At 41.1% G+C, this 144179-nt stretch overlaps 2 protein-coding genes across 3 annotated transcripts; one reads left to right on the forward strand and one right to left on the reverse strand.

Annotated features, from left to right (window-relative positions):
• Positions 1 to 22476: 22476 nt before the first annotated feature.
• Positions 22477 to 55218, reverse strand: GPALPP1 (GPALPP motifs containing 1). Of its 2 annotated transcripts, none has more exons than XM_082859316.1 (9): positions 55066 to 55218; positions 47541 to 47673; positions 46467 to 46568; positions 43764 to 43869; positions 37768 to 37902; positions 37162 to 37326; positions 33942 to 34040; positions 28764 to 28982; positions 22477 to 23902 (listed from the first exon to the last, which is right to left on the reverse strand). In XM_082859316.1, the coding sequence occupies exons 1-8, from the start codon at positions 55151 to 55153 to the stop codon at positions 28764 to 28766; spliced, it is 1047 nt and encodes a 348-aa protein (XP_082715442.1). In that variant the 5' UTR covers positions 55154 to 55218; the 3' UTR covers positions 22477 to 23902. The 2 variants fall into 2 exon arrangements, with proteins under 2 accessions (XP_082715442.1, XP_082715443.1); XM_082859317.1 differs by lacking the exon at positions 22477 to 23902 and adding an exon at positions 28067 to 28142.
• A 155-nt stretch (positions 55219 to 55373) lies between these two features.
• Positions 55374 to 99478, forward strand: NUFIP1 (nuclear FMR1 interacting protein 1; the record flags this gene model as incomplete). The annotated part of the gene is made up of 10 exons (XM_082859553.1): positions 55374 to 55785; positions 58064 to 58146; positions 59298 to 59396; positions 60135 to 60197; positions 60843 to 60919; positions 76893 to 76985; positions 81111 to 81304; positions 91152 to 91268; positions 97273 to 97505; positions 98841 to 99478. 10 exons carry the CDS (start codon positions 55374 to 55376, stop codon positions 98955 to 98957), a joined length of 1488 nt encoding a protein of 495 aa, XP_082715679.1. The 3' UTR covers positions 98958 to 99478.
• Positions 99479 to 144179: the final 44701 nt, after the last annotated feature.

Here is a 144179-nt window from a genome sequence, read left to right on the forward strand (position 1 = left end):
CTGTACCAAAATAATAATAGCACATGATACATATTTATGTAAAATTATACGTGATATGGAAAGAACTAAGTTAAAAAATTATGCAGGTCTTTCCTTAGGTCAAGGGCTGCTTTTTAGCTTTGATTCCATCATCTCTGAAATATTCATGTTACTAGCAGAGGGAGTGACAGCCTTAAGCAATATTGACCTCTAAGAGAGATTAAGATTCTTGATCATGGCTGGCTTGCCTCTCGCCTGGCTGTGATGGGGGAAGGGCCTGCTGCCTGGTATGTAGGAGCCAAATTACTTATGTATAATAATGGACATTAAGGTGGTCCTCAGGACCTTACAAGAGGTTCCCACAGGTAAAACATGAAAATGGAGTGAGAAGGAAGAAATATGGAAAAAACTCCTGGAGGGTACCATCTTTTATTCACTCTGAGATCTAATATAGATCCAGGGCGTGAGAACCACCTTCATCAAAGTGTTCTACTATACGATCTGTGATGTATGATGTAAAGTATATACAGAGAAGAGGTAGATGGGTGTGGAAAAATATCATGTGGTGGTTTTGGGGGCTTGCAACCCCCAAAAGCTTGCTTTGGGGTCAAGCATCCTTGGGTTCAAATCTGCATTTGCTGGCTATAGGCTGGTTTATTTTTTGTTATTTTTTTATTTTTGCGGTACGTGGGCCTCTCACTGCTGTGGCCTCTCCCGCCGCGGAGCACAGGCTCCGGACGCGCAGGCCCAGCGGCCACGGCTCACGGGCCCAGCCGCTCCGTGGAATGTGGGATCCTCCCGGACCCAGGCACGAACTCGTGTCTCCTGCATCGGCAGGCGGACTCCCAACCACTGTGCCACCAGGGAAGCCCAGGCTGCTTTAATAAGAGACACAATACAGTGGCTTAAACAAGAAAATAGTTTAAGTGTTTCTCATGTAATAATCCTGATCATTAGTTGAGGGCTGATCTGGTGGTTATGGTGATGCTCACCACTTTCATCCTGCTGTTCTTCCATCCCTTCATCCCTGCATCAGTAAAGACCATTCATCATTATATTTGCCTTCCAGGCTGCTAGCGGGAGGAAAAAGAATAGGGAGGGTGTGCTCCATACCTTGTAAGGGCTACACTCAGAAGCTGAACACAACCCATTGGCCAGACTCTAGTCATATGATCATATCTAGCTGCAAGGGAGGCTGGGAAATGTGGTCTCTGGCTGGCATGCATGCAGTTAAAACTTCCATTGCTAAAGCATACAGGGAGACAGACATTAAACGAAAAACCACACAGCTATAGATTTATAAATCCTACCAAGTGTGCTCGCTTAGGCAGCACCTATACTAAGAAATAAATAAATAAATAAATAAATAAAACCTATGAAGGAATGGTAGGGTGAACTCTGAAAGCATAAAAAGGAAGCTCTGTTCTAGTCTGGGGAGTCAGGGAATTGACTTGTTTCACCAGAGATCTACAGGACTTGATTAGATGGAGCAAGGAAGAGGGTTCCAGGAGGAGAGAACAGCATGTACGAGGAAGAGGCACAAGGCATATTTGAGGAACTGGAAAAAGGTGTAATTGAAGCAAATACATAAATCTGTTTTCTTCCCAAGGATCTGAGGCTGGTTTGTGAAATATCTTCTAATGTGCATACCTAATGGTCTAAAAGAAACCATTTATTTTCTGTGGCTTGGAAATATCCCACTGCGGTTCGTCAGGCAGCCCAGAGAAAGCTGACACTGGTTTGGGAAGGTCTAACTATTCCTCATATAAGACCTGGGTAAATGCGTGAAATGTTTGAGTATGTTCCTTAGAAGAATTTGACAAAGTTGTGTGCCTGGTTTGTGTTATTTATGATTTTAAGTAACATTAGGACGTGGTTCTAGAATTTCTGTCTATAATATATTGAAATTCGGTGTTTTGAAAATCATTTGCCTTTTTGTATGAAAGGAGCAAATTGGCATTTGGGTAATGAATTCACTTTGCTATGTGGGAGGTGAGAGCAACAATAATCGTTGACTCACGGAGACTCATTTCCATACGCTGCACAGGAAAATTGGTTTCATTTACTTTATAATTTCACCTCCTATTAAAGCCTTGTTAAGTGTGAGTCATAGTAAACTTGAGGTCCTAGAATTCGAGAGAGCCCAGTATAAAAAATTCATGAAATCTTTCTGCGCTGTTTACTCCACTTTTCCTTACTGCAACTGGGTAATCGTTTTTGTTTTTGTTTTTGAGTTTTAATGTGCTTCTCTCCTTTGCTTTCCCAAGGACGTAACTTTCACCTTAGTAAAGGTATGTATTTGATTTGGAGGAGATGAAAATCTTTTATGGGAGGAAAGCTGAGAGAAAGACAGGGTAGTTTCCAATTTTTGGAATTCAAAACCAGGATTTGGAAGCTAAGCTATTGTCTTTTTTTTTTTTTAAGATTTAATTTTTATTTATTTTTGGCTGCGTTGGGTCTTTGTTGCTGCGTGTGGGCTTTCTCTAGTTGCGGCAAGCGGGGGCTACTCTTCGTTGCGGTGCGCGGGCTTCTCATTGCGGTGGCTTCTCTTGCTGCGGAGCATGGGCTCTAGGCTTGCGGGTGTCGGTAGTTGTGGCACGTGGGCTCAGTAGTTGTGGCTCACGGGCTCTAGAGCACAGGTTCAGTATTTGTGGCACACGGGCTTAGTTGCTCTAAGGCATGTGGGATCTTCCTGGACTGGGGATCAAACCCGTGTACCCTGCATTGGCAGGCAGATTCTTTTCCACTGTGCCATCAGGGAAGTCCCTAAGTTATTGTCTTGAATACGGATTTTGTACGTTAGTATGTTTAGCAAACCCAGGAAGCAGGCCCCGGTATAGTGTAGAAAAGTATAGTGAAATATAAAAAAGATATCCCTAGGGAGGATCACCAGATAAAATACAGGATGCCCCATTAAATTTGAATTTCAGATTAACAAGGAATACTTTTTTTAATATAAGTCTGTTCCAAATATTGTATGGGACATACTTATACCAAAAAAATTATTCACTGTTAATGTGAAATTCAAATTTAACTGGGCATCTTGTATTTTTATTTGTTAAACTTGACAGTCGTACCCCTAAGATCTAGGACAGCAAGGCAAGTACTACTTACACAGTAATAGGAGAATAAGATGTGAGGGAAGTCTAGGGCATGCTAATCATACTGACCATCCAAACTTTGAAGCTCTTCTATTTGAGCAGAGTCTGTACTCAGTGTAGAATCAGAAAGTACCAGATACTTGCTTTCCCAGCCTTCCTGAAATATACGTGAGGGCACCTCTTGCCAGGCAGATGCATCTACCCCAACTTTGATTCGAAAGCTGGTATTTGGAAGAAGCAGGTGAGGTGCAGAGTCAGCTACAGTGATGGCTGATGACAGTGACCTTGGCAGCACCCAGTGTCCAGTGTTGTCAGTGGAGTAAGCTGTGGGGTCCAGGGTCCACAGCAACGGCAGTGTCTCTAAGGCCTTATCCTGAGCATTCCTGGCTGCAGAGCCTCGGTGCCTAGGTTTGGTACTCCCTGGGACCCTGCAAGTTACCAATGTCCTTCTGATGAGTTCCTTTGCCCCTTAACTATGTCGGAGTCAGTTCTGTTCCTTGCATGTAAAAACTGCATGCATAGCACCTGAAGTATGAAATATAAGCCTCCTCAGGCTTGAGAAATTGTGGCGAGAAGAATAAGAGGAGTGAGAGGAGAACACAGTGGGCAGAACTGTGCCTGGGGAGGAGATGGAATATAGATCAGTTGGGGAGGACAGAGGCCTTAGAGGACGCTCCCGTGCCGGTCTTCACCCAGGGAGCGGTCCTGGGAGTTTGCAGCCAGTTCTGACTGCCTGATGGGGCTCAGTAAGGACCAGTGTCCATTCGGACTGCACAGTGTTTGTGCTCGCTGCGCTTTTAAATATTGTTTTGTTTTTCATTTTCTAAAATTGTGGTTAAAAAACACATGACATACAATTTACCTTCTTGGGACTTCCCTGGTGGTCCAGTGGATAAGACTCCGTGCTCCCAAGGCAGGGGGCATGGGTTCGATCCTTGGTCGGGGAACTAATATCCTGCACACCGTACAGTGTGGCCTAAAAAAACAATTTGCCATCTTACCCATTATTAAGTTGAGTTCAGCAGTATTCAGTATATTCACATTGTTGTAAAGCAGATCTCTAGAACTTATTAGTTTTGGAAATCTGAAACTCTCTCCCCATTAGACAAAACTCCCCTTTCCCTCCCTCCCTCCAGCCTCTTTCTGTTTCTATGAATTCAACTCCTCTAGGTCCCTCATATAAGTGGATTCGTACAGTATTTGTCCTTTTGTGTCTGGCTTATTTCACTCAACATCATCTCAAGGTTCATCCACGTTGTTAGCATGTGACAGGATTTCCTTCCTTTGAAGGCTGAATAATATTCCATTGTATGTATAGATCACATTTTCTTCCTTCATTCACCCATCATTGGACACTTGGGTTGCTTCTACCTCTTGGCTATAGTGTATGAACATGACAGTGCAGATATCTCTTCAAGGGCTCTTCAATATTTTGAATTGCTCATGGGTGCAACCATTTCATCTTGGTGAGACAGAGGGAGTCGCCGAGGTTTAGCTGTCCAAAGCCTCCCTCAACTCCAGTACGGCACGCACGGATAAAATCCGAGTGTGGCTGACGAGCCTGATTGGCAGAGGAGCGGTAGTTCTGCAGCTAAGACCCGTGCAGGGAAGAGCACCCAAGCCTGGGTTGATGGCGAGTCACAGACAGACCTCAGAGCAACGGGGGCCCATTGAGGGCTCAGAGTTCAGGGAACGCTGCTGGGCTGGGTCCAGCTGAGTTAGACCAGAGTTGCCATGGATTTTCAGTCTCAGATACCAGCACGGCAGGCAGTACCCCAGGGAAAAGAGATGCCTTCCCAGGTTCTTGAAGTCCCCAGCTCTTTCCGGCCATGATAAGGTTGTAAAAACCATGGAACTCAATACTCCTTCAGGAAGAGAAGCAGGGGGCAAGGTGAGCTATCTGAGAACCACAGGTTACCTACGCAGATTGTCAAATTACTGTATTAGATATAGAGTTACTTCTGTACTTGGCAAAGGTGCGGATAAGGCAGAGAAGGAAGGCTAGATCAGTGGTAGATTAAACAGTTAACTTTCGGTGACCCTGCTCTATTTCCCCACCTCCCCACTGCCCATCACGTCCCCCAGGACTACCCATGCATCATCACTCGGGCTCTGGAACTCCCTATGGAGTTCTGGGCAAGCAGCTCGGCTGTTGCTGTATGTGTCCTGGAGAAAAATCACTGGTTTCCAAGGTGCCTCAGCTTCGAACCCTGTGGGTTTCTGTTCATTCAGTTCCCTCGGTGTAGAACTCTCTCTTCTCCACTTGAGAAACCACATTCGCCCCTCAAAAGCCAGACCAAATGCCACGTCTGGGAAATTCACTGAGACCTGTGCTCCCTTCTGCGTTCCCTCTTCAGGCAAAATCAATCACAGCAGTTTCCCCCTGCCTTTTGTATTTGACGGTCATGTGTCTGTCTGCCTGGCGGGGCCATGAGCACGCTGACGACAGAACACATGGTTTTCTTTGTTATACCCCAGCTTCTGACATGAAACTGAACAGGGCACTGTGGGGCTTTCCTGGGAACAGACTGCCTCCATGTCCCCATCTCTTGTTTGTAGAAAACCTTTAGCTTCCTAGGCCTTCCCCGAGTTCCAAAGAGCAAATTTAATCAGAGAAGTAAGAAAATGAAGAAACAAAGGAAAACAGCCTAGCAAGACAAAATAATAGTTTAGCCATAAAACAAAGTCAAGGACCTTTAATTCCTCCTCAAGGGATAAAGATAATATCCTGAGCCATACTCGAGTTGTTTTGCAGATATTAAAACCCGCACCAGGTGGAAGAAGTTAACTGCCTGCTGATCACAAGCAAGCAGGCCCCAGACCAGCTGGAATCAGAAGGTTGATGATGTTAATCCCCGACATCACCGTGTCACCTTACCACCAACCAGTCAGAAGCATGTCCACGAGCTGATCATGTACCCCACAACCCTCTCTCTCATCTTTTTTTAATTTATTTAATTATCTTTTTTTTTTTTTTTTTTTTTGCTGCATTGGGTCTTCATTGCTGTGCACGGGCTTCTCATTGCAGTGGCTTCTCTTGTTGTGGAGCACGGGCTCGAGGAGCACGGGCTTAGTTGCTCCGTGGCGTGTGGGATCTTCCCAGACCAGGGATCGAACCATGTCCCCTGCATTGGCAGGTGGATTCTTAACCACTGCACCACCAGGGAAGTCCCCCTCTCCCTCATCTTGCCTTTAAAAACCGTTCCCTGAAAGCCATTGGGGAGTTCGGGTCTCTTAAGCATGAGTTGTCCATTTTTCTTGCTTGGCCTTGCAATAAATGCTATACTTTCCTTCACCACAAACCAGTGTCAGTAGATTGGTTTTGCTTCATGTACGGTGAGTGGACCCGAATTTGGTTCAGTAACAGACATGGAGTGTGTCCCTAATGTTAGCTGAACAAATTGAATGAGGGCTTTCCTTTGTCTCCCCCTATTTAACTCTTCCATTCTCACATATAAATGGCCTTTAATTATATTTATCTTTGATTTAAATGCTGGTGAGATTCCATTCTATTCATTATAGCATTTAGGGAAATAGTTTGCACATAATGGCACGCTATGGTGGCTGATTGATTGGATGTCTTGGTTTGATACCTGCATTCACAGAATGTCAGAGTTTGAAGAGACCTGAGAAGTCATCTGGTGTAAGCCCTTACCTGGTACGTTAATTTATGATGTCTGTATGCCAATGATTTTATGTCATCCATCTGGGTATCTATACTAATACATCCCTCTGGCTCTACACTATTTCATGGTCAATGCTCTTTGTTCAGTTATCAACAGCATTTTTTTTTTTTTTAATATTTATTTATTTATTTTTGGCTGTGTTGGGTCTTCGTTTCCGTGCGAGGGCTTTCTCTAGTTGCGGCGAGCGGGGGCCACTCTTCATCGCGGTGCGCGGGCCTCTCACTGTCGCGGCCTCTCCTGTTGCGGAGCACAGGCTCCAGACGCGCAGGCTCAGTAGTTGTGGCTCACGGACCTAGTTGTTCCGTGGCATGTGGGATCTTCCCAGACCAGGGCTCGAACCTGTGTCCCCTGCATTGGCAGGCAGATTCTCAACCACTGCGCCACCAGGGAAGCCCATCAACAGCATTTTTTAAAAAATTAATATTTATTGGAGTATAGTTGCTTTACAATGTTGTGTTAGTTTCTGCTGTACAGCAAAGTGAATCAGCTCTAGGTATACATATATCCCCTCTTTTTTTGATTTCCTTCCTGTTTAGGTCACCACAGAGCATTGAGTAGAGCTCCCTGTTCTATACAGTAGGTTCTCATTAGTTATCTCTTTTATACATAGTAGTGTATATATGTCAGTCCCATTCTCCCAATTCATCCCACCCTCCTTTTCCCCCCTTGGTATCCATACGTTTGTTCTCTACGTCTGTGTCTCTACTTCTGCTTGCAGATAAGTTCATCTGTATCATTTTTCCAGATTCCACATATAAGCAATATTATACGATATTTGCTTTTCTCTTTCTTTCTTCACTCTGTATGACAGTCTCTAGGTCCATCCACGTCTCTGCAAATGGCATGATTTTGTTCCTCTTTATGGCTGAATAATATTCCTATCAACAGCATTCAGTGTGTGCTGATGATTACGATCATGAGGAAAAGTGTTAGCTGCTAAGGGAATTTCTCTGCCATCCTATTGATAACAATATTAATTTCTAATATTTAGTAAATGTCGGCTATTTTGAAGACATTTTGCTGGACACTGAAGGGACAAAAATACCAGGACAAAAAAAAAAATAGTACTTGCCTTTAAGGAACTAGTAATTCTAGAAAAGGAGATAGACCACTCAAATAATTACAGTACAATAAGATAAACTGTTGGATCGGAGTGCGTGGAAAGCACAAGGGAAGCCAGGCCGGTGAGAGGATGGGGAGGGGATGGGTGGTGGCACAGAGCGGGTAGAGAATAGGGATGAGGGCTTTGCCTAATGGACAAACTGGGGATGCAGTTCCAGAAAGAAGGGATGGAATGTGCCAAGTGAGGAAGCGTGAGTGAAATGCTGGTGGTCATTACGTCCAATCCTGTTTTGCAGCCGTAGCACGAGAGAGGCAGTGGTTACGGTGGCAGAGACGTAAGTGATGAGGCTGGAGAGAACGGCAGGAGTCAGGTCATGAAGGGCCTTTCTTGTTATGCAAAGGCACTGGTTTTCATTATGCTAGCATTAGTGAATTTTGAGGACTGGACTGATATGCATATTAGAGACAGCTTGCTGGTATCATTATTGTTGACAGAGGTTGAGGCTTAAGGTAGAGAGAGACCAGTGAGGAGGTGATCTGAATATTTTGAGAGAGAAGGCATGAGAGCCTGGTGGAGGGGCTGGATGAAGAAGAGAAAGAAGAGGTATTTTAAGATGTACATGTAAGAGGTCCTGGTGATGTGGGGGAGAGAGAAGGACTGGAGGATGACTTCTGGTCTGGTGAGTAGGTGTCCTCGGTGGATGGTGGTAATGAGTTGAGGATGAGGAGTCCACAATCCTCCAGTCAAGATGGTTAGTGGCATTTTTATCTACTGCTCTGGAGCTCAGAAGAAAGTTCTGGTTAGAGATACAGACTTGGGACTTCCCTGGTGGTCCAGTGGGTAAGACTCGGTGCTCCCAATGCAAGGGGCCCAGGTTCCATCCCTGGTCCAGGAACTAGATCCCGCATGCATGCCTCAACCAAGAGTTTGCATGCCGCAACTAAGAAATCCACGTGCCACACCTAAGAATTCTGTGTGCCGCAACTAAGAAACCCACATGCCGCGGCGAGGATCCCGTGTGCCGAAACTAAGACCTGGCACAGCCAAAATAAATAAATATTAAAAAAATAAAGAAATAAAGATACAGACTCGACACTGACAGTCCCCAGGGAGAGGTGATGCAGGTTAAAGATCTCCAGGGACACACAGACATAAGAATAGGCAGTGCGGGAGGAGCCAACAAAAGAGACGGAGGAAGAACCGGAGAAGGTCATGGCCAGGTGAAAGTTTTAAGGGGAAAAAGTGATGGATGAAGTTAAATGCTGCAGAGAGGAGCAGGACCTTAAAAAAAGTCACATATTTTAGCAACTTTGGGGGGACGCTGGAAGAGCAACCGCAGTGGAGTGGGAGTCAGGAAGCCTAAAGACAAAGGTAGAAAGCTTTTTCTAGGAATTGGGTTGTGAAAAGGAAAGAGAAGATGAGGAGCAGAGACAGTCGAAAAAAATTTTTTTTAATAAGAGACAACAGACTGGACCTACTTACGTGTTGAGAGGAAAGTGCCAAATGAGAGATGGACTGAGGATCAGGAAGGAAGGGTATAATCAAGGCATCGAGGGATTTGACGGGACTGCGGGACTGGAGGAAGGCTGATCCTTTCCTCTGAAACGTCGAGGAAGGGCGTGGGAACAGGTGCTGATGAACATGTCTGCTAGTAGTGGCGAGAGTAGGGGTTGACCAAGAGATGTTTGAGGGAGACTGTGCCCGTGGACTCTACACTGAGTGAGCTAGGAAACACCATCATTGGAGGGAGGGTGACCATCCCATAGTGGTGCAGACTCCGGGGGCACCGCTGGGGCTCACATTCTCTTTCTGCCATTCACTAGCTTATGACCTTGAGAAATTGACCCAAACACCGTGTGCCTCAGTTTCCTCATCTGTACAATGGAGATGATAATAATCCTCAATAGATCGTTGTAAGAATTAAATGGGTTAAAATATGTGAAGGGCTTAGAACAGTCTGGGCATATAATCAGCACCGTATAACATTTATTGTTATTATCATCTTCTGCACCATCATTATCTGTGGAGCCAGAGGGTTTCGGGTGCAAGCTGGAGGTTGTAAAGATTTGGACCAGCTGTTGAGTAAAACAGGAGAAGAACATGAAAGAACATGAAAGAGTGCTGAGTGATGCTGGGGGATACAGATAAGAACATAAGATAAGACTTGCTAACAGTGTAAATCTTCAAAGGTGTGCAAAGTTATTACTCAATAACCTATAATAATGAGACATGGGTCTTACTTCCCTTTTCTAGATGGGGAAACTTTAGAAAGGTCCAGTCACTTGCCTAAGGTCACACACCGGTGCGTGGCAGACACAAGGGATCTGACTCCAGTGCTCTGCCTTTTAACACCCTGGTGTACAAAACACGCCACAGAGCAGCTCGCGGAGCAAACTGTCATCAGGCCTTTGAAGCTGTGGTTGCAGGGGCGATAATGGAGTTGTAACACACACAGGGAAAGAACAAAAGAAATGGATAAACAGAATGCTTGTGAACTTTGTGAAGCACTGCTAAGACACTGGCTAGTGAAAGTTTCCTTCAAAATGAAAATAGGCTACTTCACATCTCACGTACTGGAAATACAAAGCCAAATTCCGATGGGTTCTGGTAAAGAAGCTTTTTTTTTTCTTTTTTGGCCACACCGCACGGCATGTGGGATCTTAGTCCCCAACCAGGGATTGAACCCAGGCCCCCTGCAGTGGAAGCCCAGAGTTCTAACCACTGGACCGCCAGGGAAGTCCCAAGAAGCCTTTTGATAAGTACATCCTTTATTCAAGGACTTGCCTCAACATTAAAGCTGATGGGACAGAGAATGTATATTATCTGGGATACATAGATGGTGGGATCCAGCAGAGTGCCCCGCACACCAAGGTGATTAACGTGTGTTTGCTGATAAAGTGATGGCTCTGGAGGGTGAGGGAGAAAGATCTGGGAGATCGTTTAGAAATTAGTCTAACAGAGGAAGTCCTATCAAAAGGCTTTCTCTCTAACATTTTACAGTATTGGCAGTACCCAGAAATTACTTAATTGTCTGTAAAACACTCGCCTAAACTGAAATCATTCAACCATATTAACTGGCCTCCTAACAGCCAAAGCCTTATCAGCTTCTAGATGATAATGGCCCAGCTGGTTTAAATGGGTCTCCATGGTTACAGGCATACTCTGGTTTCCATGGTTACATTTCTCCGTCCCTCACAGGAGTTAGAGACATATATTTGAGATTTAAAAGGATTTTTTCTTTTCTTTGCCAGCCTACACAGAAATCCAGGGTTCCAAGGTCTGGGATGAAAGTTTCAGTGACCTCTTGGGAAGAAAAAGGGGAAATGGTAATAGTATTTGTGACAGTTCTATTTTCCTCATTCTCATTGAATGAGGAAGAGAGGATTCAGTGGGGAAATATCGTGGCCGTAGAATGAAATCGCTGTAGTATGAGCCTGAGTATTTTGCTTAATTAGTGGAGGAGGAAAATGGGAGAGGCAACAACATGACATGGCTTCCCAGGGCGGTGGGATGTTTCCAAAGGTGGAGGGGGTCCTTCTGTGTTAGAGTCCCTTTAAAGTGATCATTCCTCTTTGCCGTAGCTGCGCCGTAATCGCCTTGCATTAATTTCCCCCTCAGTCCCCTTTTCAAATCATCCCTCTTGGCCCATTCGGGCTCAGCCAGGCATCTGTCACAAGGCATCAGCCCAGGTCAAGACACTTGGATCTGCCTTTTCTTGGCAGAGGGAACCCATGTGGAATTCTAGTGCCTCCTTGTGGTACCTCTAACATTTCCAGCTCTGCTTCACTCTGGAAAAACCTGAAGTTTTTACTGCTAGTATTTAGGAAGCAAAAATAGTTTTTCTCCGTGTATTAATGTATCCATCCATCCATCCATCCATCCTTCCACCCAACCCTCTCTCTCCCACAAACTTTACTGTGTATCTATTATATTTCAGCTAGGCCCTGGAAATGATACTAATAAGAAATACAGGCTCTTTTCTTCACAGAATTCACAATATAATGGGGTATAGGGAGGGGACAAAATAAGCGAACAGCTCCTAACAGTACAAAGAGCTATGGGAGAATGGCAGGAGAGACCCACTGGCTGGGGAAGCTGTGTAAGTTATCGAGATAGAAGATATTTGTAAGCTGGATGTTCAAGGATGCTGTCCCTCAAGGTTGCAAGATTTAAAAAAATGACAATATTTCATCAAATAGGGGTTTCTGTTATCAAAATAGAGTATAAAATGTAGCAACAGCTGTCTCTATCTGGGTTCATATGCTTGCTACCTTCAAAGCAGCTCTGCAGTCAGAAGCAACTACAAAGACCCAAACCTGAGAAGAAGCTGTCAATATCAGACAAACTGCAACACAGCATCATCATCAGCTGACAGTCATGGGGCATCTGGTGCAGAGGTGACAGGCACCTCCTGGGAGGTCCAGGCTGTTCACTGGGCAGAGGGTGGTGTGTGTGTGTGTGTGTGTGTGTGTGGGTGCGCGCGCACGCAGAGTGGCACAAATACAGGTGAGGAGGAAGGCACAGACACCGCTCGCCCTCCCCCTAGCGCTGAGGGCTTTGGGAGCCCATTAGAAGAGATGGCACCTTAATCTGAAGGCTATGGAGTCATTGAAAGATTTAAGTAGGGCAGTGATATAATCAAGCTTGTATGTTACAAAAGTCATTTGTTTTGTTTTGTTTTTTTTGTGGTATGCGGGCCTCTCACTGTTGTGGCCTCTCCCGTTGCGGAGCACAGGCTCTGGACGCGCAGGCTCAGCGGCCATGACTCATGGGCCCAGCCGCTCCGCGGCATGTGGGATCTTCCCGGACCGGGGCACGAACCCGTGTCCCCTGCATCGGCAGGCGGACTCTCAACCACTGCGCCACCAGGGAAGAAGCCCTATTATTATTATTTTTTAATTAATTTATTTATTTACTTATTTTTGGCTGCGTTGGGTCTTCGTTGCTGCGCGCGGAGGCTACTCTTCACTGTGGTGCACGGGCTTCTCATTGCAGTGGCTTCTCTTGTTGTGGAGCGTGGGCTCTAGGCGCGTGGGCTTCGGTAGTTGTGGCACATGGGCTTCAGTAGTTGTGGCTTGTGGGCTCTAGAGCGCAGGCTCAGTAGTTGTGGCGCACGGGCTTAGTTGTTCCGCGGCACGTGGGATCTTCCCAGATCGGGGCTCGAACCTGTGTCTCCTGCATTGGCAGGTGGATTCTAAACCACTGCGCCACCAGGGAAGCCCCCAACTGATTCTTTTAAACAGCAGTGTTATGTTTCATAGAACGAAGGCAACAATTTATTTACAACCAGTCCCCTATTGATGAGCATTAATTTCTTGCTATTACAAAGAATGCTCAATTAAAAATGACATGTCATTCTACACTTATGTGAGTATATTTGTAGAATAAATTCCTAGCAGTGGAATTAAGGTTCTGTTGTATGTAATTTTTATGAATATCAACAAATTGCCAAAGAGGCCACATCAAATTCCATTCCTCCCAACAATGTATGAGAGAATAAATTTCCCACCAGCTTTGCCAACACAGGGTGTTTTAACATTTTTTGACTTCTGCTAATCTATTAGTTGAAAAGTGATTTCTCATTGTAGCTTTAATTTGCATTTCGTTTTTATGAGTAAGGTTGAGTTTCTTTTCATATATTTAAGAACTGTTTTGTTTCTGTGACTCATGAGTTCATATCCTTTGCCCAATAGGCTTGCTGATTTTTTTTTTCTTGTTCGAATTTTTCTTATTGACTTTTATCAGATATTCAAATGCTAGCTTTTGTCTGTGATGTGAGTTGCAAAAATTCATTTGTCTTTTTTTTTTTTTTTTTTTGCAGTACGCGGGCCTCTCACTGCTGTGGCCTCTCCTGTTGCGGAGCACAGCCTCCGGACGCAACAGGCTCAGCGGCCATGGCTTACGGGCCCAGTCGCTCCGCGGCACGTGGGATCCTCCCGGACCGGGGCACAAACTCGCGTCCCCTGCATTGGCAGGCGGACTCTCAACCACTGCGCCACCAGGGAAACCCCATTTGTCTTTTGACTGTGTTTTCTATGCAGAATTTTTCTTTAATATAGTCCAATTTATCAGTGTTTTATTTTAGGGCTTCTGGATGTTATGTTATCCTTAAGCAGTCCTTGCCCATTCTGAGATTATTAAAATAAATTCTCTTACATTTCCTTCCAGTATTTTTAGGGTTTCATTTTTTACATGCACATATTTAATATTTCTGGAATTCGTTTTGATCTACAGTGTGAGAGATCCAACTTATCTCTTCCCCCACGTATCTACACAAGAGTCTCAACATCATTTATTGAGTAATCTATGCCACCCTCTGCCACAGCTGATTTGAGATTTTTAAAAAAATATTTATTTATTTAGCTGCGCCGGGTCTTAGGTGAGGCACGTGGGATCTTTGTTGCCGCGTGCAGGATCTTTAGCTGCAGACTCTTAGTTGCGGCATGCGGGCTGTAGTCCCCTGACCAGGGATCGAACCCGGGGTCCGCATTGGGAGTGCAAAGTCTTAACCACTGGACGGCCAGGGAAGTCCCTCAACCAGCTGATTTGAAATGCCTTCTTTATATTTGTGTCTCTTTCAAAACTTTCTATGACATGTGAGCTTTAATCCCATTTGCGACCTTGTCCTTTTTTTTTTTTTTTCATTTTTCAAAGTATTTTATTTAAATAAGTTTTTCTCTTGGTGTGTTTGAATTTTCCAGAAAAAAAAATACTGACAAATACTATACAATTGGGACCATTTATATTCTTCCTGAAGAGGTAACTGCCCTTTTTCTACATCTTCCCCTGCTCCCAAGAAACCCAAAGTGAATCCATTAAGCAGTGGGAGAAAGACCTCTTCTGACCATTCAGAAGTCCTGGGCCTGGGGGCTCCTCCCCAAGCCTGGGCTGGTTTAGGAGGCCTCTTCTTTACCATCCTTTTTGCCCTCTGTTAGCTTAACCTCCCCAAGATGGGCCAAGCAGCCTCCAGTCCTGAGGCACCCCTGGCTGCCAGTGGCAGTTCTGGGACAGAGGCTGGGAAGGAGTAAAATTGGAGAGGGACAGAGGAATGGAGCCGGGGTGGTGCCCAGAGAGGGGAATGAGAGAAGAAAACAGGGGAGAGAAAGATGAGAATGAAGTGGGAATAAAAGGTAGTGGACTCCAATTATTGCTTTGAGCTCCTTTCACGCGCCCACGTATTCAACAAAAATTTGCGGGCGTATCACACACAGGGATTGTTTTGGGCGACCTTGTCCTTGAAGGAAGGTTCGTTGTTGCTGGTTTGTTTTTAAGTAGGGGAGAGACTTGAGCAAGTTTGTATGTGGAGGGAGAAGCAGGTGGTGCAGATGTGCAGAGGAGGCATAAATGGGCCATGAGGGGAAAACGGGGCAATTTACGGCAGCTCCAAAGCACTGATCACGTGCCCACCTCCGGCAGGGGAGTGCATGCTGGGAATTTCCCCAGTAAGTTTTTTGCATGACGTGAGGCATCTTCCCTTCCAGCTCACAGAGCCCCCTCCCAGTTTGTAGGTCTCCTCGAGGCCTCTTTTCCTCCCCATTCAGTCTGGAATGTGTGTTAATCGCTTGCGTTCCCACCTGGGATTCCACTTCTCTTAACATCCCAACATGGATCAACGCCATGACTCATCTTTCACTGGTCTCTGTGTAGGACCATATCCTTTGCCCTCAGGGTTTATACCAAACCTGCCAGCCCCTGACCCCTTCCTCTGAGCAAATGACCTGTCTCTTCTGGGTGGAATGCAGGTTTTCTATCCAGAGTCCATGGTTGGGATTCAAAGGTTGGGAAACTGAAATTATATGTAAGAATCTGCGTAATGTGCATTTTTAAGAGGTGAAACATCCAGAGTGTTCATCATATTCTCAACACACCCAAAGGTTAGAAAAACCTTGATTTCAGCAAATTGAGGATGCCAGGAATAACCTCCCTTATCCTTTTGAACTTTACCTAAAACCTATTGATACCCGTAACTGCCCTCATTTCCTTTTCTCTACTTTTAGAGGATGTGGATCTCTCTTCCTGTTTATCTAAGGCCAATCACTATTCATCATCCTTTAACTCCCCCCTTTCAGCGAGATTATTTTCTCTTAGCTCCCCATCTCTCCCTTCCACTGTCTTTCCTTTCAAACTGGTCGCTCTCAATCCCAAACACACATAACAGCACCACCACCCAAGCCCCTGTGTTGCTCTCTGTCTGTTTTGCTCTCAGCTCAACCTTGGTAGATCCTGCTGCCTCCTTTGTGATCTCCTGGTGTCCTGTGTGCATGTTTGTCCTGAACTTGCTGAGCTGCATTATCACAGCTGTTTCTCTGTATCTGTCTCTCCTTAGGCTGTGAAGTTGAGGACCACATCTTAATCATTTCTGCATCCCTAGACCAGGGGCTCAAACATTGTGGGAGCTCAGTAAATATTTGTACACAGGACTTAATTTAGTTCTCCTTCTGTAGACTTCCTTCTTCTCTATTGAGTTCTTTCCTTGAGGTATAGAAACTAGAACAGGAAGCAGTACAACTTTTTCTTGTATTTCTTTTCTCTCTTATATTATCCAATACTCTACTAGCTTTTGGGGGCTATAGCTACACAGTGAGTTGGTCTGAATGACTCCTGAACCCTTTTCTGCCTTGTAACTAAGAACTCAAAGCTCATACTCTAGTAAGTATAATTTGTATTATCATCGCCTAAATTAATGTCATTACTACCCACACTGAACCTTAACTGCTTGTGAGGCAGTACAAACAAAGCTCATTTAGAAATAGTTACCTATGTAAGGAAAAATATTCTACCTTTTTTCTCTTTAGAAAGATACATTTACACATGATCTAACTGCCATGTATAGGCCAGCAGTACTATGGCAATATATCTGACTGCTAACTTTAAACAACAATTTATTAATGAACTACATTCACTTGACAACACTTCTTTTTTAAAAAATCCATTTCTAAGTACTCCATATCAGGCCTTTTACTGATTGTAGTGTTTTTTTGTTTTTTCCAATTTTTGCCTGCCCAGAATATATTTTCTTTTGGTAACAATCCCTCCAGTTTCTCCTAGGGAACCATTATGCATGGAGGCCAGAACCCTCAGAGCATCTGACAAATCTACTGGCCACCATGTCCTCAACCAATGACGACTGCTGATGAGAAGCTGCTAACACTAGGCCTCATAGTTGGCTTGATGAAGCGAAGGCGAATTTGCTTCCTGTCTTGTTACATTAGTTTCCTAGGGTTGCCGCAAAAAAAAACTACCACAAACTTTGTAACTTAGAATTTATCTCTCACAGTTGTGGAGGCTGGAAGTGTGAAATCGAAGTGTCAGAAGGCTCTAGGGGAGAATCCTTCTTTGCCTCTTCCAGCTTCTAGTAGCTTGTAGAGTGCCTTGGCTTGTGGCAACAAAACTTCAATCTGTCTCCATCTTCCCGTGGCCTTCTTCTCGGTGTGTCTTTGTGTCTTAAATCTCCCTTTCCTTTCTCTTGTAAGGATACCAGTCATTGGATGTAGGGCCCAACCCCAATCCAGGATGATCTCATCCTGAGATCCTTCATTTACTTATATCTGCAAAGATCCTTCTTCCAAATAAGGTCACATTCTGAGGTTCCGGGTGGACATGCCTTTTGGGGCCACTATCCAGCCCATGACACTTGCCTCTGGCACTCCTCCAGATCCAGCTCTGCAGATGCTCAAGAGGTAAATCTGAGAATCTCCTACCCCCCTTCCTGTTTCCTCCTACTTTCGTGATTTGGGAGTTTGTGGCCCCAACTTTGGCTAACACCTCTCGAGGGCTGCCTCAGATATTGGACACCTTCTATCAAGATACATGATAAATTGGCAATGGCAGGTAGGCTTCCTCACTATTGATTGGGTTGAAGCTGGCAATCCTTTATGTATTTTTTCATTTCCTTCTCTTCTTTTTTCTTGTCTTGTTTGTAAATGGAAAGGCTAAATAAATCATTGAGTTGTGTTGTGATTTATACATGGCAGCAGAATGTGGTGAATAAACTATGACAGCCTCATTTCTTTTTTTTTTTTTTGCAGTACGCGGGCCTCTCACCGTCGTGGCCTCTCCCGCCGTGGAGCACAGCTTCCGGACACGCAGGCTCAGCGGCCATGGCTCACGGGCCTAGCCGCTCCGCAGCATGTGGGATCCTCCTGGACCAGGGCACGAACCCGCATCCCCTGCATCGGCAGGCAGACGCCCAACCACTGCGCCACCAGGGAAGCCCCTCATTTCTTACCTACTTTGGGCTAAATGTACTTCTTGATGTCAGAGGATTTCACGGAACCAAATAAGCAGGGGACAAGCAGTGCTGTCTTACTGGGCAGAACCTACCGACGCTAAGTCATCTCTAAAGCAGGTCAGTGTGTGCTTGTTCCCTCCCCAAACCTCCCACACAAAGATTCATAACCAGGAGAACTGGTAGAAGCTACCTAATGAAAAGGAGATTCACAAAAAAGAAAAAAAAAAACAAGCCAAAAAGGGAATTTCCTGGTGGTCCAGTGGTTAGGACTTTGCACTCTCACTGCCGAGGGCCTGGGTTTGATCCCTGGTTGGGGAACGAAGATCCCACAAGCCGTGCAGCATGGCCAGAAACAAAGGGGGGGGGGTGTTCACAAAGGTGAACCTGGGGTGAATAGACAGGTAGATGGGTTATATCCCATTTTTGTAAACAAAACACTGGTATTCTCATTAACAAATTGGTGGGAATAAAAAATGAGATGGGGCTATTGCAAGCATCAGATGTTTTGTCCTTTGTAGCACGTTACCTTGTTTCCAGTTACAGCACTTTCACTTTCTTTTAGGGAGCTACCCTCCCAAGTTCTCAGCCTATGTGGTTTAGATCAGGTTTAACCCACCCTTTGGCTTCAAACGTAGAGATGTGAACCAGCCTGGGCTATTGGGTGACCTCCTGACCATATGATTGATTCAGGGGTAAACAAGTGACCAAAGCTGGTCCCTAAAGCCAATTAGCCTTAGTCCTTGGGCATTATTGGCTGGAACTAGTGGGAAAGAGAGGCCTTCTTTTCAGTGGTTGCTAAGCTGGTAGGATGTCAGTTTAGAGGGGCTGCTATCTCTGCCTGTCACCACCTGGGAAGCCCACCTAAAGATGAAGTCCACACAAAGGAAGCAGGCTGGGGGACAAGGACAGAATCCTGGTGACATGAACTGGGCACCCACATCCAGTTGTACCTCAAGCCGGCGTTATCTTTTTTTGCTTAAGCCAGTTTGAGTTTGGTTTCTACCATTTGCTGCCAAGAGTCCTGATAAATATAGGAATTTTCTGAGGTCGTAAGAAATGAGTGGGTCTGTTATCCACGGGTCTACAATAATGATAACCAGCATTTATTGCTGGATTTTGTGCTAACTGCTTAAGTGTGTCATCTCATGTAATCCTCATAACACCTTATGAGGTATCAGTGCCCCCATTTTAAGACAAATTACAGCAGAGATAGGTTAAGAAACGTTCGCAAGTTTACACAGCTAGTGGCAGTGCCAGGATTTGATCCCAAGATGCTGTCTCCAAAATTTCCGCTCTTAACTAGCAGAGTATAACTCCCTGATGTTACTTAGAGCTCTTAGTTGCAAACAAAATAATATACCTGGCCAGTTTAAGCAGGTCTGGAAGCTATATAACCAGGGATATGTCCAACCTCACTGCAATGCTCCAGTGTTACCACCATTCCATACCACATCACGGGCCTCCAACATGGTGGGTCACAACAGTGATGCTTGGGACTGGGTACCAGAAATGCCACCTCTGCTGCTGTTGAACATCTAGCCACCTCCACCACAAGATGATTCTGGGAATGTCTGCTTCTTTACTTTTCTCTCCTTGGAATCCCAGCCCTATGTGGGTACATCTGATTGGCTGAGCCAGGCCACATACTTGTGCTCTATCAGCAAGGAAAGCTGGGAAATGAGTTTTGCCTTCTGTTCTTTGAATCAAGAGGCTCAGTGGCCACAGCATAACAGCAATCTGACTTTTTTGATTCTAGAAATCTTAATATGCCATGTTTGGACCAAACCAAGTTTGGTTCTTACACTTCGGAGTGCATCAGAATTACCTGGGGAGCTCACCAAAAACAGATGCCTGAGCCCACACCAAAACCTACAGACAGAATCAAAATCTCTGATAATGAGGCAAGGGCATCTATATTTTTAATAAGCTCTCAGGGGATTCTGATGAACACTGAAGTTTCAAAAACATTGACCTAGAGGATTTTGTTGTCTAAATTGGTCCACACCATGTCTGTTCAACTATCACCCTCATCCCTCTAAACCTAGGGATTACTCAGTTCTGATAAATGCTGAACTAAAGATGCAGTCCTTCTGCGTGTTGATATGCACTAATTAGAAAGAATATAAGGACTTCCCTGGTGGCGCAGTGGTTAAGAATCTGCCTGCCAATGCAGGGGACACGGGTTAGATCCCTAGTCCAGGAAGATCCCACATGCCACAGAGCAACTAAGCCCATGTGCCACAACTACTGAGCCTGCACTCTAGAGCCCGCGAGCTACAACTACTGAGCCTGTGTGCCACAACTACTGAAGCCCACGTGCCTAGAGCTCACGCACCGCAACGAAGAGTAGCCCCTGCTCACCACAACTAGAGAAAGCCTGCACGCAGCCATGAAGGCCCAACGCAGCCAAAAATTAAAAAATAAATAAATTTATTTTTAAAGAAGAATATAAATGTGATTTTTTAAAAAGCTCTTTATGATTAGATGGTAAAAGGAAATGCTCTGAATCCATCTTTTCATGTTTTCTTAGAAGGACCACAGTATTATGAATGGGTCAACTGACATCTTATACGTTGATAGGGTGAGTACTAATCTTGTCTTTATTGACAAACCAGTTTGACTGACAAACATTTTTAACTCTAAGAGTCTCAGTTTCCAAGTATGACAATTTTATTAACCAGTGTACAAGGCTGTTGGGAAAAAAAGACATTTAAAAGACCATAACGTGTCCAGTTAAAATGAAGACTGAAAATTGGGTACAATTTCTAGATTGATTTTTCTGGCCAGTGTCAAATTAATTATGTCTGTACCTGTTGTAAAAAGTAGCAACCTTAGGTTAATAAACTGCTTTCTTTAAATGTATAGTGTGGATGAGGTATTACAGTATTATGTATTCTTAGGGGAGCAAGATGTGTTGCTTTCAACATTACTCAAAAAGATAAAAATCATCCTAAGTTATATTCATAGGCAACTCCATTTCTTCTTTTCTGTCCAGTGATAAAAGGAGCAAGTTTATTTTTATCTCAGAGCGCTGATTATGTAAAGAGAAAACTTTAGGACAAAATACCTGATCATATGGTCTGTTCAGCCAACATTAACCCATCCTAAGGAAACCAAATGGAAGTTCTCTAAAGGGCTGCACAGTGGAAAGGAGGTGATCAGACAGACTTGAAAATGAGCTTCAAAATGCTTTTCAATATTCTAGCTTAGGCTCTGGACATTTTTCAGTCTTAATACAATCATGTACCTTTGCTGTTTGCCATTATCTATAGTCATCTTTTATTAGCAAATGCAGAAACTGATATCTAAAAGTGTATTTGCTAGCTTAGTTCAAATAATACCTTAGCTGCCAAAGCAGTTACCTAAGACTTTAAAATACTTCAGTAACATTCACTGATTAATTCCCCCAAGGAAAATAGTCACAAGGCACCCACTCTGAAGTTCATCTTCAGCATCCCATTGAGCCCCCTAACCCTTTCAATGTTCTGTACTTCCAGGGCATTCAGTGCTCTCACAAGGACCCAGGCAGCCAGGGACAAGGATCTTATAACCTAACTATTGCTCCCAGGGACTCTCCCATTTTAAAAGGCACCCAAGAGAAGGCAAAGTCTAATGAAATTAGACTGAATTACCACTGACAGTGTAATCTTAAACCCTGTAGCACCTGGCTGGTAAAAAATGTTTCAAGAATGAAAACTTTCAAGCATCAATTCACTCAAGAGAAATGATAATCCACTCCTCATAATGCAAGTGTTATCAGTACTGGTGATTATAGCCATGTAACATAAAATGACTATGTATTTAAGAATATTTAATATAGGAAAGTGGAACGCATCAACAAGGGAGAGGGGAGTGTTTAGAGGAGGAACATGTATGATAAGTGCGGTGATTCTCAAACTTGAGCTGACAAACAATAACGGGATAATTGTTAAAAATGGAATTTCCTGACTGTAACCTCAAAGATCCCCATTCAACAGGGGTGGGTTTGGGAATCTGCATCTAAACAAGCTCCCCAGGTGATTCTGATGGAGGTGGTGCAAGGCTCTCAAATTAGGAAACAGGTCTACTGTGTTCTCCAGTCCCCAAATGAAAAGGTTCTGCCATGTCCTGGAATTCTAAAGATTAATTGCTATCAATTAATTAACTGATTGATATCAATTGATATCTATTGAATTCATCTGGCGTTATTTAGCTCTTAAAAAGGCTGTATATAATCCTCAATAATTAGGCCTAAGAGGAGGAAATGAACAATCATTTATAACAAATTCTAAAAAAAAAAAAAAACACAAACAGCTCTACTTAAATAATTGCAGGTTTGGTGATAAAGTATAGGCAGGAGTTCAATGTACTAATATTCTGATAACTGATGACCGTTATTAGTGAGGATTCACACAGGTTTTTAGAGCAAGGGCCTAAGGTATGAATTCAGATATGTTTAGGAAATTCTGGAAGGCCAGTAAGGTAGATCTTTGATGTTAGGATGCATCAGGCCAACTCCTGGGCGATGTTTATGACTTGACCAAGAGCCACTCTCCTCTGGGAGGCTCCTTTTACCTTCTAAAACTGGGTTAATTGCAGTTACATGGGCTTCCTAGTATCTGCTGGCACAGGGACCAACCCTACGTGTATTTCTCACTGTACACCGCCCACACTGGTGCGATTCTTCAAACACCAAAGAACGAATGCTTCAGGGTTTTTGCATACGTGGTCTGTAAGCACCTTTTGGCAGGAAAGGGCTGGTTGCAGGAAAGGGGGCTCTGCAGGAGGCCCCTTTTGTCTTATCACTTACCTTAAACCCGGTAGCCCCATGCTCTACTCAACTCGGGTCCCAGCACACCTTTCAATTTTTTGATCACACAATACCTTGCCTAACCTGTTCTTTCCATGGATCAAAGTTTAAATGAAGAAAACATAATTAACAGATGATCAGATCTCTTCCCTAGCTTCCCCTTCAGTAATCTCACGAACAAACCGTGTGAAGCCAACTGTGTGAACAAGACAGCATCTATAAGCCTGCACGACGAGCCTGCACAGAGCGGGATGGGGATGACTCTGATCCCATCTCAATGATTGAGGTTACTTCCCTTTTTCCGTTTAAAAACTTTCCTGACTGAGCAGAATCTTTGGAGGTGGTTTTAGGGGGACACTGAGTCCACAATCTCCCCAGATCGCCAGCGTTCTGATTAAAAAAGCAGCTTTCCTTTCTCGCGACATTTGCCTCTCTCTCGAGTTATGGACTGAGCAGCGAGCAGCCAGACCTGATTTGGTAACAAGTCATTTTTCAAACTCCTAGTTTGTCATTTTTTTAGGTTTCAGCTTAAATAACATCTCTTCAGATAGATTTTCCTTCTCACCTTACTCAGGTAGGATTTCCATCCTCAATTACCTGTTGGATTGTCCCATTCCCCTGTTTTCTTTATAACACTAACCACAGTTTGTGGCGTCCCCCCCAGTTTTACGGAGAATTGACATACATCACTGTATGAGTTTACGGTGGACAGCACAATGGTTTGATTTACATATTGTTAAATGATACAACAGGTTGAGCTAACATCCATCTTCTCATATAGACACAATAAAAAGAAAAAAAAATTTCTCCTTGTGATGCGCATTCTTAGGATTTACTCTCTTAACTTCCCTATACACCATGCAGCAGTATTAGCTATAGTCAACATGATATACACTTACTTGGTCTTTTTAACTGAGATCTTCTGCTCTCCCACGTCTCACGAGGCAGGGAATCTGCGTTACTTACCTGTGAACACTCTGTAGTGACTAGCACAGAACCTCCTCTCATGGACGAGGGCTACGAATGTCTGGTTCACCACTGTGTTCTTAGCACCTAGGACACACCCGGGTATTTAACAAATGTTTACTGAATGAACAAACACATTACCTCCTTAAGAAATACTTATTATAGGGAACTGATCTGAAAACTCAAGGGCTTTCTTTCCTTGGATCCTGTATGTCCAGATTCCTATCATTTAATGCTTAGCTTTTGTATTGCAAAGTATCTCTTTGGTCACTTCCCCAGTTAAGGAAGAGAGAAATTTCTGTAATAACCTAAATGGGAAAAGAATTTGAAAAAGAATAGATACATGTATATGTATAACTGAATCACTTTGCTGTACACCTGAAACTAACACAACATTGTTATTCAACTATACTCCAATATAAAATAAAAATTTTAAAAAAATAAAGAGAGAAATCCCAAGTCCTGTCTCCTTAGTAATTCGGTTTCTAACTCTGATCCTATATAACACAAAATTGGGACTTAAAAAAAAAAAAGAGGTTCATTTCCCCTGGAATTATAAAAGAATACATGCTTCCTGAAAGAATTCGAGAAGTAGAAAAACGGAAAAAAACCAAACAAACCCCAAACAAAAAACCGTAAAATCTCATAATCAACCAATCCAGAAAAAACCCACCAACTGTCAAATAAAAATGGAATATTGGTTACAAATCCAGTGCCAGCCCCTCTTGTGCCATGGTGCTCTTAAGAGCATTTCCAATTTGTCTGTCTTGTGTTTCTAAATAGTTTATATTTGTAGTTATACTGGGGTAATGAAAATCTGGCAGGTGAGTTGGAGTGAAAGACTTTTTTTTTTAACCCACAACAGCCCACAATGATCTGGTTGGTTAGAATAAATCTTTACAGGATATTCTCTTTATGCACATTGCCTGCTTCAGATAAGCTAATAATATTAAAAGAAACAAAACAAAAATAAAAGACGACAACTTCTCAGATACAGATGCAACTTTATTCATACATAAAAAAATCACACCTCAGGAATTCTTCTTTTCTAAAAACAGTCTTTTAATTATAAAGTTCAAAATGAAAAGATTGAAAGGGGCAGTGTATAACTTTTTAATTTTGTACATACTCTAGTCACGGTTAAATATTTAAGCTGCAAAAAAATATACCTCTCCTATAATAGGAAATGCACGACCTTTTGTAACTGCAGACTAAAATGACATGATGGTGTCAAAAGCCAAAGTAAAAAAATTTAACAGTCTAAAGTAGAAGACTTGGTCCTGATGTTACATGGGTACTATCCTAGCTACTTCCCCCATGTTGGCTATTCCTCTTAGGTATACAACTCAACAGAGACTTTTTTGTGAACAATACTTGTCATTGCCATGGAAAAAGTGAAGAGAAGTGATAAGGGCTCCTGTAAATAGTCTAGAATCTATCTCCCACGATCATACGTTTCTAAGTAATATATAATGTTAACATTATCCACCCTATATAAGAAACAAAAAGTGCCAAGATGTTTCAGGATCAAATAATTTATATGATAACTGTTAATCTATTCTGGAGCATGTAGGCCTCAGTACCATCTAAAGCCCAACCTTACTTCCAAAAAAAATCATTAATTCAAAGAACCATAAAATGTTCAAGTGATAAATGTCAAGTAGCTGTTACATCTGAACAAGATAAAAAATTCTTCGAAAACTGTAGCTTTTCTTTTCTTTCTCTGTTTGGCATAGGGCTTAATTTATGATATTTTTCCCAATACAAAAAAATTTATTGGATGAGACAGCCTTATTATGGGTGTAGCTACCACCTCTCACCTTTTGTCTCCCCTCCCAATTCCCCCACTTGCTAAAGCCATTTATTTACCAGTAATGATGTTATTATTTGAAGGATCAAAATCTACCTGAGATGACAATTTAGACAGCTGAACAAAATCATATAATTTCAGGGACAATGAACTTAAATGTCACCTTCACCAAACAGTAAAGAATGTTAAAATGTCTGCTCCCCTCTTTGAACTTAGTGTTGTTCTTTTTTCTTCTTCATTTTTAAGTTTCAAAAGAGGTCACAGCTCTACAAAATTTGGCCAAGAAGTACAGAAAATTAAAAAGTTCTTAGCAGAAAATGTCAACAATCCCAATTTTCTGCCAAATGGACAGGAGAATTGATTTACCAGGCCTTTTGCGGCTTTGGAAGAGGGAAGGGAATAAAATGAAGACCACCTGTCTATCCTGTTCAGCTAGCTACTTTCTTCTTTTATTGTCAATGTTGTTATACTGGGTTTGGTCTCTCCATGGGGCAAAAACCTCTGGCTTGGCCTCACATTTCGTTAAAACTGTCCTCAGGGTGGCATGAGAGAGCATTAGACCTGAGGTACCATGTAAGGTGGTCACTCATGGAAAGTATTAATATTTTCTCCCTTTTGTTAAGGTCACAGACATTCCAAGGGTGATGGAAGAAATAGTAAATACATACTAGAGAAATATCCCTATCTACCTTCAGGTAAGGAAAGTAAAGCAAAAGTAAGTATCCAAAGATGACACTTTTACATTAAAAATACCAAAACTTCTCAAAAATATATATTAGGAATCTACATAAGGATGAGGAATTAGAAAACATTTATTCCTTTTGTCAGGGAAAAAAATCATAACAAAATTAATGAAAGTAATAGATGCTGCTGTACAAAGTTTTCTGTTCAGAAAATACCATCCACTAAAAATGACATCTTTGGTCAAAAGGTAGCTCTGTTCAATCTGCTTAGACTAGACTTCTTCAATTTGCTTAGGAGAAAAATTCATCTTACAAATAGTAACACTCTGAGTAGGTTACGGTTATGGAAGATCATTGTACTTCTATGATCAGGAGAAAAATCTGTCACATAATTTGATTGAACAGTTTATTCAGTTTTCATGAAGCCTAGATGAGCCAGGACTCAGAATCTTTTTTCATTAAAACCGTGTGCTTCATCAAAACTAGAGCACAGAACTAGCAGAACAATCGGGATTAATCTGTAAGAAAATATAACTTCCAGAATTTGAATTTAAGCTTTAACTATTAAGAGTTTTGTTTAATATCTTAAGGGGCAGTGCTTAAAGCATCACAAACTTACAATACTACAATACTCCATCTGTGTTTTTTTTTTAACATCTTTATTGGAGTATAATTGCTTTACAATGGTGTGTTAGTTTCTACTGTATAACAAAGTGAATCAGCTATACATATACATATATCCCCATCTCTCTTCCCTCTTGCATCTCCCTCCCACCCTCCCTATCCCACCCCTCTGGGTGGCACAAAGCATCGAGCTGATCTCCCTGTGCTATGCAGCTGCTTCCCACTAGCCATCTATTTTACATTTGGTAGTGTATATATGCCAATGCTACTCTCTCACTTCGTCCCAGCTTACATCAGGGTGGTTTTGATTACTGTTTCCATTTCCATTTTTGTATTCAGGGATTATGAGTTTGATTTTTTTTTAAAGTTACTTATGACTGATATAAAAGATCTGTCCCCAGTAAATTAGCTAAAGCATGTTAAATATAAATGAATCAAGTCAGATCATCCCAAAGCAGGTTAAAGACTTAGAAAGCTTTGGTGGAGATCACAGAGACCAGGTCTCAGACTTCACACTGGGAACGGTTAATGGTGTTCTCTTGTCCCTCAGATTGCCTTCCCTAGAAATACTTACTGAAGTTGGAAAAATCAAAATAGCTTTTCCTTAGCACATGAAATAATGCAGAGGTCCCTCCTTCTGACTTAGAAACGAACAAACCAAAAAATCCAAACCACAAATAAAAAGCCCTGATTGCCACAACAAGCAAATTGATAACAAAATGGACAAAACCTCCATACCCTCTATTTTCAAGTAAATGTTGTGTATTCACTGGCTGCAGTTTAGAGGGAAACCCAAACAATTTCAAATTCATGGATTCACTGTGAGGACCCGACACACTCACCCAGGGCAAGTTCATAATATCTGATGAGGGGGTCTGAGCTGTGGGAGAGACTCAGTGGATGGTCCTGACCAGATCTTAACTGGGCACTTGTGAGACAGCACAAAAATTAGGGAGTGGCGGGGAGGGGGGAATTCTCAAAAAAATTATTTGAAGAAAAGCCGACATTTCCTCAGAAGCCAAAGACACATAAAATTCTACTCTATGTAAGACACACTGATTTCATGTTTCCACGTGACTTTAAAGGACGCGTGGTTTGTAAGACTAAAGCAATCCTCTAATCTTAAGAAACTCAAAATAAAGGAAGAAAGATGGACAGACAGAAAAAAAGAGTATTCTTCAACTCTTCTTCATTGCACAGGGAAATCCCCCTGAAGTAAGAATAAGAAAATTCAGTAAGTTGGAAAATATTTCTCACTTTAACCGTATTTTCCCTGAAAGTCACATTTTAATATTGATGTAGGTTTCATACAATTAAAAATCACAAAGATTTTAAGAAGCAACCTTAGCTTTTATGTAATCACCATTACGAACCCTTGTCAGTTCGGGCTATGTATGAGTGATGTAACGGTTTTGAACCTTAACTTACAGAGAACATTTCAAAAGCAATGAACATCTTTTGTGATCTTGTTTAACATAAAAAGACTGCTAGCAAACCTCATTCTTTAATAAAGCATGCATATTTACCCAAGCTTCAAACCACACTTCCCTTTGCCATGTCTCACAAATGAAAAGCTTTTATTTTAGCATTTTGAATAGTAATGCCCTGTTAGGTTATTACGAGGACAAGTCTACTTTCCCAGTATACAACATTTTTTATTCCACAAGGCTGAATTTTCAAACCTCACAGTTTACTTAGAAAATAAAGATCTGCAGGTTTATAATCTACTTTATTATAAAAGGAAATAAATTTTTACACAGTTATATATAACAGAATTTAGAAAAGTTCAAATTTATCAGTACGAAAATATACCTCACTGAAATATACTTACTTATAAAAACATATTGCCTTTGCCATGTGAAAACCTGGTGTTTAATTCCGTAGATTTCTTTATCAGGGCTTTTTTCTGAGCTTCATCAAACCGATGAACTTTGAGATCCGTATCACGGTTAAATGGTATTCTTTCTTGGGGCTTATTTTTATCTTCAGCAGCCTTATTCTTTAGTTTTTTCTGATGAATGTCCATAAGAGATTCTGGCCTTTTTGATTCCTGGGGAGAGCAAGACAGTAGAAAGAAAAATCTCATATAGATCATTGACAGAACATAATCATGAAACAAAAGAATGAAGTAGTAATGGTAAACATGAAGGAGGGCGATTTACAAACCCAATAGGTTTTTCCAAATCTAAGACAGCATCTCTGAAGGAAATGTGTTATCAGAGGCAAATTCAATTATACCAAAATGAAGGTATCTACCAACTATATGCCACACAATAAAAAAAGAGCAAGACGGAGAGTAAACTAATGTTTAAATAACCGTCATGAAAATCATTGTGTGATTAGTCAGCATTAGAGGCTGAACCAAGAACACAGGTGAGAGAGAAGAGCAATTACTTTCTCACTTGGGAGCCCAGTTAGAGCTTCATGGATGGGCTGGTCCGTGAACCCTGAACGGGTGGAACTGAAGAGACGGGCACTGCCAGGCTGAAGCTAAAGCAAGTGCAAAGCAGAACAACCGCGGCGCAGAGATGACAAGATCCAAGGCCGGTGCAGGAAAAGCTGGCATAGTCTGTGTGCCAAGAGAATTTTTGTCCTTTCAGCTTTATCTCCTTCATTTTCTTTCTTTTTAGCTGGAGTAGGTGCTCACATTTTCTTTTTCTTTTCCTTTTTCTTAAATTGAAGTATAGCTGATTTACAACACATTAGTTTCACATTTTCAAATATATCTAGTAGGATAAGGTTTGAACAAAGTCAACTGGTTTCATAAATTGGAGAGTCTTTACAGACCTTCTGGTATCGGTTAAACTAAAAGACAGAACAGCCCTGGATTGGAGAAGCAGGGAGTGGGATGCAGGAGTAGATGCAGGTAGTACAGACCAGCAGCCATCAAACTGCGATATATGTATCCCTGGGGGCCACACGGAGTGGATTCCATGGGGTATGAAGGCATGGAGAATTTCAACGTTACCTACTCATGATTCTCAACTTCTTAGCCTCACTTAAAGCTGACTTGCCTGGTAATGCATCTCGTGAGGATGTCTCCCCTTTCATTACAGCCCTTTCCTATTTAACAAAGGAGAGGCCTTTCAGAATCTTATTACAGAATGTTGTCTTGGACAGAAAGTCTCCAGCGCATCAAATAAAAAACCTGAAATACTGTATGAATTAAACTTCTTCTAATCAAGGAACTGTAAACCCAGGAGGCTTTGTGTCCTTTTGTGTCTCAAACATATTTCTCATAAGAGCATAATGTCCTTTCGGAATGGGTAGTTTGGCTCCTGTTGGAATGTTCTGAATTCAGATATACTGCAGAATGGGGCAATGAAAGAAAAGACAATTTTTGCTTAACAACCACATCTCTTCCAGGCCCTGCCTCCTGTCAGAGAATATATTTGAGAGCAAAGACGTGAGGAGAGTTCAGTAAAAGCAAAATAACTGGTAAGAAACGATGAAGGTGGCAGTATCTTATTTTATCAGGAGACAAACTCATGGCACCTACCCACCTACGTTACAATTCAGAAGTGTCATAGGAATGATCATAATCACATCTATTTGAACAGAGAAATGGAGTCAGACTTTCTCACAGAAAGTCAGTCTCAATCACCTGTCTGATTTGACCATGAGATCTGACTTCATCAGTTAAGTTATGTGGTTGCTATTTCCTATACATTGAGCTCTATCTGGATGCTGAATTAGTAAATATTTATTTGAATTAGCACTATTTCCATGTTCTCAATCCCTCTCATTTCATAAATTGGTCATTTCATAAATCTTGGTGAAGTCTTTAGGAAACAAATTGATTTGCAAGTTAAGTGCTTTCGAATTCTTTATTTCTAATGAAAACTGGAGGTGAAAAAAAATCAAATGTTGCTAAGAAAAAAATAACCTATCAATACACATAGCAGGGAGAAACAGTTTAGACCTAAAGTTCTGCATTTGGAAAAATCTGCTTAGCAATGATGGTGCTGACATTTTCAACACTGGTGACCTTAGGCAAGTTATTTAAACCTCAATTTTTCAGCTGTAAGATAAAAAATCATAATAGTAATAACGTCTAAATATTTGGATGAGGTAGGAGTTAAGTAATCTAATTAATACAAAGGATTTAGTAGTGTGGCGGGGTTCATAAGAATCAGTCAAGGGACTTCCCTGGTGGCGCAGTGGTTAAGAATCCGCCTGCCAATGCAGGGGACATGGGTTCGAGCCCTGGGCCGGGAAGATCCCACATGCCATGGAGCAACTAAGCACGTGAGCCACAACTATTGAGCCTGCGCTCCAGAGCCCGCGAGCCACAACTACTAAGCCTGTGCGCCTAGAGCCCGTGCTCCGCAACAAGAGAAGCCACCGCAATGAGAAGCCTGCGCACCGCTTTGAAGAGTAGCCCCCGCTCACTGCAACTAGAGGAAGCCTGCGCGCAGCAACAAAGACCCAACGCAGCCACAAAAAAAAAAAAAAAAAAAAAGAATCAGTCAATACATGTTAAGTATTCAATTTACTTAGCACATACTGTATTGTAATCCTCACAACATCTCTATAAATTAACTGTTATTATTCCCATTATACAGATTTGGAAAGTGAGAATGAGAAAATAAGCCCTGTTCAGGAGGGCTGGAGAGTCAGGGCACTATAGCCCTTCCTCTCTCTCTTTACCCTGTCCCTCAGTATCCAGTAGGGTGGCAATGCTGCCAGCTTGTGACCTTTGGAGAAAAGATGGAAAATGGTCCTCAGCTGAGAAGTTATTAAATGTCTAGCCGTTCTGAATGCAAAAAAAAAAGACCAATGTGAAAAAAAATCAAAGTTGAGAGAGAGTTGACAGTTGAGAGATCATTAATAATAATTTTTTGTTAGTAGATCATTATAAGGTTTAAGTAAGTAACAAAAATCACACCAAAAGCCAATTCATGTAGAGATCAATTTGCTAAATGACTGGTTTGCTGATTTACCAAATTTAATCATTTAACAAACATGTGTAGGTTTTATATTAATTTGCAAAAAGCCAGGGCAATTTATTTTGAATGGGCGAGTTTTTCAGCAGTTTTTGAAAATTCATGCTAAGATTCTAGTTGTTTGGTTTTTATTTTGCCTTCATGGTAATATTTTAAAGAGTGTTCAATTTATCAATCCTAAGAGGTATAAGGTGGTTTAGTCTTAAGACTATATTAATATTTTGAAAACTATATCTCATAAGTAACCAAAATTTCAGCATAAGATTAGAACGCTAATTTTTTGGATGTGTTTTAAAATAAATTGCAGACACTGTTACATGTATCCCTAGTATTTCAGCATGATTTCACTAACCAGAGTTCAATACTTGTTTACAATTTTTTCTTTTAAAGTAAATTTACATACAATGAAATGCACAAACCTTAATACTACATTCATTGAGTTTTACAATTCAAACTCCTAGCAATTTCTGGAACATATTTCCATCACCTCAGAAAGCTCTGTATACCCCTTCCTAGTCCATCTCCACAATCCCACTCCAAAAACTATTCTGGTTTTTTCCCCACCATAGATTCATTTTGCTTATTGTAGAGCTTCACGTAAATGGAATCATACAGTAGTATTTGGGTAGGAAGTCTTGCGTAAGACTCCCTTCGCTCAGCATAATGACTTTGAGATTAATCCACATTGTTGCATTTATTTGTAATTTGTTCCTTTTTATTGCCAGGTAGTATTTTATCATGAACACAGTTTGGCTTTTTCTTTCTCTTACTGATGGACAGCTGGGTTGCTTGAAGTATTTAGCTGTTATGAATAAAGCTTCTATGAACATTCCTGTATAAGTCTTTTTGAAGCTATTATGAGTGAAGCACGCTCGAGTCTACGAAAACATGTTTTCATCTGTCTTACATAAACACCCAGGGGTGGAGTTGCAGGGTCATAGGGTAGGTGTTCGTTTAGTTTTATAAGAAATGCCTGTTTGGAAAAAGGCCCAGCTTGTTAATTTTCAGCTATTCTTCCTTTCTAACATAACTCAATAAATTTTGCCTCTAAGTGCCACTTTATATTACACCTCACACATTTTGATATGTTGTACTGAATATCACTTTATCATTCAGGTTTAGGTATTCCATTATTATGTCTTCTTTGATGTAAAGTTTAAATTTTGAATTATCTAATTTCCAGTTGTGTAGGGCTTTTAAGTTATTCTGAAGTTTAATTTAAATTCTTCGTGGTGCCTGAATGATGGTGATTCTTTCAATTTTGTTGAGACGTGACTTTGAGCTGGTCAGTTTTCAAAGATGTTCCATTTGGGTTGGGTTTCTGGTCAGTTTCCAACTATGTTTCATGTATGCTTCACTGTTTGTGGTACTGGTCTATATATGCCCCATAAATCATGCTAACTATATTTTTAATGCTTATGGAAATTTTCATGAACTAATACGCTAGGAACAGAAGGTAATTTTCCTGAATACCTTTCAGGGACCAAAGGGTTCAATGGTTTACATTTATTCTTTGAGTTGGAACACTAGTGGGTTTTTTGGGGTTTTTTTTGTTTTTGTTTTTGTTTTATGAGTAAGAGACTATTACAAAATAATAATATGCCCAATGAATACTGACTGTTTATAAATTTAAATTGAACCATATTTTAATTTTTATATTTATATAGATTTATATTTTTCTCCCATATTTAAATCATTACATCAAACATTCCAAATCAGCTTACAATTTAAAATGTAAGAATTGGGCTCTCTAGGAGTTAGTAGGGCTCTTACTTTATAATCATGTGCTACCCATCTCTAGGAATTGAATTTCTGATATATGACTTAAGTAAAAAGTGAACTGAAAATGTTATGAGATGCATTAAAAAAGCCTACACTAAAGGACTACACACACACACACATATACACATACACACAAGAGTATTTTTCAGAACAGATGTATAGAAAAAGACTGAGATGAACAGGAAGACTAAGAAAGAGAAACAAGAAAAAGAGAAAAAAATGAGAAGAGCATTAAAAGATGGGAAAAAATGAAAGGCCATATATTTTATCCCCTGACTTACATTGTATGCAGATACCTGCTCGGCCAATCTCTTTTCCATTCCTGTCAATATATGTTCTTCATCCTTCTTATTGAATGACTTTCTTGCTTCTGGTGTCTCCTGAGGAACGAACACAGAAAACACATTACTAAACCATATAATTAAGAGAAAATAAAAAAGATACTATTATTTTAACTCAGATTGAGTAATAGGAGACTAAACGAAGCCAGGCCCATTGAATCTCTTCCCACTAGAAATGTTAATATACTTGATACGGGATCTGTTAGTGTCCTACTCTAACATTTGCCTGAAAACAAGAAAAAACCCCAAAACACCTCTAACCAATCAACTAACTGGATTTTATCAAACTCAGAGATGAGAATGACAAACAATAATGAAATGTAGAAGAGAAAATAAGGCTTAAAAAGAAATCTTATATTATCTGTTTTCAAAGCTAGGAAAAGCACTCTTGAGGGAAAAAAAATAAAAAGAAATAAATGGGGTACAGAAAAAATAAAAATAAAACTATCTTTATTCACAGAGGACATGACTGGCAATGTAGAAAATGCCAACGAATCTATTAAAAAACTCTTGGCATTAGTAAGCATAAGTGTAGCAAAGCTGCAGGATGCTAGGTCAACATACAAAATATACCAGCAATGAACAACTGGAACTTGAAATTTAAGAAGAAATACCATTTACCATAGCACACACACACACACAAATGAAATACTTGGGTAAATTTCCAATAAATTTTAGTTAGGAAAAAAAAAGTATTCTGGAGAATACAGTCCCAGCCAGGAAAGAAGAAGGCCCATATAAAATCAACTGAAAACCACTTTCCACAAAGCATGTTTTTATACTGTTGCTGTTTGCTTAAGAAAGCCAAGGAGGTCCCCACACCATTTTTACCTTAATGATGGACTAAAACAACATTGTACTTAATAAATAAAGTATGTTAAAAAACATACGAGTAGCTCATTTCTTCTTTTTCCATAAAAATTTCCCCAGATTCTTTTACTTGTAAATATTAAGAGAAAAATGATGTTCTGATAAGATGGAGGTGAAAACCTGACCAGTTAAGAGTTAGTAAATCTAGTCAAGACTGGGAAAAGAGAACATAACAGATCTTATTCAATTAATTTATGCCTAACACTGCCATTTCTTTCTAAAAAGCAATCTTACTTCATTTGGGCATGTCGGTTAAGTGAATGTGCGAACATTAGTGGTATGAGAGATGAATGCTGGGGAATCAAATATAAAAAAGTAAGATGAAGTGGTGGAGAAAATCTACAAAAAGGTAATTTGGAGAGAGATAAAAAAGGAAACTTGACTAAGATCTGTTACAAAAATCAAAAATTAGTCATGACCTTTATATAGGACAGCTCTGTGACACTATATAATTTGTACCACAAATATAAGTCTGTGGTATTATATGCTGTAATACAGTGTCACATAAAATTTAAGGGGTATTAGTCATCCCTTTGGGAGTCTGTTGTAAACACAGAACAAAACACTTTCAGCCCTGAAAAGAATGACCAGATCTAAAGAACTCAGTCATAGGGCCTAAAATCACCTGAGTTCAAATTATACTGGCTAGTTTCTGTTTGTTCCGTTTTTCTGTGGTATTTTTCTTTGAGGAAGACTCCCTGCATATCTGGCTGTAGGCTAGACATCTACTCACATACAATGAGGAACACAAGGACTGAAAAAAGCACAAATAAAAAGTCCATGTAAGCAAGGGGATTAAATGTCTTTTTGGAGACAATCTTAAAGGCTAAATGATAAAAAGTGTCAGTATGTTATTTTTATAGAAGACCAGTTAAGAAAGAGCAGACAGGCGTTCCAACACTAGTCATTCACGGTGTGTGGCTCGCTTCTATACCATATCTTCTGTTGTCTCTTCTGCCCTCAGGTGTGTTGGTTCACCTCACCTTTCTGTTACAACTCTCAGATTTCCTTGAATCCTCCGGGCAAAGGAGAACTTATGATTTTGCCACATATTCTGCTAAAATGTGGAGATTGCCACATATCATCCACATGTTAAGAATGACACTATTTCACAACCAATTCTCCACTAAAATGAAAGCGCCATAAGGAGCTTTTTCTATTACCCGTGACCAAACAGAATACCTGGCAGAGGAGATATTCAATTTACAGTTATAGAATGAAGATGGAAATCCTCATAATTCTAGGTACTGATGAACAAGATAAACAGAGTTAGGGGAGTGAATTTAAGTCAGAACTGATAAAGCTATAATCATAAGATGCCAATTAGTCAAGCATTTAAGACTGGAATGGGACATCTCAAGGAAACTGAAACTTTGGGATGGAGTGAATTTAAGGAGTTAGTGCTGAGGACACTGGTTGGACCCCTAACTTACAATGGAATATTTCATAATAAATGGAGAGATCCAAGAAAAGAAAATCTAACAGTAATATTTTATGCATACTTTTGTGGGTATTTTTAAATTAAATTATTCAATATATTAATGAAAGGACTTTTTGCCTATCTTGACAGTAATATGAAGTTTACTGCACTTGAGCTACTGTTATTTTCAGAGATAGTCCCTGTGTATCACTTAACTTGCTAGGTTAATCTGTGCCTTGGCTTGTTCAAGACATTTTAAAAGAAATTTTCATGGATAGTATGATGTATAAAGACCAGGGGATTTGAAGTCAGAAAGGTCTAGAAGGGAATTACTGTTCATGACTTACCAGCATTTAATTCCAGAAAAGGTGACCTCATAGAGGATAGTGTCTCCCTTCATAAAATGAGGTCAGTAAACCTATGTCTCCAGGTTCTCTTGAGATTTAGATGAGACAATTTATTGGGAAATAGTAAGTAAATACACAGGAAGCAACTGGCATCACTTTCTTTTAACTTTCCTTCAGGGGAAATCTTTTCCCTTTGGAATCATAATTTTAAAAACAGTACTCTTGGGCTTCCCTGGTGGCACAGTGGTTGGGAGTCCACCTGCCGATGCAGGGGACACGGGTTCGTGCCCCGGTCCGGGAAGATCCCACATGCCGCGGAGCGGCTGGGCCCGTGAGCCATGGCCTCTGAGCCTGCGCGTCCGGAGCCTGTGCTCCGCAGCGGGACAGGCCACAACAGCGAGAGACCCGTGTACAGCAAAAAAAAAAAAAAAAAAAAAACAGTACTCTTAAATAATTCTGCCTCCTATTTTTTCAAAATAGAGTCAACATGGACAAAAATACAGGAACAAACAAACCCTCTTACCTTAGCTTTCCTTTCCCTGTCAGCTGGCATATCTGTCCAGACTGATCGATCTCCAGATTTGTCATCAGCTCTTCTCTTGAAAGTTCTAGGCCCAAGACCAAAGTTTTTCAGCTCCGGAGGAAGCTCAGTCATCCAAGAGTCTCTTGTAATTGTTTTAGATGAATCCTTTAAGAGAAATAAAAAGTAAAAGAAAAAAAAGTAGCCTTGGAAAACATGTATATGTGTGCGTGTGTGCACATGTGTGTGTATATGTGTAGAATACTGTATAAGTGACTATGCTTCTCAACAGAGGCTTGAAAGTTATTTAACAGACTTTAAGAGAAAGGATTTAATAGACTATTTTTTTTTGGTCATATATGTTATGAATACTTTTATTTAATTTATTTTTCCTTTGATTTAATGTTATCCTTTGCCATACAGAAATTTTTAAGTAGGCAAAATTTCTACCCTTTTCCTTTTATAGCTTCTGAATTACCCAGAGCCTAAATTTTTATACACTTACATATGTACATATACATTTTTTTAATGTCCGTTTTTAAAACTGAGATTTTTTAATATATTTGGTCAATTTCTCAGAGAAAAGTGTACTATGTATTTAAAACTTACATCGTCTCCTTTAGTCAGTTTTTCTTTCATTCTCTGGGCCCTTTTTTCAAACTCTGTCGTAACACTAGAGTTAACTGGTCCTTTGGCAGGCATCGGCCCAATAATGTCCTCCTCTTCACTGCTACCTGTTTCCTTCTGAAATAAGAAAATGATCCTAAATTACTTAAAATTTAACTGTGACTGATAACCTAGAAACAGAACAAAAAGCAAACACTGTGTTGCTGGCTAATCACTGAGCACCTTTCCTGAGCCTTTCTCAAGTGCACCATACAAAAATGACAAATCCAGGGGCTGTGGACTGTCTCACCTCTTCCCTATGTCCACGGCAGAGCTCATTAACTCATCTCAGTCCTCTTCCTGATGGACATAGATGTGGTCTCACAATTTCTCTGTAATATTCCAGAGAATTATTAATGATTCATCAGAGATGACACAAGTTGAAACCATTTTCTTTCCTGGTACAGAAAGAGCTCTTTGGAATAAGATGCACACAAATAAGACATTCTTGGAAGCTGTATCAGCCTTCATGATTTAGTACAGTCCACTGAAACAGAAATGCTGTGCAAAGCCTTACAAAATACTGGCCCGAACGAGTTAATTTGGTTCCCAAAGTATTTCTCTCATTACCCCAAAGACACAATAGTATTGCAATAATTGAATTCAAGTAGTTCTTAGTAAATCATTTTTTAAGTTAATTTTTTTAAAGAACAGTGATTTTAATTTTTTTTTTTTTTTGGCTGTGTTGGATCTTCAATGCTGTGTGTGGGCTTTCTCTAGTTGTAGCTAGTGGGGGGGCTACTCCTCGTTGCGGTGCGTGGGCTTCTCATTGAGGTGGCTTCTCCTGTTGCGGAGCACGGGATCTAGGCGTGTGGGCTTCAGTAGTTGCAGCACATAGCCTCAGTAGTTGCGGTGCACACGGGTTCTAGAATGCAGGCGCAGTAGTTGTGGCATATGGGCTTAGTTGCTCTGTGGCATGTGGGATCTTCCTGGACCAGGGCTCGAACCCATGTCCCCTGCATTGGCAGGCGGATTCTTAACCACTGAGCCACCAGGGAAGTCCCATTAGTAAATCATTTTATTAAAGGGTTTTCATGTAAGACTGTGTTAGATGCTATATGCACTTGGGTTTAAAACAGTCCTTGTCAGACACAAAAGACCCCTAATAGTCAAAGCAGTCTTGAAGGAAAAAAACGGAGCTGGAGGAATCAGACTCCCTGACTTCAGACTATACTACAAAGCTACAGTAATCAAGACAATATTGTACTGGCACAAAAACAGAAACATAGAACAAGATAGAAAGCCAGAGATAAACCCACACACCTGTGGTCAACTAATCTATGACAAAGGAGGCAAGGATATACAAAGGAGAAAAGACAGTCTCTTCAATAAGTGGTGCTGGGAAAACTGGACAGCTACAGGTAAAAGAATGAAATTAGAACACTCTCTAACACCATACACAAAAATAAACTCAAAATGGATTAGAGACCTAAATGTAAGACTGGACACTATAAAACTCACAGAGGAAAACACAGGAAGAACACTCCTTGACATAAATCACAGCAAGATCTTTTTTGAGCCACCTCCTAGAGTCATGGAAATAAAAACAAAAATAAACAAATGGGACCTAATGAAACTTCAAAGCTTTTATGCAGCAAAGGAAACCATAAACAAGACGAAAAGACAACCCTCAGAATGGGGGAAAATATTTGTAAACGAATCAACAAAGGATTAATCTCCAAAATATATAAACAGCTCATGCAGCTCATATTAAAAAAACAAACAATCCAATCCAAAAATGGGGAGAAGACCTAAATAGAAGAAGACCTAAATAGCCCCTTCTTTCTCCAAAGAAGACATACAGATGACCAAGAAGCACATGAAAAGCTACTCAGCATCACTAATTATTAGAGAAATGCAAATCAAAACTACAATGAAGTATCACCTCACACCAGCTAGAATGGGCATCATCAGAAAATCCACAAACAACAAATGCTGGAGAGGGTGTGGAGAAAAGGGAACCCTCTTGCACTGTTGGTGGGAATGGAATTGATACAGCCACTATGGAGAACAGTATGGAGGTTCCTTAAAAAACTAAAAATAGAATTACCATATGACCCAGCAATCCCACTACTGGGCAAATACCCAGAGAAAACCATAATGCAAAAAGACACATGCACCCCAATGTTCATTGCAGCACTATTTACAATAGCCAGGTCATGGAAACAACCTAAATGCCCATCGACAGACGAATGGATAAAGAAGACGTGGTATACGTATACAATGGAATATTACTCAGCCATAAAAAGGAACGAAATTGGGTCATTTGTAGAGACGTGGCTGGATCTAAAGACTGTCATACAGAGTGAAGTAAGTCAGAAAGAGAAAAACAAATACCGTATGCTAACACATATATATGGAATCTTAAAAAAAAAAAAAAAATGGTCCTGAAGAACCTAGGGGCAGGACAGGAATAAAGACGCAGACGTAGAGAATGGACTTGAGGACACGGGGACAGGGAAGGGTAAGCTGGGATGAAGTGAGAGAGTGGCATGGACATATATACACTACCAACTGTAAAACAGATGGTGGGAAGCAGCCGCATAGCACAGGGAGATGAGCTCGGTGCTTTGTGACCACCTAGAGGGGTGGGATAGGGAGGGTGGGTGGGAGGGAGACGCACGAGGGAGGAGATATGCGGATATGTGTATATGTATAGCTGATTCACTTTGTTATAAAGCAGAAACTAACACACCATTGTAAAGCAATTATACTCCAATAAAGATGTTAAAAATACAAATAACTCAATTTCATTTCCTCACTACAAATAACTCAATTTCATTTCTTTTTATGGCTGAGTAATATTCCATTGTATATATGTGCCACATCTTCTTTATCCATTCATCTGTCGATGGACACGTAGGTTGCTTCCATGTCCTGGCTATTGTAAATAGAGCTGCAATGAACATTGTGGTATGTGACTCTTTCTGAATTATGGTTTTCTCAGGGTATATGCCCAGTAGTGGGATTGCTGGGTCATATGGTAGTTCTATTTTTAGTTTTTTAAGGAACCTCCATACTGTTCTCCATAATGGCTGTATCAATTTACATTTCCACCAGCAGTGCAAGAAGGTTCCCTTTTCTCCACACCCTCTCCAGCATTTATTGTTTGTAGATTTTTTGATGATGGCCATTCTGACTGTTGTGAGGTAATACCTCATTGCAGTTTTGATTTCCATTTCTCAAATGATTAGTGATGTTGAACATTCTTTCATGTGTTTGCTGGCAATCTGTTATCTTCTTTGGAGAAATGTCTATTTAGGTCTCCTGCTCATTTTTGGATTGGGTTGTTTGTTTTTTTGATACTGAGCTGCATGAGCTGCTTGTAAATTTTGGAGATTAATCCTTTGGCAGTTGCTTCGTTTGCAAATATTTTCTCCCATTCTGAGGGTTGTCTTTGTCTTCTTTATGGTTTCCTTTGCTGTGCAAAAGCTTTGAAGTTTCATTAGGTCCCATTTGTTTATTTTTGTCTTCATTTCTATTTCTCTAAGAGGTGGGTCAAAAAGGATCTTGCTGTGATTTATATCATAGAGTGTTCTGCCTATGTTTTCCTCTAAGAATTTTATACTGTCTGGCCTTACATTTAGGTCTTTAACTCATTTTGAGTTTGTTTTTGTGTATGGTGTTAGGGAGTGTTCTAATTTCATTCTTTTACATGTAGCTGTCCAGTTTTGCCAACAGCACTTATTGAAGAGGGTGTCTTTTCTCCACTGTATATCCTTGCCTCCTGTATCAGAAATAAGGTGACCATATGTGTGTGGGTTTATCTCTGGGTTTTCTCTCCTGTTCCATTGATCTATATTTCTGTTTTTGTGCCAGTACCATACTGTCTTGATTACTGTAGCTTTGTAGTACAGTCTGAAGTCTGGAGCCTGATTCCTCCAGCTCTGTTTTTCTTTCTCAAGATTGTCAAGCATATTATTTAATCTTTCTAGGCCTTGGTTTGTCTTTCAGATAGGGATTGTAACAGCTCCAACCAATAACTAGTCTATTGCTAAGAGAATCCTGTGTTTTATTGGTTTTGTTCATTTTCTTTGGAACCACGTGCTTCTCAGGAAACTGGGACCTTCTCTAATTCCTGGGTAAAAATGCTGATAATTCTAAGCCAATCACTTTGGTCTCATTCCTCTTGGCCAACTGATTGGCTTGAGCATGGCATATGATTCAATTTTGGCCAAAGAAATGTGAGGAGAGGTCTACAGGAAACCTGGAAAGGTTTTCCTCTCTCTAAAAAGGGGGCACAGGTTAGGGACACTATGTCTGGACACTGTCATCTGCATGTTAATCTCAGCACTTGGTCAGCCTAAGAGGAATTAACATACAGTAAATGATAGAGAAGACATAAAAAACTGGGCCCTGGATGATCTCATTAGTCTGTTGAATTTACCAACCCTGGAATGACCCTTCCTCTAGACCTCTTCTTAGGTATGAAACACATTTTTCTTATTTGGGGAATACAGATTACAGACCACCCAGGAAATTATATAAACAACCAATTTGTTAACTAACAAGGTTAAGACTACATTTCATTGTGAGTTGGATTTTTTGTTATTAGCAGCTAAAAGCACTCTAGCTGATGGTAAGCAAGCCAACATAAGTATCTAGGGGAAAACCATTTTGGAGAGACTTGGATAGCAAGTATCAAGGCTCAGGAGTAGGAGCCTGTCATATTTAAGGAGAAAGGAGCTCAGTGTGGTCAGATCAAAATTAGAGAGAAATCAGGGAGCTAATGGAGGCCAGATTATAGAGGGCCCTGTAAGGACTTTGGCTTGTATGCAGACAGAGGAGGAGCAAATTGATGGTTCTGAGCATCAATGACATGATCTGACTTTATTTTATCTGGGCCACTCTAGCTGCTGTGTTGAGAAGAGGTAGTGGAGGAACAAAGGCTAAGACATGAAGACCAATGAAAGAGGTGAAATATGATGTTGACTGGGATCAGGGTAGCAGCAGAAGTGGCTGGATTCTGGATGTTTTTGAAGGTGGGAACAACAGAATTTGTTGTCAGACTGATTTCTCTAAGGGCCTGACACACTGTAGGTGTTTTATAAACATCTGCTGAAAGAATGAGTAAATGACTCTGGAGTTCATGAGCTTAACCACTGCATTATGTATTTCCTTTAGTAACAACTTCAGTGGAATTGCTGAATTCTCAGTGGAGATGCACAGGAGTATTTGAATTTATTACCACCTGTTCAGTCTGCTAATCTTCAGCATGAATTAATCACTGCAGATTAGCAGACTGAACAGGTGATATAAAATCCTAAGAACTGGGTTTGAGCTTTGACTTTTGATAAGTAGAAATTGTGATTTGGAGTTAAGTTACCCAATTTCTCTGGCTTTTAGCATCTCTAAGATACAGATCATGATTATTTCATAAGGCTTTGGAGAAGCTGAAAATGCATATATGGGAAAAATGCATTACAAATTATAAAGTATTCTGCAAATCTCAGCTTTTGTTAAGGACTGGCCCTCTGTAAGAATATAGGCTTCCTCCTTGACTCCAAAATTACTTGTTCTTTCTTTTCAAAACATCATGTATCCACTAGTGCCCTTGTTATACAATGGTATGAGAGCTGGGTAGGAGAAAGTTAATTTCAATATTTTATAATAATTATTTCACTATTAAAAATTTTCTTAGCTTGTTCTCTTCTGGATCAAATCACAGTGATTCTTTAAACTCTGCATCATGTTCTAGTTTCTAGTACTTTAAAGCTTCCCTTCAAGGATGAGAAGCATGAATAGGTAACACCCTGTCACATGTAATTTGCCTTGTTATTTTTCTAACAGAATCTCAGGTCTATGACAGCTTTTGATTTCATCTACCTAGATACAATCCTAAATTAGTTTGAATATGATTGAGTCAAATGATTGTAGTTATTCCTATGTAAAGTCTTGAGTTTCTTACATCTTATTCTTTAATAGAAAAAGTTCCAAACCTCAGAGTTGAAATACGATGATACTTGTCTTGGATCATCTCTGCCTTTGTCACTTTTCTGTGCAGATTTAAGAAAACCAGGTGGTAATGCAGGACCTATTATAGGCCTGAAAAATAAAATGTACCTTTATCATTCTCCCTGACTTTAAAAAGTCAGCTTTCAGAATAAAAGCTCACATAAATAATAAAAAGCCAGATAATAACAAATGTTGAAAATGAGAATCTTATTCAACATATTATTTTTACTCTATAACCTAGTATTTTTTCACTGAGTATCATAAAAATAAAAATCTAATTTTTTGTATTTTAACTTTCTATTTGTTAGTCAACAATCAGATGCGAAACCAGTAATTCTCAATCTTTGTGCCAATGGTGTATACCCACTTCCTAAAAGAACTATGTTAAATAAAAATAATAACTTAAAAAAAACTCCTTATTATGTGGACTTTTATGTGGACTAAAGCCTGTGAAGATCTTTTTCATTTTGGGCCTTGGCTTTCAGTTTTGATATTCACCGTCCACTGAAAAATACCTTAGTGGCATTATATTTATAGTCAGAACTACTTAAGTATAAATTGGGTTCTAAGGACATACGTAGCAAATGCATACAACAGATGTTGGTAATTTATGGTTATGTGTGCCAAGGCAGTATAAAAACCTAAACACCGTCCTAACAATCCAATAATGATGTGGAAGCATATAAGAAGGAAAATAGTTCATTTAAGACCTGTATATAAAGGAAAAGGTAGTATGCTAACCACATTTCAACCAGTGTACTTTTCTGTTTCCTTCAAAAAACCCTGGGTGGTATAAGTCACTCCATTTTCTATCTGAGCAAAATAACACCCAAGGACAACATGAACTAGTAGGTGGCAGAGCTGGAGTTTGAACCCTGGTCTATCTGATGCCAAAGTTCATTTTCTTTCTAGCTGCCCTACTGCCACATTCTGAGAGAACAGACATCCATTCAAAAGAGAAAGCTGCCTAAATTCTAGGCCTTAAAAAGAAAAAGTCCTACTTTATGTATGGAAAAAACAAAAGAAGAACGATATTTTCTACTCTCTTTCATACTGTTAAGTTTCTCCATTCTTTGTTTTTTTCCAGAGATGTCCCTGTGCAAGTGTTACCAACCAAGATGGCACTGATGCCCTAAGCTGAATTTTCCAGATTACACTATGTTCAATTAGAGTCTTACAGACAGGTTTCCCGGTAGGACAAAAATAGTACTAGAGTCACAAGGTTTGGGATCTGATCCTGGCCACTTAATTATCTCTTGCCTTGGTTCATAAAACTACTATGAACCAAAACAATTTTGCAAATGAAAAATGCGGAAGTGTGGCATTGTTAGATCAAATTAGTTATCATTTATAAAGTATAAGGAAGTGCTGTATGGGTTTTTTTCTGAGTACAGTTTTTAGCAGATCTACAAATGTAATTACAGCTCAATTCTCTGGCCTCAGGGAATTGGTAAGGATAAAACCATTAACACATAAAATCTTAAAATATAGTAAAGGAACATAACCACAGCACATGCTGTGGACGTGTATGAGGTTTTGCCTCCAATATATGCTTCCACCTGTTTATTTCAAACATGTATTTTACTATTGTCAAAACAGAAAGAAATCGCTATGTATCTAATAATCTATTTTCTTGAAAGGAATGTTATTTCCCAGCAGTCAGCAAATTTCCCATAAAAACCCAGACAGGAAATTTTAGGCTCTAAGGGCCACATTTGGTCTTTGTTGCATATTCATCTTTATATTTTAATGACCCCTTAAAGATCATTCTTAGCTCGGGGCCATACAAAAACAGGCAGTGGACTGCCTATTCCTCTTATTTCTTCTTTCTTTTCCTCAATAAGCATCCCTTTACTTGCTGACGCCATTACAGAAACTGACTACATTCACAACAAAAAGTGTTTTTTGAGTTGAAGTCAGAGGCAGTTACTCCCCAAAAGTTGTATGAAAATTAGAAGCTGACAAGTATGATTATAATTCTGAATATAAAATGTACAACAGCCTTTTCTACTTGTTCTTGCATACTGGGATACAATGTTATGAATTATAAACAATATGGTGTGCAATTTCATATTCAGCAGTTAAATATTTTATAATTCCGAGAAGACAGGAATCAGTATTTACTATATGTTTATTCTGTGCCAGGCACTATGTAAGAATCACACATGTATATATATGCATATAAATATGAAATCTCAATCACCACGACAATGCTGTAAGGTACGTGTTGCTATCTTATTCCACAGATGACAAATTTGAGGTTTGGTGAAGTTAACTGTGTAACTTGGTACATAGGGATTTGTCTATTCTTTCAATAAATAATTAAGAAGACGTCTGAATTAGAAGTCAAACACCAGGATTCCAGCCCCAGGTGTACCACTGACTATGTGTGCAACCTTACTTGTTTAAAAAAAAAATGGGGAAGAAGGGTCATGTTTCACCCAGCCTGCCACAGAACGCTCTTGCGAGTATCAAATAAGAGATGTGGAAGTTTTTTATGAATTATAAAAGTGTCATAAACGTGTAAATAATTATTTTCCTTATATGAATTTTAAAATTAGTTATTTTTACTTCAAATTTATTTCAAATGTTATATAAACACATAAGTTAAAAAACAATTTCAGACAACTCTTTAATGAATTAATGGACACTTGAAAAGACTGGCAGGAAGTAGTACACATTACCACCTTGGAGGAGAATCATCCTGCTTTTTAAATCCAGGAGGAAGGGCTGGTCCAAAAAACCCTTCATCATCATCATCATCGTCATCCTGATTTCTCCTCTGTTTTCTGAAAACACAGTAGTGTAATTTTATGCATGTATGTCAAAATTTTCTTCATAGAGAAATTTCCATTTTTAAAAGAACATTAACTTCAACTAGTTGTACAAACACTGAAACAATAAAATAATCTTGTCAAATAAGAAAAAAAATCTACCACAGATCTTATACTAATCTTTTCTTGGAATTCACTTATGGTCTAAAAATAGAGATTGGTTACTTCTCTACAGCAGTAATAATATCAATTTTCTATATTTTCTGTGTTGTTTAAGAGTCCATTCAATGAAGTTTCAAATACTCTACTTGCTAGATATTTTTGAGCAAAACGTTTATGGCACTGGTTTTTAAATTCACTTAAGTAAAGGCTTTAAGTTGCTACTTCTGTCTCTTACTCATTAAAATGCTTTAAAAAAGACCTTGCTATCCAATAATAAACAAAGATTTGACTTCTTATTTACATCGACCTGTGGTGAGTAAGGCTAGGTCAGAGGGAATCATTCATTTACTTAAACAAAAAGCACATACTGCATACATAATTTTTTTTTAAAGCATATTCTTTTTTTTGGTTGTATGGCTTGTGGGATCTTAGTTGCCCAACAAGGATCGAACCTGTGCCCCCTGCATCGGAAGCATGGAGTCCTGGACCAGTCCATGAAGTACTAGACCACCAGGGAGTTCCCTGCATACATAATTTTAAAAAGAAGATGTATGGTTTATTTAGAATATTTAATCACTTCAATAATACCTTAAGGAAAATTCCTTTATATAAGACTTTTATTGAAATTCTAGATATCTCCAGAGCTATATACTACTACAATAAATTTCTTTCTTAAAGGTAGTTCATGAGGAAATGTCATATGAAGTAATTTCTTCCTGTGCTATATAAATGCAGGTTATGATATCCCTTTACTAGCTCTCTGTTCTAGCCAGCGTACACCAGATTGGAAGATTGGTTTACCATTTAATGTAATAAGTGACTCACCTTGCAGTTGGACCAGTGTCATCTTCTTCAGATTCCTGATTTCCTTCTTCAGACAAAGAACTACTGTCCTCGTCGCTGTCTGATGACTTTGAACTACTGCTTTTATAATTAGGGGGCAGAGCTGGTCCTGCAACTAAAGAAGATGTCTTGTGTATGTCATAAGGAGCCACAACTGTTTCAATGAACTCCCTAGCTGACATTTCACACTTTCTTTTCTGAAATTCTCAGCACTGGCTGGCTATCATTTATTATGGACTTTAATCTCATTTGTTCCTGTTGTGTACAGTGGGCTTGTCTTTCCAACTCCAGGAAGGCAGAAATCATGTCTTACACAGTGTTAACTACGAGATTCACAAAAGCTTTAACACCCAAACTTATAAATATAGCAATAGCACATAATTTGCCTGTCATCTTGCAATTTTTGCATTGGTTGCAATTTTGCTTGGTGCAACTGCCAAAATGGTTTCATGATTTTGTTTTTTCCTTATGGACAGCGTATGGTAGACAATATTTCTATCACGGAGCTAACCAAACAACAAATTTGCCATTCCACAGTCTAACATGGTAAAAATCAAAATTATCCATTCTGGTTTCTGACTAAGAATCACCACTTAAAAATACCTTTATTGGTATTACCATACTTCTCAGTTAGCTTTCTGTTTGAGATGATTTTCCAAGCAGAAACAAAAGTAGAGGCACTCTAAATTCTCCTGCTTACTAGTAGAGATTCAAAGAAGAGAATGAGGTCACATTGGGATGCAGATGCCAAGGAAGAGGTAAGGGTGTTCTGTGCCCACTCACCATAGTGAACTGCTTTCACTTCATGACTTAGCAAAATTATAAATTATTGCATGATGTCATTGTATGATGTCACACAGACCCAACTGTCTATGGCGATCCTCAGCAGTGATGCTAAAACTCTACTGACATAGTTCCCAAGCCTGGGTGTTTATCAGACTTGCCAAAATATTTTTAAAAAAGAGATTCCTGGGCCCTTGCCCCAGAGATTCTGACTTAGTTGGCCTGGAGTAGGGCCTGGAAATATGATTTTCCAAAGAGCTTCCCAGGTATGCTATTCCTTCAGTATTAATAACAACAAAAACGTAAAAGAGATTTACATGCATTTCTCTATTTAATTCTGACAACAACCTTATTAGGAAAGCAGTATTACTTCTAGCTTACAGATGAGGAAACTGAGGCAGAGAGACAGTAACTTGCCCAGTTTTACACAACTAAATAGTGGAGCTAGGATATGAACCTCTTAACCGTTATATTAAACAACATTCACAAAGTCAACATCCATCCATTCAACAAATATTTATTGAGTAAGTACTTCTAGAGAAACAACTTAAAAAAGAAACAAATAAAAAAAAGGTGACTGTGAATACGTGGGAGGGTAATTTTAAAGACAGAGGTCAGGGAAGGTTCCCCTGAGAAGACATTTGTAGGGAGACTTAAATGATGACAGTGGTCATGCAACAATCTAAGGGAAGAACATTCTAGATAGAGGAATCACTAGTGTGAAAGTCCTATGGAGAGAACAAGCTTGATGTGCTTGAGGGACAAAAAGGCCTGTGTGGCTAGAGCAAAGTAAGCAAAGTGACAAGACAAAATTGGATGGTTCAAAGGGGCCACACTGTATGTTTTGGGGCCAGACTCCAGCTGTGAATTCCAGCTCAGCCACTTCCTAGCTGTGTGATCTGGATATTATTTAACCTTCCTGTGTTACTCTCTTAATCTGTAAAGTGAGGTTAACAATAGATCCAATCTCATAGGGCTGTTGTGAAGAATACATATTATACCTGAAAAGCATATAACACTATATCTGGCATACAGCAGGCACTCCACAAATGTGAGCATAGGCTGTGGTAACTGAGTTTGGATTTTAGTTATAACAGGCAGTCACTGCAAGGTTTTGAGTCTGGAGAGATATAATCTGAATTAGCTTTTTTATTAAAACAAAAACGAAAACAAAAAACTCAGCTTGTGGTCAATAGGGAATCAGGAGTAGGGGAGATGAGTTAGAAAGCTGATATGAAATGGTTTGATTTGCAACTGCTTTGAAGAAGCAGGATTTGCTAATGGTTTGGATGTGAGAAGTGAGAGCCAAAAAGGAACTGAGGATGTCGTAGGTTTCTGGCCTGATTAGCTAGCCAGGAGGATGGTAATGCTATTCTCTAATATGGAGAAGACTAGGAGGGAAGCATGTTTGGGGGAAGAGCTAAGAGCTTGTTTTTCACACCTTCAGTTTAACATGCCCGTTAGAAATTTCAGTGGTATGATCAGTGGTACTTGGGTATATTAATATAAAACTCAGGGGAGAAAGCAGGTTCAGTGTTGGAACCACTGGTCTATTTCTGAAATTTTTTTCCTATTGCTCCTTGTTGTATTACCATAGAACAAGTGCTCAATACACAACAAATTGACTTCAAAAATCCAAACTTTTATCTTAAAAAACTGGATGCATTTTTCTACATTCTCCCATGTATCATTAAATAAAGGAAGGAATTATAGAAAATAAATGCTAAACTGGGGCTTCCCTGGTGGCGCAGTGGTTAAGAATCTGCCTGCCAATGCAGGGGACACGGGTTCGAGTCCTGGTCCGGGAAGATCCCACATGCCGCGGAGCAACTAAGCCCGTGTGCCACAACTACTGAACCTGCGCTCTAGATCCCGTGCGTCACAACTGCTGAGCCTGTGCTCTGGAGCCCATATGCCTAGAGCCCGTGCTCCTCAACAAGAGAGGCCACAGCAATGAGAGGCCTGCGCACCACAATGAAGAGCAGCCCCCACTCGCTGCACTAGAGAAAGTCCACGCCCAGCGACGAAGACCTGAAGCAGATAAAAATAAATAAATTTATATATTTAAAAAAAAGCTAAACTGGTAATACGGCATGCCTAGAAAAGAACAATCAGTGAGCAAAAAGAGGAAAACAATAAGAATTAAAAGATAAAATTCATATCTCCAACTGCTGTTTAAGACTGAAGAACAGTTATGTCTTCGTTTGTAAATGTTCCCCAACTATAAGTGGAGATTATACCTGACTTCTGACCGTAATGAATAACGCCTTTACTGATTTCTGGTTTATCTTTGTATGTACTACTAATTCCTAGAGAAAGCACCTTTTAGAATATAGCAAGGGAGCATACAACCTTCCATAAATATCCCTTTCTTCAAAATTCTAGGCGGTTATAGTTTAACATGAAAGAGCCTAGGGGATTACATTTCACTCTTGGCTCTCTCCATCTTCCTCTTGCTCCTAAGTATTAAAGAGAGAAGTTTTTTTTCCTTTTTAGCTCCTTTTCTTCCTTTTTTTTTTTTGCTGCGCTGGGTCTTTGTTGCTGCGCGCGGGCTTTTCTCTAGTTGTGGCGAGCGGGGGCTACTCCTCGTTGCGGTGGCTTCTCTTGTTGCAGAGTATGGGCTCTAGGCGTGTGGGCTTAAGCAGTTGTGGCACGTGGGCTCAGTAGCTGTGGCTCACGGGCTCTAGAGTGCAGGCTCAGTCGTTGTGGCACACGGGCTTAGTTGCTCTGCGGCACGTGGGATCTTCCCGGACCAGGGCTTGAACCCGTGTCCCCTGCATTGGCAGGTAGACCCTCAACCACTGCACCAACAGGGAAGCCCCCTAGTTTCACTTTTTTTTTATAGGTATCACTTTGAAACTATATAAAATGTCTCAAAAAATTGTTTTAGGCATTTGTAATGAACTATTCCATCTCTTTCCTAAAGCAGTGATGCGCATCATTAAGGTAGCTCTTCTACAGCAATGGTAATTTTACAAGTAGATTACAACTTCCATGAAAATAGAGATTACGTCATATATTCCATATGTTTCCCTTGTAATATCTATCACACAGAATTATGCATACAAAAAGAAGTACTAAGTATAAGGCACATTAAATCTCATTATAGATCAGCAATCGATCATAATAGGAAACACTGACTCTGAACCCCAATTAAACAAAACGTTATTCCCTCCAAAGCAGTTCCATTCTTCTCATTAGCAGACTTAAACTGCAAAAAAATTATACTGTTATACTTTGAATTTCAACAATAAAGATTTGTGGAAAATTGTTTTGCTCTCTTGTTATATAAATATTTTTAAAATAATCTTGATTTTGCCTGTTGACTGGCAAAGTCTAAAATATTTACTATCTGGTTCAGGAAAAGCTTGCTGATCCTGTGACAGGATTAAGTCATGGAAATGTCAATAAGGAGCATCCAACTGTCTATTTTTTTTTTTTTTTTTCCGGTACGTGGGCCTCTCACTGTTGTGGCCTCTCCCGTTGCGGAGCACAGGCTCCAGCCACGCAGGCTCAGCGGCCATGGCTCACGGGCCCAGCTACTCCGTGGCACGTGGGATCTTCCCGGACCGGGGCACGAACCCGTGTTCCCTGCATCGACAGGCGGACTCTCAACCGCTGCGCCACCAGGGAAGCCCCAACTGTCTTTTGATGGGAGTAGGTAGTGACGTCAGTGGTGCAGTGGTTAAGAATCTGCCTGCCAATGCAGGGGACAAGGGTTCAAGCCCTGGTCCAGGAAGATCCCACATGCTGTGGAGCAACTAAGCCCGTGCGCCACAACTACTGAGCCTGCGCTCTAGAGCCTGTGCGCCACAACTACTGAGCCTGTGCTCTAGAGCTCGTGTGCCGCAAATACTAAACCCGCGTGCCAGAACTACTGAAACCCGTGCGCCTAGAGACCATGCTCCGCAACAAGAGAAGCCACTGCAATGAGAAGCCCGCGCACCGCAATGAAGAGTAGCCCCCCCAGCTCAGCAACGAGGACCCAACACAGCCAAAAATAAATAAATAAATAAATTTAAAAAAAACCCAGACAAACGTGATGGTTGGGCTGAGGCTAAAAGATGAGATTGAGTTAGCAGGGCAAAGGGAGTGTGGATTGGAGGAAGAGTGGTCCAGACAGAGGGAAAAGCATTTGCAAAGAATTAAAGCCTAAGGGCCTGGCACATCTAGAAATGTGTTCAGAGTGGCTGGAACCAAGAGAAGAGAGGAGGGATCACCAGGAGGAAATGTGGCTGTGAGGTCAAACGAGGTCAGGACTGAAAAGGGTGCCTTGAATTTAGCAAAAAGGTGCTGAGATGATTGGTGGGTGGTCTTCATTTATTTCCACAGTGAAATTGGTGAGAGTGGTCTCCGTGGATTGGCAAGAACAGAAGCCAGAATGCAGTGGGTTAAGGAGAAAATGGGGAGGATCCAGAGTTGGTCAGAGAGAAAGAGGAGTAGCTACTGGGGGATGTGGACTAGTCTTCATGAAGATGGGAACGATTTGAATGTTCTGGTTAAATGTTAAGGGCAAGGAGTGCCCAGGACTAGTGAGGGAAGGGGTTCCGAGTAAAAATGGAAGGATTAGCCTTGGAAGGAGGTAGTTCCCCTCTTGCATTATAATCAAAGGGAAGACGAAAGAGTTGGGCAGAGGTTTGGGGAAGTTTTTAGGTACTGTGCCAAGAAAAGTGAGCAAGTTCTCTTAAGATGGCATCTACTTTTTCTGTGAAGTAGATGGAGAGAGAGCGTAAAGAAGAAAGAGAAGGTTTTAAAAAGCCATGGTTGATCATGGGGGAGGAGACCTGCGTGGGGAAACGTCTGAGGATGGCTGGGCAGTGGACCCAGCCAGGGAGGAGACTATAGTTTTTAGCAGCATTAGCCTGTGGAGGGGTGAGGTTTCTTCTAGCAGCACTTGGAAGCCTGGGTGTGGGCTCATCAGGGGTGAACGACTGGACTGATCCAGGGCTGAGTTTTTGCTAGATGGGTTTAACAGAATACTAAATGGGATAAGGCAGCTGAAAACACTGGCAAGAGAAGGCATGAATGGACGGACCATGGAGGCTAAGTTGAGCGGGGACAGAAGTAATTAAAGGAAATTTAAGGCCAAAACAGACTGAGGCAGAGATCACATGGCTCAATGAGACTAAAAACAAAAAAATAAAATAAAAAAATTGTAACGAGAGTAGCTGAGTAAGAATGATGGATGAATAAGGGGTTCTGGCTGAGAATAAGATCTGAATTTAAATTTTCAGAGATGGGGGAATTCTCTGGCGGTCCAGTGGTTAGAACTCCATGATCTCACTGCCAAGGGCCCGGGTTCAATCCCTGCTCAGGGGACCAAGATCCTATAAGCTGCACAGTACGGCCCAAAAAAAAAAGAAAAAAAGTTTTCAGAGGTGGAATAGGATCCAGTGTGTGACTGCAAATGTGGCTGGGATGAGTGGCGTGAAGGTTGCCGCAGATGAGGAGAATAAAGTCAGAGTCAAGAGAGCCCAGGCTCCACTCAGCTTACACAAAGCAGTGTCTGGAGTATGCAGACTGGTCTTGAGAAAACATCTGCACCCCCGTGTTTTTAACATGATCTCAGAGGACATTTCCAAGCACTCAATTTTCCAGAGTATTCAAATAGAATTAAATTGGTCCATCTCAGACCTGTGTGCTAAATAAAAAGTTTGGTTAACCCCACTTTTCTTCAACCTTAGTTGAATGGAACCTTCCTTGCTAAAATAAAAGCCTAACTTTTTAACAGTTACAGCAGAAACAAGACTTGGAAAGAAACTTCTAGGTGGAAACACGGCCTCTGGGTAGTCGAAGAATGCAAATTAGATTCAGAAATGGAAGAGTTATTCTTCCAGCTTTGCTCTTTGCCAACTTCAGTCAGTCCCAGGCTACAAATTAGTACAAACATGAAAGGAGATGGATACTCATCACGGAGGAGTCTGAGAAGCATTTATTTGGCAAATACGAGGTGCCTGCTATGTGTTAAGGCTAGAAGACTATAGTGCAATGGTGGAGACAGATATGTCAGCGAGTTATTCGAAAACAGTGTATTAAATATGTGACGTAAGTAATAGGCAAAAAACCCGTGGGTAAAGAGGAGGGCGTGACAATGCTTGGCAGAGTGTGGAAAGCCTTCACTGAGGTGACACTGAAGTTAGGGCTTGAAGGATGAGGTGGGAGTTTGTCAGGTACGTCAAGAAGAGTAGGGCGAGGTCCGAAGGAGCCTAGAGAATTGAAGAACTGCGCAGAAACTCGGATTGGTTTGAGCTCTGAGCCGTGTGTGTCAGGACAGGACGAGAGGCTAGGAAGGCAGGTCGGGAGCTAGGGCGCAGAGGTTCGGAGTACGGGCTTCGCTCTAAGTCGGGCTCCACCACTTAACTAACTGTGTGGTATGCGCAACAGCCTGGGCCTCAGTGTCCCCATTTGCAACACGAAATAATAATCTTTACCTCATACAGCGGCCAAGAGTATTAAATCATTGAATGTGCATCGATCGTTTAGCACAGCGTCCAGCCCATCGAGAACTAAATGCGAATACTTCTTGGTGATAATGATTACCAGGCCAAAGCTCGTTTCTACAGGCCCCACGGCCACGCTTGGGAAGGAACGTTAGCTCGGGTGGGGCCGCGCCCACTCGCCACTCCTCCGCCCTCCCGGGCCTCGGGACCAGTACTCTGAGAACTGGGCCTGGCCAGAGACGGGGTGGGAGGGCCTGGCGGGCAGGGGACATGCCGCCGCTTACCGGGGCTGGGGTCCCGCTCCTCGTCCTCCGTTGACCCGCTGGCCTTGAAGCCGGGCGGCAGTGCCGGCCCGATAAGATCCCTCGCCATCCGCGGTGGCAGACACCGGTCTCGCACACAGGTGTACCCACGCCGAGTCAAACCCCCGCGAGGTAGCCCGCCATACGCAGAAAATGAGGGAAGCTTTTCCGGCCCCGACCAATGACGTAGCAGCCTGTGATTGGCTGGCCTGTCTCATTAGCGGTAACGGAAGTGACGCCTAAGGCTTGCTCCACACTTCGCACGCTGGCTTCCCTACTAGGCGGATGGCATGGGTGAGCCGGCAAGTGGTTGCGTGACTCGCACGGGGTGGGTTTCAGCTCCCGAGGTGACCCCCACTTTGGAGCCTCTGAGCGACGGTGCCTCGCTGCCGGACAACTGGATGTTCTGGGCGATGCTGCCGGCGCCGCCACCACCGCCTTCGTCGCTTCCCGCAGGAGGGTCCGAACCTTCCTCAGAGGCGCAGCCCCCCGCGGAGGCCCAGAGCCTCCCCGAGGCGCCTCCCCCCTTTGACGCCCAGATTCTTCCCGGGGCACAGCCCCCTTTCGACGCCCAGTCCCCCCTTGATTCTCAGCGTCAACTCAATGGCCAGCCTTCCTGGAATTTCCAGGCTTCAACATCATGGTACTGGACACAGTCTCCTGGTGTTCTTCCTTGGCATCGGCAGCCCCACAACACTCCGGGTAGGTTGTTACTCCTCTCTGTACCACCCCTTACCTTTCCTTTTCCCTTCTTCCCACTCCTTTTCCACCCTTGTTGCTCTCTCCCCTTCTGATACTGCCTTTGCACTCTTGGAGTCTGGTCATTAATGTCTCACAGTTCGTTCCAGTTATGTTTTTCCTGCCTGTTCATTCAGTTTAACAATTATTTATTGAATTCCAACTATGAAACAGGCAGGGGAGATATAGCAGTGAACAAAACATACAAATATCCTTATTTTGAGCTTAAATCTCTTGGTGTAGGAAGACAGACAATAAACAAAAGAAAGCAGTGTGTATTAGAAGGCAGTGAGTGCTATGGAGAGAGAGCAGAGTGACAGGCAGTGCAGTTTAAATGTCAGTGTCAGTCGAACGTAAGGTGACATTGGAGCAAAGACTTCAGGGAGGTGAGGGATCAGAGCAGAGCATGTGTCTGGGGGATAGCGTTACAGGCAGAGGGACCTGCAAGTGCAAAGGCCTGGAGGCAGAAGCTATAGATCAGAATGGAACCCAGTGAGGCAAGAAAGGACTGAGCCTGGGGTGGAGTCGTAGGCAATAGAGGAAGAGGGCCTTGTAGATCGTGGGACTTCTACTGTTATGATTTGTTTAGTTCAGGGGAGTGGCATGCTGTGGTTTATGTTTTCAAAGGTTAATATGGCTACTGATTGGAAATGACGGAAAGGGAGATGAGTTAAGAAGGTATTGCAGTTAACCTGGTGAGAGATACTGGGGACTTGGACCAAGGTGGAGCTCAGGAGGTGATGAGAAGTAGTTGGATTCTAGATATATCTTGAAGGTAGGGTAGGATCAGCAAAATTTATTGAGGAATTGGATGTGGGATGGGATGTAAAGAGGAGACGAGAATAACTTAAAGTTTTTTGCCAAGCAAGTGGAAGGATGAGGGAGTAGATTTGGAAAGGAGACCAGGAGTTGAGTTTGGAATATGATTTGTGTCAAGTAGAGATACTGAACTGGCTGTTAGCTATTAGTTTGTACTTTAGGGGAGGTTTGTGGCTAGAGCTGTAAATCGGGGTGTCATTAGCATAGAGATCATATTTAAAGCCATGCAATTGTTTGTTTAGAACAATTCAATTTACATTAAGTTGAATCCAAATCAGTGTTTACTGTATGCCTAATGCTGGGGATATGAATGTGCCTAAGACAGTCCCAAGCGAGGTGAGATGGGTTCATAAATATAAATCACAATACAGTGTAACTGGTGATAGAGGCATATAAAAGGAGATTTCAGAGTATGGAGAAAGTTGGGGAAAACTTTTGGAAGAAGTGTATTGGGAGATGTTTAATATTCTGGAAGAGATACTTTTTAGGTGGAAGCAAAGAGGTGTCAGTGCAAGGTGAGTTCTGAAGGTTGCAGTGTTCTGGTGTGACTGAAGCATAGTATGTGGAAGGTACAGGGAAGAGCAGGGTGAAAAAATAAAGTGGGATCTCATCGAAGGACTCTAGGAAGCTACTTGCTCCCAGGGTCTTGAGCAGGGTTGTGATGACTGGAGGATTATTTTTGTGGTGTCAGTGTGCAGGGTCTGTTGGAAGAGAGGACTTAGGAACTGGAAGCCAGTCTGGAAGGCTGTCACAGTGATCTGGGTGAAAGATCAAGGTTTCAGAGTTGGGTCATGGCAATAAGAAAGGAAAAATATTTGAGAAGAAATATATTTCACAAGGGTCTGTTTTCCTGATGTAAAATTGATGCTGAAAGAGCTCCATTCGGCTCCAGCACCGTTTACATTTCTTTTTTCTTTTTAAAAATATTTTTATTTATTTATTTATTTATTTGGCTGCGCTGGGCCTTAGTTGCGGCACATGGGATCTTCATTGCGGCGTGTGGGATCTTTGGTTGCAGCATGTAGGCTCTTAGTTGCGGCACGTGGGATCTAGTTCCCTGACCAGGGATTGAACCCAGGCCCCCTGCATTGGGAGCACAGAGTCAACTACTAGACCACCAGGGAAGTCCCCGGTTTACGTTTCTAATGTTTGAAATAACTACAAGGAATTTTACCAGGTTAGCTTGTCCATTCCTTTACTTAGACATCCAAAGTATCTATGGACATGTAATCTTACCAATATGTATTAATTTGAAAAATGTTTATTTGGTAAACTAGTCTTAATCTTTGTTAATTTGTTTGAATTACTATTCTGCCTAGAAGTAGTTTACCACTGTTTTTCTCAAGTATTTATGACATTCTGTAGCAAAATTTTAAATAATTGTATAGTTGCAAACATTTCTGGGTCTCATTTTGTTTTTCAGTTAAACATTCTTATCTTCCACGAAAACATGATGCAAAGGTCAATGACTTCAACATGTTTCCCAGGAGAAAACAGAAAAAAAGGGTATTTTTTAAGATGTTCTTGAATGTGACACTTTGGTCCCTATGTCACTGTTTCATATCTTGTGTTTCAATCATAACTGTCTCAGTGTTTTGCATTCATTATTGACACAGCAGAGCCTTGCGTAAAAGGATCTTTAAGGGTCTTGGCTGAAAGTAAAAACTTCAAGCAAAATCTTTTTGAGAAATAAATGGAGAAATTGTAGAAAAAGAAAACATTTAATCCATTTCAGTATAGTATCAGGAGTAAATATAATGGGGAATTATGATTACAGATAAATGTAAATGTCATTAAACTTCAATGAAGTAAACAAAAGTGTAATATATATATTATACATAATATATATTATATATTTAATTTATTTATTTTATTAGCATATTGGGAGGAGAAGGATGAAATTAAAAGTTTTTGTTTTTTTTAATGAGGAACAACCCTTCATTATGTTCAGAAACTGAGTCTTAAAATAGGCTTCTTTTATTCTGATGTAGCTTATAATCTGGTCTTTCAACTTCTAAGATGTGTAAATAATTTTATTAGTTTAGAATAAATTGAGTAAATCTACAGCATGAGATTAGTACCCTTCATTTCGGCATCAAAACTATGTAACTAATGTTAACAAAATATTGTGAAAGTATGTTTATTAACATAATCTCAACATTGAACAATTGGGGCCCTATATAGCCTATCATTGTAATAATCATTTTTGTTTTATGTTTAAACATAAAAATAGTAAATTGGGAATTTAAAAAAACTAATATTTACCTAAATAGTTCTTTTTTTCTCATTCTGTAGTTAAAATATACACACACGCACGCACGCACTTGTTTTTCCTAAAAGAAAAAATACTGTTTTACCCTGAATATTTATTTTTAGGTCATTTTGACATATGCTCTATTAAGTTTTAATTAGATTACCAATTTTAAATCTACTCACAATTTATATTAGCTTTACTCAGATTTAAAATTTTTTAACAAGCCTGGCTTTTCCTAATGTATTTGTTAAAAATAAAAACAGAATCATCCCTTCATGAAAAATGTATTCAGAAGTGTTTGCCACCTGTAAGGCTTGTGTGAAAAATCAAAATATGTACTGTATTTTTACTGATGATTAGAGTTCTCACCGAAAGTCTAATGCCTCTTCATTTTTGTTTGCAGAAAAGAAAGGAACCAGTTTTTCACTATTTTTGTGATACCTGTGATCGTGGTTTTAAAAATCAAGAGAAGTATGATAAACACATGTCCGAACATATGAAAGTAGGTTTTCTTAGTTGTCCTGATATTTATTTAGCAAAATGGGTGTATTTGGTAGAAATTCTGAGCTTCCTTCCCTTAAAAGTTTATAGTTTTCATAGAAATGTTGTTAGATGACTTGCCAAATTGGGACAGTAACTCTGGGATTTGCAGTTTGAGGGTGGGAAGCCCACTGCTTCAGGAAGTGTGAGATGACAGTAAAAGAGAAGGGAGGTCTGGCAGCTGTTTGTATGTATGCGCCTCGTCTGCTCTGTGAGAGGCTGGGCCTCTCCTCCAGTTGCTCTGTGCGCCTTTGTGAGTTCTTTCTCCTTTAAGGCTGCCCTTGACTAACCACACAGTGTAATTTGCCTTGGCCCAGCGCTGTCTACGGATGGTTTACACCGTATTAAGTACTTTTAACCAGGATATTTGAGAAGTAAAAAAGTTAAAAAGAAAGTTCTTAGTTTGGTAAGGTTCTCTTTCAGTTTGTAGGCGTGCCCCTTAACTTTAGGAATTAAGAACATTTTACAACATTGCTGATGTCGTGCATTCACTCAAGTGGAGAAGTAAATGATATGCATTACTGTACTATATACTTAGAGAGTGCAACTCTGTTTGGAGTGATTTTTGTTTTAGGTATTCAGTGATAACACCACATAGACGGGATACTATGTAATATGACCAGAATATGTCTGTATATATAGTAGTAAGGTAAATTTTTTATGGAAAGCATTGAGTAGCCTTTCTTAAAAATTCTTACAGTGCCCTGAGGTAGATTGCTCTTTTAGTGCACATGAGAAGATTGTCCAATTCCATTGGAGAAATGTAAGTTCTTTTTTTGTTTGTTACATGCTCTTTTTATTGCATTGATTTATTATCTTCATAGCTCTCTATTTACATAGCCTACTAATGAGTAACATTCACAGAACACTGTACTTTGTAAGGCATTTTTACATCTACTATTCAATTTTATCCTTGTAAGCCACTGTGTAAAGTAAATAAATCTTGGCCCTATTTAACAGATTGGTAAAATGATTTGCCAAGGGTCTCAGAGCTGACCCCTGCACTTCAATTTCATGATGGCAAATTGTTTTACTATACCATGCTGTTTCAAATTGTTTTGTATATTCATTATTTCTCTAGCTAACTTTCTTAACTTTGGTTGGTAGGTAATTCATTTGGGTATTTAATATCAATCAAGTATTCGGTGACATTTACTTTGTAACCAAAATGATATTATGACTTTTTTCCTATCAGTAGTACTAATCTAAAGACAAGAGAAAAATTCTTTTACCTTTAAAGGAAAAGTCATAATAAGGATAGATAAAGCTTGCTTACTTAGTTTTAAAATTGTCTCTGCTAGTAAATTTACTTTTGGGTACACAGTCTCCATTATCCCCCATAATATTTGAGATTTAGTCAAAAGCATACAATACGCTTCTTGATATTCAGCAGACATTTTCCCCTTAGACGCATGCTCCTGGTATGAAGAAAATCAAGTTAGACACTCCAGAGGAGATTGCAAGATGGAGGGAAGAAAGAAGAAAGTGAGTAAAGAGTTACGAACTAGTGAAACAATTTTCTTTTACTGTGGCAAGGCTGAGGACTTGAAAATAATGACCGTTCTGGCCCTACGGAACAATTTGAAAAAGGAAATTTCGTCTTTTGTTATTTATTTATTTAAAATTTTGAATTTTATTTTATTTTATTAATTTATTTTTTAAAATATTTAATTTATTTTTTATACAGCAGGTTATTAGTCCTCAATGAATTTTATTTATTTTTTTATACAGCAGGTTCTTATTAGTCATCAGTTTTATGCACATCAGTGTATACATGTCAATCCCAATCACCTGATTCATCACACCACCACCACCACCACCCCCCGTGGCTTTCCACCCTGGTGTCTGTACGTTTGTTCTCTACATCTGTGTCTCAACTTCTGCCCTGCAAACCAGTTCATCTGTAGCACTTTTCTAGGTTCCACATACATGCGTTAACATACGGTATTTGTTTTTCTCTTTCTGACTGACTTCACTCTGTATGACAGTCTCTAGATCCATCCATGTCTCAGCAAATGACCCAATTTCGTTCCTTTTTATGGCTGAGTAATATTCCATTGTATATATGTACTTTATCCATTCATCTGTCGATGGGCATTTAGGTTGCTTCCATGACCTGGCTATTGTAAATAGTGCTGCAGTAAACGTTGGGGTACATGTGTCTTTTTGAATTATGGTTTTCTCTGGGTATATGCCCAGTAGTGGGATTGCTGGATCATATGGTAATTCTATTTTTAGTTTTTTAAGGAACCTCCATACTATTCTCCATAGTGGCTGTATCAATTTACATTCCCATCATCAGTGCAAGAGGATTCCCTTTTCTCCACACCCTCTCCAGCATTTGTTGTTTGTGGATTTTCTGATGATGCCCATTCTAACTGGTGTGAGGTGATACCTCATTGTAGTTTTGATTTGCATTTCTCTAATAATTAGTGATGTTGAGCAACTTTTCATGTGCTTCTTGGCCATCTGTATGTCTTCTTTGGAGAAATGTCTATTTAGGTCTACTCCCCATTTTTGAATTGGGTTGTTTGTTTTTTTAATATTGAGCTGCATGAGCTGTTTATATATTTTAGAGATTAATCCATTGTTCATTGATTCGTTTGCAGATATTTTCTCCCATTCTGAGGGTTGTCTTTTCGTCTTGTTTATGGTTTCCTTTGCTGTGCAAAAGCTTTTAAGTTTCATTAGGTCCCATTTGTTTATTTTTGTTTTTATTTCCATGACTCTAGGAGGTGGCTCATAAAAGATCTTGCTGTGATTTATGTCAAAGAGTGTTCTTCCTATGTTTTCCTCTAAGAGTTTTATAGTATCTGGTCTTGCATTTAGGTCTCTAATCCATTTTGAGTTTATTTTTGTGTATGGTGTTAGGGAGTGTTCTAATTTCATTCTTTTACATGTAGCTGTCCAGTTTTCCCAGCACCACTTATTGAAGAGACTGTCTTTTCTCCATTGTATATCCTTGCCTCCTTTGTCATAGATTAGTTGACCATAGGTGCGTGGGTTTATCTCTGGGCTTTCTATCTTGTTCTATGTTTCTGTTTTTGTGCCAGTACCATATTGTCTTGATTACTGTAGCTTTATAATATAGTCTGAAGTCAGGGAGTCTGATTCCTCCAGCTCCATTTATTCCCCTCAACACTTTGGCTATTTGGGGTCTTTTGTGTCTCCATACAAATTTTAAGATTTTTTTGTTCTAGTTTTGTAAAAAATACCATTGGTAATTTGATAGGGATTGCATTGAATCTGTAGATTGCTTTGGGTAGTACAGTCATTTTCACAATATTGATTCTTCCAATCCCAGAACATGGTATATCTCTCCATCTGTTGGTATCATCTTTAATTTCTTTCATCAGTGTCTTACAGTTTTCTGCATACAGGTCTTTTGTCTCCCTAGGTAGGTTTATTCCTAGGTGTTTTATCCATTTTGTTGCAGTGGTAAATGGGAGTGTTTCCTTAATTTCTCTTTCAGATTTTTCATCATTAGTGTATAGGAATGGAAGACATTTCTGTGCATTAATTTTGTATCCTGCAACTTTACCAAATTCATTGATTAGCTCTAGTAGTTTTCTGGTGGCATATTTACGATTCTCTATGTATAGTATCATGTCATCTGCAAACAGTGAAAGTTTTACTTCTTCTTTTCCAATTTGTATTCCTTTTATTTCTTTTTCTTATCTGATTGCCATGGCTAGGACTTCCAAAACTATGTTGAATAATAGTGGTGAGAGTGGACATCCTTGTTTTGTTCCTGATCTTGTTCCTGAGGAAATGCTTTCAGTTTTTCACCATTGAGAATGATGTTTGCTGTGGGTTTGTCACATATGGCCTTTATTATGTTGAGGTAGGTTCCCTCTATGCCCACTTTCTGGAGAGTTTTTATCATAAATGGGTATTGAATTTTTTCAAAAGCTTTTTCTGCATCTATTGAGATGATCCTATGGTTTTTCTTCTTCAGTTTGTTAATATGGTGTAACACATGGATTGATTTGCGTATATTGAAGAATCCTTGCATCCCTGGGGTAAATCCCACTTGATCATGGTGTATGATCCTTTTAATGTGTTGTTGGATTCTGTTTGCTAGTATTTTGTTGAGGATTTTTGCATCTATGTTCATCAGTGATATTGGTCTGTAATTTTCTTTTTTTGGAGTATCTTTGTCTAGTTTTGGTATCAGGGTGATGGTGGCCTCAAATTATGAGTTTGGGAGTGTTCCTCCCTCTGCTATATTTTGGAAGAGTTTGAGAAGGGTGGGGGATAGCTCTTCTCTAAATGTCTGATAGAATTTGCCTGTGAAGCCATCTGGTCCCGGACTTTTGTTTGTTGGAAGATTTTTAATCACAGTTTCAATTTCATTACTTGTGATTGGTCTGTTCATATTTTCTATTTCTTCCTGGTTCAGTCTTGGAAGGTTATACCTTTCTAAGAATTTGTCCATTTCTTCCAGGTTGTCCATTTATTGGCATAGAGTTGCTTGTAGTGGTCTCTTAGGATGCTTTGTATTTCTGCAGTGTCTGTTGTAACTTCTCCTTTTTCATTTCTAATTTTAATGAGTCCTCTCCCTCTTTTTCTTGATGAGTCTGGCTAATGGTTTATCAATTTTGTTTATCTTCTCAAAGAACCAACTTTTAGTTTTATTGATCTTTGCCACTGTTTTTTTGTTTCTATTTCATTTATTTCTGCTCTGATCTTTATGATTTCTTTCCTTCTGCTAACTTTGGGTTTTGTTTGTTCTTCTTTCTCTAGTTCCTTTAGGTGTAAGGTTAGATTGTTTATTTGAGATTTTTCTTGTTTCTGGAGGTAGGCTTGTATTGCTATAAACTTTCCTCTTAGAACTGCTTTTGCTGCATCCCATAGGTTTTGGATTGTTGTGTTTTCATTGTCATTTGTCTCTAGGTATTTTTTGATTTCCTCTTTGATTTCTTCAGTGATCTCTTGGTTATTAAGTAGCGTATTGTTTAGCCTCCATGTGTTTGTAATTTTTACGTTTTTTTCGCTGTAATTGATTTCTAATCTCATAGCCTTGTGGTCTGAAAAGATGCTTGATATGGTTTCAATTTTCTTAAATTTACTGAGGCTTGATTTGTGACCCAAGATGTGATCTATCCTGGAGAATGTTCCGTGTGCACTTGAGAAGAAAGTGTAATCTGCTGTTTTTGGAAGGCATGTCCTATAAATATCAATTAAATCTCTCTGGTCTATTGTGTCATCTAAAGCTTGTGTTTCCTTATTAATTTTCTGACTGGATGATCTGTCCATTGGTGTAAGTGAGGTGTTAAAGTCCCCCACTATTATTGTGTTACTGTCGATTTCCTCTTTTATAGCTGTTAGCAGTTGCCTTACGTATTGAGATGCTCCTATGTTGGGTGCATGTATATTTATAATTGTTATATCTTCTTCTTGGAATGATCCCTTGATCATTATGTAGTGTCCTTCCTTGTTTCTTGTAACATTCTTTATTTTAAAATCTATTTTATTTGGTATGTGTATTGCTACTCTAGCTTTCTTTTGATTTGCGTTTGCATGGAATATCTTTTTCCATCCCCTCACTTTCAGTCTGTGTGTTCCTAGGTCTGAAGTGGGTCTCTTGTAGACAGCATATAAATGGGTCTTATTTTTGTATCCAGCCTGTGTCTTTTGGTTGGAGCCTGTGTCTTTTGGTTGGAACATTTAGTCCATTCACGCTTAAGGTAATTATCGATATGTATGTTCCTATGACCATTTTCTTAATTGTTTTGGGTTTGTTTTTGTAGGTCCTTTTTTTTCTCTTGTGTTTCCTGCCTAGAGAAGTTCTTTAGCATTTGTTTTAAAGCTGGTTTGGTGGTTCTGAATTCTCTGAGCTTTTGCTTGTCTGTAAAGGTTTTAATATCTCTGCTGAATGTGAATGAGATCCTTGCTGGGTAGAGTAATCTTGGTGTTCTTCCCTTTCATCACTTTAAGGTTCTTCCCTTTCATCACTTTAAGTATATCATGCCACTCCCTTCTGGCTTGTAGAGTTTCTGCTAAGTCAGCTGTTAACGTTATGCGAGTTCCCTTGTATGTTATTTGTTGTTTTTCCCTTGCTGCTTTCAATAATTTTTCTTTGTCTTTAATTTTTGCCAATTTGATTACTTCGTGTCTAGGTGTGTTTCTCCTTTGGTTTATCCTGTATGGGACTCACTGTGCTTCCTGGTCTTGGGTGGCTATTTCCTTTCCCATGTTAGGGAGGTTTTCGACTCTAATCTCTTCAGATATTTCCTCTGGTCCTTTCTCTCTCTCTTCTCCTTCTGGGACTCCTATAATTCGAATGTTGTTGCATTTAATGTTGTCCCAGTGGTCTCTTAGGCTGTCTTCATTTCTTTTCATTCTTTTTTATTTATTCTGTTCCACAACAGTGAATTACACCATTCTGTCTTCCAGGTCACTTATCTGTTCTTCTGCCTCAGTTATTCTGCTATTGATTCCTTCTAGTGTAGTTTTCATTTCAGTTATTGTAATGTTCATCTCTGTTTGTTTGTTCTTTAATTCTTGGTCTTTGTTAAACATTTCTTGCATCTTCTCGATCTTTGCCTCCATTCTTTTTCTGAGGTCCTGGATCATCTTCACTATCATGATTCTGAATTCCTTTTCTGGAAGGTTGCCTATCTCCACTTCACTTAGTTGTTTTTCTGGGGTTTTATCTTGTTCCTTCATCTGGTCCATAGCCCTCTGCCCTTTCATCTTGTCTGTCTTTCTGTAAATGTGGTTTTTGTTCTACAGGCTGCAGGATTGTAGTTCTTCTTGCTTCTGCTATCTGCCCTCTGGTGGATGAGGCTATCTGAGAGGCTTGTGCAGGTTCCCTGATTGGAGGGACTGGTGGTGGGTAGAGCTGGTTGTTTCTCTGGTGGGCAGAGCTCAGTAAAACTTTAATCTGCTTGACTGCTGATGGGTGGGGCTGGGTTCCCTCCCTGTTGGTTGTTTGGCCTGAGGCAACCCAACACTGGCGCCTACCTGGGCTCTTTGGTGGGGCTAATGGCAGACTCTGGGAGGGCTCATGCCAAGGAGTACTTCCCGGAACTTCTGCTGCCAGTGTCCTTGTCCCCATGGTGAGCCACAGCCACCCCCCGCCTCTGCAGGAGACTCTCCAGCACTAGCAGGTAGGTCTAGTTCAGTCTCCTATGGGGTCACTGCTCCTTCCCCTGGGTCCCGATGCTCACACTACCATGTGTGTTCCCTCCAAGAGTGGAGTCTCTGTTTCCCCCAGTACTGTCGAAGTCCTGCTATCATATCCCACTAGCCTTCAAAGTCTGATTCTCTAGGAATTCCTCCTCCTGTTGCTGGACCCCCAGGTTGGGAAGCCTCACGTGGGGCTCAGAACCTTCACTGCAGTGGGTGGACTTCTGTGGTATAAGTGTTCTCCAGTTTGTGAGTCACCCACCCAGCAGTTATGGGATTTGATTTTATTGTGATTGCGCCCCTCCTACCATCTCATTGTGGCTTCTCCTTTGTCTTTGGATGTAGGGTATCTTTTTTGGTGAGTTCCAGTGTCCTCCTGTCGATGATTGTCCAGCAGCTAGTTGTGATTCTGGTGTTCTCGCAAGAGGGAGTGAGAGCACATCCCTTCTGCTCCACCATCTTGGTTCAGGCTCACCCATGGAAATTTGGTCTTTTATAATGTTGCAAATATTCAATGGAAAATGACCAGTCCTAATTTTGTCATTCTTCAGAATTGGTATATAGTGACTTAGGGAGTATCATTACTTGACGTATAATAAACACACAGTATTTATTATTGCAGTTTTGATTCATTGCATTCCCTTATAACGTTGGTAGTAGGGAATAGGACTGTAAACTATATTATATGAGGCTATTTGAATGTAGCTTTTGGTAGACCTAATAGGAACTCTTCATAAATGATGTCATAATGGGACCTTGCTCTTTGAGGGGAGCCACTACATGCCCCCTCTGTTAAATATTCAATACTGAGGCAGTGATGGGTGAGTGCTATTTTTTAAAAAAATGTATAATACTTTGTTATGTTTATTGTTTTGATTACTTTAAAAAAGTTGTTGAATGATTGGAGTGTGCTAGGCAGAGGGAGTACAGCAGTGACAAGATACACACGTGCCTGTCCTTATCCATAAAAAGACGAGAAATGTTTTCCTGTAATTAAAGTCTAAGAAATTTGAGTCTTACCATGTGACTTGTAGCTTTATGCTTATAAGGGAAGAAAGCTTAAAAGATGTCTAGCTAGAATCTACCAATGAAAAATCCCATGAGGATGCTGTTGTCTCAGGATAGGACCAGGATGCTTCATCCTGAAACAGAAGACCAAGTCAGAGCTATTAGGATGGTCAGCAGCACTTTTAAGTCAATAGCTGTTTTTCTGGAATTGAAAAATGAGGAGAGCCTCAGATAGGAAGAGTTACCTTCACAGGTCAAGAAGGATACTTAAAAACTTTTAACCAGCAGGTTAAAGTTGTACTTCGTTCAACTTAAAGTTTTCAGCTTAAAGCCCCTGTATGTGTGTATGTGAAGAGCTGTGTGAAATGTTGCACTGTTATGTGAGAGAGTTAGCTACTGCCCTTTAAAGCCTGAAAGGTAATTCTGAGGAAAACCAGCATAAACGTAAAGATTTAGAACCAACCAAGAACAAATAGAATTCAGCAAATGTGTATGCAACTATCCATTATTAATACTGTGTAAAGAGTTAGATGAGGGTGAAGGACAATCAGAGGAAATTAATTCTTAAGCAAGTAAACCTGGGTCCAGCCAGTCAGCAGTCAACATGGACTCAATGGATTTAATAGAATTTTAAGAGCATCCTTGGCTAACAAATGTAATAATCTAGGGTAAGAATCTAGGCCACCAGGAGTAGGGTATACTAGAATGCCTTTTGCTCTTTATCTCCCGGCAGAATCTTATTTATCTTGTAAGACCTGTTGGGTTTTGTTTGTTTGTTTTGCGGTATGCAGGCCTCTCACTGTTGTGGCCTCTCCCGTTGCGGACTCTGGATGCGCAGGCTCAGCAGCCATGGCTCACGGGCCCAGCCGCTCCGCGGCACGTGGGATCCTCCCGGACCGGGGCACGAACCTGTGTCCCCTGAATCGACAGGTGGACTCTCAACCACTGCGCCACCAGGGAAGCCCCCTGTTTTGTTTTGTTTTTTTTAACATGTATTTATTTATTTATTTTGGCTGCTCTGGATCTTAGTTGCGGCATGCGGACTTCTTACTTGCTGCATGCATGTGGGATCTAGTTCCCCGACCAGGGATTGAACCCAGGTCCCCAGCATTGGGAATGCAGAGTCTTACCCACTGGACCACCAGGGAAGTCCTAAGACCTGTCTTAAGTGTCACCTGATTTGTCATTCTCTTCTTCTTCTTCATTTCCTCTATCTCAATGCTGTCAGAGTGCTAGTCTGTAACAAGATAAGGAACTTGTACCAGAATATAAATCTATACCTTACTTTCTTCATTGAGAAAGTCTTCGTAAGAAGAAAATGTCAGCTGAACTAAATATATTTTGTTTAGGGACATAGCTAATTTATACCCTGACATAAGTGTGTGGATTGGCTGCCAGTCCACGGACCAACCTCCCCTAAAGCATTATTCACTACTTCCTGTGTGAATACATAGCTTATTAATACAAACACAATAGCGTTTGTCGCATTATATTATAGGTGGCCCTAGTCTTAGACATCTTTGATTCTGCTGCACTTTGCGTAGTACCTGGGATTTAGTATGTGGAGAATAAATATTTGTGGACTGAATTACCGTTAAATGGTGCAGTATGGGAAGAACCAGTCTCGGCATTGATAAGGAGCCTTAGCCAATTGCATGGTCAAACTTAGAAGTCAGAGGAGTTGGGACCATGACGTGATTTGGCTTAGTGAAGAATTCGAAGGAGTTCATATAAAGCTCCTTGCCTCCTCTAGGTGGCTTCTTTACAGGTACAATTTTTTTCTTTTCATGATTCCACTTCACTCTAGTTTTTTGTTTTCTGTTTGTTTTGCTTATGTGTTTTTTATCTGTTGGGTGTATCTTTTTCTTACTATTTTGCACAGAGGAATAATCAAACAAGAAGAGTTAGCTCCCCTTCCTGATACTTAGTTTTTAAAGAGCTGGTGATGACAGTATTGAAGATTATATCCTGCTAGATGGACTGGAAATTGCCTACCTGCAAAGGTTTTTCCCTGGTACTTTGCCCTGACTTTGGTCAGTTGGAAGTTGTTGCAGCTCAGTGGTGCCAGCCCCTGTTGTATATGTTTAATTCTTTTGAGGAGAATGATGATGGCTATTAGTCAGCAATGATTATAAAGCAACTGAGAAGTTAACTAAGTAAGGTGTTGAATCTCTCAAGTTTTGAGTTCACTTAAGGCAATAGGGAAGTTCTGAAATGAGTTCCTGATTAACCAACTTTGGTTCTTTTATATCTAACGAGTGTTTAAATGAAGTCATTATATAAACTGGGAAAATTGGACCCACTATTAAATTAATGGTAGCCAGCTTCAGTGATTCTGTTCTACTATGTCTCTAGCTGTTCTACTCTCCCACAGTCCTCCACTCTACCCTCCTTCTCAGCATATAAGAGGAAGGACCTCATCTAGTCTGGAGGAGTGGGGTGTTCCTTGACAAAGGGCAGTTGAGCTGAACTTAGACCTAATTAGGAAGAAATAAGGGGAGGTAGGGGCTAGTGCACAGACAGATTGGCATGAGTATAGGAACTTGAATATAGGTAAGAGATGATAGAAGCTTTTGAAAGATGGCAGTTGTGGGGACAGAACTAGGTGGATATAGAACATAAAAATGGGCACTGTTTGGTAGTTGGACAGTTGTGAGGTTGAGGAGGAAAGAGGTTTTGAGGAGATGTCCAAGTTCCTCTGTGAAAGCACCTTTGTGAAAGGTGGTGCCTGTTCCTCAGACAGGGAATCCCGGAAGAGAATCACATTTGGAGGTGTTGATTTAGGACATCGTTGAGTATGAGGAGATTCTGAGATGTCTATTTGAAGATGTTGTGTAAGCATTGGGACTCAGACCAGACTGGCTGGAGATAGATATTTTAAAATCATGAAACCATGAATGTAGAAGATATACCCCACAGAGAGAGGGTAGAGTGGAAAGGGAAGATAGCCTAAAAGGGAGTTAAAACCAACAAGCCTGCTGAGCAAGAGCCAGAGAAGTAGAAGAAAACTCAGAATATGACCTGTCGTGGAAGCCAGTAGAAGGGAGGATTTCAAGAAGGAAGATGTGGTTATCAGTGCAGATTGCTGTGGAAAGGTCAAATAAAACAAGAACAAAAAGTGACTGGTTTTGTGACTTGTAGGGCCCCCTTGACGTGGATTCCAGATGATTGCTCCTTGGTCCTTCTTCTTGGAGTTTCCTGCCATCTGTCTCCACAGCTCTCTGCAGCTCTGACAGCCTCCCCCATGATTCTTTTTTTTTTAAAAAATATTTATTTGGCTGCATTGGGTCTTAGTTGCGGCAGCGGGATCTTCGTTGCGGCACATGGGGTCTTTTGTTGTGGAGTGCAGGCTCTTTGTTGCTGCATGCGGGCTTCTCTCTAGTTGTGGTGCACGGGCTTTAGAGGGCACAGCCTCAGTAGTTGCGGCGTGTGGGCTCTCTAGTTGTGGCGTGTGCGCTCTAAAGTGCTCAGGCTCAGTAGTTGCGGTGTGCAGGGTTAGTTGCCCCTCGGCATGCAGGATCTTAGTTCCCCAACCAGGGATCGAACCCACATCCCCTGCATTGGAAGGCGGACTCTTAACCCCTGGACCACCAGGGAAGTCCCTCCCCCGTGATTCTTAACAAAGCGGATTGCAGTTGCCTTTACCACCCTGCCCTTGGCATATATATAGATGGTCCAACAGAAGTGTGTATCCTTTGAATTCCGCTGACTTTTTGAGACTCACAGCTTACAGTAAAGAGTTTCATCTGGCACCTTTTTACCTTCCAATTTCCAGTGTCCTTTACCTCCATGCAGTTTCTGCCACTTACTTTCACGGCCACCCTGTGGATCTTCTGGACTTTCTGCCCCAGAAATCTTGAAGTTGGGCTTACTCCTCTTTGGTCATAACTTGCATTTCATCCAACTGTCTCACTGTCACCTGTACCTGGTCCCAGACTAGTTGAAGCCTCCCACCTCTTACCCCCTTTACCTTCTTTTTCTCTCATCCCCCTTCTGTCTTTGCTTCTCTGCCAAGTTTAAGTCACTTCCACCACTCTCAGAAGCTCAGCTACCTCATTCCGTTGCCCTTCGTTACACCCACCTGGCAAAATCTCAGCCCTGGCTCAGTTGCTAAGTGTTGTTCAAGAAAACCACACAGCTGAAGTACACTCTGCAGAGGAACGCTCAGCAGTGTTGATCACACTTAAGGAATTGACTGTGACCAACGAGGTTAGGCTATTCTCTTTGTGTTTGTTCTTTTTTCATGCAAATTGAGATGCTAGTATGCATGTATTTCTTAGTTACACAGATGACTATGTAGAATAAAATTTAAAAATAAATTTATTAAACTGATTTTATTTTAGCCAGGTAAAATGCCAGTGAAAACAACACCTTAGAACTGACAGTCAGGGTACTGTAATGTGGGCTTAACATATCTTTCCTGATTAATCCCACATTACTTATAGGAGTTCTTTGTCCCAGCCAGACTTGGTTTTTTTCTTTTTCATATCCTAAACAAGTTTTTTGAACTTTTAACCTCTGTTTGGATCATGCTGCTTCCAGAAAATCCTCCCTTCTCTATCCTTGAAGTTCTGCTCACTGCTTTAGTCCAGCTGAAATCCTGCCAGACTAAAATTTGGGGAGTATTTTTCCTTATCTGCCTAGAGGGGTATCTTGTTCCTCTTTGAATGTGGTATCCCCTCTGCCTCCTTAGTGTATGTGCCCCTCATTATGGTACTATTGATGAACTTTTTTGCTTATGTGTCTTTTTTAAAAAAATAAATTACAAGCTTTAGAAATGTAAGAACCATGGTTTGTGTGACTGTTTATATCCCATATTGCCATAGGTAGAAGGGATGTTTATAAATGTTGATATATGTAAATGGGGCTTGAAAATATTTTTATTATGGGTGTTATTCTATTTTGGTATATACAAGTAAGTGGTTGGAGAAATCTTGCTGAGATTCATATTTTTAATTTATGTTTTAAACTATACTTTTGTCATTGTTAAAGAAATTGGGCAGTGTTGATCAGATTAATAACTGTAGTTGGAATTCAGTAATATAACTAATGGTACTTAAACTGCTGTGGGTTTGAACAATAAATTCTCACCACATAGGACAGATCATCACCAAGACAAACCAAATTGATCTGTATTTGAATGCATTACTTTCTACAGTAGCTTTCCCCATTTGAACGTGAACTCTGCCACCTTGTGGTTTTGTGCAACAAGTGCTTTAAAGGAAAAAATTCCACTGGCTAGAGAAACTTAAGGAATATTAACATTTGAAGATGCAAACTAGCTTAGGTAGCACGTGTTTCTCTAAAGTCCCTGGTAGAAGACCAGTTTGGTTTTGTAATGTAATCGAGAACTCTCAGCCACCTTTGAATTTATGTTGATGTACATTATAGCTTTGAATAACTTCCTGACAAGAGTTTAGCTTGAAATTAGAGGTAAACATTCAGTATTTGAAAAGGCAAAGATTGTTTTATATATGGCCAAGGTTACTGAAAAGAGATAGGAGTAGACTCTTGCCTTTAAGACCCTCACTCTAATGGGAGACGTGGGAAGAATATCCGTAGGTGGCCGTGAGAGCACAGGCAACTGAAGCGTTAATTTTTGCTGTGTGGGGATAACAGTGTCTGGTCAAGGGATAGCTGGCGTCTTTGGAAGGCAGGGCAATCAGTTCGTTTTGCAGGACTTCTTGTGAGAGGGATCGTGCCACCCCTTCCCTCCCCCTCCAATTTATTTGAAGGTGAAGTTTATTCTTTTTTAATGCATAGTTCTGACAAACATCCATAGTTGTGTTTAATTAAAAACTTTAAGGCTTTCCACTAATAACCTGCAAAAAAAGAAATCCTAGCCAAAAAAAACTGGTAGTTATTTTTTCTTAATTCCTGTCGGGTACAAATGCTGTGTGATTTGGCATTAGGAAAAATGAGTGGTAGAGGTTCGTTTCCCAAACCTCTTATTTTAGAGATGTTGAAACATACTTCATGGCAGATTTGGAGTCCACTAGGTGGAGTAGTTGTGTTGTTTATTTTAATACTGCAGTTACTGTGGCTCTGAGGAAACGCTTTACAGCTGTGTCCCCAGTTCTTTCAGAATTCCAGCAGAGGGGCTGTGCTCCTAAAGAATGCTACATCTTTTTGAAGTTTGGAAAGACTTTGAAATAAAAATGCAGTAGTGTTGAAGTAGCTGTGATTCAGGGAGAATAAAGAGGGATTGTGTTTTTCTACAGAAGAGGCTTAAGGGAAAAGCCAAGGAGTGGGTGGTGATTTGAGTATAAGGAAAGAGAAGGGTAACCAGAATGAGATGTGCTAAGATAATGGTTGGTTCCATGTTGCTAATTTATTGACTCTGGGGCTTAAGGATTGTCACTGGAGGCTTAAAGGCTTAGGCAAGGGGAAGACAAAGAGGGAGTAAGAAATGAAAGAGGGAGAAGAGAGCAAGATAGAGAGCATATGGTTTCAGGGCCACTTCCTTTTGGGGTGTTGGGAAAAGATGGAAGTAGGGAGAAAAGTGATTTTAGCAGATAAAAATAGAGAAACCAACTGTGAAAATACCACTTGTCACAGTCTTTATAGCTTTATAACATCCATTCTCTACCAGGAGATATTGGACTAAATTTTATTGGTATGTAATTGTACAATGTAACACAATTTGTGATTTTTCTCAACAGTTTTCTCTGGATTTGTGTAATTTAGAAACCTGAACTGTGTCCTTTATCAAAGATCCAGACTTTTCCTTATTCTTGTATCTCACTAGTATGTTGCTGGAAGGGGCTTCTGATTATTGTTGTATGTATAACTAGGTCTGGTGTTTCTGGTTTCCCATTTGGGGGGATAATTTGCTCTCTGGTACCCTTGTTTTCCCTAGTTTTTAGTCTCTAGGTTCTATGTAAATAAGAATGGTATAACTTTTGCAAGAAAATTTTATTAATTTAAGCACTGAAAAATAGAATCTTATAACTTTGGAAGGGATATAAAAATCCCCTACCTTTAGGAAAGTGACACTTCAGTCAGCCAGAAAGAAGAAGTGAGCTGTTTTAAAAGACTTCCACCAAAGGAGTTTCCACAACATTCTTGATGTCTCATTCAAGGAATTCTTTATTATGTCTCACCTAAAATCCAGTTCCTGTAAAAAACTGTTTATATTCCTTATCATTGAGAAACATTTACGTAGCTCCTTGCTTATACATGAAACACTGTAGGACCAAGTCTTTATGTTTAGCATATGACCCAACATGTTAAGGGTTGCTCTGTAACACTCAGAAGAAAAACGTTAAAGAAACACATTTTGTGTTTCTTTAACATTTTTAAGAATAAGAATAAGTGAATTTCAGAGGTGTGAAGAGTGTTGATTAGCTGTGAGTTACACGTCTAGACACTGTGGTGCCTGTGAAAGTCATCACCTTTTCCTCATCATTTCTGCTTCGGTGTAGTTTGTCTTCAGGTTGAGAACAGCTGGCTGCCACCTTCTCTGTAAGATCATTTTTTGTCACTTCTCTCCCTCTTTTAAAGGCTGCAAATAGTTCTAGTTCCTTTCATCTTTCTTCAGAGGTTTTATTTTTTCATCCTGTTAATCATCTTTGAGTCTCTTTTGAATCCCCTCCAAGTTTTATTTTTCCTTAACATTCCTTTTCAGTTTAGAAGTACAAAGCTGGATGCAGTGCCCTGAGAGTTTCTGATCACCTTTGAGTGTCATGAGAGGATGATTTCACACTTGTACCTGTGCCAGAGTCCATTTCATATCGCCTTAGATTATGTTTGCTTTCCAAAACTGTACTCATGTGGTGCTGACTGCCTGTCAGATTTTTATCTCCTGTGACCTTGATCTTTTCCTCTTGTGTTTATTTATAACTTGTACATTAATCATCTTTTATTCGTGGAGTTTATTTTTCTTGGCTGGATAGATTGCTTTTGCACTGTCCTCACTGAAATTCATTGCCTTTCTTTTTCTGATTACTTCACCACTTACTCAATGTCATTTCTATTCTTATCTTCCAGTGTGCCCAGCCCATGGGCTTCTATTGTCTGTGCTATCCCAGTCAGTGATGCAGATGTTAAAAAAAGAAGGGGATAGAGACAGTGTCCTCGAAATGATGGCAGAACATGATGTGTTGATGTTTCTCAAAATTTACTCTAATGAGCAGCCAGGCTGAGTGGTAGAGAGCTGTCTGTGTTCCCCTCCTTTCGTGCTTTTTATGCTCCTAGTATCTGTTCCTCTCACCACCGAAGTTTGGTGCCCCCATCACCACACAGCTGTGCTAAGGAACAAAGAAAGCTTTGTCAGAGCAATTCATCTTGCACGCTGCTGTCAGATTTAATTCTTTTCACTGCCTTGTTCATATCTTTCCCTGTTCATAACTTTCAGTGGCTCCCCAACACCACTGAATTAAAAATAGCTTTCTCGTCTGGCATTCGAGGCACATTTTGGCCCCAGCCTCCCTTTCTGGTCTGATTGCCTGTAACTGTTTCTTTAAGAATGAACCACTTGCCATTCTCTCACACTTTCTGAGGCCTTGGTTTGTCTGCATTGTTTGCTTAGAACACTCTGACCAAAAAAAGAAAAAAATAAGGTCCCTGGCAGTCCAGTGGTTAAGACTCTGTGCTTCCACTGCATGGGGCATGGGTTCGATCCCTGGTTGATCCCACAGGCCATGTGGCGCGGCCAAAAAAAAAAAAACAAAGCACATGCTGACGCTTTTCCTTCAGATTTTTGTCTCTTAACACCATTTAAGACCAGTGTCTTTCATGTTCCTTTCTTTGTGGATTTCTCCATCTAGATAGGATCTTTCCTTCCCAACCTCCCTTATACTCCTTGGGATGCTTAATATTTTGTCTTGTTATAACTAGTCTTTAGAAATAACCATGCTTTTCTTAACCTTCCTGGTAGACTGTAGCTTTTTTTTTAAGAACTGTCTCTTCCTCATCTTGGTAACTTTGGATATACCTCCTAGTATGTATTTGCATAAGTAGATGCATAAGAAAATACATTTTTGTTTATAGTATTTATGGGTATGTGCCAAATAAATGAACTCTATGTATGAGTTTCAGCACATTATGTGATATATTTGATTTAAATTCTATTGTAAGCTTCTTACTTGGTGACAGACTGGTAGCAGAGTTTGGACTGGCAGCTGGTATATACTTTGAGTAGCATTGTGATAGTCTACTTTTTCACCCTTAAAAAAATTCCAGAAGGAATTAAAAGTTTATATCAATTTACTGCATTAGTCATTAAACAAAAGTTGTTAAATGCAACAGTTGCTTGATTGCATAATTAAAATTTACTCTAAAAGCCCTTTTATAATGGACTTTTATTGTTCTCTAGAAATTACCCAACTCTGGCTAATATCGAAAGGAAGAAAAAGTTAAAAATTGAAAAGGAAAAGAGAGGAGCAGTGTTGACAACGACACAGTATGGGTAAGTTCCTTAAAATTGCTTGCACCCTCAATGCTTATTTTAAATGAGTGTATGTACTTATAATTAATAAAAAAAGCATACACCCAAATCCTAAAACCTCTGTACTTTCAATTCTGAAATATTTGCTTTTGTAACTTTTTTATTTAAAAATTTTAAAATTATATTTAAAAATAAGTAGTACCCTACATTTATGTGGTTTTCAAAACGATTTACAGTAACAAGTCTCTTCTGTCTTTGTATCCTAGCTAAACAGTTCTCCTTCCCAGAGGCAACGCATTTTATCTTTCTAGAGATATTTCATCTTTATATAGCACATAGATAATAGTCTTTTTTTTCCTTTTTTTTTTTTTTTTGCCGTACGTGGGCCTCTCACTGCTGTGGCCTCTCCCGTTGCAGAGCACAGGCTCCAGACGCGCAGGCTCAGCAGCCATGGCTCACGGGCCCAGCCGCTCCGCGGCACGTGGGATCCTCCCGGACCGGGGCATGAACCCGCGTCCCCTGCATTGGCAGGTGGACTCTCAACCACTGCGCCACCAGGGAAGCCCTTCCTTTTTCGATACTATTGTACATCTTGCTTTTTTTAGCCAAATAATATACTTGGAGATTGTCCTATATTGACATATAAACAAGACTCCTCATTCTCTGAGGGTGTGTAAGAAGCATAAGAATATCCCAAAGGGTCTTTTTTTTTTCTTAAAAAATAAAATTCTCTATTGACAGACATTTAAGTTTTCACCAATCTTTTACTAATAAAAAGTTGCCATTATTGCCCTGTACATATATTTTACACATGTGCAGATATTTCTGAGCATGGATTCCTAGAAGTGGTTTTGCTGAGTCAAAAGACATGTGTATTTATAATATTGATAGGTGACTGCCAAATACCTATCATAGAAGCTATTGTAGTTTACTCTCCCGCCAGCAGTGTATGAGACATCCCATTTTCCCCAGTGCCTCACATTCATAGAATTTTTTCCATTTTGTTTTGTATTGAGTGTACAACTGAATGAATTTATATACGTTCACATACCTACATACCCATGTAACTTCCACACATTAATAATACATAGAACGTCTTACCTTACAAAGGTTTCTTTCGTAGGCTATCTTTAGTTCCATGCCTCCCCACAAAGGTAACCTCTTTTCTGATTTCTATCATCATAAATTTATTTTACCTGTTCTTAGAACCTGGTATAAGTGGAATCATATGGTATTGATGTGTCTTCTTTAGCGTATAGTTTCTGTGGCTCAAAATTATCTTGTGAGATTCATCCATATTGTTGTGTATAGCTGTAAATCCATTCTTGTTGCTATATAGAACTTAATTGTGAGAATATATATTCATTCTACTATTGGTCATTTGGGTTGTTTCCAATTTGGGCTATTATGAATAAAGCTACTATGAACATTCTTTTAAGTGTCTTTTGTGGACATAAGTACTTGTTTCTTGTTTACATTGGCCATACACACACACACACACACACACACACACACACACACACACACACACACACGGTCATACTAGATATTTAGTTATAATAGATGTAGTCAAATAGTTTTCCAAAACACTTGTACTAATTTATACTCCTACTGACTCTGCATCTAATTGCTGTGTGTCCTGGTCAATGCATAGTATTGTTATACCTTTCTTCATGTTATACCATTTCCCTCGTGACTAACGATGTTGGACATCTTTTTATATGCTTATCCGTCATGTGGATATTCTCTTGTACAGTGCCAGTTCAAGTCTTTGACCATTTTTTTTAAAGCGTTTTTTTAATTATGTGTAACATAGACAAAATTATTTGTCAATAAATTTTTAAGGAATTTCACGTGTTCTGATTCTTTCCACTACCAATCACCTTAGTTCCTCCAAACTCATAATCTTCAAGATAAAATAGCCCTTTCAAAAAGAAGTTGTTATGTTAGCCCACAGCTCTTTTAGTTGAGCTTCTTTGATCTCCAGGGGAATATGGACACGCTTCAAAATTCCACACCTATAATCTTTGGGATCCAGTTTCTTCAAGCGATTTACTTTAGGACCATGTTTAGGGTCAGGAGATGGATCTGCTTGTTTCTCAATTTGACATCCTCTAAAAATGTGTTAGGTTCAAATCGTATTTACTCCTAAGCCATCACACCCTAGAACAGTACAGATCATTGGGATATGCCAATACCTTTTTAAAATCCAGACACTGTGTTCAAGATACAAGCTTAAAAAAAGAAGCCATCTTTGTTTCAACATTAAAATTAGAGTACTAAATCAATACAGCTGATAATTTAAAAGCTTAAAATATGAGGGAAATTATCAGCTCTATAGTCCTGGAAGCAATCTTTATGTTTATCAGTACACCCCATCACTTGATTCTCTTTTAGGTATCATGTTCCTTCTTACCTGTATCAAAACTCATACTGAACAGTGAGTTCTGGGTTGCAAAAGAGGATTTATTTTTGCCCCTGTCTAGAAGTCTTTGTCGAGAAATCAAACAAACACAAGTGCTATTGACCACCTTTTAATTGGGTTGCTTTTCTTGATTAGTAGCGGTTATTTATTTAGATACAAATACTTTTTTGCGTAGAGTATAGGTAGTGCAGATATATATAGTCTTGCAATCTGTGGCTTGCCTTTTTACCCTTAATAGGTGTCTTTTTTTTTTTTTCTCCATATGATAGTCTTAACTGCTCAGATATCTGGGGTCAGCTGGGGGTTATCTGGTGATCTTGACAAGCCTTAGTCACAGCTGGTGGTTTGTTAGCTGATGGTTGGGGTGCCTATATAGTTGCTATTTGTGGTACTCCTCATTCTTTTTTTTTTTTTTTTTTTTGCGGTACGCGGGCCTCTCACTGCTGTGGCCTCTACCGTTGCGGAGCACAGACTCCGGACGCGCAGGCTCAGCGGCCATGGCTCACGGGCCCAGCTGCTCCATGGCATGTGGGATCTTCCCGGACCGGGGCACGAACCCGTGTCCCCTGCATTGGCAGGCGGACTCTCAACCACTGCGCCACCAGGGAAGCCCGGTGCTCCTCATTCTTTAGCATAGATCCATCTTTCCATCTGATACCATTTTCCTTTTGCCTGAAAGACTTACTATAACATTTCTTGTAGTGAGGGTCTGCTGGAGATGACTTCTTTCGGCTCTGTGTGTCTGAAAAGATCTTTATTTTACCTTCCTATTGGAAAGATATTTTTGCTAGATAAGTAATTCTAGGTTAACAGTTTTCTAAAAATTTTATAGTATTTTAAAGATGTTGCCCCATTGTTTTCTTATTTGCGTTGTTTCCAAGAGAAATCTGCTGTCATTTTGTTCCTCTATATAAAATACCTTTTATCTCTGACTGCTTTTAAGATTTTCTCTTTTTCACTAGCTTTGAGCAATTTGATCATTATGTGCCTTGGTATTATTTTCTTACTTTGTTTTATTGTCCATTGAGAGTATATGTAATGAACCTTTTTTTTTTAAATGGTCTTTGTTTTCCTATGCATAGTTTATATAAGTATGTGCTCACGTAAGTATTTGTTTCCTCCTAAGAGTAGTAATTGCTGTGGTTTGAGAGGGCGCTTGATTTGAGCTAGCCGTGAAATTGTGCTTGGTCTATGATCTTTAAGTTTATTCTCCTGTAATGTGAAGAGAATAATACCTGTCTAATCTATTTTAAGGAGTTACCATGAAGTTTAAACAAGAACCATGAAGTTTAAACAAGAAACAAGGTAGCATATTTGTAAAAGCGTCAGAAACTTTAAGGCTACTTACAATTAAGGAGATAAGAGTTAATGCACTTTGTAAAGTCTAAGGAGCATTTTATCTTAATGTATAATAGGAATGAAAGAATGCTGCCAATTAAATTCACTTGCTGTTGATTGTACAACATAGCCCAATTTCAGAGGGATTACATTATGGGAGGAAATGTGCAATTTGGAATTGATAAAGCATGGTATATTGTGGTATGTTATCCTTTTAAAGTTCTACTTTGGAAGCCATTGAATTTATTTTATTCTGGTCTCTTTAATGTACTAGGTGACAGGTGATTGACAGCTAAATTTCTTTTGCATTCAGTAATCTTTTTCAAATTTTTCTTGAAAGGTCAGTGCCTTTTATATTAAGAATTGCATTTTTCTTACTCCAGCAAGATGAAGGGGATGGCCAGACATTCACAGGTGGCAAAAATCAGAAGTCCTGGCAAACGTCACAAATGGAAAAATGGTCGTGCTGGACAGAGAGCAGCCATGGGGTCAGGGAATCCCTTGTGTGGTTCAAAGCCTGAAAGTACACCCGAGGCAAATTCAGACCCTCTGGGTGTTTTGGTAAACACCGATTCCGGTAAGCTAAATAAGAAAACGCCGTGTTTTTAAGAGTATAGCCCGTGATGCAGAAATTGATTCTTCACATCCTTGTTTGGGGAGAGTTTAATGGCAAAAAAGGTAAAAAGGTAGAATGATGCTTTTGTTCTTAATAGGAGTGTTTTGTCAAAAATCTCGTTAAAGACATTTTTTCTGAATCTTGGGAATGAATGCATGAGGCAGGCAGAATGTGGGAGAAAGATTATATTTATTGGATAATTTCCTTAGTATCATATAATCTTGGAAATTTTCTTAAGATTATTTTGAATGTATAGATGTTGTGGATTCAGATTTGCACCATTATGTGAATTTTCCCACCTAGAAAGCAGGAATTCCAATGGAAGCCAGTATTTATGCTGCTCAGCATGAACATGGTCTCTTTGGGTAAATAATATGAATTCCATATATTTAAATAATACTGTTCTTCCTCAGAGCATAGAATATATTTATGTGTGTTTATTGTTTTTTCTTAAATTCCTTCTAGAATTTAGGAGATAAGTTTACTCTTGCTTATAAGTTGAGAAATTAAAGGACCAAAATGTTGCTGTCACAGAAAGATACCGCTAAGGCTTCATTTCTCTCCTGAAAAATAAAAATGTTTATGTAAATATTTTACCACCTTTCCTTCTAATAACGATGTGAGACTTTATCCAGTTGCTAGTGATTCTTCTTTTGCAAAGGGGCGTTGCTGATGTTACATTGCAGGTTTGCTAGCAGGCTCTGCTCAACTTGGGGGAAAGCGGCTTTACGACAATCACAGATTATGTTATAAATTTATTTATTTTTGGCTGTGTTGAGTCTTCGTTGCTGCCTGCAGGCTTTCTCTAGTTACAACGAGTGGGGGCTACTCTTCATTGCGGTGTGTGGGCTTCTCGTTACAGTGGCTTCTCTTTGTTGCAGAGCACGGGCTCTAGGTGCGCGGGCTTCAGTAGTTGTGGCTTGTGGGCTCTAGAGCGCAGGCTCAGTAGTTGTGGCGCACAGGCTTAGTTGCTCCGCGGCATGTGGAATCTTCCCAGACCAGGGATCAAACCCATGTCCCCTGCACTGGCAGGCGATTCTTAACCACTGCCACCAGGGAAGTCCCGTGTCAGATTACTGAATTTATGGATGGGAAGAAACAGGGGTATAACTACTTCATTGACTAAATCAGGATGGAAAAAGATCTTGGCATAAGGGAATGTTGGGCTAAGAGTGACAAGATAAAATTTAGTAGGAATAATAATAATAAATTATTTTAACACCAACTAACACTTACTGAGTTAAGGTATTGGGTTGGCCAAAAAGTTCGTTTGGGTTTTTCCGTAAGATGTTACGGAAAAACCCAAACGAACTTTTTGGCCAACCCAATACTTACTGTGCTCTAAATGCTTTGTATATATTAGCTCTTTTCCTCCTGACAACATTTTACGTATGTACAGATGCTACTTCCATTTTCGAACCAAGGAACTTAGAGTGAGTAATTTACCTTAGTCATGCTGCTAATTAATGGCAGAGCCAGAATTAGAATTTAGGTGTCTGACTCCTAGTATACTATACTACCTCTACACGTGAAGTCTGAATTTGGCCAAAAAAAATATTGTAGGAGTCTAGGATAGTTGAGATGTGGGAGAGAGGTTTAAAAAGGCATCTTATCCTTGCTGCTAGCAAGGCAAAGACAGAAGACATTGGGCCAGGGCTGAATTTACTCTTGGGCACTGATTTTTTTTCCTTCAAAAAATGTTGGAGAGAGCCCACATACTTCTTCAAACTTACAGTTTGTGACCTTGATGATGAAATACAATCTGTACCTAAATATAAACTTCCATGTCATTAAAATACTTGAAACACAAATGTGAAGACTACTGTTACAAGCAGTGTTACTAATTTGAAAATTACATAATTCTTCCCTTTATGCAATTTTCTAAATGAACATTTGAAGGATTCTGTAGCACTGAATACTCTGTTTTTGCATTGTTAGCTTTGGTTGGGTGATTCTGTTTTCTCATTTTTAAAGAAGTGTTTCAGTGTATCAGTCTGGTGAAACACTAACAGAAAGATGAGTATATCTTGCCTCTGTATGTAGGTCTTCAAGAGACACCTTAGACCTGAGAAACAATAGTTAAATGCCTTTCATCCTCATGGTAGAAAGCATTCAGGCAGATCTACGAGCAGTTGAATGAGAGATAGCAAGTAATTTTGTTTTGGCTTAATGTTGAAACTCTTAGCTATTCTGAGGGTCAGAGATGAAAATGTAAGTCTTGAATATAAAAATCCTAAAAGTAAGCTGTAAATTTATAATATTGTTCTTTGAGGAAATCAGAATACCAACAATCAAATTATGGTAGCTTAATTTTGTAGGAAAGATTCCATTTAAATTTATGTTATTCTTTACCTGGGATTTCTTCTGGACTTTCACATTTTCCAAATCAATGTTTCAGAGTGTTGGTTTTTCAACTTTCCACTCCAGGTATAGCTACAGAAAACCGTATGTACCATTTTTTCACATGCTCTAGGTATATATCTCAGATTCTCGACTTTCCAATTTATCAGTTTTACCTTGTTTGAAAGCAGCTTCCTTCACATGGGCCAGAGCCAGTCAACCTTCATTAAGATCTAGTTGTGCTTGTTATTCAGGTTGTCGGTGGCAGGGTAGCATTGTGACAGCGTGGCCCTATTCATGCTCAAATGTCACAGTTGACACTTTTCAGCACTAAGCTCACTTTAAAAATGAAGATCCCAATTTCTTTTATTTTTTGCCTTTTTTGGGCTTAGAACCTTATCTAGACAGCAGCATTCACATTTAGACAAGATAGTAGCTCTTGAGACTCTCCATAAACCTCATGTCACGTTTAGAAAATCACTGCCTGAGCCCACCTTTTTTTGATGGTAGTTGGTAGTATGTGAACCCTCATTAATTGTGCAGATGCTTTGTTTATTTATTTTTAAAGATGGAGAATTTTTAAATTAAATTAAATTAATTTATTTATTTTTGGCTGCATTGGGTCCCCGCTGCTGCGCGTGGGCTTTCTCTAGTTGCGGTGAGCAGGGGCTACTCTTCGTTGCGGTGCGCAGGCTTCTCATTGCGGTGGCTTCTCTTGTTGCGGAGCACAGGCTCCAGGCGCACAGGCTCAGTAGTTGTGGCTAGCGGGCTCTAAAGCACAGGCTCAGTAGTTGTGGCACACGGGCCCAGCTGCTCCACGGCATGTGGGATCCTCCCGTACCAGGGATTGAACCCATGTCCCTTGCATTGGCAGGTGGACTCTTAACCACTGTGCCACCAGGGAAGTCCCTGTGCAGATGCTTTAAATTGGGAATTGACATTGTTTCAAAAGGAAAGCCTGTTATTTAGAGTCTCTCAGCTTATGGGTTTTGAGTATGGCCTGTTGTCACTAGATTTCCTTGGTGGCGCTCTGCTCTTGTTTAAATACAGCATGTTCTATGGCTTTCCTGGCCCGTGGTTTTAACAAGTATTGTCTGGGCTAGAAGGAAAGGAGCTGGTCAGTAATGTGTGCTGAGCATCACTGACTAAAGTGCCTCAGTGTCCACAAAACAGGAAGGATCCAGTTTGTTAGTCATTCATTATAACAAATATAGCTATTGTCATAGAACACTGGGACATCAATCTAATAACTATGCATCGAGGTAAGCTAGATGGCTTCTGTTGTTAAAAAGGTAGACATTCAAGTAAGAAAGTAAGCTGGCCTGGCACATCAGAAATCATGAATGCCCATTGTTAAATACCTGGTTTTGAGGTTTGGAAACTATAAACCAAAGTTCCCATTTTTTTAGAGTGACTTTTTCAATATATAGCTTTTTCTTTGTGAGAATTTATAAATCTTCTTGGGGTTACAGCATATAATTGTGCTTTGTTCCATAAAGGCAATAGGAAATAGTGGGGGGAGAGGAGGGTGGCACAAATAAAGAAATAAGTTGTAGAAAGAAGCCAGATGAGAAGCTTTTTCTAATGTTTAGAGTTGGGTAAGACATTCAAAGGGCAGTTTGTTTTTTGTTATTTTCATTTCAATAGGGATTTACTGAGGTCCTACAGTTTGCTTGCCCAGCCCTATAATTCAGTGAAGTCTTTCCCTGCCTTCAAGAAACTCATAGTCTAGTGATAATTTTTAGATTAAAAAAATTTTTTTTTGTCATTGGGAACACGATGTGTATGTATGAGAGAGAGAGGTGAGATTTCCCCTAAGAAAAGTGTCACTATTTTCTTTTTTTAACAGTAAAAGAAATTATTGGAGTTGGTATTTATAATGCTTTTAAAGTTTGATTTTATAATCTTCATTGCTATTATTTTTGTACTGGTGTTTTTATTATTTTAATTTAAAAATTTTTTCTTAATTTTTATTCAATTATAGAAACTTTTATTATCCTAAATTAGGCCCATCAAAATTTTTAACACACGTTAATATTAAATTGTATAAGACCTTAAAATATTACTCAGGGATCTTTTTCGTTATTTTATTTTTTATGGTTTCTGTTTTTTTTTAAACTTTTATTGGAATATAGTTGGCTTACAGTGTTGTGTTAGTTTCAAGTGGACAGCAAAGTGAATCAGTTATACATATACACACATCCACTCTTTTTTAGATTCTTTTCCCATATAGATCATTACAGAGTATTGAGTAGACTTCCCTGTGCTATACAGTAGGTCCTATTAGTTATCTATTTTATATATAGTAGTGTATATATGTCAATCCCAATCTCCCAATTTATCCCTCCCTCCTTTACCCCCCTGTAACCATAAGTTTGTTTTCTACATCTGAAACTTTATTTCTGTTTTGTAAATAAGCTCATTTGTACTCTTTAAAAATTCCACATATAAGTGATACCGTATGATATTTGTCTTTCTCTGTCTGACTTACTTCACTCAGTATGACAATCTCTAGGTCCATCCATGTTGCTGCAAATATACTGGTATTTTTAGTTTAGAGAGATGTTTTGGCTGCTTTTATTAAAATGTGGGTGAAGTTTCTTGAGTATTATTTTATCAGCTCTGCCTATGGTATAGTCATTCCAAGATGGCTGCTAGAAATGCCTACATTAGAACTGCCAAGTAGATCTGAGCGTCTGTGTGAACAGCCTTCTGTTTTTGAGATGAAGAGTCACCATAGAGGATGTTTTGATAGTGCCAAAAGTGTCATTACATGTGGTGGGTCCCCAAAACATAACTGAGGGGGACGAAATAGGAAAAGAGGTGTTCATTTGTATGAACTCCTAGCTCTTACCCTTGGGAAGGCAGTTAAGTGTAGTGAGCTTTGTGACACTCCTCGTAATGAGTACACCAACCACTCATGTTGTGGTTTTAATGTATGTCTAAAATTTTTTGCTTCAAGAGGTGGAGATTAATTTCCCTCCCCTTGAATGTGGGCTGGACTTAGTGACTTGTTTTTAGGAATAGAATAATGAAAGAGCAGAATAGTAATGTGGTGGAGACTACCGAGTGATCATAGTTAATATCACCAGTAATAGGTTGAGATGTACCCCCTGATATATGATGAGAAGGTCACTACCTAAAATCCACAACCTCAGTCTAATCATTAGAAAACATCAGACAGACCCAGCTGAGGGGTATTCTACAATAACTGACCGGTAGTCTTTAAAACAGTCAAGTTCATGAAAGGCAAGGAAATACTGAGAAATTGTCACAGGTTTGGAGAAGACACAGATCAAGGTGTCATGGTGATTGAACGTGATGTGATGTGGTGGATTGAATCCTAGAACAGAAAAAGGACATTAGTGGAAAAACTGGTGAAATTACATTACAGTCTGTAGTTTAGGTAGTAGTACTATTCCAATGTTAATTTGTTAGCTATGGTAAATGTACTGTGGTTTGTAAGATGTTAATATTAGGGGAAGCTAGGTGAAGCGTATATGGAAATTCTTGGTACTATCTTTGCAACACTTGTGTAAATCTAAAATTTTTCAAAATATAAAGTTTAGAAAAAAAGGGAGGCAGGAAAGGGGTGATATGTAGGCCAGTTAAAGCTGTGTGGTCCACTTCTTGAATTGAATTGTGAGGAAACACTTTCTTCCAGGTTTTATTTTCCTATGTTTTCTTCTTCTATTCATTTCTGATTACAAAAATAATGCAGAAAATGTGAGGAAAAAACTGAAAAGCATAAAATAAAAAACAACCTACTTTCTTAACTTACAGACAGCCACTGCTCACGTTTTGTTTTATATCCATCAGTATTTTTCTTATACACATGTATGTGATTTTTTAAGAAAAATGGAATCATTTTATTAAAAAGAAAAAAGAATAAGCTCTGAATCCAGACAAAATCAGGTTTCTTTTGTGGTACCACCTCGGCATAGCTCTGTCATTCTGTACCAGTTAGCCTTTTTGAACTTGTCCTTAACTCATTCATGCAAGAGTTTGTTCTTCAAATATTTCTTGAGCACTTATGTACTGTTCTAGGCTCTGAGGATACAGTACTGAACAAAGCCAAACCCCTTCTCTCCTGTACCTTATGTTCTGCTTGGGGCAGCTGCAGTAAATAGGGGTTGATATCCTTCATAACGATGAGTAAAGCTAAGGAAAAGGATGGAGAATGGCAGTTGGAGAAAGGGGTGTGCTATTTTATATAATCAGCAATGGCATCTGTATGATAAGGCGACATTAAGAAATCTGAGTAAAATTAGGGGCTGAGACCTGAGGGGAGAGTTTTCCAAGCAGAGAAAGCAACAAGTGCGAACACCCCATGGTGAGAGCATGCTTGTGTATTCAGGGAACAGCAAGATTGGAGTGGAGTAAGCCAGGAAGAAAGTGGTGAAGGATCAGATCAAGTAGGGTCTTGTAGGCAGCAAAGGACTTGGGACTTTACTCCGAGGTTGAGCAGAGAGGTGATGTGATGTGTTAAGGTGGAGAATGGACTGCAGAGGTGGGCGGGTCATATCAGGGTGTCCTTTTAGGAGGCTGTTAGAACTGTCCAGGTAAGAAATGTTGACTGGAACTGGGGCTATAGAAGTGAAGTAATGAGGAGGAGTATGATTCTGGATATATCTTCAAAATAGAGCTGACCGTATTTGTGGCTAGATTGGATATGGTATGTGAAAAGGAGAAGAGTCAAGGGTGTTTGCTAGGTTTTGGCGTAACCATGAAGAAGAGCTGGCGTTTATTGAGATGGAGACTACTGGCAGACATGTTTGGAGGAGAAATCAAGCGCTTGTTTTTGGACGTGTTAACCTTTGAGGTGCCTGTTTGATACCCAAGTAGAGATGTTGAATAGCAGTTAGGTTATTCTGGAGTTTAGGGGATAATTGAAGGCTGGAGGTATACATTTGTGATTTACCAGGATCTAGATAGTACTTTGAGATAAAATGAGATCATAAGAGGAGGAGGAGGCATAAAGAGAGAAGGTTGCTGAGGATTGGACCCAGGGACATTCAAGAATTTTGAAGTTGGTCAATGAAGAGAATTTAGTAGGGAGACTGGGAAAGGAGAGCCAAGTGAAAGGGTTCTGGAAGCCAAGTGAAGGAAATGTTTTTAAAAGTAAAACATGACTACAGTTGGCCCTTGAACAATTTGGGAGGTTAGGGGCACCAGCCCTCCACGTGGTCGAAAATTCAAGTGTAACCTGTAGTCTGCCTTCCATGTAATGCAGTTCTTCTGTATCCACAGTTCCGAATCCATGGATTCAACCAACTGCAGATCAGTTTCAATAGTATTTACTATCGAAAGATATCTGTGCATAAGTGGACCCATGAATTTCAATCCCGTGTTGTTCAAGGGTCACTTGGACTGTCAGATGTCATCACTAAGTTAAATAAGATGAGCACCAACAAGTATTCCTCTTTGGCAACACAGAGGAATCCAGTGAACTTGGAAGAAAAAGGTTCACTGGTGTGGTGGGCCTGAAAGGCAGATTGGAGTAGATTCTGGAGCATGTCAGATAGCTGTAGGAAATTTCAGGCCCAGGTGTTCCCTGGTGAATTATATAAATAGTTATTTGGGGTTTTGCTCTGAAAGGGAACAGAGAAATGAGCTATAGCTGGAAGACATTTATTAACATTCTAGACCAGAGAGACATTTTGGTAGGATGACTTAATTTTGAGAAGAGGACTTTATATATCTGTAGGAGATATTCTAGCCCACTAGTTAAGAAGTGGGATTTGGAATCAGATAGCTAGAATTTAAATTTGACCCATGTGTTCTATAGATTTGTTACCTAAAGGATCATCCAGTTCAGATTCTCTGAATTTTGGTTTCATCACCTGTAATTAATAATGAAGGCAGGGCTTCCCTGGGGGCGTACTGGTTAAAAATATGCCTGCCAAGGCAGGGGACACGGGTTCGAGCCCTGGTCCGGGAAGATCCTACATGCCGCGGAGCAACTAAGCCCGTGTGCCATAACTACTGAGCCTACGCTCTGGAGCCTACAAGCCACAACTACTGAAGCTCACGCTCCGAGAGCCCGTGCTCTGCAACAAGAGAAGCCACCGTGATGAGAAGCCCACGCACTGCAACAAAGAGTAGCCCCAGCTCGCCACAACTAAAGAAAGCTCACGTGCAGCAACAAAGACCCAATGCAACCAAAAAAAAAAAAAAATAGTGAAGGTGATACTTCATAAGGATTAAATGAGCTCATGCTTTTAAAGAGCATTATATAGTCAACTGTATTGTACTTTTTGGTGCCTCTCTTTGGGTCTTAGAAGGAAATACTACACTTTGGTACATCATCATTCAAACAATGAGATGACCAGTGTCTGTACTAATATTGTTGCAGATTCTGTTTTATCCACTAGTAACTTATTTATATATATATATAACTGCATATTTTCCTTTCCCTTTATTAATTCAGGAGAAAAGGTAATAAGTTAGCTAAAAATCGACAAGGAGCAGTGTTTGGAGGGGCTGCTACTGGGCAGTGTGGATTGGGGGAGGAGAGAGGATTTAACTTCATCCACCAGAAGGTGGTAATTCCATACTCACATAAAAGTTTCCTCCTGTTTCCTACTGGCATGTTTTGGTTTCCCTTAGACTGACTTGGTAAACGTTAAGTACTGTCTTGAAACATTTCATATTGGTTGTGGGTTGAGTTGGTTCACTACACAGACAGGTTACTTACTGTCTTCATTCTTCAGTCAGGCATTACTGACTTGTTTAGAATAGACGTAATACATTTTGAGAGCTGCCAAAAATAAATGTAATAGGTGGTGTCCGGGGGCTATAGCTAGGCTTACTGGGCTCTGATCAAACACTTTACCTTTGGCAGGCTCTTAGTACTTGGTAATTCTCATAGTTGGTTTGTTTACTTAAGTTCTTAGAAGTTCTAAATAATAAAAATTTGGGGCAGATTCAGTTCAGCGGAACTCTTTGTGCCTTCAGCTATAGAATGGTTGAAATGATGTATGTGCCCTCTAACCCCGTCTTAAAAACAACAAAAAGAGTGGATATTTTATATTTTACTTATTCTAAATCTAATTTTCAGAGTCTGTGATCCTAATCCAGTGAAGTCAAATAAGTTTATGGCCTTCCTGCTACCTTAATAAAATTAATTAATAGCCTAAATAAAATAAAATAATAACAAAGACTGGTTAATTTAGAGAAGGCCCAAGTTCCATAACCTGTGAAGCATGGTAAGAAACTGAGTCGTGTATAGCTTCCATTTGCCCCTCTGTTTTCTCTTTGGGGTAGATAGCTTATCTGACCATAAAGATTTAAACCAAGGGGAAATTTTTCGAGTCTCCTGGATTTCATTTTTGGGAAGATTGAGGAAATGATCAGAAATTACTTTCTTTTCACTAACACATGAGGGAGTGGGGGGCTGTCAGCTTTCTTTCTTATGGTTGTAGATATTTTTGGTATACAGTTTTACTCTTAGGTCTTCCTATTCCAGAGTCCGATAAAGAGGAGAAACCACAAAATGCTGTCATACCTAAGGAAGTGACACCAGCCCTGTGCTCCCTAATGAGCAGCTATGGCAGCCTCTCGGGGTCGGAGAGTGAGCCAGAAGGTAAGTTGTGGCCTCAGTTGTTACAGTTAGGTTTGTTCGTTGCTTTTTGCCTTTGATGTACACTACGCATCAGTAGCATCCTTCCATGTGTATGTATCTGAGGACAAGATGTGTCATGCACATTCTTTGATCCTCAAGTTCCTTCTTCGTTTGATTCAGAAGTTAACATGGGATGAAATGAAGTGGGAGAAATGGGGAAGTGTATTGCTCCTCTAGGAGAAAAGGGCAAACAATAATAAAAGAATAGGAAGGGGAAGAGATAATATCCACTAGTGAAATCAAAGAATATTCTAAAAGATATAGTGAAGAAGGTTAATTACTTCTCTCTATTCTCAAGAACCCTTGTCTTAACATGTTTTGCACCTTTAGTAGGTGGAGCGAGGTCCTTTGTGACAAAGAGGATAATAACATTCCTTACATGTATATGGGGCATTGCTCTTTATAGAGCTCATTTACCTAAATTATCTCATTTGGAGAACACAGTAACCCTATACTTGCGTTGCATTCGCCCGTGTATGTACTTTAAAGGTTGAGAGACACGGAATCCTTTAGATAGTCTTTCTGAGAAGTTAACGTTGTTCAGGATACATGTCTTAACCTTTAAAGATGAGAATAAACCAGCTCAATCACTAGCGTCTCTTTTTGGGCCACCTAAAAGAGCTGCAAGTAGGCTTGGCAGTATGGCAGTTCTTAACCCAAGGTTCATATCAGTAATCCAGCATTTGTTTAGTGCATAAGCATGTGTCCTATTGTGCCTGTGTACCTGGCTCTGCATGGTCGTTTTGTCTAGGCTTCACCAACCAACCATGAGAGAATTCATGAGTGTGTGTCTCAGATATGTAATCACAGTAGGGGCTGTACTCAAGAATAGAGGGTCTTAAAAGTGAATATGTAGGATAAAGGGAAGGTTTGAATGTAATTGGATGAAGATGGCAGGACTTTTAATGTTGGCTAGGCTAGAGAAAATCAATGTTTGTGTAGTTGAGATGTTGAAGGAAGAGTTGGGCTTTAATACGAAAGTTAAGGTTTAGATCTATCTATAACAGGAATTTTCTTTTCCCTTTTTTCCTTTTACTATGGTAGCTGGCTAAAAGCTAGTTGAATTTTGAAATATAAACTACTTTGGCTTTATCAGAGTATTCCTTAGCAGATGGTTGCCTCTTCTTATTTTTTTTTTAATCTTAAGAAAAACAGTATTTATTTCTTTACTCTTGTTTCCATTATACTGATATGAAGATGAAGTTATTCTTTAAACACGTATTACATTTCCTGCTTATCATTTGTATTTATGACAGGTGATAGCAAAGAAAGCTATTACCAGATTACTGAATCCCATAAAAACAAGCTGTTCTAATGCTTTCTTCTCTCGTTCCTAAGATAAAACATTTTATACTCATGTCTTCATTTTGAGGCTGCCACTATTTTTTAAATTAGAAGGAAGAAAGGAAACTGGAAGGGATCTTTGAGGTTTCAACCCTCCATTTTATAGACCCTTAAGCTTCGAGAGGGTAGGTTTGCAAAGCTAGTATATGGCAAAGCTGATGTAAAGCTTAGGTTTAGGGACTTAAATGTCTAAAGAAGCCAACTATATTGCCTTCCATTACAGTCTTTCTTTGTGTGGCATTTGCTATCTTCCTGCACAGTAATGCATAGCTTTTCTTTTCTAGTACATAACAGAAGATGTTGTCTGTTAAAAGATATATTTGATTTTGTATGAATTCGTTTTGACTAATTGTTTAAAATGTCCTGCCTTAAGGAAAATGTCCTTGCTTCACATTCCTAAGCCTTAAGAATTATTTTATGTAATTTGAATTCAGCTTTATTAAGCCATCCAGGTCACTAGCAAATTTCTAGCTTTCAGTGTTAATTCTGGGCTATAGGATAGGATAGGATATTGACATAGAGGGACTTCAGAGTAAATAAACCAAGGAAATAAAGTGAGCCTTCTCTGAACCATGAAATAGCGTCTAGAAGGCTTCTTATTTAAGTGAGTTCTAAATGGAGAGAAGCAGTCTGATTCTCACAGATTTTAACGACCGTATTTTCATATTTAAGACCTGTCTTAACTTAGGAATTAACATAGAAGTGTGTAGAGGATCTTAAACATGAATAGTGCTTTTCCAGAATGAATTTTAAACAAGGAAAGGGTCCTTCCAGAAAGACTGAGCAAAAGAAGAGGCTATATACTTGGTTCTGGGGCTTTCAGAATCGTTAAGATATACATAGGAAAGAAAATTTCAGTGAGCAGTATTTCCAAACGTTTTATCTATCCTGGGTCTTGCATGTTAGTTTTTTGTTTTTGTTTGCGCCATATGAGAAGTTAAGCACAGTTTTGCAACTCCCCAAAATTGTTATGTTTCTTCAAACAGGTTTGGCTATGATTGAGGGAAATAAGAGAAAATAGTGCCCTAGTTTTTCTTTTTTGCCTTTAATTATTATTCCCATAGTTTTGAACTCTGCAAACCACTTGTGAATTCTTAGCTCCATTGTTTTATGGTTATATTTCTCTTCTTTTCCTCTTTTCCCCATTAGTTTGAAGGCACATTAAAATCACTATCAGGGCAAATTCTTATATAGTGTTTACTCTGTTTCGGGCACTGTTTAATGTGCTTTACTCATTTCATTATTGCAGTAACCTCATGAAGTAGGTGCCATTACTTATGAGGAAATTTAGGCAGAGATAAGTAGCTGCTCCAAGGTCACACAGCTAGGAAGTCTTGGATCTAGAATTTGAACCTAACAGTTTGTAACAGAGTCTGTGCTCCTAACACTTACCCTGTACTTCCTTTCAAATGTAATTTCCACATTCAGTCCTATGTAATGCTTGAATGTTGAGGGTTTTGAGGCATATGATTAGCCTGTTACACTCTTGTCCAGGCAATTGAACTCAGTTCCCAACGTCTAGGATAGAACTCTTTATATCACATTAGCGTATAATTCATGGTAATCAAAAATATAGAAAAACCATTTGGGGTTGAGAGGAGGGAATTCCTATCTTAATACTTGTGAATTTTCAACTGATTATATGGTGGTTGTTGTTGTTTTTCTCAATGTGGTGAAATACACCGATTGATTTTCAAATGTCAAATCAACCCTGTATTCCTGGGATAAAGTCTACTCGGAATTGGTATATTACCTGTTTAACACATTACTGGATTTGATTTGCCAATATTTTATTAAGGATTTTTGCATCCGTGTTCTTGAGGAATATTAGTCTGTGTTTTTCTTCTCTTATAGGCTTTGTCTGGATTTGGGATGAGTTGGGATCTGTTTCCTCCTACTCTTTTAAGGATTTGTGTAGAATTGCTGCAATTTTTTCTTGTTTGTAGGATTCAGTAGTGAAGCCATCTGTACCTGGCATTTTCTCTGGGGGAAGATTCTAAATTAATCAAATTTCCTTAATAAGTATAGCACTATTCAGATTTTCTACTTTTTCCTTGAACCAATTTTGGTAATTTATATTTTTCAAAAGAATTTGTTTCAGTTTGACCAATTGTCAAGTTTATTGGCATAAAGTTGTTTGTGATATTTTCTTGTGATATATGTAGGATTTATAGAGATGTTCCTTCTTTGATTCCTTATACTATTAATTGGGTTTTTTTTCCCCCTTTTTTCTTGATCAGATCATCTTGCTAGGTGTTTATTAATTTTATAAATCTTTTCAAGGAACTGCCTTCTGGCTTTGTTGATTTTTTTCTGTGGTCTATTTCTAATTGATTTTCACACTTTCACTCTTTCTTTCCTCCTCCCTTTCTACCTTGTTACAGTAGAAACTGAGATAAGTGATTTAAAATTTTTTTCATTTCTAATGTAAGCATTCAGAGCTATACATTTGCCTCCATGCATTGCTTTAGCTGCATCCCGCAAATTTGCCACATTTTGTTTTCATTTTTATTTATATCAAAATATTTTTTAATTTCTCTTGTGATATGGCCTTTAACTCTGGTTATTTAGAAGTCTGTTGTTCAGCTCCAATTTTTTGGAGGGTTTTTAAAGATAGTTTTCTGTTATTGATTTTATTTACTTCTGTTATGGTCAGAGAACATATTCTATATGCTTTCAGTTTTTCAATTTATTGAGATTCGTTTTATACCCCAACACATATATACCCCAAAACATGTTTATGTGAACTTGACAAGACTGTGTGTTGTGTTAGCAGGCATGAAAACAACATGAATCTCCTGGTACGTCTCCATCAGAGCTCCTAGGTGACCAGGAGTGAGCAGTCATATTTTGAAAGGAATTTTTTTCTGAGCAGTAGATCTCATCAATAGGCTTGATATAGTCAGTAAATCATGTCATAAACATGTGCTGTGTCATCCAGGCTTCGTTGTTGCATTTATAGAGCACAGGCAGAGTAGATTTAGTGTAATTCTTAAGGACCCTAGGATATTCAGAATGGTAAAGGAGCATTGGCTTCAACTTTAAGTCACCAGCTGCATTAGCCCCTTACAAGAGAGTCAGTTTGTCCTTTGAAGCTTTAAAGGCAAGCATTGTCTTCTCCTCTCTAGCTATGAAAATTCTAGATGGCATCTTCTTCCAATACAAGGCTGTTTCGTCTACGTAGAAACTCTGTTGTTTAGTGTAGTCACCTTTGTTAATTGTCTTAGCTAGGTCTTCTGGATAATTTGCTGCAGCTTTACATCAGCACTTGCTGCTTCACCTCGCACTTTTATGTCACGATGACGGCTTCTTTTAATCTCTGTTAGTTTCAGACCTTTCTTCTGCAGCTTCCTCACTTCTCTCAGCCTTCATAGAATTGAAGAGAGTTAGGGCCTTGCTCTGGATTATAGGCTTTTGCCTTAAGGGAATGTTGTGGCTGGTTTGATCTTCTGTCCAGACCACTACAGCTTTCTGCATATCAGCAGTAAGGCTGTTTCCCTTCCTTATCATTTGTGTGTTCACTGGAGTAGCACTTTTAATTTCCTTCAAAAACTTTTCCTTTGCTTTCACAACTTGGCTAACTGGTACAAGAGGCCTAGCTTCTGGCCTGTCTCAGCTTTTGACTTAAAGTGAAAAACGTGAGACACTTCCTTTCACTTGAACACTCAGAGGCCATTGTAGCACAGTTATTAACTGGCATAATTTCAGTATTGTGTCTCAGGGAATAGGGAGGCCTGCGGAGAAGGAGAGAAATGAGAGAATGGCAGGTAGGTAAAGCAGTCAGAACATATATATTTATGAATTAAGTTTATTGTCTTATATGGGCATGGTTTGTGGTGACCCAAAACAATTACAATAGTAACATCGAAGATCACTGATTACAGATGACTATAACAAATTTAATAACAGTGAAAGTTTGAAATATTGAATCACCAAAATGTGACAGAGAGACATGAAATTTGAAATATTGAATCACCAAAATGTGACAGAGAGACATGAAGTGAGCAATTGATGTTGAAAAAATGGTGCTGATAGACTTGCTCAATGTTGCCACAAACCTTCAATTTGTACAGAACGCTCTATCTGTGAAGAACATTAAATCGAAGCACAGTAAAGTGAAGTATTCCTGTAATTTAAGAATTTTATAGCAATATACTTAGATTTTCCTCTTCCCTTCCTTTGTGCTATTGTTGTCTTGGATTTTAATTCTATAAATGTTATAAATCCTACATACATTGTTATTATTATTTATGCTTTAAATAGTCAGTTATCTTTAAAAATTTTTTCAAATGAGAAAAAAGGTCTTTTGTATTTATCCACATATTGACTTTCTGGCACTCTTCATTCCTTTGTGTAGATCCAAGTTTCCATCTGGTATTATTTCTTTCATAGGGATCATTTTCTGTAGTTCTTTGTGGTAATCTCAATTATTGGCAGTCATAGCTCACAATTTGAAAAATTTTGTATAATACATTGTACATGCTCAGTTTTAACTAATAAGTAGCCAGTATTATGGCTGGGGAAGGGGAATATTATGGGGTGTGTTTTTTTGTTATCTTTGTAAGTTTTCCCTGTTTTTTAATTTGTTTTTTATTTTTGTGTTTATATTTCATCACATTAGAAGTTCCCATCAAGACTGAAGCAGACATTCTGGCAGAAGACCAGGTTCTTCATAGCAGTACTCCTAAGAAACCAAGTCAAGATGTTAAAGCAACTGTTAGAAATTTCTCAGAAGCCAAGTATGAGAGCCAAAAGAAAAGTTTTAAAAACACAAATCCTAAGAGGAAAAAAAATTATCGCAATTATCAAACATTATTTGAACCAAGAACACACCATCCATATCTCCTGGAAATGGTAAGTGATTTTTCTTTATGTTCTGATCTTTGTGTTCTTCTTGTGTCTTGAAGATAGAGCTCCTGAGCTTGTGTGTGTGTATTTTAAGGTTACCAGAGACATGCTCCTTGAAGAGTTATCTATGTATCTTAATTCTGAAGCTGCATTTGAAATATAGCTGATATTTGGTAAATGTAGAATAATTACAATTTTCAAAACTGCTTAAAATAAAGGAATCTAGGTTTAAGTGGTTGGTAAAGAAATAGGTATTGAAGTGTACTGACCTTTATAAAGTTTTCCTATTGAGAGCACAGCTAAATCCAGTGCAGGCTGAAGGGAGAGAAAGAGTTTTATGTTTATTCTGTGCATTATTGGCTTTATTCTCAGCATGATGTGCTCAAAAATTTATGATCTTTCTTCAAATTGTAAGAAGCAATGCCTCTTTTGATTCTAAGTGATGGACACGAAGCTGTTCAAAGATCCAAGACTTTCATTTCTAAGAGTGATAGAAATACTCTGAAATTTTCAGTGGAATTGTAAAACTATCTATTGGCATTCTGTGCAAAGTCTGATTTTGCCTGGTCAGATATATGCTTCTGCTGTAGCTGAAGTGTTCTGTGACTACACTCTATGACATGTTGTAATACATGTAGACACAGTTGCTTCTTGATAAAAATTGATCTGAAATGTACTCTGTTTTGTAAATTCTGGTGCTATATAAAGTAAATTGCATTTTTTTAATGTTTACCTTATAAGTGGTATATTAAATCATCTTTCTACTGAAAGGTCCTGTGTGGGTGTTTCTGAACTACATTAATGACATCAGAAGTAAAATGAGTAGTTACATTAAATCTTTTTGGCGAATCACATATAATTCCTTGGTTATATATTCTAGATACCAGGGATTTTCAGCTTTCTTTCAATTACAGTAAACACAAAAATGGGAAGTTCTGAAAGACCAGCAGTGTTAGGATTTTTTACTGCTAGTTTCATTATTACTATATTTACCATATCTCCTTACCACTTTCTGTACTGTTTATAGACTTGGGTTTAGGAGGATCCTGTTTGACATGATTTTTAGATTTAAAGAATTGTAGACTTTTAAACCTATTTTTCCTGTCCTTTGCTTGGTAGTCCTAGAGAGGATCTCAAATGTGAACATTTGTGCTTAAGCTAGATAGTTTTGGTTAAAAGGAAATATTCTTGCATTGCGTTTTAGGAAAATAATTAGTAAATATAATACACATCTTTATTGTTCTGTGTTCTTTATATAGAGAAGGCACACATGCTATTTTAGATGGTGTTTCTTGGATATATTTTATTTACCAGCTAATCTTTTTATTTATCATTTTTTAGCTTTTAGCTCCAGACATTCGACATGAAAGAAATGTGATTTTGCAGTGTGTTCGGTACATCATTAAAAAAGACTTTTTTGGACTTAATACTACTTCTGCAAAAACTAAAGATGAATAGGTGTCTGGTGTTTTAGTACACATATCTGAAGCATGTAAAATAGCAACATCTTCAAGTTTGTGGAGGAAAACCTTTTCTTTTTTTTAAACTGGATTAGTAATTAAATTGTAAGCCTCATGGGCTATTATGTAGGATTTTCAAGTCTTTCCTTTGACTCTATACAAATAAATACATAACTGATTTTTAAGACTGTGTCTGTATTGTTGGGATCATACATAATATTTGCTGGCAGAATTCTACTTTTTATTTTGTTTATTGCTGTCATGTAAGGAAGTCTGCCCTTGGGCCAGTTAAGAATTGAAGGTACTGGTTTAGGGGTAAAGAAAAAAATTAAAAAAAATTTTAATTCAGCTGAGCAGAGCTATAGGTTGGGGAGAGAAATACAGTCATTTTGTTTTTAATACGGCAGAGGAAGAGTCATTCTTTAACTTCAGCAAAGGGGGATGTTTTAGAAATAAACAAAAAGAGCAAATTAATACAATGAGAAGGTCTTGCAATTTTAATTTTCACTGTTTATTTCAAAGGACATGTTGAAATTCACCTATTGGCATTTAAGGAGCACAAATATTGATCATTTGAAACATTACAGATCTGGCCTCTATGTGTGTTTCAATTCAGTTGAAGTGCTTCTTTTTGGTATGGTTCAGAATTGGACCTTTTAAAAAATTTTTCCTTTGAAAAAGTATGTAAAGTATAGTACTTGATGAGGTTCGATTAGTTTCTTATAGCATAAACAGTAGTTTGTGAAATCATGGTACCTGAGTTTTAAATAATTAAAATTTGTCCTGTAAAGATAGTAATTGAACCTTCTAAAAATGTTTTATTTTATTTTATTTCTTTTTTGCGGTACGCGGGCCTCTCTCACTGTCGTGGCCTCTCCCGTTGCGGAGCCCAGGCTCCGGACGTGCAGGCGCGGCCATGGCTCACGGGCCCAGCCGCTCCACGGCATGTGGGATCCTCCCGGACCGGGGCACGAACCTGTGTCCCCTGCATCGGCAGGCAGACTCTCAATCACTGTGCCACCAGGGAAGCCCTAAAAATGTTTTAAATAAATAGCTGCTAAGATCTTTTTATCTCCTATAATACCAGAGGTTCTGGTCTTATGTTCTAGTCATTTGTGCTAGCTAGTGCTAGAGCTCTACTCTTTTGACGTACAGCCAAAGGAACTGGATTTTTATAAATTAGTCTCGTTGTAGTTGGCAAATTAATTTTATCTGACATTGTTATTATTGAAATCCATGAATCTTGCCTTCAAGAAATAAGGCAAGAAAGCTGGTAAGCAGGTCTCTGCCTTCTTGTTCCTCTGCATCTGTAAGATGCCATCCCAAATCCTGGAACACCAGGCACGAAACACCGTGACATCACAGACCTGAGATTAAGATTCACACTGAAGTCAGTGTTTCCCAACCTGGTAACCACCATACAGACCTTTTTATTCTGCTTTACTCTATTCCTCCAGTGAGCCCCATATTTTGGAAAATTATCTGTCCAGTTCATTAATTAATTCAGTTCTTATACTACTTCAATGGATTAAAGATAGAAAAATGAATAAGGCCTTGCATTATTCAAAGATGTGACTCTTAACCCAATTCATCTCATCAGGATGGATGAAGTAACCAATGTTACAAACTGACTTAATATTCAAATTTTGACTGGTCTGCAGTTTTATCACAGGTTAGCATGCAAATTCCATAGGCTTTTAAATATATAAAGGAATTCACAGACTCCTAGGCTACTTTTAGAGAACCACTCTATCTCCAGGGGTGCTGACAATCACTGCTTTAAGGTATATTGTGCAATGTTTTATTTTCAATCTTTCTTGTTTTCTAATAGATGTACTTAAAACTGAAAATGCTCCTCTGAGTACTGCGTTGGCTGTGTCTGACAGTCTTAAGCTGTGGTGACTGTTGTTTATTTCTAGTGGGTAATTTCAGATTCAGTTGCCTTTATATTTAAACCAGGAATTACTTAATGTGTTTAAAATTTCCAAGCAGATAGAGTGTAACCTGTATGGTTTCTACTTTATGGAATGCATAGTCAATATCTGTAAATATTCTATGAGTTATGGGGGGGGAGGGGTGACTTGCCTGTTCTTTTTTGGATTTAACTGGTTAATTGTCAGACCTTCTACATTCTTATTGTCCATTTAATGAATTGATTTCTGAGATGTGAAAGCATTATGTGACTGTTGGTGAGCTGTGCCTTTTATAACTGAGACATTCTCTTTTGTCCTTAATACTTTCTGCATTGGCTCCTATTTTCCCCAGTTAATGTAGTCAAAACAGCTTTAGGGAAGTTCAATCTAAGAGTCTCTGGGAAGTTTAATCCATTCATGTTAATTGAAATTGTTAAAATGTTTGGACTATTCCTACCATCGTATTTTGTATTTTCTGAATATCGTGCTTGTTTTTATTTTGCCATTTTATTGGCTTGATTGATTGTTGGTTTTTTTCTCCTTGTTTTTCCTCTTAGTGCTTTGGAAATAATTCAACCTATTGTCGTTCCTTTAAGAGTTACCTTTTTTCTCTATATTTACAGTTAATCAGTAGTCATATTTTCCACCCATCTCCCAGTTAAGTCAGTTACCTTAGCATTCTGTCACTTCCCCACCTGGACCTCTTCTCCTCGTGTAATCATGTGAGATTTGTTTTAGGTTAATCTCTGTTATCTTGGTCTGTGTGTGGTTTGTGTCTTGATATTATGCATCATTATTTAGACAGCTATAAGATTCACTGTTTTCCTTCTCACTGCTTTTTCTTTCCTCCCAGGGTTAGTTTTTTGGTTTACTGCAGCATATCATCAAGTAATTAAATGTTGAATCCTCATTTCAATTAAAAAAAAAGTTTAGGGTGTTAGTTTCAAAATCATTTCCCTTCAGAATTTTGAAGCTATAACATGATTGCTAGCATCCAGTATTGCTTCTTAAAAGTCAGACACCAATCTGATTCTCTCTCTTTATTTATTGGTAAAAACTTATTTTTCCCCCTCATGAAAAACTTTCAGGGTTTTCTTTTTATGCTTGGAGTCCTAAAATTTCACCAGTAATGCACCCAGGTATGTGGGATATAATATATGTCATTCATTCTGCTTACCTAATGGTCCTTTCACTCTGAAGAATTGTACCATTCTTAGACTAAGGGCAATTTCTAAAATGATTTTTTTATTTTCTTTCCATTTTGTCTTTTTTTTTTCTAGACTTCTTATCAAGTGAATATGGGACCTCCTGACTTGATCCTGTCACTGGATTTATATAATTTGTCTTGGTCTTTTTGCTCTATTCTGAAAGATTTCTTCAAATGTTATCCTCCAGATCACTAATTCCCCCTTCAAGCATGTCCATTACATCATTTAGCTTTTCTGTTTAGTTTTTAAGTTTAGTAATTTGTTTTTAAGTAGTCAAGATTGCTTTCGTGTTCTAACTGCTTTTTTCAAAGGTGTAGTACCCTTACATTTCTAAAGATATCAATTAGAATTTTCATGTTATTTTCTATTCCTTGAATTATTTGTTTTCCCCATTGATTGTCTGTTTGTTCGATTTACTAATTATCTTTATCACTATTTGTTGTCCTTAAAGGATCACTCTTACATATGAAAGAGATTCACTTGATTAATGGGTTGGTAGTGGGTATGGATTTTCCCCACATTTGTAGAAGCCTTCTTTGCTCCCATAGATGTTTACCTTGACTGAGAAAAGGGAGCTTGTTCACGCAGAATTTTTAGAATACACGGGTGGGGAGTGGGCAAAAGATCTAGGCTGTTGTCTGAGCCTCACTCCCATCTCTTTGCCAAAATACAAAGGGTTTTAATCTGAGGTTTAATCCCGGGCAGAACTATCTCCCACTCCCACCAACCACTTGGTTTTGGAGGTGGGCAAGGTTAGCACTTCACTGTTGCAGCTAGAGGCCTCCAGCTTTCTGTCACTTGTGGACTCAGCTTAGAGTATCCCTGTAATTGCTTTTACCTTTCCTATTGCTGTTTCTGGGGCTGGTTTGGGCTGAGGCCTTCCTTTCTTGTTTCTTGTCAGCCTGATCAGTTTTACAGTGGTTCTCAAACTTTGGTTCATCAGAATCACTTGGAGGGCTTGTTAAAACCAGATTGCAGGGCTCTGCCCCCAAAGGTTATGAGTAAGGGGAGTTGGGATGTGTCCTGAGAATTTGCATTTCTAACAAGCTTGAGGTGATGCTGATGAGGTTTGTCTGGGGGGACCACATTTTGAAAACCATTTTATAGGAGTTTCTCAAAACCACTGGTTTCCTGATAGCCTCCTTTATCTTGTATTTCTTCCCTGTTGTAAATCTTCAGTTGTTTTTACAAATATCATTTCAAGGAATTTGGAGCATATGGAGAGAGTAGTCAATTGTTTTTTTTGTTTTTAATTAATTAATTTATTTTTGGCTGTGTTGGGCCTTTGTTGCTGTGTGCGGGCGTTCTCTAGTTGCAACGAGGGGGAGTTACCCTTCGCTGTGGTGCGCGGACTCCTCATTGTGGCGGCTTCTCTTGTTGCGGAGCACGGGCTCTAGGTGCACGGGCTTCAGTAGTTGTAGCATGCAGGCTCAGTAGTTGTGGTGCATGGGCTTAGTTGCTTCACGGCATGTGGTATCTTCCCAGACCAGGGCTCGAACCCACGTCCCCTGCATTGGCAGGCGGATTCTTAACCACTGCGCCACCAGGGAAGCCCCGATTGTTTTAATCCAGACTTTTAATTGAATCTCTATTCATTATAGTCCTCAGTTTTTTAGGTAAACATCTTTGTTTAATTTTTTTTCTCCTTTTTGTGGCTTTTTTAAAAAGCATTTTATTTTGGAGAATTTCAGCACATGTAAAAGCATATGAAGCGTAAAAAGAGAATAATGTAATGATACCCTTCTTCCCAACCATCGTGCAGCTTCAGCACTTTATCAGTTTGTTGCCAATCATGTTTTCATTTACACCTCACCCATTCCAACCCACCCTACCCTACCCCACTCCACCTGAGATTATTTTGAAGCAAATGCTAAGGCATCTTATTATTTTATCCCTATATATTTTAGCATACATCTCTAGAAGATAGGAACTTAAAAAAAGATACCTATCATTACAAATTAATTCCTTGAGCTCATCAACTGTCCAATCAGAAAAATTAAGTTTTTATAACTTTTTATGATAACATAGTTAAGATCATTCTGTATATTTCATGTTGTGCCTTGTTCTGTATATCAAAAGTGCCATGTTGGAAAACTATATTTTGGACATATTTAAAAGCTCAACCTATTTTTGTATTTACTATCACTAACACCTTCCTCTTTTCCATTAAAAAAGACATTTAAATTCTCAAGTGGACAATATATCAATACTTTAATTTAAATGTGAAAATGGTGGTGCTCTGTGCAGTAGAGCTCTCCAGTGCTGCTGGGTGCTAGGTGGTCAGTGAGTCCTGAGGGAGAGGGGAAGAGAGAGCCCCACTGATGGAACAGCCCAGGGTGGTTCTTCTTCTGATGGTTTTCTAACCTCCACGGCCCACACCCTGAATTAGCATTTGAAAGTTGCCTTATTCACTTCCTTTGTCCAGTGACTGTTTGCCTCTTTTACAAGGCTGGGAACAAGCCACTTCATTTGTGGTGGAAGCGGAGTTTGGAGGGCAGGCTTGCTCCGGAGCAGTCTCCTGTTAGCATACCTGGAGGCAGCTTGGGAGTGGCTTAGGGAACAATTTATTATTTCTTCCTCAAAACCGGAAGTTCAGCTAGGTGGTTTGTGACCACCTAGAGGGGAGGGATAGAGGGAGGGTGGGAGGGAGGGAGACGCAAGAGGGAGGAGATATGGGAACATATATATATGTGTAACTGATTCACTTTGTTATAAAGCAGAAACTAACACACCATTGTACAGCAATTATACTCCAATAAAGATGTTAAAAAAAAAAACTGGAAGAGGAGAACATCAGTAAGTGTGAATAAACGGAGTAATAAAGAAGACAGATACTCAGAATGTACAGAGAAAAGACCCCAAATTGAAATTCTGTTCTTACAGCTGTTGCCATAGACTGTGCCCTGCAGTGCAGTGCATCCTGTGAAACACCAGTTGTGGCTCATGCTTGGAACACTTTCTGAGTCTTATAAAGAGAGCAAGTGTCTTCTATCGATCTTCCGTACCCAGCCGACTTAAACAAGTCTTTGTACACACCCTGGAGAAACTATGATGTCTTCGCTTCAGGACCTTCCGCCCGTTGTGTGAAGGTTTCCACATTCTAGTTTCTGGCAGCGTCATCTCTGGTTATTAGCAGCGAATGCCATCGTTTCCTGGGTCACGTATTTGCAGTTTAGTGTCTATATGTTGTTCTGATTATTTTTATGTTTTTATTTAATTTGTGAAGCTGAACTATAGGCTCTATTTGGATTCTACTCGTTTTCCAAGAATGTCCTTTTTGATGGTTCAGTCCAGGATACCACGTTGCATTTAGTCGCTGAATCTCTTAGTTATCTTGTTTTTAGTTGTTGTTGTTTTTCAATGTCAAAAGTAATATGCTCATTGTAAAAATTCAAATAATCCAGTAGTATATAAGATAAAAAAGTGAGGTTTGTTCTGTCCTATTCCCTTCTCATATTCCCCAGAGAACCACTGTTAACTGTTTGGTGTGTATTTCCAGACATTTAAAACACATATAAGTATCTAAATATGCTTGTATAAACTTTGTGTTTAAATGGAAAAATCATAGATAATGCTTTGCAAATTTTTTCACTTGACAGTATGTCACAAACATTTGTGCATGTGTATATAAATATATGCATATATATGCATGTATGTATACATATGCTTTCACTTTTTAAATCATTCCCCAATGGGGAAATTTGTTTCCAGTTTTTCTCTGAGGTTAATGATACTACCGTGAACACCACTGAATTTACAGTGATACACACTCTGTGTGGATGGGTGTGTGTGTGCACCTCTGGATACTTCTGTGGAAAAGAACATTCGGATCAAAAATCAAATGACCTTTAAAAGGCTGTATCAAATTACGTTCTTATTAAAAATATGTTTTAAAAAGGATTGAAACTTGAAATAAGAGAAGTGGATTACTTTATGCCCTTTCAGTGTCATACTAGAGCAGTGGTTCTCAAAGTGTGGTCCAGGGACCTCTGGGGGTGTCTAGGACACTTTCGTGGAGGCTATGAAATTGAAACTATTTTCCTAATCCTAAGACATTATTTGCCTTTTTCACTCTCATTTCTTTTATGAAAGTACAGTGGAGATTTCCTAAAGGCTACACAGTGTGTGATGCTGTCATCACTATGTGCTTGGCTATTCTTGTGTTTCCTAGAATTTTCTAAGGTGGTGGGTTGAGGATATGTATATGAGTTTTTAGAGATTAACTCAGGTGGTTCTCAGGACTTTTACTGTATTTTTACTAGCTATCTTGGTTATCCCTGCTATATAGTCTCTGTAACCTTTGTAATTATTGTCATCAATAAGTTGTTATTTTAAATCCCAGAGATTTGCAAAGCTTTAAAATGATGCCACTCAGCTCACTAATATATTTTGTATTGGAAAAATGTTGTTTATGTTAATATGTAAATGGTTTATTGTTTTTAAGTGAATTAATGTGTTTAAATTTTGTTTTAATTTCTAATGCTATGAATATCAGTAGATACAACTCACATAAATAAAAGCTCTTGGATAATTTTTAAGAGTGTGACAGAGTTCTGAGACATGTTTGGGAAACCACTGTACTAGAGTATTGTCTAACAAACAATGCTAGATGCTGACGTTTAACTGCCACTTTTTTTGGGCTGCGTTGGGTTTTTGTTGCTGCACGTGGGCTTTCTCTAGTTGTGGTGAGCGGGGGCTACTCTTCGTTTTGGCGGCTTCTCTTGTTGCGGAGCACAGGCTCTAGGTGTGCGGGCTTCAGTAGTTGCAGCACACGGGCTCAGTAGTTGTGGTGCACGGGCTTAGTTGCTCTGCAGCATGTGGGATCTTCCTGGACCAGGGCTCGAACCCGTGTCTCCTGCATTGGCAGGTGGATTCCTAACCACTGTGCCACCAGGGAAGTCCTAACTGCCACTTTTTGTTTGTGATTGATTATGGCCCAGACTCCGTAAAGCCAGATGTTAACTTGTACATTGTTGATAAGCTGCAAGTGATCTCTATTTGATGGAGTGACATGCTATTTTTCTCTAGCAGAAAGGATGTTACAGTTGTTTAGCCTTGTAGGACATTAACCACTTTAACATCTAACTTTGTGACCTTATTCCCACATTCTTTTCTGGTATCCTCTTTTGTCACCCTTCAGGGTCCTTTGGTAGTAAGTTAAACCTTTGTTTTTACCTGTGCTTTACTGTGTTATGTTTCCAACTTTTTGAAATTTTATTCTTTGACACGTACATGGGAATTTACCAGTGTATTACAAACCTTTTTACTAGTTTTGCTGATACATGAAATGTGCCAGTATGTAAGACTTAAAGACTTCAAAGTTTAAAAAAAGAAGTAAACATTTCGTCCTAGTTCAGTTGGGGCTTACCATTCAGGTGCATGAGAAGGATGTGAGACTGTAAGAAGGACTGGGTGGTGTGCAGGCTTCTGTCTCCATACCCCTCATGGCACTGGTTGGGGAGGTACGTGTGCCTTTCCCTGGAACCCTCCTACCCCTAGAGGCGGTCCTCTCACTGCAGTAGTGGAGTGGTCCCCAGTGTTGGGCCTTTCCAATATAACATAGGTTATACTTCGATGACCTTTTTGAGGTCATCGAAGAACATCCAACAAACAGCAGATACAGTAATTTTGTTACTCTGTCAGGCGAGAGAATGGCTTTTTTTCCCCTGACATTAGTGAAGCTAAGCCTTTTTTTGGCCATTGTATTCTGTGAATTACCTGTTCTAGTACTTTATTTTCCTGTTGGCTGCTTGTACATTTTCGTTTTGATTTGTACAGACACTTCGTTATGGATCTCAATCTTTTGTTAATATTTCACTCTCTTGCTAGTATTTTAATTTAGGGAAGTTTGATCTATTGCTTTTTCTTTGATGGCTTTTGGGCTTCGTGTCATACAAAAATATATTTTTTTCTTGTAATATATGTTTGTGATATTATATTTTGGTCTTTATTTTCTGTGTAGTATGAGATAGGAATTTGTTACTTAAAAAAAAAAATTCCCTATTCTGTAGAACTACAGAGGAGGAACTTAAGACTTTTTTTTTTTTTGCTCTCATCCCTTTATTCTTACAGTTAAAATGGTTTACCTTCTTGATACTGCCTTCTACGTTTTGTGCTCTACAGAAGGGTTTCTGTTTTTCTTTTCTTTGAAGATGATACTGTATAATAGGAAACAATCTATTATTAATAATTTTACAGTTAGAGATTTCTTTTTAATATCTTCAAAGGCAGAGTTATTTAATCAAGGCTACCTTTTTTCCTTCCTATGCTCTTTTCTCCATTTTCTTAAAACTACTGAAATTTCTTCCTTTTTGTTTTTTGGCTGCATGGCATGTGGGATCTTAGTTCCCTGACCAGAGATCAAACCCACGTCCCCTGCAGTGGAAGTGCAGAGTCTTAACTACTGGACTGCCAGGGAAGTCCCACTTCTTTGTTTTATTGGAATGGTAGCAGCAACCAGTTCACAAATTCTGGTTTTACACAATCAAAGATTGCTGACCCTAACCACTGAACTATCTGAAGATAACCAGTACTTGGGGCCTTTTTTTATGTTACAGTAACCACTCATTTTTTTGTCCCTTCTCATGGGACTGTGACCTTCTTATATCTTGAGGGAAGTAAGTCATATATCATTGTCTTGCTTGAGAGTTTCTGAGACATATAAAATTACCTACAGTACACCAGTCAATATTATTTGCAGATGAACTGCATAAATCCCAGGATATGGAAGAATTTTAAGATTCTTGAAAATTCTGTTGCTTGAAAATAAATCTAGGATGACATTTATGGTTTCAGCTCTGGAAATACTTTCTGGTTTTTGTTTTTAGACAATATTGTCTCAATTCTTTCCATATTTATTTTTATGTTTATTTAAAACAATGCCAAATCACTATGATAGAAATCTGTTTCCTTGCAGAAGCAGGAAAAAAAAAAAAGCTCTGAATTAGATGCATATTTGTGTTACAAGGCTGGGCACTTTTCTTTTGAATATTTTGGAACTTGGGGACATGTTCAAGAACAGGTTTTTTGGCCACAACTAAAATAACAAGGTTTGAATTTGGTAAGCACTTATTAGATCTCATATGGTTTTTGGTGGGTATGATATATGAGACTGCGACAAGGAGACATTCATCAAAATAAGAAATCTCTGAAAGGTACTGTTTTAAAATCAAAGAGCTGAGAAGATAGAAGATTATCAGTCAAATTGTATACTGAGGGACTTTCCTCGTGGCACAGTGGTTAAGAATCCGCCTGCCAATGGAGGGGACACGGGTTCGAGCCCTGGTCCGGGAAGATCCCACATGCTGTGGAGCAGCTAAGCCCGCGCGCCACAACTACTGAGCCTGTGCTCAAGAGCCTGCGAGCCACAACTACTGAGCCCACGGCCGTTACTACTGAAGCCCGCGCGCCTAGAGTCCGTGCTCCTCAACAAGAGAAGCCACCACAATGAGAAGCCCCTGCACTGCAAAGAAGAGTAGCCCCTGCTCGCCGCAACTAGAGAAAGCCTGCGCGCAGCAACAAAGACCCAGAGTAGCCAAAAATAAATAAATTTATTAAAGAAAAATATTATGTACTGAGTCTGGCTTGTAGAGCTTGTGGTGCTTATTGTCTTTAATTACTTAGCAAGGAAAAATGGCGTTTGAAAATTAATTGCTCACCATGTCAGATACTGTATTACTTTGATGTAGACCAGCGGCTCCCACACCAGGCTGATCATCTGAATACAGGTTCCCACCCTGAGATTCTGATTTTTGTAGATATGGTGGTATAGCCCAGGAATGTTTTAACAAGTTCCTCAGGTGATTAGTATGGTCTGACAGGTTTGGAAACCTCTGATGTAGACCATTGTGTGTGCATTAGAAGCCCCTGCAGGATGTCTTGCTTGTTCAAATACAGATTGCTGGGTCTACCTCCCAAGTTTCTGACTCAAAGGTCTTTGGTGGGTCCTGAGGATTTGCAATTCTATTAAGTTCCCAGGAGCTGCTGCTATTGCTGCTACTGGCCCAGGGACCACACTTTGAGTACTACTGACATAGACAATCCCCAAGGCTCCCCAGTCCCCGACTGGTCAAGCTCAACAAGGAAACAACAAACTATTCTATGGCAAGGTTCTCAGTTTCTGTGGCTCAAGTTTTGCATTTCTTTTTCATGTTCTACTTGGTCATTTTTACCCTTTGTAGTGAGCATTAACTGATGAGCCTCTGTCCCTAAGGAAAGTTTTGAGTGGGAAGAAGGTGATGTTTGCTGGCTAGGGTGGCTTGGTAGTGGAATGGAAATAGCCCGGGCATTGTGTAAAGCTGGGCTAAAGTCCCCATTCTTTGACCCTGGTTTTATTGTGACCTTGGGCAGGTCACCTGATCTCTCTGCTCTCCAGCCATAGAGCTCCAGCCATACTTCCTCCTTCCAGGCGGCCTTTACTCCTCTCCCTGCGTGGAAAGCTCTTCCCTTTCTTCTAACATCTTGTTATTGCTTGTTTCAGCTTGGACCTTTGCTCAGTCCTCACTTCCTCAGGAAAGCCTTCCCTGACCTCCCCAAGTAGGTGAGGTCCTCCTTTTTTACACACTCACACCATGTACCTGCCTTCCTCAGCATTGCCAAAGTTGCAGTTTTATATTTACTTGTGTGAACATTTGATTTGTCTCTCTTCGCTAGACTGTAAGCTCTGGGACTTAAACTATAAAAAAAAATTATCAGTTTGTGTTTCCTATTGTGTTTGAGCTGCAAATACTGTGCCTGACACATAAGGAGTTGAATGAATGGCAATGAATGGGGTCACGTTATACAGAAAGGCAAAGGCAGGGAGGCATTCCAAAACTGGCTGCTTTCCTGCCTGTGGATTTCTAGAAGACACCCTGTTATAATAAGTTCTTTATTTTGCACAAATGTACTCAGTTTTAGTATTTGCCAGAGCCCTGACAGTACGACTACTATTTATTGTTTGCTTCCTATATAAGTCAGGCATCAGCTATGATCTCACATTTGACATTGATCTAGGAGGTCAAGAATCTTAGTCTACTAATACCTACGGCATTACTTTCTCCTAAGATTCTAAGAACCAATGTGTACTGTAAAGATATTTATAGATAGAAGATAGATTTCCTTAGCACTATATTAAGGAAAAACAGCAGAAAGCAATTTTATGCTCAAACTAGATCTCTAAGGTGGTCTTTGAGGTTGAGGATGGGTGGTACCAAGGGAGAGTAAGGTAATTTCCAGCTACAGTAGTCCCCTCTTTTCCACTGTTTCACTTTCTGCAGTTTCAGTTACCTGTGGTCAACCACAGTCCAAAAATATTAAATGAAAAGTTCCAGAAATAAATAATTCATAAATTTTAAATTGTGCACTGCTCTGAGTAGCGCTGTCTCATGCTGTCTCACTTTGTCCTGCCCAGGACAAGAATCTCACATCATCACAAGAAGAAGGGTAAGTACAGTACAATAAGATACTTTAAGAGAAAGACCAAATTCACATAAGTTTTATTACAGTTATTGTTATAATTGTTATATTTTATTATTCGTTATTGTTGTTAATCCTCTTACTGTGCCTAATTCATAAATTAAACTTTATCATAGGTATGCATATATAGGAAAAAACATAGTATTTACGGCGTTTTGTACTATCCACGGTTTCAGGTGTCCACTGGGGATCTTGGAACACATCCCCCGTGGATAAGCGGGGACTACTTTACTTGCAAATATGACTGCCCTCTCTATATAGTTAAATCTCATAATGGGTAACATCCAGACAGTGCATTCACTTTACAGGGACAGGATGGTTTAGTTACTGGCCAGAACAAGACTTGACTAACAATATTTATATATCCAACTTACTTCTATGTCAATGAGAAAAGGGATCAATATCCTGTAATTTAGAGAAATCTAGATCCAGAGAGACATAATGGCACTAAATAAGAAAGGGGGACCCTGGCCCAAAGACTCAACTATTCTAGGTCCTGTAGATAGATCTCTGGTGTGGAAATGTAAACAATTCAATTATCCAACTAACTGTCCTTGCTCTATGTTTATATGCAAGCTTCAGATAAATGTTGGGAGACAGTTCTCCTAGGGTCTCTTGTTTCCTTTTTTCTGGACTGTCTTTTCAAGAATCTTTCTATAGCAATCAGCCTTGAAAATAGATGTTGTCTCTCTAGAGCATAGGGCCGACATGCTCACTGCACATTATAAAAGATTCAGAGACTGATTTGATTTTATTTGCTGACGTAGTCAATTCTGAATCTTTCAAACTGAGGACCAGTCCCTGCCCTTGGAGCATGAATTAATAGAGATAAATAAAGACTTGGAAAAGAGCAACCAGCACCTGTGTTCTTTTTTTTTTTTCTTTTTTAATAAATTTATTTATTTATTTTTGGCTGCGTTGGGACTTCGTTGCTGCGCGTGGGCTTTCTCTAGCTACGGCGAGCAGGGGCTACTCTTCGTTACGGTGCGCGGGCTTCTCATTGCGGTGGCCTCTCGTTGCGGGGCATGGGATCTAGGCACCTGGGCTTCACTAGTTGTGGTTCGTTGGCTCAGTGGTTGTGGCTCATGGGCTTAGTTGCTCCCCGGCATGTGGGATCTTCCCAGGCCAGGGCTCAAACCCGTGTTCCCTGCCTTGGCAGGTGGATTCTTAACCACTGTGCCACCAGGGAAGTCCAGCACCTGTGCTCTTAAAGAAGTGTTGATATGAAATCAGGCTGAATGAGTTCCTTTATTGGACTTGTATCAGAGTCCAATCAGGAGACAGAAACCACAGCAGGTGTTTTAATAGGGAACTTAATATAAAGAATTGTTTATATTAGGGAAGACAAACAGGTATTAGGGAAGAAAAAAGGAAAAGACGGGACACAGGTGTCACAGAGGTAAGAATTATAGGAAATAGTGATCACCCCGAGGCTTGGGGTAACACAAGTAAGAGGCTGGGATTTTCTGAAACTTAGAACCTTGGAGCAGGGCCCGGACTCAGACCTCTGGGCTGGAGGACATCCTACTTTGTTGGTCCTGGTTCCTCAAAAGCTTAAAGTGGGGGCTTCCCTGGTGGCGCACTGGTTGAAAGTCCACCTGCTGATGCAGAGGACATGGGTTCGTGCCCCGGTCCGGGAAGATCCCACATGCCGCGGAGCGGCTGGGCCCGTGAGCCATGGCCGCTGAGCCTGCGCGTCCAGAGCCTGTGCTCTGCAACGGGAGAGGCCACAGCAGTGAGAGGCCCGCGTAGCAAAAAAAAAAAAAAAAAAAAAAAAGCTTAAAGGGGAGACTGTGGAGCTGGCACTCATACCTCTGGTGAGGGGGTGCTGGTATCCATGCTAGTGTCTCTGAGCAGGGAGCGGAGGGGCTGCTCATGTTGGTTCTGGAAGTGTTGGAAGGAACTGCTGCCCCTGGAACCATGGTGCGGTCGTGGTCAGGCTCGGGAACTGGAAGGAAACAGCTTCATAGTCTCCCTCGAGTGCCCCCTATTGACAGAACCAAACAGGGAGCCAGCTGGTGAAGGGAGCACAGCTACAGACTGATGGCCCAGCATCATAGAGCACAGGAGACAAATAACCAGCACAGGATTTTTTGCCGTACGCGGGCCTCTCACTGTTGTGGCCTCACCTATTGCGGAGCACAGGCTCAGCGGCCATGGCTCACGGGCCCAGCCGCTCCGTGGCATGTGGGATCTTCCCGGACCGGGGCACGAACCCGTGTCCGCTGCATCGGTAGGCAGACTCTCAACCACTGCGCCACCAGGGAAGCCCCAGCGCAGGATTTTTAAAAGCCTGTTGGACTAGAGGTTAGGAGGCAGGAGGAGGGAATTCGTTTCCTGGGGGCAACTGGGCAATTGTCCGAGGAGTCTCCAGCATTATCTTGAACTTAATATCTTTCTTTAGGTCAGGGAAGGGAGTAGCCGAGGACAGCTGACTTGGAAATCCTGTATTATTACTTGGTAGCATGGGCAATTACCTGGCCTATTTTGTGGGCTACGTTAGGTGGAGGCAGGAAGAAACATGTTCATATGATCCAGGGAGACAGGCTCATTGGCAACTTTATTAGATTACATATGATTTTATGGGCTTGTCATAGAGCTTGTGCAAATTCCCATGTCTGACCCACACCCTGATAATGACTGATATCTTTTAATAGATAGAACACCACAGAGGTTCGGTTATATCTCACCCATAACTTGTGGTCCACATGACTTCATTTTATATGAGCTGATTTATAAAATGGGAAGTGGGACTTCCCTGGTAGCCCAGTGGGTAAGACTCCCTGCTCCCAGTGCAGGGGGCCCAGGTTCGATCCCTGGTTGGGGAACTAGATCCCACACGCATGCTGCAACTAAGAGTCTGCATGCTGCACCTAAAGATCCCATGGGCCACAACTAAGACTGGGTGCAACCTAAATAAATAAATATTAGAAAAAAAAAAACCAACAACTGTGAAGCATGATGCAAATGAGAAGTGCTATTTATTATTTGTATCCTTTCTGGTCCTTAACTGAGTTCCAGGGAAGTGATGGGTTTCTGTATCCAAGGGAGGATTTCAGAGAAGATAGAACAGGGAACAAAAGGTCAGAACTTACAAAATCAACAGAGTAGTTTTATACTTTTACGATTTGGTGTTTACAAATAATAGCTCTCCTGACTGTTCTTTTAGAAGCCAGAATTTGGACCCAGGTAAGTTGGACAAGTATCTCAATAGAAAACACTAGTTCATGAATTGTGGCTGTTTTAAAATAGCAGTGACCATGTAGGTATTTGAAAGTTTTATGATAGACATTTTTCCAGAATCCATTTATTTATTTATTTATTTTACATCTTTATTGGAGTATAATTGCTTTACAATGGTGTGTTAGTCTCTGCTTTATAACAGTGAATCAGTTATACATATACATATGTTCCCATATCTCCTCCCTCTTGCGTCTCCCTCCCACCCTCCCTATCCCACCCCTCTAGGTGGTCACAAAGCACCGAGCTGATCTCCCTGTGCTATGCGGCTGCTTCCCACTAGCTATCTATTTTACGTTTGGTAGTGTATATATGTCCATGCCACTCTCTCACTTCGTCCCAGCTTACCCTTCCCCCTCCCCATGTCCTCAAATCCATTCTCTTCGTCTGTGTCTTTATTCCTGTCCTGCCACTAGGTTCATCAGAGCCAGTTTTATTTTTTAGATTCCATATATATGTGTTAGCATAAGGTATTTGTTTTTCTCTTTCTGACTTACTTCACTCTGCATAAAGAATCCATTTATTTTAATTGAATGAAATTTATTAATAGTCTGGTACCAGGAATTGGACAAAACGTCACCCCATACCAGGCTTTCATGGTGGATAACTGTAAGTTCTAAGGTGTTGCAGGAATTGATCTGGATCTAGGTAAACAGCACTGTTGTATGAGATGTTGTTACATCAGCTTTTTTTTGTTTGTTTTACATCAGCTTTTATTATACTTAACCAGTGTATTTTGTTTGGATTGTGAATGTGGAAAGCCTATTTCATTCTAATTATTGCATGTGACTTTTAGTTTAATAGTTATCATAAGTGAGAATTTAATCGGTATCTGGGTAAATATGTATATGTAATAACTTTACTACTCAAACAGTGGGGAAACTTTTTTTTTCCAAAAATAGAGGATGCACATGTTTCTGAAACGCCTTTACTATGTTTCTAAATTTAAAAAGAAGGAGGGCCGGGGAGAGAAAGACACCACCTGGGGTCAGGCAGGTTACCTGGAACTCTTCTGACCAGTTGACTGGAATTGCTCTCTGCTTTCCTAAAGCATAGCTTGGGTCACCAAGCATCAGAACCATTTACTAAGCACCTCTCTGCTGTGGCACTATTCTGGGCCCTGGACAGTCTTGGGAGACGAACAAGGTCACTGCTATTTATGTTAATACCGTACAATAAGTATGTGTGCCTGTCAATACATAAATGACCTGTGAACACTGCAGAGAGAGAAGGGAACCTGGTGCATTCTGGGGAGGCCTTTCATCAGAGACTGCCCTGGGGGTGATGGCAAAGTGGTTTGGAGTGCAAAGGAGAGCCTTGATCAAACAGGCAAGGTAGGAGGGATGTTTCAGAAAGGACGAAGGGAAGAGCCCCTGTTGCTGGGCCACGTGTGGGGAGCCCAGTCCGGCGAGAGGAAGGAAGGAGTGAGGAGAAGCTGGATTATGTGCCTCGGTCTGAAGAGAAGCTTCACAACTATGGGACACAGCTAACCCTCTTGGGAATGAGAGACTGAGTGTGCAAATGGACGGTGGCCAGGCCACAGATAAACACAGAACTCTGACCCGCAGCCTGAAGCAGCCTGCCCGGGAAACCCACCTGTGGTCTACACTTAAACTACCCAGGAAGCCAGCCAGGCTTGTAGGGAGTCAGTCTGCTATCTCTAGTAACAACCCAGGAGGCTAAATAGCTTCTGAAGCAATCAGCCCACATGACCGGGACTTGATTAATAACTGACAGCTGCCCTATTTCGTCTCCACGCCCAACAAAGAACCAATCAGAGAAAGCCAAATATTCACCCCCTCCACAATCACATACGATGCTCTGCCTCTAGTCAGCCTGACTCCAGCTTCCCCAGGCCAACAGCTTCAATCAGGGCAGACCTCCTGCAGCTGTCCGGTGCCTATGAAACTTTCCCACTTCCCTGCCTGCCTTTGAGTCTCTGCCCAAGTGCTCGTGACAGTGGCTGACTTCTTTGCTATAGCAAGCTCTGAACAAAGAGCTTTTGTTTTTCTCATTTGCTTGGTCTTCATTTATTCCACAGGAGAATTGCTGCTGCTGGTTCTGATTTGTCTGCTGTATAGCTTCCCCCTTGCATTTCTGTTTCTACTTTAACGAGCACTGTTTGGCCTTTGCTCAGAATTTCGCCCAGAGAAATATCAGAAAAAGATAGATTCACAGCAATGCCGATGGCTATCTGCTTTTTGAGGGTCACTAGGAAATGGTGTTGAGTGTTTCCTTTTAGGTAGAGTGGAAAGAACAGGGGCTTCAGTGGAACAGGCAGTGGGTGGGAGAGAGTGCTGTCCTGATGTAGTCTGAATAGCTTTTTAATTTTAAGGGGACATTGCTAAGGGGATATTCAGCTCTTCTTGGATCAGTCATTAGTAGTTGACTTACCCTGCACTCAGGAAGTATTACAGCCTAGTCCTCTTTATAGAAGTTTTATTATCCTGAAAATGGCTCGGGAAGAAAGATATTATTATTGTTCAACAGTATCTAATTGTTGGGAACTGTCTATCAGCTGCTTGGAATTAATGTTTTACTGAATGCCCCCTCCAAAAATCACGTTTTCTTAAAGGTTTGGGACAATACTTAGTTCAGCTGCTTTCTAATTTGCTGAGTCTTGGCCATTACGTCTAATGGGAAATCATAATATACTGACTGTAAGATAAATTCCCCAGTTTGTTTTTGATTTTTTTTTTTACAACTCTAACATGTGCATTGCTAAAAGCTATGGTCCCAGCCTTCACATGTTTGAGTCAAAGCTGCGTCTCTTCTTGGCAACAGTAAGTTAACTGGCAACACAGGTTCTGTGAACAGCGAGTGGTATTACTCTGAGGCTGATGAGAAATCTTTTTGCCTTCCTTATGCCCTATCATCACAGAAGTATTTTATGTGCCGTGGTTGTGGAGCCAGCTATGATTACGGCCTGGACAAATGAAGTGGGAAATTAAAATTCGACGTGGAATCCTGATCTGCAACATCCAAGTTCCCCGGGTTGCATGCGAAGGCTTCTCTGTTGCCCCAGCCTGACTCTGCAGCATTACCTTCCTCTAGGAACCCCCATTCCAGGCACGCTGGTCTGTGCAGTACCCCTACCACATGTCTTGTATGTACCTGCTTCCGGAGTTTTGCTCCTGTTACCTCACAACTGGGCTCTCCCCACCACCTACACTTACCAAAGGTTCCTCATTTTTTTTTTTTTTTTTTGCTGTACGCGGGCCTCTCACTGTCGTGGCCTCTCCCGTTGCGGAGCACAGGCTCCGGATGTGCAGGCTCAGCGGCCATGGCTCACGGGCCCAGCCGCTCCGCGGCATGTGGGATCCTCCGGGTCACGAACCTGTGTCCCCTGCATCGGCAGGCGGACTCTCAACCACTGCGCCACCAGGGAATCCCCCTCCTCATTTTTAAAAGCCCAGCTCACACCCTACCTCCTCCTTGACATTTCTGTGATTGCCCTTATCAGAAGTGACCTTTTTCCTCTTAATTCTTACAGCGGTTGCTGTCCATATCACTCAGAGTGCCCTTCAGTGCAGTCCTCTGTCTTCATTCGTTCATCTGGCCGACAGATATTTACTGAATGCCCACACTAAATTCCAAGTTTTGTTCAAGGCAGGGGAGACAGCCGTGAACAAAACAGCAGAAATGTTTTCTGGTAGGAAAGACAGATAACGAGCAAGGCAAATACGTAAAGTACATAGTAAATCAAGTGTCACTAAGTGCTGAGGAGAAAATGTAAATCCGGAAAAGGCAGGTTACTGAAATTTCAGCTGGGTGGACAGAGAAGGTGCCGTTGAGATGATAATTTCTAAAGGACCTGAAGGAGGTGAGGGAGCAAGCCATGAACATGTTCCTTCCATCTGGAAAGCTCTTCCCTCCCCACTCAGTGCAGAGGCCCTGAGGTGGGAGCATATCTAGAGGATTTGAAGAATGACAGGAGAGAGGTGTGGCTGGAGCCCAGTGCACTGGGGTAGGGGTACAATTAGTGGGATGGGGTAGGGCCTTGTAGATCATCGTTGGGACTTGTGCTTTTATTCTGTGTGAGACGGGAGGTGTTTTGAAGAGTTAAGGGACGTGATCTGATTTGTTTTTAAAGAATCTCTCTAGCTGTAGTGTTGAGAACGAGCTCTGCGGGATGGGAGAGCTTGTCGGCATTTCAGTCATCCAGGTGAGAGATGATAGTGACCAGGGCCAGAGCAATGGGGAGAAGTGATCAAGTTCTTTATGTAGTTTCATGATAGAGCCAGTTGGGTTTCCTGAGGGATTGGGTGTAGAATGAGAGAGAAAATGGAATCAAGGGTGATTCCAGGATTTTTGGTGGGAGCAACCGGAGAATGTTTCGGCCATTAATGGAAATGGGAAGACTGCAGAAGTTGCTGGTTTGGGGGAACGGAAGTGGTGGACTCTCTGGGGCTCAGTTTTAAACACGTTAAGTTTGAGATGCTCAGTAGACATCCGTGTGTAGATGTCAAGTAGGCGGTAGCTTCAGAAGGGCAGAATGTCTTAAGCCTCATGAATCTTCGTGCCTTGTTTGTTGATTCCGTGAACCAGGTAATCAACAGTGAACAATAATTCTGAATAGAGGTTGGGGAAAAGTTACGAGATTTCTAACCCTAGACTGTGAGAGAGGGAAAACATTACTTTTGGATAACAATGAAGAAAGCGGTATTTCTGAAAATGGCTAGATGAGGAGGAAGAAGGGACCAGGCGTGCACCTCTGTCAGCATCTATGAAGTCTTAAATCGCGAAATGTTTATTTTCACTGGTTTAGGAAGAGCCCCAAACATCTTCACTCTCTGCTGAATATTCCATCTGGCCTCAGAATGCATTGTTGCTGATGGCATTATCATTATTATTATTATCAGTGACCGTCCCCTATTTTATGCAATATGTGTAATAGTAGAGGCAGTTTGATATTAAGAGTTCAGATTCTGGGACAAAATGCCTGCATTTGAATCCTGCTTCTACTATTTATATGTTGTAAGATTTTTAGCAAAAAACTGAAACCTTCCTGTGTTTCAGTTTTCTAATCAGTAAAATGGTAATAATATTAGTACCTATCTCATTGGGTCATTGTGAGAATTGTTAATATATTAAAGTGTTTAGAATTGTATGGCACATAAGTGAATCCTATATGCGATATTTTTTTATACCAAGCACTGTCTTATATACTGGGTGCCATGATGAGCACTGAACTTGACATAATCCCTGGCCATGGAGCTATTGATGAAAATTGAGACAGATTATCTCCCAGGTATAGAAGAAAATGAGTTTCGAAAGCTCACTCAACTCAGAACTGCTGGTAGGAAATCCAGAAATGAATCACAAATAGTTTTAACCTTCCATACAAGGTCCAACTTGATTTGCACCTAGCACTTAAGTGGCAAAGCAAGCTAACTGAAAGTCTCAGAGGGCCGTACTTTCAGTATTTGGGCAACTGCCATGTGGAACAGGAAACTACAATGCTGGGCAAGTTTTCTAGGTGCCAGGCCACGGGGTACCTGGCCTTGTACAAGTCTAGAGTCTGGTCCTCCAGAAAAATGAGGAAAGCTCGTCTCTGCCCCAGGGCTGAGCAGACAGATAGGGGTGAGTATGAATACAGTCTGACAAAGTTCTCCCTGTCTGTGCCATCAGAGCAGAAGAAGGGAAGGTGTGGGGAGAAAGCAGTGTCTGTGAGGGGCGGGGAGGACACTGGGAGACAGTGACGTGGTTCCATGTTCTATGTTGTAGTTGCTCAGAGACTGAAATTGTGGCCCACTGAGACTCTTAGTTGCTTTGCCACTTAGGTGCTGGCTGGAAACCAGGACTATTCCCCTGGGATCGACTGATTGATTGATTACTAAATGAATGAATGAATCAAGTAAGCAACCACTTAAACATTTACTGAGCGTGGCTCATGTGTCAGGAAAGATACCACGCTGTGACGATATTTTTACCTGGCTGAGGAAAGAGTTTCTTCTTGCCAAGAGCTGTGCCAGAAGCTGGGGAGACAACAGAATGAGACCCAAGACTGTGCCAGGTTGACTGCAGCTTACAGTCAACCATGGAGAGGGAAGCAGGGAAATTCATCCAGCCTGATGACTGATGGGATGGGCCCACAGAACAAGCACCTAACCCAGCTTCGGGAGTTCAAGGGTACTTGTCCTGAGTCATGGGACGAGAAGGCGATGCTAGGTTCGGGATAGAGGTGAAGGGCAGAGTTATATAACCTAAAAAAGCCCCGAGGAAGCTCTGTTATCCCAGTGGCCTCCTGAGCTCAGATCCAATTTTAGAAATTGAACCTAGTGTTAGGCCATGAAGATTAACACACCCCAACTGGTCAGCAGGGGCAGATGCTGTTACCCAAAAGAGCTTTGAGGTTAACTTTATGCCGTAGGCTGGGTCTGTGTTGGCCAGAGCTCTCCTTGGGAGAGTGGAATTTAATTGGCACTTATTTTCGATGCCCTTATAAAGGGTGACTCCTGGGCCCACTGAAATGGAAACCATTCGTGCTCCTAAATGACTGACAAGCAGGAGACCTGAATTGCACCTACCGCTTTGGCTAATGTAGACGCCCGGCAAGTAAAATGTATTTGGGGCTTTTTTCCAGGATCAAATGTATCAAATGGTGGATGAAATGGGAGAGCTGCCCAGTGAGAGTCAGCCTTAGATGCATGGGAACAGGAATAGCGGTTCCTTGTGTCAACAAGGAGGCTTTGTGTGTGTGTGTGTGTATGTGTGTGTGTGTGTGTGTGTGTGTGTGTGTGTGTAACTAAAGAAATGCAGCTCACTTACTGGTCTGGCTAAACCTCAAAAATTTGTGTTTTTTCCCTCCTCCCAGGAACATTTTGTTCATGCTGCTGGTTAAGAAGGGGGCAGCTTTCACACAGAAGTACAGCAGGAAGTATTTAAGTTAGATAAAAGGAAGGACTACTTGGCCGAATGAGTGAGTGCAGGACTGGGTTCCCAGGGGGATTATGGAATCTGATTTGTATTCATGGACTTTCCTGTTAAATAACTTAAATAATAAGGGTGGCAAGGCATAAGCCTACCTCACCATTTTTTTTAAAGGCCTGTGCTTTGGTACTCAGAGGAAATGAACCCATAGGGCTTTATGGGGCTGAGCTGGCCTTGGAGTCAGGGTCAGATGTGGGAAGAAGGGTGGGGAGGGTACAGAGAGAGGTGGAACAAAGGGATCAGGGCAGGAAAGCATGAGGGGCCAGTGGGACAGAGACAGTAGAGTGATTGGAATGTAGTCTCTGAAGAGGGAGCACGGGAGGATAATATTAACAGGCTCTCTGCAGGCTCAGGTTATGTGAGGGCTGGATTATGGAAAGCTGGGAGGGCTTGGCCAGGGAATTTAGATTTTACTCAACAGGCAATTAGGAGCCTTTTTTTTTTTTTTTTTTTCAGGTTTTTGAGCAGGAAAGGGAAATGATGGAAATTTTGCTTCAGGGATCATGGTCTTTTAGAGGTTGAAGGGAACTTAGAGTCACGTAGTTCAGTGTTTCTCAGACTCTAGTGGCATCAGAATCATTTGGTGGTGGTGGGTGTGCTTGTTAAAATTCAGACCCTGCTCCTAGAAGTCCTCATTCAGAAGCTCCAGGTGGGGCTGGGAATCTGCAGTTAAACAAAGGCACTGGTGATCTTGGTGTCACTGGTGTAAGACCTACACTGGGAGGTCACTGCTGGCCTCCTGGGAGACGCTGTCCAAGGGGTCCAAGCAGGGAGGCCTCGGGGGAACTCACAGAGAGCCACGGAGAAAACGAGTCAGCCCTAAAACACATTCAGGCCCAGAAAGCAGGACGCTGACTTTTTTTGTTGTCTTTTTGGCTGCTTTGGGTCTTCGTTGCTGCGCGTGGGTTTTCTCTAGTTGCGGCGAGCGGGGACTACTCTTCGTTGTGGTGTGTGGGCTTCTCATTGCAGTGGCTTTCCTTGTTGTGGAGCACGGGATCTCGGAGCACGGGGTCTAGGCGCGCAGGCTTCAGTAGTTGCATCACGCAGGCTCAGTAGTCGCGGCACACCGGCCTAGAGCGCACAGGATTCGGTAGTTGTGGCACGTGGGCTCCGTAGTTCAGGTGTGTGGGCTCTAGGGTGCGCGGGCTTCAGTAGTTGTGGCACACGGGCTTATTTGCTCCGCGGCATGTGGGATCTTCCCGGACCAGGGCTTGAACCCATGTCCCCTGCATTGGCAGGCAGATTCTCAACCACTGCGCCGCCACCGGGGAAGCCCCAGAAAGCTGACTTTGGACAGTACCGATCCAGTAGCAAGTTTTGGTCCCCCTTTCCCTTGCCCTCCCTGCGCTCCAATCTTGGAGGGCCTTGGAGCCTGGAAGGGAGGAAGGCCAAAGAAAGAAGTGAGAAGTGGGTCACACCCTCATTCCTGGACAGCAGACCCTGGCCCCGGGTCTGTTGGTAAATACTGAACCAGCACACCGCTATTCTTTAAGCAGCACACCAGCTCTCTAAGGTAAAAAGCCCTACCTTGGAGTATCTGCCTATTTCCGTGGTGTAAATACTCTCCAGCACGGCCATCTCAGGCTACCCATGTGATGCCACGGAACGCAGGGTTAGAAAGAGAAGCTAAAATTCGATCTGGTGAGCTGCTAGGAGCCTGACCCAGCTCCCCACCGTCCCTAGCCTGAAGTCATGCCCAAGATGGGTGGTGGGGGAGAACTATCTATCCAGAATGAAGATTGAGTTGCTGAACAGTATATTGTCCTGGACTGTGCTTTGTTATTTAAAGTGACCATAGAGCTCTGTGTTACCGCTCAAGTTCTCATCCAGTGGCAGGGGAAAAACGGAACCAATTTCAGTTCGGGGATAGTAAGAGACCAAGGAAAGCTGCATTCTGGTTATATCCTAAGGATGGTGCCCGTCCAATGTATGGGTTACATGGGGAACTTTTATCTTTAAAACTGGGAAGGTACTTTTAAAAGTGAATTATCACGTGGACATACAAAACTGAAAGGTATACGTGAAATCTCCGCCCTCAGATTGAGAAGCACAGATGTAGGACAGTCTGTAGTTGATGAGGTTTGTTTTGGAGAGTTTTCTTTACTGTTCCAAAACAGATGCCCCCCGAAGGAAGGCAGCAGCTGTCTCACTGACTGAAAAACAAACAAGTGAAACTGTTCGAGGATGCAAAGATCGTACAGGAAGGACCCCCCCCGCCCCCAAAGATGCGCATAAGACCTACCTCACAGGTATACTATTAACTGTGCAAACATACTGGCACGTGTCTAACACACAGAGCAGGCTTTCAGTCGGTAGGTTGTGGTTTTCCTTCAGCGACTTCATGAAGTTCCAATGGTGCTGGATGATGTCGACTCCCTCTTCGGGAGCTTCATCCGTGTTCATATGTAAGAACCGTTTCTGTTTCCACTCTTGCTGATGAATGTCACAATGGAAGCCTTAGAGAGCCTCGGTTAGGGGAAGAGCGGGAACCTTCTAAGACCCTTTGGCCGGTGGGGAGAGAGGAGGGAGTAAACGGGAACCAGAACCAGCTTTTAAGCGGGCTCCCACGTGTTCGGCGCTCGCGAAAACAACTTCTGTTAAGTCGCCACGAGGCCACCGGGACCGCAGCTCTCCCACCCCGGCTGCCCGAATAACTGGCCCTTTGTGCTTCCTCATCCACGGGGCCGGTTGTAAGGCAGAAACTGTGCCCGGAGAGATGCTGCTTCCAGCCGAGACCGGGCTGGGAAACCGCGGGGACCTTCCCTCAATCACGCCTGCTGGCAATGAGGGACTTTCTCCGGTTTTTTAAAGTACGTTCACAGACCACCACCGCCTACTTTCAGTGACACGAATCCTGCCTTTTACCGTTCAGTCAACAGAACCTGGACTGTTCCAGGCTTCCAGGCAGCCCTGCCTCCTGTTTCTTGAGAGGAAAGGGAAAGTTTCTGGGGACTGCACGGGGCCTGCGTACGGCCCCGCACAGTGCGGAGGGGAGAGGGACACACCCCGGGCGCTGGGGACACCCGGGCTTGGCGGCCCAGGGGACGCGGCCCGCGCGTTTCCTCAGGCGTGCGGGTCTGCCCAGCTGCACCGAGGCGGGTCTGCTGCGCTGCGAGCGGCTGCCCCGCGGCTGGTCAGTGGCCGCCAGGGACCCGGCGCCCAGCCCACTCCGGCCTCTGTGGAGCCGCTTCTACGTCCTTCCAAAGGAGTGTCAGTCCTTCGGTGGTCTGCCCATTTCTTGTGAGAAATTATGAATAATGACTCATCAATCTAGAATCTACACCGGTGTATACGTGGTGTCTAAAAATCAGGAGACTGGATGAGGTCATAAAAGACGCGAACGTGGAAGAAAAAGAGATTCGAGCGCCCTCCTCATAGCGCGGAAGAATAGAGGGCGGGCCGGAAGGCATCTCCGCATGCGCAGAAGCAGGTCTGACAAAGGTTGACGGAAGAGGCGGGGCGGGAGGACTCTGAGGCTAAAGACATAATTTGTCTAGATTTGCGCTGGTTATCGTCGTTTCCCACATGGTCTAGCGGTTAGGATTCCTGGTTTTCACCCAGGCGGCCCGGGTTCGACTCCCGGTGTGGGAACTCCTAACCTTTTAGGACAAAAGAAAAGCAATTCAATCCCCTTAACTAGGGAGTGGGGGGACCAGATTAGTGCTTTTAGAAAACGCTGTAACCCCATTTCAGAGCAGCCAGGAGAGAATGAAGCTGGAGGGAATCAAGGTCTGCCCTCGAGCGGGCGTCGGCACAGAGCCGACGCAAACCCGGTCCGCTGGCAGAAGCAGGAGGAAAGGAAATAACTCGGAACAGTGCCAAGTTAGCTTTTGAAATAAGTCTTTAAATCTGAGGAGCAGGGAGCCAGCCGGTCCCGTGCTAAGATATATGTTTCAGCTGGTTTTTCTGCGTAATTTCTCCTTGTACTGTGAATATGGAACTAATGACCAAAAAGTGCTCTTCTATGAAAGAAAAATAAAAGCCATAGTGTAGGACATTATAGGGCTTTTAAGTTGCCTAAAGCCATTCCTTTGAGAAGGACAGCAAGATTTCCAGAAAAGACATACTATTAAGGGCAGAGTAGTTCAGGGTACAATAGATTGTGTTTGTGATTCAAAGAGCTCACTAAACCAGTTATTGCGGGAGGAAGGGGGGAGGCGGTCAGGGAGGAAAAAAGAAAATTAGGTTATTACAAATATTGAGGAGTGAGGCAATGGCAAAAACAGCACTTTCTTCTCATGCCCTAACATATTTATTTGACACATTCTGTTGAAAAAACTTCAAGAATTCATGATAGGCTCAATAAGCTCTCTAGAGTTAGAAATCTTAGTACTGATGTGTGACGAGACAGTTTCCAACTGTTACCCAAATAAGTGCATCCTCTGCTGTAATCGTTTAGCTTGCTTACCTCTCCAACCATTTGCCATTAGGAAAAGTCTCCAGGCATTTAGAAGCCACACTTCTTTCCCACTGGTGTTGAACGCTTTGAAGCTTCCCCAATTTGTTCCCAGACTGCCTTTAACCCTCAGAAACGGCTGTGAAAAAGACTTGGCATCCACATGACTTGGTTTGAAATTTGCTCTCTTTTTAAAGTCCTCTGGGATTTTAAGGGACACAAAAATGCCATCCTTCATGAGAAAAATACTAGGCTAAATATATGCTTATTCAAAATTCCTAAATAAAGAGCTTGGAGGAGAAATTGATCATCAGCAGGTGATCTGCATTTATTGAATCGAGTAGGACAGAATTGATAGGAAAATAAAAAACATAATAATAAGAAGTAATATTTATTGAGCATGTACTATGAACTAGGATAAATGTTTTACACGCCTTTTTCAATTTAATCCTTATTTTGTTATCAGATATTATTATTATGTCTGTATCAGCCAGGGGCCCAGTGGGAAACTGATGACATTCTTAACAGAGTTTAATAAAGGGACTATTTAGAGTTTATTTAGGGTCTAGGAAGACAACAAGGAACAATGCAGTCCTCAGGGCTCCTGGGCCTAAAATGAGTAAGGGGGGGAAGTTGGCTGATGGAGAGGCTGCCACTGAGGGACTGTGGTTTTGGTTTTTGTTTGTCTTAAAACTTGCTTTCATATGGCAGGTGAGTTCCATTCACATGAAGGCTGTTAAATCTACTCATCCTATGAATCGTTCATTTCCATAAAATAGACTTGTGGCCTCACGGATTTGACAAAAGCTGCCTTTGGATGCATAGGATAATTAAGAGATACAGAGCATAGTAGATACTTCTGTAGACATGTACTTAACTAAATGAAAAGAGCTTAAGTTTGTGGGGAGATGGTTGCTTGAGTTATATTTGGCATTTTACAGCCTTGTATTTTTGCAGAACGTTTCGCAGTAATTTTCATTAATCATCTTCCTAATCAGTCTTTAGATTCACAGAACTATTTGAGCTGCAAATGCCCTCTGCAGTCATTTAATGAAGCTCCTCATTTTACCCAGGAAGCATTGGGCCCCGGATTTTATGCCTCTGATTCCCTAGGACTGGATTTTAGATGGTGTTCTAGATTATTAGATTGTGTTTTAGATTGTCACCCCAAATTGAATCTTCCATGGTGTCCTGGCTGAAACCACTCCCTCCTGCACCACCGGGTGCTAAGAAGATGAATTTTTAAAATTCTGTCATATCTTGATTTTGGTCAGTGTTCACAGTCGTAACAATTTTCCTGTTTGAAGTTTTGAGTTAAAAAAAATTTTTTTTTAATTCCCCATACAGACGTTTCTAGAAAGTGATGATCTTTATTTGGAATATTTGAACTAGTCATAGGTTCTCAGTATGCTTTTATTTTTATATATGGTCATAAACTTTGGGGGAGTCTGCATAGATATTGCTTTATGCCCACCCACACGGGTATATAGAGTCACATAGACTTGTATGTATGCTCCCTGAGAGATACATGTTGCATGCAAAAAATTTCCTAAATAATTGCAACATTAACACTTCATATTAATACAGGAAAGGGAAGGCAAATATGAATTTTTTAACTGACCCACGTTATAGAGCTGAACAACTTGGAAAAACACTTAATACTTGGAAAATCACTGGAACAATTAATCCAAAAATCAATCTGCAAACACGTAGAAGACCACAGCGTACGGGGTAATCATCCCACATAGCTTTGTGAAAAACGAAGCTGATCAGATGAATTTAATTTCCTTTTGTCACAGAGTGACAGGCATGGTGGATGGGGTAGCAGTCAAGAGAATCTATCCTGACTTAAGAAACCTTGGGATTTTGTACTTTGTTGGGTGCTCTTGAAGAAAATGTAGGTAAGACTATTGCTGTCTGGCAGGGATGCATTCAAACCGAAGTTTGGGGCTCAGCTTCATGCAGACAGGCAGCTTACCCTCATTCTACGCAGCAATGACCTTGTCCTCCTTCTTAAGTCTCTTCTGCCTGGATTCCTTTTTTAAAAAACGTGTTATTCAGAATCTCTGTGCAAATTACATCATCTCTCTGTTCCTCAGTTTCCTAGACGATAAAATAGGGGTAATAATTGGACCTACCTTATAAGGTTGTGAAGATTAGATAAGATAATGCATATAAAGTGCTTGGCCCAGTTTACGGCCAGTGACAATTTGTTGCCATCACCACCATTATCATCATTGTCATCGTTATCATGTCTGGTTCCTCTTTCTCTACTTCTAATCACAGTGTTAAATCTGATCATTTCTACCTCTTCAGTGATGCGAGGTACGTTCTTAGCTATTTCCCCTGCCACTGTGCTGGGCAGATCATCTGTTCCCTGGACTATTGCAGTAGATACCAAACTGGTTTCTCTGACCCCCATCTCACCCATCTTTTCTATCTCACATCCTACTGCCTGTCACAGCGTGGAGCTGCGCGTGCCGCTCCCCTGCGCCTTCAGGGCTTTGGCCTGCCATGTGCTCCCAACTTACCTTTACAACCTGATTCTACCGCTTCCCTCTGTGCACCCCAGGTTTCAGTTAATTTCTCACTTTGCCCTGTATCTGGCCTTTGCTCAATTTTTCCTCTACTGAAATGCTCCTGTGTCCTTTCTCTAAATATCTGCATCTTATCCATCCTTTAAGGCTTAATTCAAATGTCCAGTCCTTCACAGAGCATCCCTTACCTCTCCTGCTGGGAGACTCCTGTTACCTCTCCTGCTGGGAGACTCCTGATGGGAATATCTTCTGATTCCCCTTAGCATCTTGTATACCTCTCTTCCGATACTAATTCCTCTCTAACTTCAGGTCTGAACTTAGATGTCATTTCCTCCAGAAGTCTCTCCTGCTTCTCTGACAGTGGGGGAGATGCTTTGGTCTGCGTGTTTCTTTCTCACTGCATTTACCACACTTGCGATGGCCCCCCGCTAGAGCGCATGCTCCAAGGCCAGTGCCCTGCATGAAGTAAATACTTAGTAAACCTGTGCTGAGGGAATGTGTGAGCCGGACAAGGACGGTATTGTCTCAAGGAACATCTTAGGTTCCAAGTTACAGAAAGCCACTGGAACTAGTTCAGGCCGGAGGGAGAATGATTGGCTTATATAACCAAACTGTGGAAAGTGGAGTGATGTGGCTGGCCTCAGGGACAACCAGAACCAGTGTCCGTCTCTCTGTCTCTCCGGGTGTCAGATTTATTCTCATCTATTATGGACCAGCTGTTTCCACATGGCAGGGATCTGAGCACAACCGGCTCCATACTTATTTCTCACAGCTCCTTCAACTAAGAGGGAAGGTCTTTCTTTTCTTAATTTTTGTTGGAAAGTGCTGGGGAGGAAGGTGGCCTTGCCTGGGCCCTGTACCCTCTTGAGGGTCAATGCACGTGGGGTATTGTGATTGGCAGCCCTCATTAGAACCGCATGGTGGGGAGGAAGGAGGAACAGGCATTAAAATTAAGCCAGAGAAATTAAATAGTGGTGATGGTTGCATAACTTTGTGAGTATACTAAGACCCCCGAATGTAAAAGCCTGAATTTTATGGTATATGAATTATCTCAATTAAAAAAAAAAAGAAAAAAATTAAGCCAGAGATAAAGTCTTGCTGGCAAAATAAGCATTTTTTTTTTTTTTTTTTTGCGGTATGCGGGCCTCTCACTGTTGTGGCCTCTCCCGTTGCAGAGCACAGGCTCCGCACGCGCAGGCTCAGCGGCCATAGGCTCACGGCCCAGCCGCTCCGCGGCATGTGGGATCTTCCCGAACTGAGGCACGAACCCGTGTCCCTGCATCGACAGGCGGACGCTCACCCACTGCGCCACCAGGGAAGCCCAAAGTAAGCATTTTTATATTCCTTTTATTTGAGCTACTCATTCAGCAAACATTTATAGGCACCGATTATGGGCCAGCACCCATCTAGATTTACATTTTAGTTGGGGAATCTTCCACATACACAAAAACACATGAATAAGGTAAGAAGTCTGGACTTCATTCTAAATGTTATGGGAAAGCTCTGGAGGTTTAAGCACAGAGAGGGTTCCACCGCCAGGATGAGACTCCCTGGATTCGAGGGGCTTTGAGTATCTTCTGGCCAGTTTCTCTGTTTGTGGTCAGCGTGAACCACACTTTTATGGGAAGATGAGAATGTTGAACAGGTCTTTGAAATGGCTTCCATAACCTCATTTTCAGAATTTGGCAACTTTGTCATAAAAAAGTTTCCTTGTGGACCAACCTAGATCACATTACACTGTGTTTTCAGCCTATTGGCCTGGAGTTAGCCAAACTGCGAAGTTTGGAGGCACAGCCCTCAAGACTGCCCTCACTTTGGACACCGTCCTCAAGTTTGGGGCATTGCCAAAACCACCCCCAGCTTTGATGATGTGCTGGAAGGACCCACAAAACTCAGTGAAAGCTGTAGTGCTCACAGTTACGGTTTATTATGGGGAAAGGATACAGGCTGAAATCAGCCGAAGGGAGAGACACACCGGGCAGAGTCTGGGACAACTTTCTGTCATCCTCTCCTCTCTCCGCATGGAGTCAGGATGCGTTATCCCACCCCCATCCTGTATTGAGGTGTGACAATAGGCATGGAGTATTGCCAACTAGGGATGCTCACCTGAGTTTTTATTGGGGCTTCATTATGTAGGCATGATTGATTGCTTGATCACCCACGTGGCTGAGCTCATCCTCTAGGCTGCCTGATAACACGTGACCCAAAGCTCCCATCCTAAGTCACAGAGTTGGTCTTTCTGGATACCCTAAAGCTATCAGGTAGGACCAGACCCCGCCCTAAACAAAGACACTCCTTTCAGGTAGGAGTGTCTTTGATAGATTACTTCCCAGAAGCCAAGGGCAAATGCCAGACCTCTCTTTGGCCAAGGTCAAATTCTTTACTATGAACCATTTTTTTTTTTTCCAGTTTTCTTCTCAATGGAAATGAAGGAGACAGGATTGGTTATGGCCGCAAACTGTTTGACAAAACATAGGAAAGTGTTCAGGGCCGCAGCTTATGATGGCTCTGACTTTTCTCCCACCTTTTTTCCAGACTTCCTAAGGGGAAGTTTAAAAAAAGAGGGGCGAGGAGGGGCTATGGGGATTAGCAGTTTTCTCTGAGGCCTACATATCTTTGGCTGGCCGTCCCACGGCATGCTCTCATCTTAAAATGGAAACAGCAGACCCTAGAGGAGTGTTTCATGCTAGGAATCTCTGTCTCATCAGAACCACAGTGAATCTGAGGCGTGTCACCTGCATTAGGATTTCCACAGGGAGCTCAAAAGCAAAATTGCCGAATCGTGTGCAGAAAATGGAGGCCCGTCAGGATTTTGTCTGGATCTTGCAGCGTCTGACAGTGGACCTGGGGAGTTCACCTTGTTATTATCAGGGAACCTCATGCCCCACCCTCAGTGAGTTTTAGCTCTGTAGATCCAACACTTGCAGCAGTCCGATTGCATCGCCTTTGACCCTGACTCCCTCATGTATAAACCTAGCAAGTCTATTTGCCAAAGGCAGAGAACCCCATCATCTATTTCTTGCCTCTGGATACCTCTGTTGAGTGCTGTTTTCCATTCTAAGCTCTAATACAGGAGATTGGGGAGGGAGGGGGAGGGTACAGAGGAAGACAGGACATTTTGTAAGCATCGAATATGTTCACTGAGTCTGCGGGAGCAGTGAACCTGCCAGTTATCAGAAGCTGGAGTAATTTTCCATAACCTGTGCTCGTTAATGTCCTGATCGGGGTTAATGGATTCAAGGGAGGCAGAGAGAGTGCTGCACTAAGGGAAGTAAAGGAGGAATAATCAGAATTTGGCAACAGCTCAGCAGTGGGGTGTGAAGGGAAGGGATGATTTGTTGACAACCCCAAGATGATAAGCATCCCCAGAGAGACAGAGAAGTGGGGCAGAGAGAATGAGATTTGTCTCCTCTGACAACTTTGAGGCACTGCCGGGACATCTAAATGGAGCAAATGAAGAGCGCAGGCAATCCAGGCTGGAATACCTGTGAAAGCACACGTCTCTGGGGCAATTGTCATTTTCAGGCAGATAAGAGGGTTTCTAACTGAACGGTGCCTGGCTCTTGCAATCAGTGGTGTGGTCGAGAGAGAGTGTGTGCTTGGGAAGATGTGAGAGATTCTGTCGCGTATTGAGCCTGTAGTGACAGACACACGCTTTTGTACATACACCTCTAGCCCTGCAGTGACACATCTCAAGAGCGCCGGATGTGCACTGTGCAGCTCCGAGGGCCTCCAGTTCCATTGCAGTCGTCGTAGATTTTGATAATTTTCTGGCAGATGGCAGAAAATTATCTGCCATCTTGTAAAGGGTCTTGAGAAAGGCGTGACTTTTTCCAATTTGAGCAAAGATACTATATAAGCTTTCAGGGGCCCTGGGGTGCTTGTTAGTCTTTTTAAAATTATTATTATTAATAAGTCTTGGTTAATAAAGCCCGCAAAATTTCTAGTCCCTGCTGATCTTGTTACATTATGTGAAGAATCAGTCGAAGACCCTGAGCTACTAATTATTTTATTTTATAAATTGAGCACTTTAATGTTAGCACATTGTTTCTTGTATATGTTTTGTCTGTGATTGTGGGACACACTGGAAAGCTGGGTTGGTACGAATTTCACGGAAAACGGTTTCGCATGTAATACACATCAAGAACCGTAAACATGTTTCTTCCTTTTATCTAGTTATTATACTTTCAGAAATCTACAACAAGGGAAGAATCAGAGAAGAGCAAAGATATAGATTGATGAACAAGGATGCTTTTATCCTTACAGCGTCATCTATCATTAAAAAATACTTGAAATGATAAAAAGGTCCTATGGGCTTCCCTGGTGGCGCGGTGGTTGAGAGTCTGCCTGCCAATGCAGGGAACACGGTTTCGAGCCCTGGTCCGGGAAGATCCCACATGCTGCAGAGCAACGAGTAGCCCCCGGCTCACTGCAACTATAGAAAGCCAGCGCGCAGCAATGAAGACCCAAAGCAGCCAAAAATAAATGAATAAATAAATTAATTTAAAAAGTCCTGTAATAGGAGAATGAATGAGCAAATGGTACATCCATATGGCGGAATATTGTAGAGTCGATTATTTAGAGCCAAGATTATCTAATGACACAGAAAAAAGCAGAGTCCCAAACTCTATGTATAGTTTGAGTCCAACTTTGTATAGAAGACAATACACACATACCTAAAAACAGGAAGGAAATATACCAAAAAGTTAACAGTGGCTATTTCTGGGTGGTGCAGTTACATTTAATCTTTTTCCTTGTACTTATTTCAAGTTTCCAAATTATTTTTGACATGAGTATAGTCAGGAACTTCCCCCCCGCCCCCAAGTCAATCCATGTAGCTTGGGAGTTTAGGTTGAGTGCTATGAGATGCGCTATAGTGTGCTCTCAGCTACCCCCAGCACAAGTGCATTTCAGAGCCATCCAACCTCTTGTGAGCCTCTACGTGGTGCTCTCACCCTGTAGACATGGGCTCTGGGCTGACCCCTGCAGTGGGCAGGGTTGACACTGAAGGGACAAGGCTCCAGGCCCACTAACCTCCCATTCATGCCCTCATCCAGGGTGATGTGGCTGGTCCATCTTCTCATCGGAAAACAAAACCTGGATGCCCTGGGTCTTGCACAGGAAATGCCATTTTAGCCGTAAGTGACATTTCTTTTAGTGAACCAAAACTGTCTGTGAACCGTTCACTGAAAGCTCTTCTCTAGCATTTAAAGACTTTTTAAGCGCACAACCTAGGTCCCATTAGTCTTCTCCATCTGGTAACTTCCCTCTTGTCAGAGTGCTTCCTTTCCTTATTGCTGTTTTGCAAATGAAAATCAGAGTGGCTTTAAAAAAATTTTTTTTTAGTTGGAGTTTTGATCTGCTGGGTGTGGAAATCCCTGATAGATTTCTCACAGTGAGATTCTATAGCAAGAATCACAATAATTTGAATTCTTATTTGAGGGTTAGCAGAAACAACAGGTACTTTAACAAGCTGGGAAGAGACCAGTGTCAGATATGACAAATAAAATAGTAAAAAGAGAAAATAGGATTCATTTCTATTAGGCTCAGCAATAATAAAAGCATAGTAACTTGGATATTTAGAGAGAGCTCTCTATCTTTTAAACATGATCTTCTGAAGATGTGGTATAAATATACATAGACATATGTATGTAGAAAGTCATTCTGCTTCCAAGAAAGTTAGACCCCCCCGCAAGACTTCATAAATCTCCAGTCTCCAATGACTTTTTTTTAAATAAATTTATTTTATTTATTTTTATTTTTGGCTGCGTTGGGGCTTCGTTGCTGTGCGCGGGCTTTCTCCAGTTGCGGCGAGCGGAGGTTCCTCTTCGTTGCGGTGCACAGACTTCTCATCGCAGTGGCTTCTCTTGTCGCGGAGCACAGGCTCTACGTGCGCCGGCTTCAGTAGTTGTGGCACACGGGCTTATTTGCTCCGTGGCATGTGGGATCTTCCCGGACCAGGGCTCGAACCCGTGTCCCCTGCATTGGCAGGCAGATTCTTAACCGCTGAACCACCAGGGAAGCCCTCCAATGACTCTTGTCCTCAGGTTGAGTTCCCCAAAGGGCAGAGACCTGTAGAAAGGGGGACATAGCAAGTGTGACTACAGCTCTCGGATAAACGACCATTAAAATTTAAATGTTTTGCAGCTTTTTGTGAGGGTACAATTATTTCAAAATAGAAAGTTAAAAGAAATTAAGTGAGAATGAGAAACATTAGGAGCCTAAGCACTGTAGCTTCATTATAATAACTTTTGCCACCATCCCTAGGAACACGACGTAAAGGTGAAGTTAGATGCTGGTGAGTGGAGGGTAACTGGCTTGGGAGTAGCGGGTACAGGGGATACAGAGAGACTAGAAGAGACAATCTAGGGTTCCCCTGTTCCCCCACCGCTACTGGACAGAGGAAGCAGCAGTTGTATTTCTGTGAATATTTTGGGAGGCGGTGTGATGGGGGAGAGAGGCAAGGCTAAAGTTGGTTGTGCGGGGTTTTTTTGTTTTGCTTTGTTTTGGTTGGGTTGTTTAATTTTAGATGACTAGGTGTAGCTATGCGCCCCTGGCATTGCTGTTGAATTCCAGTGTAGACACCCGAGGTCCTCTGTCCTTTCCTTCACCACCAACTGCTTGCTTGGTCTGCCCAGGGCTGAGTTAGGTCAAACAAGTTCAACAATTTCTGGAGATGTTCTGAGGGATGAAGTGTGCAGCCAATGTAAGATTCTTTTTTAAGGTGGTATCATGGATTCATTCTCCAACTTCTGCTTAGGCCACAAGCCACTGGTGAATAAAATGATCTCAGTGATCAGATGCAGTGCACATGGGGCAATATTCCTTCACTGGTTCTGTTTGCCCTGGACGCTGAAGCTAGAGCCAACCTTTTCTGGCAAGATTCCCAACTGCCCCCCCCCCCGGTTTTTTTGCCCCAAAATTTAAAAAGCCAGCAGGTCTGGTCAAAGAACCTTGGCTTCTTCCATGAGCCTTTTTGAGCACAAAAACTGATTCCATGCAGTTAGCGGTTGCCCAGCGCACAGCTCTGAATGGAGTCCTTCCCAAATCCTTCCCACTTCGCCTCATAGCCCGAGCTCATGCTCCCTTTCTGGCAAGGACACTGTGCACGATTCCCTGTATATAGAGAGCTGGCTCCATTTCCTAGCAATTCTATGAGGTTCTCTCTTCTTTGATGGTAAAAATGGAGCAGTCTAAACATCTCCCAAGTACTGGGATCTAAAACAAAAAGCACCAGGGGCACTGGTGACAAGAAACAGAGCCCCCCTTTTCAGCAGAGAGCTTTTAGAATAAATCTGGCACCGAAGGTTTGGTCACAGTGATTGCTTCAGTTTGGGGCCTGCGAGGACACAAATATTTCGAATTTCTTGTCAAAACTTGGCTGACAGCGTAAGCTTTCTTTATTTTGTTATCTGTAATCATACGTAAACAGCTACTAGTTTTATAGAGGAATAAAGCTGGGGGTGAATCAAACAGCCCTGGGGCGAAGCTTCAACTTGACACAGACTTAGAATCGATTTTACTGCCAACGTGTGACGTGGGGCGGGGGCGGGGGCGGGGGGGAATTCTGTATTTTCTTCAAATCCCAGTTCTTCATCTAAAAACCAATAGCAAATGCAATGCCTATGTGATAAGGTCAATGAAAGAATGACCAAATAAACTAACATAAAGGTGTTCAATAAGCACTACAAAACCCTTCCCCTACCCTCTCTCATCCTACTGCTCTCCATCCCCTTTTCTTGTCTCTAGAGCTGTGACTTTCAAACTGTTTTAACATCTGGAACTTTTAAAACATTCAAATAAACATGTATGTAGAAGTCAGGCATAGAAAACAGATAAAACCCCCAGGCTGCTACGAAGGAAGCGCCAGGTTCCTCCTGTCTTTCTCTCCTCGGAAGAAGTTTTCTGCAATTTAAGTGCGTGGGGATGGCCTGTCTCCTCTACTGGGAGACCCTGCAGGGGGGAGCACAGGAAGAGGATCGGATCGCTGGGCCCTGCGATGCTTCTCCCCGTCCACTGCCCCTCCCCCTCCCAGGTCCGGGCACCTGAAATCTTCCCAGGGAGGGCTCCGGTGTGACTGGGGTTGAAATTAATGCATTCGGGGCTGGAGTTCTTTTCCCTTTGGCGGTTTCTCTGATGAACTCACTTTCTGGAAGGAAGGTATGGCTAGCTGCTGGAGGGTTCTTAGCAAGCCAGAGACTTGACTGATTCAGCCGCGGGATGGGAGCTGTGTGAGCTCCTGTTTGGTGTCCGTGTGTCAGAAAGCAGGGGAGGTGCTTGGTGTGCACGATCCTTTACTTGGCTTTGTGTGTTTACCAGATGTGTGTTGGCGCCTGGAAAAGACTGATGGAATTAGCCCTGCTGGTGCAAGAAGCGGGGTTAAAGGGTAAATCACAGAACACTTGGCTGTGACCTGGGAATCCGGGCTCCAGTAGGGCCTGCTACTGCCGGTTGTGCCTCTGCCTCCGGAGGTGAGGTGGCCTCGGCATGAGGCTGGCCTTAGAGGGCCTGCAGCTAGGCAGGTCCCCTACCCGCCAAGGGCCATGAAGTTCCAGCGGGTGCATCTGCACCCCACCCCACGTGACTGGCCCTGGCCCCGCCTCCTTCTCCTGTTGGCTCGCGATTTCCTTTCCTACAGGAACATTCCGGGCCTTGAGAGAAGTGGCACATTCCTCCCTTCTAGGGAGGAGGAACACCCAAGGGCTGCGAAAAGGGCTTCTCTCCCTTTCTGTGGCTCTGATTATAGATTGCTGAGTCTGAAGGGTGAGGACAGCCTGGAGTCCTGCCCTGAGCCGGGAGTCGGAATGTACAGTAGTGCTTTCAAGATCTTAGTCATCAGTAAACAGAGCTATTATGCTCTGGGTCTGATGTGTTCTCTCTTCTGCTGGGCGGCCTGTGGTTGCCATGGATATGGCTTTGTCTTTGGAGGCCTATAACCAAGGAAGATTTAAGTAAATCCTCATGGGTCAATATTTCCATAAAACCAAAAAAAAAAGAAAAAAGGCGGGAGGGGGAAGAAAAAAGGAAAACTTTCTTAAAAGACTCTAAGATACCCTTAAACAGTTCTGAAATCATCACCAAAGCAACAATAATACCCTCAGGCTTGCCAGAACCCATGGGGGCACACATTTTTTTAAAGAGTACTCAGAATTACAAAGATGAAGTTCACTTAATGGCTCTGATTGCAGCATGTGAAAATGATGGTATTTCCCAGTTGAGTGTTTTGAACAATATAAAGTTACTTTTTTTTTTTTTTTTTTGCTAGTGCTTATTTTTCAGAATGCCTCTTGATTTGCCGTTTCTAAGATGTGTCATATTCCAGCATATAAACGAACCTGTGTTTAAAGCAAACAGTAGTTATTTCCATCTGACATGGGAGATTCGGTGACGTTTGGTGATGACTATGGAAGATGGGTAGATTGAATTAAGGAGGCTTTAAAAAAAAAAAAGAAAGAAAGAAGAAAGACTGAGTCCTGCACAGTATCCAAAGAGCTCTGGCGTCTTTGTTTGAAAACACATGCACACTCCCGGGATTCCTCATAAGTCACTCGGAAGAAAGCTACTGTCACCTGGTAAAGCAGAGGTCCGGGAGCTGGGGAGTAGCCACAGCCCCGCCATGCTTTGGTTCTTTGCTCCAAGAGCCTCATCCTTTTTAATGGGCTGCCCTTTGTGTGTGTTTCTTTGTGTTTCCAGAAACCACACTGCCTCAGTCAGGGAAGCAAGCTGTGGACTTTGGGCTGAGAACCCCGGCCAAGGTGCCCACAGCTGGGAAAGGTCTGCTGCCGTAGCAGCGTCCTTGCTGCCACCACCGGTGGCTCCTCCCCTCATGGCAACAGCCCAGGGGCTTGTCCTCCCTCCTACCTGCTTCCCTGTTTATTGTCATTGGCAGCAAGACACTTGCAATAAAGAAGCTGCATCTGAACTGCAATTACCCAGCTTCCTTTTCCACTGAAGTGGGGCAAAAAGTGATGTTAATTTCCTTTCTGTGTGCTTGAGTTTTCACGTGTTTGTACTTAGACACTGGATCAATCCACAGTCTCCTTGTTTGCCTGCCTCAGGAGTTCTCCCCAATCCTCACCTGTGATGTCACCTGGCAACCGCTGGAACTTCCTGAGTGGAAGATTAGGACCCTCTTGTTCTGACTCCAAGTGCCTGAATGCATAGTCCTTGGTGATGGTTAGGAACAGAGAGGACAGTGACGCTGCTGGTGGGTTGCCACCAGGGTCAGTGGTGGCTTGTCTGGACGAGGAAGGGAAGCTCGTGCCTGAGCCGCCTCTGGCGGGTCCTGGGAGGAACGACATGCTCCCAGGCCAGCTTGCCCCCATCCTGCCAAGAACCGCCTGGGAGGCTGTGGTGGTGACCAGCGAACAGAGACCCAGCTCTTCGGTTTGATGAGGCCAGTTGTGGGGTGAGTCTGGGAGCCCTAAGAAAACTCAGGGGTATGAGGAGGAGTACCTAGATAAACAGCTGCTAAGTTCTCTGAACCACCATATTAGACCCTCAAGGGAATTTTTTTTTTTTTTTTGCGGTATGCGGACCTCTCACTGTTGTGGCCTCTCCCATCACGGAGCACAGGCTCCGGACAAGCAGGCTCAGCGGCCATGGCTCACGGGCCCAGCCGCTCCGCGGCATGTGGGATCTTCCCGGACCGGGGCACGAACCCGTGTCCCCTGCATCGGCAGGTGGACTCTCAACCACTGCGCCACCAGGGAAGCCCCCTCAAGGGAATTTTGACCCCTATGCTTCCATACAGTTCCTCCAGGGCCACCACCAAATGGGAGAGATTTCATGGAAAAGCTGAGGCTACCCTTGATATCAGGCTGAGAACGATCATTTTGATCCGGACTAAAAGGTTTCTGATTTTCCAAGTTGGTAAGCGAAATAGAGTGATGTCTGAGATTTGGATTTGAGGGTGACTCTGAAAGGACCCAGGGAGGTTATGAAGCTTTAAATGACACCAGTTCCAAAATATCACGAGGAAAAAAAGGAAGAGGCAGCTAAAAGAACCAACATGGTGGTGAGGGAAGGCTGTTAGAGCTTTAATTTTAAATGAACACAAACAAAAGATGGAAGGAGGGGCATGTAATGAAGGGTGTCACAAAAGAATAGCAGGAATCTGTATATTCGTGTCAGGAAAGCTGAAGTCCAGAATATGCTAAGACTTGTGAAACAGCAGCTGACCTGAGAATAATGCTGCCTAGTGTGCAAAGCATTTTCATGTAAATGATCACAGGATCCTCGCAATAATCCTTGGGGGGCGGGGTGGGTAGGAGTCATTATCCTCAGAGCGTGTGGGGACTTCTCAGAGGCAAAGCTGGGATTTGCGCCCAGATCATTTGAGGCCAAATGCTGCGTCTTTCCACTACCCCACATCACTCTCTGTTACCCTGTTCAAAAGTGTATATAGAGGAAGATGGGGTGGTGTACCTCAGGCAGGTGATAGAAAGCAAAACCAGCTGGTCCTATATTTTCTTCAGTGCATCACAAAGCAAAACAGTCTTCAAAGGCTAGAAAAAATTTCTCAAGATGGATGAGACCCTCAAGGAGATTTGAGTTCTCCAAGCCTTAGGCCTAGACATTGTAGATGGCTGTTTCCAAAGGGACCTGAATTTCCCCTGCATGGCCCTGACTCCAGAAATTACTTGCTCAGTATCTGTGTTCCCCACTAGACTTAGGTTCTTGAAGGCAGGGACCATGCATCTTGTCTATCATGGTATGGCCATTGACTGCCCAGACAATGAGGGAGTGACCGTAGACCTGTGAGCAGTCATTTCTGGGAAATTATGGGAGGTATGCTACAGAGGGAGGCAGAAGTCATCATGGTTTACAAAAATGATAAAGGTAGATTCTAGAGTCTACTTACCAATTAGCTGACATTAGTCTCGAGGTATTTATATTCATTTCAAAGATAAAACTGAGGCCCAAAGGCATAAAGCAAGTCACGTGAACCCGTCTCATTCATCCCAGAGACCTGATCAGAACCTTTGTTTTGGGTCACTCAAGGCTGAGGTGTGGCTATCTGGTCCACAGTGTGTCATAAATGCAGAGAAACAGGATTTCAAGGCAAGAATCTTCTTCTTTTAGGCTTTAGATCTTACTTTCATGGTGGGTTGTTCCATTAAGTATTTAGTCTTAGAAGAGGAAGTTTTACTTTCTGCTTGTGCTGGAAGGTACATATTTTGGAGAAGTTGGAAGCAGATACATTTAACACCAAGCTTTAGCAAAGCTTTCAATTGTCAATCCCTTCATCATCAACATTGTTACCACATGTCCAAGTGTAAACACAGGCAGAGTCTTCTCTAAAGGACATTGAGATAGTGAGGGACAGGGTACAATTGAAATAGATATTCAGAGATTTCTTCAGCTCCTCTCTCCACGGGAAGGACATTGATTAAGGGTGGGCCTCCCATTTCCTCCTTTCCTGACCTCCAGGCCCACTTTCCAACTCCACGTGTGGACTTTGAGAGCTGGAAGGACCCTGAGCTAAACCCACGTCATGTTTTCCTCCTCACTCATGTCACTGTAGTCAAGAAAGGTCTTCTGTCTGCCCCTCAACAAACTTCGCATGTTCCCACCCCCAGGCATTGGCATCTGCTCTTCCCTCTTCCAGAATTCTTCCCCACATCATTATCCCCATGACTAGCTTGGTGTCATTCAAGCCTCAGCTCAATCAGTCTCCTCTGGGAGAGGCCTGCCTGACCCACTCCCCATTGTATTTTCTTTTTTTCATTTTTTTTTTTTTTGCGGTACGCGGGCTTCTCATTGTTGTGGCCTCTCCCGTTGCAGAGCACAGGCTCCGGACGCACAGGCTCAGCGGCCATGGCTCACGGGCCCAGCCGCTCCGCAGTATGTGGGATCTTCCCGGACCGGGGCACGAACCCGTGTCCCCTGCACTGGCAGGCAGACTCTCAACCACTGTGCCACCGGGGAAGCCCCCCCACTGTATTTTATTAATAGCACTTTCATCACAATATGAACCTACTTTTCCTTCTCCTTGTCCTAGCTCCCCTTTTCCTCTCTCTCCTTCTCGGTTCCTCCTGTTTTCCTTCCTCATCTGTCTCCCCTACTAAAATGGGAGCTCTCTGATGGATCCTCGGCGTCTAGGATGGCAGCTGAGCAGGTGCTCTACGCACATATGTTGCGTGAACAAATTGATTCACTTACCTTCTTTCTTGGCTACTTCCGTTGAGAACACTAGGATCATCTATTTTCAACAAATGGTGAAAGGGGGAAGGTCAGTGGAGACCATTGGAAAGCACTTTGATATTGGCAAAGAGTATTCATGTTTCAGGGCTCTCTGATAACCTGAAAGCAATCCACAGTGGCAGGCTTAGATCACAAGTTCTGGAGGCATCCTTAAGTCGAGGGATGTGCAGTAAATGAAACCTCCGGGAAAGCTGAGAAAAACGAATGGGGTGAGTTCCCTCTGGGAATGTAAAAAGCACTGCTGACTGGAGATAAGCCTGCTCAGGGTCTCTCAAAATATCCTTTATTTAGATTGTGTGGCACCACCTGATTGGTGCCCATGGGCAACATCAAGGTTGGAACGAGCTAAGACAAGGCCAGGGATAGGCAGCAGTGAGGAGCTTGAGTGGCAGAGAAAAACATGTCCCAGGAGGTACCGGCTCAAATCTAGCATTTCTGCCGATTTTATTGAATGGCGTGGGCGCACCGCCTCTTTACCTCGGTTTGGCAAAATGGGGATGGAATTGCTGACTTTCTTAGTGGGGAAGGTAGGAAAGGTTGAGGTTATCAGGTCATCTTTTGGAGCAAGGCCCCAAATAACAGTCAATTAAACAAGATAGAAAGTGTTCTCTCTCATGGAAACTTCTGAGCCTAAGCATGAATGGCCGGCGTGGCAGTGATGGAGTCATTGACCCAATTGCCTTCCATTTTCTTGTTCTGCCATCTTTGGAGTACTGCCCTCATCTGCATGGTGGACACTACCTAATCCATATTTAAGCAAGAAAAGAGAGAGAAAGGGAAGGCACTTACCTTTCAAGCTCACACATACCTTCCATTCACATCCCGTTGGCCAGGGCTTTGTCTCATGGCTAAACCTCAGTGCAAAGGAGTCTGGGACATGTGGGCTTTAACCAGGGTGGCGACATCCCAACTAACATTCTACAAACATGAGGAAAAGCAGTATCAGGAGATAGTTAGCATCTCTGCCATAGGTGACTGGAGGAAATGTGGCAAAATGCCTTGTAAGTGCAATGTTCGTTCTCCTTTGCAACTGCCCCAGGGGAGGAGAATCAAATGGGGATTGAGAGGTTCTCTGCCAGGTCTTTGCAGAGCAAGGAACCGCTTGGATTTTGATAAACAAATCAATGGAAATTTATTCCTAGAAAGAGTATGAAGCCCAGTGATAATAAGCAAGACGTGTTAGTGCCATAGAACAGAACTGGAGCAATTTTGAAATGTTCATGAGAATGCAGTGGCTATCACGTAATTTGCCTAATCAGTCAGAATACTGCTTCCTGCATCCTCCATCAGCTACTTAGAATTAACTATAAAGCAGGTCCATTGTGGAGGCTACATCTAGAACTACTGGGATGTAAGCTCTGTAGGTATTAAATTTGTGGCAGGCACTTATTCATCCAGTGCACAATTACTAGAAGCTTCCCCAAAGCGTCATGCTGTACTATGGGGGTGTGGCAACTCTGCTCTTGAGAATGAGAGAGATTCTCAAGAGTTCAATAACAAAACACCGGCCCATGGGTTCATCTTTTAAGTCAACAAATATTTACTGAACACGTATTACGAGTCAGACTCATTGTGAAAGGGCTGGGACATATTGCTGAAAAGCTAGTCCAGGTTCCTGCCCTCAAAGTGCACATCCTAGTGTGAAAAAAAAAAAAGACAGGAAAGAAGTAAGCAAGGCTGTGAATAGGCAGGATACTATGTAGTGATAAATATCATGAAGGAACCAAACAGAGTGATGACAGAGAAATTGGGCGGTGAATAGGAAGCTCAGCGAGGGCCATTCTGAGGTGACGACATTTAAGCTAAAACCTAAAGAATAAGAAGCCAGTCGTACAACCAGCCAGGTGAAGAGAGGGGGAAAAAGAGCTTGGGGTTTGAGTGGGCCAGCAAGGAGACCAGTGTGGCTGGAGTGTACTGAGTGAGGGCAGAGGGACGAAAGATGAGACGGAGAGGAGAGGGCTGGTCCCAGAGAGTTTCTGGAAAGCGGGGGTCATGAGCTGGTCCTTGAATGACAGATGAGGTTTGAGTCTGAGCGGGGGGAAACATTTTCAAAGTAGGGTGAGCTATGAAGGGCTTGAGCAGTGTAAGCGCAGGCTCAAGGTAGTAGGAAAGAAGGGTTCCTATTGGGAGTAGTGAGAGAAGGCTGGAAAGGGAAGCTGGGGTAAGTTCCAGAAGGTCTTAAAGGTCAAGGAGGTTGAATTCTCAAAGATAATGTTCAACCATTTGAGCAGGAACAAAACATGATCAAAATGAGGTTTCGGAAAGATTTTCTTGGTGCTACACCAAGGCTTCTCGACTTGGTACTGTTGATGTTTGGGGCTGGACCGTGCT

The sequence above is a fragment of the Leucopleurus acutus genome, assembly GCF_964270905.1.
Source record: "Leucopleurus acutus genome assembly, chromosome: 18".
NCBI classification, from domain to species: domain Eukaryota; kingdom Metazoa; phylum Chordata; class Mammalia; order Artiodactyla; family Delphinidae; genus Leucopleurus; species Leucopleurus acutus.

Excerpts from the sequence above, each read along its gene's own strand:
- GPALPP1 (XM_082859316.1), bottom strand. The coding sequence starts at position 55,153 with ATGGCGAGGGATCTTATCGGGCCGGCACTGCCGCCCGGCTTCAAGGCC. Across the intron at positions 47,674-55,065 it reads GGAGCGGGACCCCAGCCCCG|TTGCAGGACCAGCTCTGCCC; the intron begins GTAAGCGGCGGC and ends CATCTTCTTTAG. Across the intron at positions 46,569-47,540 it reads GACACTGGTCCAACTGCAAG|AAAACAGAGGAGAAATCAGG; the intron begins GTGAGTCACTTA and ends CTGTGTTTTCAG.